The 144,179-nt window shown below is 45.6% G+C and overlaps 5 protein-coding genes across 12 annotated transcripts in view; 1 reads left to right on the top strand and 4 right to left on the bottom strand.

Annotated features, from left to right (window-relative positions):
- The window catches only part of LOC130282896 (protein kinase C delta type-like), a 17,596-nt gene extending 183 nt beyond the window's left edge, over positions 1–17,413 (bottom strand). The window contains exons 1-5 of one of the 3 annotated variants that reach the window (XM_056531839.1): positions 17,071–17,413; positions 16,750–16,989; positions 10,338–10,475; positions 7,083–7,399; positions 1–1,236 (exon numbers count right to left, since the gene is read on the bottom strand). The exon at positions 1–1,236 is cut by the window's left edge and continues 183 nt beyond it. In XM_056531839.1, the coding sequence (XP_056387814.1) occupies positions 678–1,236; positions 7,083–7,399; positions 10,338–10,475; positions 16,750–16,989; positions 17,071–17,349 (1,533 nt within the window). In that variant the 5' untranslated portion in view covers positions 17,350–17,413 and the 3' untranslated portion in view covers positions 1–677. Of the gene's footprint in view, positions 1,237–7,082; positions 7,400–10,337; positions 10,476–16,749 lie in introns of all 3 variants that reach the window. The other 2 variants (XM_056531838.1, XM_056531840.1) reach the window with 2 other exon arrangements.
- A 25,843-nt stretch (positions 17,414–43,256) lies between these two features.
- Positions 43,257–54,008, bottom strand: LOC130283201 (protein kinase C delta type-like). Its single transcript, XM_056532407.1, has 3 exons — positions 53,997–54,008; positions 51,753–52,069; positions 43,257–44,373 (listed from the first exon to the last, which is right to left on the bottom strand). Exons 1-3 carry the CDS (start codon positions 54,006–54,008, stop codon positions 43,815–43,817), a joined length of 888 nt encoding a protein of 295 aa, XP_056388382.1. The 3' UTR covers positions 43,257–43,814.
- On the bottom strand, positions 52,127–61,874 carry LOC130282104 (uncharacterized). 3 transcript variants are annotated; one of them, XM_056530004.1, is made up of 3 exons: positions 61,646–61,874; positions 61,325–61,564; positions 52,127–55,062 (listed from the first exon to the last, which is right to left on the bottom strand). In XM_056530004.1, exons 1-3 carry the CDS (start codon positions 61,829–61,831, stop codon positions 54,745–54,747), a joined length of 744 nt encoding a protein of 247 aa, XP_056385979.1. In that variant the 5' UTR covers positions 61,832–61,874; the 3' UTR covers positions 52,127–54,744. The 3 variants fall into 3 exon arrangements, with proteins under 3 accessions (XP_056385979.1, XP_056385980.1, XP_056385978.1); XM_056530005.1 differs by having other exon boundaries at positions 52,135–55,126; positions 61,325–61,874; XM_056530003.1 differs by having other exon boundaries at positions 52,135–55,062; positions 61,325–61,874.
- Positions 61,875–62,053: 179 nt separating this feature from the next.
- Positions 62,054–123,559, top strand: LOC130282895 (protein kinase C delta type-like). 2 transcript variants are annotated; one of them, XM_056531837.1, is made up of 3 exons: positions 62,054–62,079; positions 115,815–116,131; positions 122,139–123,559. In XM_056531837.1, the coding sequence occupies exons 1-3, from the start codon at positions 62,071–62,073 to the stop codon at positions 122,695–122,697; spliced, it is 885 nt and encodes a 294-aa protein (XP_056387812.1). In that variant the 5' UTR covers positions 62,054–62,070; the 3' UTR covers positions 122,698–123,559. The 2 variants fall into 2 exon arrangements, with proteins under 2 accessions (XP_056387812.1, XP_056387811.1); XM_056531836.1 differs by lacking the exon at positions 62,054–62,079 and adding an exon at positions 111,476–111,600.
- LOC130282894 (protein kinase C delta type-like) lies at positions 94,445–111,412 on the bottom strand. 3 transcript variants are annotated; one of them, XM_056531832.1, is made up of 4 exons: positions 110,843–111,412; positions 104,175–104,318; positions 100,788–101,104; positions 94,445–95,520 (listed from the first exon to the last, which is right to left on the bottom strand). In XM_056531832.1, the coding sequence occupies exons 1-4, from the start codon at positions 111,350–111,352 to the stop codon at positions 94,962–94,964; spliced, it is 1,530 nt and encodes a 509-aa protein (XP_056387807.1). In that variant the 5' UTR covers positions 111,353–111,412; the 3' UTR covers positions 94,445–94,961. The 3 variants fall into 3 exon arrangements, with proteins under 3 accessions (XP_056387807.1, XP_056387808.1, XP_056387810.1); XM_056531833.1 differs by having other exon boundaries at positions 104,175–104,255; positions 110,843–111,411; XM_056531835.1 differs by lacking the exon at positions 104,175–104,318 and having other exon boundaries at positions 110,843–111,410.
- Positions 123,560–144,179: the final 20,620 nt, after the last annotated feature.

Here is a 144,179-nt window from a genome sequence, read left to right as displayed (position 1 = left end):
ATCCTTATGTAAGGGGGGAAAATTCCTTCCTGACCCCAAATATGGCAATCGGAACAAGTCCCAGGATCAAAAGCCAGTACATGACCTATCTAGTATGGTAAACTATTATGTATTTTTTTTTATATATATTCATATATAATACTTTTTTTATTATTATTCATTTATTTTTTGTACATTATGTTATGTTACCTATTTATGGCTGGAATGATCCCAAGGAAGGCAAAAACCCCCTTAAAGAATGAGCCAATTGTCCTCAAAGGAGAAAAATTCCTTCCTGACCCCAAATATGGCGATCGGAACAAGTCCCAGGATCAAAGCCGATATCTACCGCTATCTGTTGTGTGTGTCTGTGTGTATGTGTCTATACTATCTATGTATGTACCTGTGTGTATATTTCTATCTACCTGTATGTGTGTGTGATCCTAATGTTTGTGTGATGATGTGTGATACTTACCAGGTCTGTGCTGAGATGTTAAAAGCACAGGCCGCTTCTGGGGTACAGAGGGTCTTCAGAGGCTGTGGAGGATGTGGAGCTAAGATCCAGGGTAACAACTTGATGGAAATCTGCAGCGTTCAGATGGTATAGAGAGGATGTTATAGACAAGCCGAGGTATAATACAGCAGCAGAGGCATGGGTCAGGGGGCACAGAGCTCTGGGCCGTGGCCATGGGCTGATGTTAACAGGCCCAGCTTGGAGCAATGAAAGAGAATCCTTCCAAGGGGTGAAGGGCTGTCTCTTCCTCTGGCCACGGCAGGTCTCCCTTCTTCAGAGCTGGCTTGAATGGTGTAAATGGCGGCTGTGCTCTCTTCTGCTCCAGTTCCTCCCAGTTGATGGTGGTGAAGAATGGATGGTCTCTGATGTTCCTGTTCACACCAAGCCGCTTCTCAGGATTCTTACGCAGCAGTTTCTTGATCAGATGTTTCAGGTCAGCAGGGAGCCAAGATGGAATATTAGGCTTCTCTCTGGTGATGGAATCGCGAGCCATTTCTCTGTTGCAGCCAAAGTAAAATGGGGAACGTCCTGCTGACATCCGGGATACAACAATCCCCAGGCTCCACCAGTCAACTGCTGCATAGTACATCTTCCTCTGGAGCACCTCTGGGGCCATGTAAGGTAACGTGCCCGTCACTCCTTTGATCTTGTTGGAAGAGGTGACGCCATCTTGGGCAACTCCGAGGTCTATGATGCGGATGTGTCCATCTCTATCCAGCATGATATTATCTGGCTTGATATCTCTGCAATGAAAGAAAAAAAAGAGTTATAAATAAAAGACAATGGTAATTTGGTGCCACAGGGGTGCAAGGAATTCTTATCAGCTTCTTCGGGGCCAGACAATGGGAGTAAGAAAAACACCGACGTCGGGTTACGGATAACTGTCTTTTACCGAGCAGGTTTAGATGGTACAACACACAGTATGAAGAGTACAAGGGATGCAGTGTAACCCTTGGGAGCCCTGTTGCCTTGATAGGACTTATGGTGCTTTTCATCCACTTGAAAAATACTGACTAGAGATTAGAGACTGAAAGGTTTCCCACTCTGGCTAGGGTTCTCACAAGGTCCAAGTACTATCACCGCCAGAGCTTGACTCACCACTGTACGGGCGAACACTTGCAGAATGGTGGGGCTGACTCCGCTGTATGGGGGAACACTTGCAGAATGGTGGGGTTGACTCCGCTGTATGGGGGACACTTGCAGAATGGTGGGGCTGACTCCGCTGTATGGGGGACACTTGCAGAATGGTGGGGTTGACTCCGCTGTACAGGGGAACCCTTGCAGAATGGCGGGGCTGACTCCACTGTACGGGGGAACACTTGCAAAATGGCGGGGCTTCCGCTGTATGGGGGAACACTTGCAGAATGGTGGGGCTGACTCTGCTGTACAGGGGAACCCTTGCAGAATGGTGGGGCTGACTTTAGAAGATATTTTCTTAGGCTTCCCTCAGAATTTCTCCACACACTCCTTCCTCCTCCTTTCCACACAGTTCTCAGCTTGAGCTCTGCAGCTAGACTGGGGCGACTCCTCCCCCCCCCAACACCATATACAAGAGAATTTAGGGGTTCCCACTGGGCAGGCAGGGTCACCTGATTATCACTGCTCCTCTCTCTCTTAAGGACCGAGGTCATTTTGGCCTTATGGACCAGAGCATTTTTTGCAAATCTGGCCACTGTCACTTTAAGCATTAATAACTCTGGGATTCTTTTACTTATGAATTTGATTCCGAGTTTATTTTTTCATGACATATTCTACTTTATCTTAGTTGTAAATTTTTGTCAATGCTTGCATCATTTCTTGGTTAAAAACTGCAAAATTTTATGAAAAATTAACCAATTTTGCATTTTTCTAACTTTGAAGCTCTCTGCTTGTGAGGAAAATAGACATACCAAATACATTATATACTGATTCACATTTACAAAATGCCTACTTTATGTTTGCATCATAAAGTTGACAGGTTTTTACTTTTGGAAGACATCAGAGGGCTTCAAAGTTCAGCAGCAATTTTCCTATTTTTCACAAAATTTTCTAAATCAGAATTTTTCAGGGAACAGTTCTGTTTTGAAGTGTATTTGAGGGGTCTTCATATTAGAAATATCCCATAAATGACCCCATTATAAAAACTGCACCCCTCAAAGTATTCAAAATGACATTCAAAAGGTTTGTTAACTCTTTAGGTATTTCACAGGAATAATTAGCAACAAGAAATAGGAGCATTGTAGTATAATGTACATTGAAACTACTGGTGTATACACCATATCTAAAACTCGCTGCGGGTCTATAAACCAATGCTACAGTATAGCTCTGAAAATAAATTTTATATACTTATAGAGAAACACTAGAGCCATGACTACTGATAAAACTAAAATAATTTTATTAATACTCTTTAAAATCACAAATATGACTACTAAATATTAACATTATACAAGGTCAATGATTGTAAACAGATAACCAATCCGAAAAGAAGGTGGTAAGACAGGTATGATTAGTATAATCAAGCTCATATGAAATATAAACAGTGATATCTACAGCAGAAGTAATGAGTGTCCAATAATAATGTCCAATAGGACAAGAAAAGGGGTATATAACCTTTACCAATATAATGTCCAGCTACCCACTCAGGATAGCTGGAATGGACACTAACAGTGCATGAAAGTAATAGCACTAACAAAGCTGGTACTCACTTACCCATAATGGAGACCTGTCCCACCGCCCCAACGTATGTTTCGTCAGCCTGGACTTTCTCAAGGGAATAGCAGCAAAGTGAAGGAGAACATTCTAAATCTCTATTTTTTACACTTTTAACACATTCCTGTAGACCCAGTATTTGCATTTTTATAAAGGCTAGAAGGAGAAAATGCCACCCAAAATGTGTAACCCTATTTCTCTCAAGTAAGGAAATACCTCATATGTGTATGTCAAGTGTTCTGTAGGTGCACTAGAGGGCTCAGAAGGGAAGGAGCGACAATGGGATTTTGGAGAGTGAATTTTGCTGAAATGGTTTTTATGGGGCATGTCGCATTTAAGAAGCCCCTATGCTTCCATAACAGCAAAAAAAAAAAAAAAAAACACATAGCTTACTATTTTGGAATCTACACGCTCAAGTGGTACAGTGAGCTTTAACACCCCACAGGTGTTTGACGACTTTCTGTTAAAGTTGTATGTGTAAATGAATTTTTTTTCCCACTAAAATGCTGGTTTTCCCCCCATATTTTACATTTTTACAAGGGGTAATAGGAAAAATGACACCCAAAATTTGTAACCCCACCTCTTCTGAGTATGGTAATACCCCATGTGTGGACGTCAAACGCTCTGTGTGCGAACTACAATGCTCAGAGGAGAAGGAGTCACATTTAGCTTTTGGAAAGCAAATTTTGATGAAATGGTTTTTGGGGGGCATGTCCCATTTAGGAAGCCCCTTTGGTGCAAGGACAGCAAAAAAAAAAAACACATGGCATACCATTTTGGAAACTACATCCCTCAAGGAACGTAACAAGGGGTACAGTGAGCCTTAACACCCCACAGGTGTTTGAATACTTTTCGTTAAACTCGGATGTGTAAATGAAAAACATTTTTTTTTCACAAAAATGCAGTTTTTTTCCCCCAAATTCAATATTTTTACAAGAGGTTATAGGAAAAAATGCCCCCCAAAATTTGTAACCTCGTGTGGAAATACCCCATATATGGACGTAAAGTGCTCTGCAGGCGAACTACAATGCTCAGAAAAAAAAAGCTTTTGTGGAGAGAATTTGTTTGGAATGGAAGTCGGGTGCCATGTGCGTTTACAAAGCTCCCATGGTGCCAGAACAGCAGAAACCCCCCACACGTGACCTCATTTTGGAAACTAAACCCCTAACCAAATGTAATAAGGGGTGCAGTGAGCATTTATACCCCACTGGTGTTTGACAGACTTTTGGAACAGTGGGCTGTGCAAATGAAAAATCTAATTTTTCATTTTCATGGATGACTGTACACAAAATAGGTCAAACGCCTGTGGGGTGTAAATGTTCACAGCACCCATTATTACATTACGTGAGGGGTGTAATCTTCAAAATGGGGTCAAATGTGGGGGGAGGGGTCCACTGTTCTGGCACCATGGGGGCTTTGTAAACGCACATGGCCTTCAATTCCAGCCAAATTCTTTCTACAAAATCCCAATGGTGCTCCTTCTCTTCTGAGCATTGTAGTTAGCCTGCAGAGCACTTTACGTCCACTTATAGGGCATTTATATAAAAATTTTGGGGGGCTTTTTTACTATTACACATTGAGAAAATGAAAAATTTGGGATAACACCAGCATTTTAGTGAAAAAACACAAATTTTTCATTTTCAATGAAAATTCTTCAAACAGGTGTGGGGTGTTAAGGCTCACTATGGGGTCACATGTAGGTTTTTTTTTTTTTTTTTTATGTCAGAACCGCTGTAACGATCAGCCACCCCTGTGCAAATCACCTCAAATGTACATGGTGCTCTCATTCCTGAGCCCTGTTGTGCGCACGCAGAGCATTTTACTCCCACATATGGGGTATTTCCGTACTCAGGAAAAATTGCATTAAAAACTTTGGGGTCTTTTTTTCCTTTTACCTTTTGTGAAAATAAAAAAAAGTATGGGGCAACACCAGCATGTTAGTGTAACATTTTTTTTTTTTTTTTTTTACAATAACATGCTGGAGTAGACCCCAACTTTACCTTTTCATAGGGGGTAAAAGGAGAAAAAGCCCCCCGAAAAATTGTTAGACAATTTCTCCCGATTACGGAAATACCCCATATGTGGCCCTAAACGGTTTCCTTGAAATACGACAGTGCTCCGAAGTGAGAGAGTGCCATGCCTATCTGAGGCCTAAATTAAGGATTTGTATAGGGGTGGACATAGGGGTATTCTAAGGCAGTGTTTCCCAAACAGGGTGTCTCCAGCTGTTGCAAAACTCCCAGCATGCCTGGACAGTCAATGGCTGTCCCGCAATACTGGGAGTTGTTGTTTTGCAACAGCTGGAGGCTCAGTTTTGAAAACAGTGCCATACCTGATGTTTTTCATTTCTATTGGGGAGGGGCGAGGGGGGGGGAGAGTGTAAGGGGGTGTATATGTAGTGTTTTACTCTTTATTTTGTGTTAGTGTAGTGTAGTGTTTTTAGGGTACATTTGCACGGGCGAGTTTACATAGAGTTTTGAGCTACAGCGTAAAATTAGCTGCATTTCAAACTTGCAGCGAGAAACTCACTGTAAATCCCCCTGTGGGGAAGGCAAAACTACAACTCCCAGCATACCCTTTGGCTGTCCGTGCATGGGGGTTGTAGTTATGCAACAGCTGGAGGTACACTGGTTGCAAAACACTAAGAGTTTGTTACTTAACTCAGAGTTTCCCAACCCGTGTGCCTCCAGCTGTTGCAAAACTACAACTCCCAGCATGTATGGTTTTTCAGTGCATTCTGGGAGTTATAGTTTTGCAACAGCTGGAGGCACAAAGGTTGGGAAACACTGAGTTAGGAAACAGACAATGTTTCCCAACCAGTGTGCCTCCAGTTGTTGCAAAACTACAACTCCCAGCATGCACGGACAGCCAAAGGGCATGCTGGGTGTTGTAGTTTTGCAACATCTGGAGGAGAACAGTTTGGAGACCACTGTGTAGTGGTGTCCAAACTGTAGCCCTCCAGATTTTGCAAAATGACAACTCTCAGCATGCCCAGGCATGCTGGGAGTTGTAGTTCGGCAACATCTGAAGGGCCAGATGTTACAGAACTACAACTCCCAGCATGCCTGGACTGTCTGGGCATGCTGGGAGTTGTAGTTTTGCAACATCTGGAAGAGCACAGATTGATCCAAACTGCGGCCCTCCAGATGTTGCAAAACTACAACACCCAGCATGCCCAGACAGCCAAAAGGCATGCTGGGTGTTGTAGTTTTCTAAGCTACCAGAAGCAGCAGTGAAGAGCTTCACTGCTGCCTCTGATGCAGATGCCGCCCGCCGCCTCCTCCACTTACCCGCCGCCAACCCGTGTGCCTCCAGCTGCTGAGAGCCTGCCGCCGGTCCCCACTGTCACGCCGGTACTTGATAAGTGCTGCTGTCTCCACAGCAGCTCTCGGCATCTTCTTCCCCTGCTCTGCTCAGACTTCTAGTGGCGGGCAGAGCAGGGGAAATGAACTTTACCCCCAGTCAGCTCATTCACTGTGATTAGTCCACAGGGACCAATCACAGTGATCGCTGACCAGGACCATCGACAGATGGTCCTGGAGGGTGTTGCAGAAGTTGTCCCCTGCTTGAAACAGCGGGACTTCTGCCAGTTAACCCGTGCGATGCTGCGCATCACGGGGTTAACTGAATGACGTCTATAGACGTGATTCTGCGGGAAGGGGTTAAAGATACAGTACATACATTATATAATACACAGTGAAAAATGCATGCCCAAGGAGATCCGCAGCCCACAGGACAGCTTTTGGTGCTGGGACATCACAGGAAATCTTTAAAGATCGACAATGGTGAAGGGGTCATGAACTGTACCACCACAAAGCCTAACAAAATTCAGGATTCTGGGAAAGTTGGATGCATTATTTACAACATGACAAGGAGACAGGTGTGGGGAAGTTAGACTTACCGGTGGACGATGTTATGCCCGTGAAGGAACTGGAGGCCGCATGCAATCTCTGCTGTGTAGAATCTTATGTTGTCGGTGTTCAGACTGCTGCACATTCTGAGTAAAGCCTCCAGGCTGCCGCCGGACAGGTACTCGGTGATGAAGAATGCATGGTCCTGAGACTGCTGTGCAGCATACAGGTGACACAGGAACGGGCAGTCTCGGGCCAGCATGAGGATCCGTCTCTCTCTCTGCAGGGTCGCTGCATTGTCCCCTGTCTTGGTGATTCCCTTGATGGCCACGTAGTTGTTTCGGCCGGGGACTGATGCCAGGCCCACCTGAAAGAAAGCAAAGGGAGCAATAGTAAATAGTGGAAGACTATGGGAAATATTTCCTTTTGACAATATCCCATAGGTATAACTAGAGCCAACTTGTTATAACTAGGTATAACTAGAGGTATAGCTAGAGCCAACCAGTTAGGGACTGTGGGGTGATGGTCATTGTTATTTCCATGCCATGGTACATATGAGATGTAATAGGGATGTAGTTGGAAAAAAAAAATAAAAGGCCCCAAAAAACACCCATTCTACTGCACAGCGTGGGCAAATGTTAGCTGCAAGTCAATAAGGAACTACAAAATGCCATATCCACTTTTTTTGTTTTTCTAATTGGTGTTTTTTTTATCCTTTTGGCGTTTTTTCAGCTTTTTTCGGCTCATTGGGTGATTCCTAGAAGTGACCTTATGAGACTATGGCGTTTTTTTGGGAAAATCGCTGTGTTTTTCTCCATAGTGTGGGAGTGAAAAAACACAAAAAAAAGCCATGTGAGTTTTAACATTGTTTTTGCAGGCGTGTTTTTTTTTATTTTTTTTATTTTTTACTTTAGCTATTCCATTTTAATATTAAAATAAATAAATATATATATACTAGCTGAGTACCCAGCATTGCCCAGTTTTTCCTTCCTAATCCTTGTTGGGGAGGAAAATAAACAAAGGAGGAAGCTTTTGACTTCATATCCCGTCCTCATATATTGATGCCATATCCCGACCTCCTATCCCATCCTCCTATCCCGACCTCCTATCCCGACCTCCTATCCCGACCTCCTATCCCATCCTCCTATCCCGACCTCCTATCCCGACCTCCTATCCCGTCCTCCTATCCCTTCCTCATAACCCGACCTGTAATGGGCATCTATCACATCCTTGTAATGGGCATCTATCACATCCTTGTAATGGGCATCTATCACATCCTTGTAATGGGCATCTATCATATCCTTTTAATGGGCATCTATCACATCCTTGTAATGGGCATCTATCACATCCTTGTAATGGGCATCTATCATATCCTTGTAATGGGCATCTGTCACATCCTTGTAATGGGCATCTATCACATCCTTGTAATGGGCATCTATCACATCCTTTTAATGGGCATCTATCACATCCTTGTAATGGGCATCTATCATATACTTGTAATGGGCATCTGTCACATCCTTGTAATGGGCATCTATCATATCCTTTTAATGGGCATCTATCACATCTTTTATACATGTTAAACTGGCAACACATTGCAGTAGGGGTTAAAAAGCTTATTCCACTCCTATGTTTCTGTGTATATTTCATTGTTTTATAGCCAATAGAGAATAAATTCTTTATAATGTGCCCGAGTATCAGAGGGCCGCCAACACCTTTCTCTGCTGACCTCCCATTGACTGACACAGCAGCACACACAGAGGAGCGCAGTAACAGCGAGCTCTTTGCCTCTAGCTATTACAGAGCACCAGTGGTGTTGCTAAGGTTAATGTCACCCGTTGTGGTAGAAAATGGTGTCACCCTATAATGCCCCCCTAAGTAATTTTTTTTAGCCTGTTGTGATGCCAAGTAAGGGGCAATTGCTCAATAAGTTTGTACCATGTGATACTATAGCTCCCAGTAAAATCTTAGCAGTAATAAGGTTATGCTGGGAGTTGTTGTTTCACCCATGATCCCTGCAGAACTTACAAGTGACTACAGCTATGATGGAATACAATTGGCCAGATGACAGCTTCTCTGTAGCAGGGGCGTGTGACAGGTCAGGCACGGAGGGCCCGGCCACCGTAGGTCTTGCTGCTTCTCGGGGAGCATGCAAGCTGAAGGTCTGTATGTATTATATAGAGAGCTCCAGCTTGCATTCTCCCTGATCTTCTAAGAGCCAGTGCAGGAGGATAGCAAGGGGGGACATAAGGCCTAGGGGCATGTAGGACAGAGGCAGGGTGCCACCACATATCTTTATTCCGTGCAGGAACTCCTCCCCTTCACCGATAGGAGCATGCTTAAAGAGACACTGTCATGTTGAAAAACTTTTTATATTTTGTAGTACTACTGATAAGATTACTTTTTTAAATACACATTTATAAAAAAAAAAAAAATTACTAAAAAAGAAAAATGAAAATAACCACCACTAGGGGTCATCAGTCTTTACGCAGACAGACTACTCTGTATTTTGCAGCATACTGGATACAGGCCATAAAGTGTGTTGGTATCCAGTATAGGAGATCACCACTGCAGCCTTCAGCTATTCCTAAACTACAACTACCATGATGGGAGTTGTAGTTTTGCAACAGCTGGAGTTACAATCTTTGTAAAACTCTCTGTTAGAGCTGGGTATTCTCCAGCTGTGTGTCTCCATCTCTTGCAAAACTACAGACAAAGGATGTGTGGGCATGCTGGGAGTTGTAGTTTTGCAACAGCTAAAGGCAACACTGTTCTAACACAGTGCTTTACAAACACTGCAGCTCAAGCTATTGCAAAACTACAACTCCCAGCATGCTTGAACAGCCAAAGCTTTCTCTGAGTCCTGAATGACAAAGAAGCTGAACAGACATTCAGGAGTCTGTTAAAGCTGAATGACACACATTTTCTATCTGTTCCTAGTAAAGCTGGATTAGCATCCATCTTTACTAATGACAGATATAAAATGTATGCATAAAAACTACTGTGCTTTTATCACTAAAATCCTTGCACTAATTTAGAAAGATCTGCAGACTGCCAGGCTGCTCCCAGACTCAGTGAGGGAAAGAGATGGACACGCCCCCTCCGCAAGGCAAGAAGACAAAGCAAGTGACCAAGATATAAATGCTATTTGTTAGGGATATATACGTCCTAGACACATAAAAATTTATATGTACAGGATCAGGATTAGGTACTGAGCAACATATCACTTTTCTTTCTATTGGCTCAATGACAGGTACCTGATTCACGTTCACAGAGGAAGAAGACAGAGACAAGGTGTGTGTACTCACTTTTTTGCTGTTAATAAAATGTGCTTGACTGCTCTGATCCTTTCCTCCGCTCCTGTGCCTGGACTGTCGGGTAGCGTTCCCCTCCACAGACATGGACAGCAATAGAAGTATCCGGCACCACGGTAGCAGGTAAAAAAACTTCAAGCTTTATTCAGATAAATACAGGCACAGCATGGTAGACACTATTTTGCTGTTACACCATATCTCGTCCTCCTGTTACTGCCAAAGCTGTACTTACTTTTCTACTATTACATCATGTCGCATCCTCAAGTTGCCTCCAGAGCTGCAACCACTATTCTGCTGTTATATCATGTCTTATACTCCTTTCACCTCCAAAGCTGCAGCCACTATTCTGCTCTCACATCATGTCTTATATTCCAGTCAACTCCAGAGTTGCAGTCAGTATTCTGCTGTTAGAATATGTCTTATACTGTAGACACCTCCAGAGCTGCATTGGCTGAGTGTGATTTTGACTTATCCTCCAGTCACCTTCAGAGCTGCTGTCACTATTCTGCTGTCACATCATGTCTTATCCTCCTGTCACTTCCAGAGCTGCAGTTACTTTTCTGCTGTTAGAATATGTCTTATACTGTAGACACCTCCAGAGCTGCATTGGCTGAGTGTGATAGGAGTGTGGTAGCTGTAATCACACTCCTATAACTCTCAGGCAGGGGGGCAGCGGGGGAGTGGTCCACCCCAGGTTAGAGGGGGGGGGGGGAGGGTTGTGCCATCTCTCAATTCATACTTTTTAACTTACTGGGGGGGGGGGAGGGTCAGCATAGCCAAACTTCAGGCACTAGAGGAATCCTGTCTCTCTAGTGCCAAATACCTGGCGGTGCTGACTCAACCTGCAGAAACACCAGCCAGTAAGGACCGGCAATGGAGATCACTTTGATGCTGGTCATTTAACCCCTTTAATGGGTTATCCACCATAAGGTATTTTAGTACGTACCTGGCAGAAATTAATGGACATGCTTAGGAAGGATCTGCGCTTGTCTTGGGGCTAAATGGCGTGAGATTACCATAACACTGTGGCTAGCTTTTTGTGAACTAGTATTTCCTTTTTGAGTTTACTTCTTTGCCTACAAAGCCCATAATTCCATTTTCCTCCCTCCCACACATCAGTCACACTCCCATAAATGAGCAGCATTCATTCAAAAGACCTGTGGTTTTCAATCAGGGTGCCTACAGCTGTTGCAATAGTTGCAGATTGATCTCTCTCCCACCAAGCGATCGCTCCACCCATTGAAGCAGACAGGCTCCCTGTCATCAGCTGACTAGTGAGTCAGGTCTCGGCTGCATTGCAACCTGGGAAAAATCTGAGACAACAGTAATTTTGTATGCTGTTAAAGTAAATATTGGGGTGAAAATCACATAAGAATTGTGAGAAAATCGTCACATACGGGTACAGACACTACATTATTAACTACACTAACTTTACAGCCTCTGTAGCATAGTCAAATGTCAAATAAAAAATAATTTCTGGAATACCCCTTTAGAGACACAGCAAATTTTGGCCTTGAGGACACAAAAAATTTTAGTTTACACATTTTTTAGTTTACACCTTTCAAGAGCCATAATTCTTTTATTTTTCCATCCACAGACCCATATGTTTGTTTTTTCACAACAGAATGTACTTTATAAAGACACCTTAAATTTGAATTTAAAATTGAAAAAAGAAAATAAATTAAAGAAAATCACAATTTTGCTAATTTTGGGGGGTTTTGGTTTTAAGCAATGCATTTTACAGTGAAATTTTCATGTTTTCTTAAAGGGGTACTCCCATGGAAAACTTATTTATTTATTTATTTATTTTTTATCAACTGGTGCCAGAAAGTTAAACAGATTTGTAAATTACTTCTATTAAAAAATCTAAATCCTTTCAGTACTTATTAGCTGCTGAATACTACAGAGGAAATGGTTTTCTTTTTGGAACACAGAGCTCTCTGCTGACATCATGACCACACTGCTCTCTGCTGACATATCAGTCCTTTATAAGAACTGTCCAGAGTAGGAGAAAATCCCCATAGCAAACATGTGTTGCTCTGGACAGTTCCTAAAATGGACAGAGATGTCAGCAGAGAGCACTGTAGTCATAATGTCAGCAGAGAGCTCTGTGTTCCAAAAAGAAAACCATTTCCTCTGTAGTTTACAGACCCTAAAAAGTACTGGAAAGATTAAGATTTTTTAATAGAAGTAATTTACAAATCTGTTTAACTTTCTGGCACCAGTTGATTTAAAAAAAAAGTTTTGCACAGGAGTACCCCTTTAATTATGTGGATGAATACAATTAAAATGATACTCATGTTTGCATTCTTTTCTATTACTGCACTTCTTTTAAAAAAGGCAAAGTATGTTTAAAATTTCCCTATTCTGACCTCCTATAACTTTCTTATTTTTCTGCATACAGTGCTGTATGAGAATTTTTTGCACCATTATCTGTAGTTTTTAATAAAGGGGTACTCCCTTGGAAAACTTTTTTTTTATAAATCCATCCACTGGTTCCAGAAAGTTAAACAGATTTGTAAAGTACTTTCATTAAAAAATCTTAATCCTTCCAGTAATTTTTAAGGGCTGTATGCTACAGAGGAAATGCTTTTCTATTTGGATTTCTCTTCTGTCATAACCAAAGTGCTCTCTGTTGACCTCTGCTGTCCCTTTTTGGAACTTTCCAGAGAACAAATCCCCATTGCAAACATATGCTGCTCTGGACAGTTCCTAAAATGGACAGCAGAGGTCAGCAGAGAGCACTGTAGTCATTACATCAGAGAAATCCAAAAAGAAAACCATTTCCTCTGTAGTATACAGCCCCTAAAAAGTACTGGAAGGATTAAGATTTTTTAATAGAAGTAATTTACAAATCTGTTTAACTTTCTGGCACTAGTTGATTTAAAAAAAAAAACTTTACCACTGTACCACTGTAACATAACTTTTGCTTATATATGACTTTTTCATCACTTTTATTCCATTGTTTCTGAGATATGATGTGACCAAAAATCTGCAATTATTTCACTTTGGTTCACATTCCTGATATTGCATTGTCAATGATGTGAATGCAAAAAAAAAATTGCCAATTTTTGTCACATCAACACATAAGAAGTAATCAAACAATCAATACAATGCACAAGTGGTACCGGCAAAAACTACAGATCACAGTGTCTGTATGTATGGGTATATAGTATATAAAAAATATTGCAGCTCTCCATATAATAGTTAAATCACTGCCACATTTCTGCTTCTTGTTGAAGCTTTTTTCAAGCATGTTCACACACATCACTAAGGGTCTATATTTACCCAGACACGTAATTACCAAATAAAGTAATATCAAGTATAACATGTATAACGTGCATATTCATCATAAATGTATAAAGACAATTCATCATGGTGACATTATATGTTCAACACATGAGAAATACATATATGTTCAGTCAAGTGTCAGTGCAAAAAATAGATAAATGGCTTAAAAAAAAGATTATTACAGTTATAACATTTACAGTATCTGACATAAGTGAGTACAACCTTCACATGTTTTTAAATATTTTATTTTATCTTTTCATGTGACAACACAGAAGAAATGAAACTCTTCTACAATGTAAAGTGTAACAGTGTTTAATATTGTGTGTCCCCCCCACCCCCCACCCAAATAACTCATCATAAAGTCATTAATATCTTAACCTTGGCAAAAAAAAGTGAGTACAACCCTAAGTAGAAATATTCAAATTGGGCCCAATAAGTAATTGTGACTCATTAGTGTTACGTGCAGGGCCGCCATCAGGGGGGTACAGCCGGTACTCCCGTAAGGGGCCTGGACCCGAGGGGGCCGGGCCCAACATTTATTTTTTATTTTTTACTCACTCACTGACCGTTGGGGGCCTGCCATTTTCCACTGACTGACTGACCGTACTCTGTACAATCAGTCAGTCAGTTACCCTCTTTCCTGGGCCCTGTCCCTGCCGCACATACCTCGGAGGCCACTGCCACTTTAAAAAAAAAAAAAAAAAAACTGCAGTGGCCGTCGGGAGGTACTAGCGCAACGATCGTGCCGCGCGTAGGCACGTTCGGTGCGCTATGACGCGGCAAGCCGGCCCGGAAGTCAGAGGAAAGCCGCGCCCGAAGAAGAACTGGAGCGAAGGGGCTGCCTGGAAGACGCGTGGCTGACATCGGGCCAGGAAGGTAACCACAGCAGGCTGCCTTCAATGCTCCGACCACTGCTCCTCCAGTCTGGGGGTTCCTCCAGTCTGGTCAGAGCACAGACATACTGCCTCCAGCCATATACCGTGAATGTCTGGAGGCAGTATGTCTGTGGGGGTACATGGGGCCTATAACTACTTGTTGGGGCACAAAGGGGGGCCTATATAAACTGTGGGGGCTGAAAGGGGGGCCTATATTTAACTGTGAGGGCTGAAAGGGGGGGGCCTATATTTAACTGAGGGCGCTGAAAGGGGGGGCCTATATTTAACTGAGGGGGCTGAAAGGGGGAGCCTATATTTAACTGTGGGGGCTGAAAGGGGGGGCCTATATTTAACTGTGGGGGCTAAGAGGGGGGGGCCTATATTTAACTGGGGGCTGAAAGGGGGGGCCTATATTTAACTGGGGGCTGAAAGGGGGGCCTATATTTAACTGGGGGCTGAAATGGGGGGCCTATATTTAACTGGGGGCTGAATGGGGGGGCCTATATTTAACTGTGGGGCCTGAAAAGGGGCCTATATTTAACTGTGGGGGCTGAAAGGGGGGCCTATATTTAACTGTGGGGGCTGAAAAGGGGGCCGCCTATATTTAACTGTGGGGGCTGAAAGGGGGCGTCTATATTTAACTGTGGGGGCTGAAGGGGGGGGGGCTATATTTAATTGAGGGGGCTGAAAGGGGGGGCTATATTTAACTGAGGGGGCTGAAAGAAGAGGCCTATATTTAATTGGGGGCTGAAAGGGGGGCCTATATTTAACTGGGGGCTGAAAGGGGGGCCTATATTTAACTAGGGGCTGAATGGGGGGGCCTATATTTAACTGTGGGGCCTGAAAAGGGGCCTATATTTAACTGTGGGGGCTGAAAGGGGGGCCTATATTTAACTGTGGGGGCTGAAAAGGGGGCATATATTTAACTGGGGTCTGAAAGGGGGGCCTATATTTAACTGTGGGGGCTGGAAGGTGGGGCCTATATTTAACTGGGGGCTGAAAGGGGGGCCTATATTTAACTGGGGGCTAAAAGGGGGGCCTATACTTAGCTGTGGGGCTGAAAGGGGGGGGCTATATTTAAATGGGGGCTTAAAGGGGGGGCCTATATTTAACTGTGGGGCTGAAAGGGGGGGCCTATATTTAACTGTGGTGGCTGAAAGAGGGGCTATATGTAACTGTGGGGGCTGAAAGGGGGGGGCTATATTTAACTGGGGGCTAAAAGGGGGGCCTATATTTAACTGTGGGGGCTGAAAGGGGGGGTCTATATTTAACTGTGGGGGCTGAACGGGGGGGCCTATATTTAACTGTGGGGGCTGAAAGGAGGCGTCTATATTTAACTGTGGGGGCTGAAAGGGGGGGGCCTATATTTAATTGAGGGGGCTGAAAGGGGGGGCTATATTTAACTGTGGGGGCTGAAAGGGGGGGGCTATAACTAACTTAGGGCTGAAAGGGTGGGCCTATAACTAACTGTGGGAGCTGAAAGGTGGGGCCTATAACTATGGGAGCTCAAAGGGGGCCTATTATTACACACAGGGGCACAAAGGGGGTCTACAATCATGTATATTGGAGGCACGTGGGACCTACAATTATATATGGAGCACAGGGGCCTACAACTATATATGGGGGCACAAAATTGGCCTATAACTATATATGGGGCAAAGATGGGTGTACAACTATGTATGGGGGCACAGAGGAGGTGTACAACTATATATATGTGTATATATATATGTGGGGGCAGAGAGGGGGTCTACAACTATATAGAGGTGGACATTGTGCTGGAGAAAGTACACAGAAAGTTTCACAGTATTCAGAATAGGGTATATTAGATTACAGCAGAGTGTGGCGCAGTAAAATTACTTTGCAGCACAGTGTATTACTGCACTACAATCTTCTATAAAGTAATTAGAAATATATCATTAGGAAAAAAAATGGGTTGGGAGTTGGCCCTGGGGCGGACTCGAGGGGGGGGGGCCTGGAATTAAGCTGCGTAAGGGGCCCCAAAATTTCTGATGGCAGCCCTGGTTACATGTCTCAGGTGTGAATGGGGAGCAATGTCCTAAATCGCTCTCACACTCTCTAATACTGGTCACTGAAAGTTCAACATGGCCCCACATTGTTGCTCTACATTAAGATGGCCTACGCTGGTTATTTTCTAGACTTACAATTAGCTGCAGAATATCAATGGGAAAAACCACATTGACTGTCCATTTAACAAAAAAAAAAAACATAAATAAACTTACCACTCCAAAGCTGCCCCTACCCAATACCTGATGGACAGTGAGGTGATAGATGTTAAATTTGGGGTAGGAGCTTGATGTTCCGGGGTCCTGGCTGGTGCCTGGTCTTGGCTCCTCATCCTCCAATAATCTGGCATCTTCTCCTCTCCTCTTCTCCACATCCTCGCTTTCCTCTTCTCTCTTCCTCTTCTTCACCTCCTCGCTCACCTCTTCCTCCTTCCTCTTCTCTCCTGTCTTCTCCACCTCCTTGCTTTCCTCTTCTATCTTCCTCTTCTTCACCTCCTCGCTCACATCTTCCTCCTTCCTCTTCTCTCTGCTCTTCACCTCCTCGCTTTCCTCTTCTCTCTTCCTCTTCTTCACCTCCTCGCTCACCTCTTCCTCCTTCCTCTTCTTTCCGCTCTCCTTCACCTCCTCGCTTTCCTCTTCCCTCTTCCTCTTTCCTCCGCTCTCCTCTTCCCTCTTCTCTCCTCTCTCCTTCTCGCCATCTCTTCTTCCTCCAGTAGCCGCCATCTTTGGGATCCTGTAGACGTCCGTCCGCTCGGTCCAACTGACAGTTGTGGGTAAACAACAACAACAGCCGTTGTCCAGGTGACGTGATGTCATCAAAACATCAGGTGGCACCTGCTACCAGTGGTCCAGGGACCTGTGGATCCATATACATTGTGATATAGGCATCATGGGTGATAGCCTAGGGTCCAGAAGAATGGAGATATTCATGGCTGGTTCTTGTAGTGCTTTATTATTAGTAGATGGGGCAGGTGATGTGACTTTTATGTGTTGTATAGGTTGGCAGTGGTGTCCATAAACTCTGCTGGAAGGTTAGAATAAGGAGGCTGGAATAAACCAGACCATCTACTTGCTGCTAATGGCAGAAATAATAAAGCCTTGTAATGGCCTGTAATGTTCTGCTACATTCAATAAGTGTCATCACTCAGATACATTAGATTATGTCCATAGGAGGAGATTTAGCAAAACCTGTCCAGAGGAAAAGTTGACCAGTTGCCCATAGCAACCAATCACATTGCTTCTTACATTTTTTTAAATGGCCTATGAAAAGTAAAAGAAGCCATCTGATTGGTTGCTATGGGCAACCGGTCAACTTTTCCTCTGCACAGGTTTTTCTAAATCCCCTCCATTGTCTCCAAAAAGCAGTATATAGGACATCATACGGCTTCACCACCACTGGGACCTTTATTTTTAAGCCGAGCACCATAAATATTTTTTATCATAGAAATTTGTGGGTGTCCAGTCTTAGTTATGGGAGAATGAGATGTTCTATATAAGATGTAGACAGATTTACAATTGACTTTGCTGAACAATCTTCTTCACTAGGTCTCATATAATGAATGCAGAATTCAAACCAGAGAGAGATTATAGCGAGGGCAAAAATGGGTCCTTTCTAAGGTCCTCCACCACCCAGGTTCACCAATGTTTCCCCGAGAAAGCGTTAGTGTTTGGAAAGTGTTCCTCCAACATTATCTAAGGTTTACTATGTGGTTTACTGTCAGCGGAGGATCTTACTGTCAGCGGAGGATCTTACTGACACACAGGTGGGCTTACTGACAGGTGGAGGATCTTACTGCCACATAGAGGGACATACTGACAGGTGGAGGATCTAAATGACACAGAGAAGGCTTTTCTGACAGGAAGAGGATCTTACTGACACATAGAGGGACATACCGACAGGTGAAGGATCTTACTGACACACAGGTGGGCTTCCTGACAGGTGGAGGATCTTACTGCCACATAGAGGGACATACTGACAGGTGGAGGATCTAACTGACACAGAGAAGGCTTTTCTGACAGGGAGAGGATCTTACTGACACATAGAGGTACATACTGACAGGCAGATGATCTTACTGATACAAAGAAAGTCTTCCTGACAGGCAGAGGAGCTTACTGACACAGAAAGGGCCTTACTGCCAGGCAGAGGATCTTACTGACACAGAGAGGGCCTTACTGATAAGCAGAGGGTCTTACTGACACAGAGAGGGCCTCACTGACAGGGAGAGGATCTTACTGACATACATAAGGCCTTACTGACAGACAGAGGATCACACTGACACACAGGTGGGCTTACTGACAGGGGAAGGATCTTACTGACACACAGGGAACCTTACTAACAGGTTATATGGGGGCTCAGACAAATGGAGGGTGATTTGGAGGTGCAGACAGATGGAGGATTATATGGGGGTGCAGACAGGGAAGTGTGATATTAGGGTGCAGTCAAATGGAGGATGATAGGAGGGTGCAGACAGGGGAGGGTGACATGAGGGTGCAGACAATTATAGGGTGATTCGAGGGTGCAGACAGGGGAGGGTGATATGAGGGTGCAGACAGGGGAGGGTGACATGAGGGTGCAGACAGGGGAGGGTGACATGAGGGTGCAGACAGGGGAGGGTGACATGAGGGTGCAGACAGGGGAGGGTGATATGAGGGTGCAGACAGGGGAGGGTGACATGAGGGTGCAGACAATTATAGGGTGATTCGAGGGTGCAGACAGGGGAGGGTGACATGAGGGTGCAGACAGGGGATTGTGACATGAGGGTGCAGACATTGGAGGGTGACATGAGGGTGCAGACAGGGGAGGGTGATAGGAGGGTGCAGACAGGGGAGGGTGATATGAGGGTGCAGACAGGGGAGGGTGACATGAGGGTGCAGACAATTATAGGGTGATTTGAGGGTGCAGACAGGGGAAGGTGATATGAGGGTGCAGACTGGGGGGTGATATGAGGGTGCAGACATTGGAGGGTGACATGAGGGTGCAGACATTGGAGGGTGACATGAGGGTGCAGACAGGGGAGGGTGATATGAGGGTGCAGACAGGGGAGGGTGACATGAGGGTGCAGACAATTATAGGGTGATTCGAGGGTGCAGACAGGGGAGGGTGACATGAGGGTGCAGACAGGGGATTGTGACATGAGGGTGCAGACATTGGAGGGTGACATGAGGGTGCAGACAGGGGAGGGTGATAGGAGGGTGCAGACAGGGGAGGGTGATATGAGGGTGCAGACAGGGGAGGGTGACATGAGGGTGCAGACAATTATAGGGTGATTTGAGGGTGCAAACAGGGGAAGGTGATATGAGGGTGCAGACTGGGGGGTGATATGAGGGTGCAGACATTGGAGGGTGACATGAGGGTGCAGACATTGGAGGGTGACATGAGGGTGCAGACAGGGGAAGGTGATATGAGGCTGCAGACAGGGAAGGGTGACATGAGGGTGCAGACAATTATAGGGTGATTCGAGGGTGCAGACAGGGGAAGGTGATATGAGGGTGCAGACTGGGGGGTGATATGGGGGTGCAGACAAATGGAGGGTGATATGGATGTTCAGACAGGGGAGGGAGATATGAGGGTACAAATAGATGGCAGAGGATTATATGGGTGCAGACAGATGCAGGGTAATATGGATGGGTAGACAGATGGAGGGTGATATGGGGGTGCAGAGTGAGTGTAGCCCTTATCAGATGGACACTTTAGGCCAGCGCCTACCTCACCTAGAGCCAGAAGGACCAAAATGTCAGATTGCTGCAAAACCTGGCATGCAGTTATGTCTCAGGAAAATATGTAAAAATTACAGTTGTGTTCTGATGAGACATGAGTCCTGCCACAAGACAGCATAAAAGCATTTCCCCTGGGGCGGCTCTCTAATTTGGCAATTTAGGCCGCCACCTAAGGCCTCGCGCTAAAAAGGGCCTCGCGGCCGCCTAGTTCGTCTGATTAGCCCGTTCCCGCAGAATGACATATATAAATGTCATGATGTGCAGGTAGTTCGCGCATCATGACATTTTTATATGTCATGCAGTTAACCCGGTGATGCGCAGCATTGCACGGATTAACTGGCAGAAGTCCTGCTGTTACCAGTGGAAGTATCAAAAAAGTGAGAACATAAGAGTCTCCGGATGTGCTTAAAATATAACTTTTACTAGTAGCAATTAAAATTATTAAACTATTATAGGTGTTGATTCATGAAATAGCCAAATGGCAAAATTAAACAGAGAAGAGTGCTATTTTATGGATAATTGCTGAGCCCAGCCAACATCCCTATTGCACAATCACTGTTAAAATGTAAGATAGATACACAGCCAGCGCAGTCACTGGATAAGGTACGTAACAAAAACATGATATTATGATAGAACTTCCACCAACGAGTTTCTGCCACCGTTTACAGTGGCGTCATCAGGGAGGAGTAGATAACTATCTTTCTATTATCCAGATAGGTACCACAAAATATATAAAAATCAATTAATGTATATGCCAAAGAAACCTAAAAAGGAAAGCATAATAACAATCTTATATAGAGACAGTGGAATAAGGCATGTAGCATATTGACCCAGGTAGCTTATAGTCAGTATCACCGCCTGTGAAAAAAAGAAATATGCAGATCCACTGTCTATATTCAGAATCCTGCGATCCACGGTTTCAACGGATCAGTAGAGTAACAACGTGAGACACCTGCAATCCTGCAGGGAGCCGGGAATTACCGGCTCACTCGCGGGTTCCAGCGAAGACAACTTACCAGTGGAAGACAACTTCTGCAAGCCCCCCCAGGACCATCTGTGGATGGTCCTGGTCAGCGATCACAGTGATCGCTGACTGGGGGGGGGGGGTTTAAAGTTCAGAACCCCCTTCTCTGTCCACCCTTAGAATTCAGGCAGAGCGGAGGAAGAGGATCCCGGAGCAGTGGGGGGCAGCGGCATATACCTGCGCAGGGACCGTCGGGACGGCGCGGTAGTAAGGATCGGGGACCAGCGGCAGGCACACGTGGAGGCTGCGGCAACATGCAAGTATAGAAGACAGCGGCGGCAGGCAAGTGGAAGCAGTAGTGAAGATCACCGTAAAGTTATATTCACTGCTGCTTCTAGGAGTTTGGCTGTCTGGGCATGCTGGGAGTTGTAGTTTTGCAACATCTGGAGGGCCACAGTTTGGAGACCACTGTGCAGTGGTCTCCAATCTATGCTCTTCCAGATGCTGCAAAACTACAACTCTCAGCATGCCCAGACAGTCCAGGCATGCTGGGAGTTGTAGTTCTGTAACATCTGGCCCTTCAGATGTTGCCAAACTACAACTCCCAGCATGCCTGGGCAGTCTGGCCATGCTTGGAGTTGAAGTTTTGCAACAGCTGGAGGCACATGGGTTGGGTAACACTGAGTTAGGAAACAATGTTTCCCAACCAGTGTGCCTCCAGTTCTTGCAAAACTACAACTTCAGCATGCCCTGACAGCCGAAGGGCATGCTGGGAGTTGTAGTTTTGCAACAACTGGAGGAGAACAGTTAGGAGACCGCTAAGTAGTGGTGTCTAAACTGTAGCCCTCCAGATGTTGCAAAACTTCAACTCCAAGCATGCCCAGACTGCCCAGATGTTACAAAACTACAACTCCCAGCATTCCACGACTGTCTGGGCATGCTGGGTGTTGTAGTTTTGCAACATCTGGAATAGCACAGATTGAAGAAAACTGCACAGTGATCCCCAAACTGCGGCCCTCCAGATGTTGCAAAACTACAACTCCCAGCATGCACGGACAGCCAAAGGGTATGCTGGGAGTTGTAGTTTTGCAACAGGTTTGCACAGGGTACATTCACATGGGCGGGTTTACAGCGAGTCTCACGCTGCAAGTTTGAGATGCAGCAAATTTTCCCTAAAATTTTCACTCGCTGTGAACCTGCCCATGTGAATGTGCCCTAAAAACACTACACTACACAAAATAAAAAGTAAAACACTACATATACACATACCCCTACACAGTCCCCCCTCCCCCCCCCCCCCCAGTCCCCCGTCCCCCCCCCCCCCCCCAATAAAAATGAAAAACATCAGGTACGGCACTGTCTCCAAAACAGAGCCTCCAGCTGTTGCAAAACAACAACTCCCAGTATTGCCGGACAGCCATTGACTATCCTGGCAGGCTGGGAGTTTTGCAACAGCTGGAGGCACCCTGTTTGGAAATCACTGGCGTAGAATACCCCTATGTCCATTCCTATGCAAATCCTGAATTTAGGCCTCAGATAGGCATGGCGCTCTCTCACTTCGGAGCCCTGTCATATTTCAAGGCAACATTTTAGGACCACATATGGGGTATTTCCGTAATCGGGAGAAATTGCCTAACAAATTTTGGGGAGCTTTTTCTCCTTTTGCTCTTTATGAAAAGGTAAAGTTGGGGTCTACTCCAGCATGTTATTGTAAATAAAATTAATTTTTTACAGTAACGTGCTGGCGTTGCCCCATATTTTCACAAATAGTAAAAGGGAAAAAAAAGACCCCCAAAATTTGTAACATAATTTCTCCTGAGTATGGAAATACCCCATATGTGGATGTAAAATGCTCTGCGGGAGCACAACATGGCTCAGGAGTGAGTGCACTATGTACATTTGAGCTGATTTTTACAGGGGTGGCTGGTAAGGTACCTTTTTTCTAAAATTAACCCCTTAAGAAGGCCGGGCGTATCCATACGCCCCCGTTTTAAACTCCTTTAGGACTGAGGGCATATGGATACGCCCGTGGGAATTCTGGTCCCCGCCGCTCGACGGGCGGGGACTGGACCGGGGTGACTGCTGATATCTATCAGCAGCCACCCCGTGCAAACCCCTGGGGGGGGGTCCGAGACCAAATAGTCGGTAAATTCAGACCAACGATTTGCTGCTTTTCTGGTGACCCGGAAAAAACTGGGTGAATGGAGCTGTCCAAGACAGCCCCATTCACCCTTACCCAGCAGGAGTGAGGTGGCATGGGTGCCGCCTCACGATCACGTGATTGATTGGTCGGAACGATCGACCAATCACAACCCTGCTAGGTGGCGATCGGTATGGCGAAGATGGCGGAGATCGGCGCCAGTGGGGGTCTCCTACCTTGCCCTGGTCTGGCGGGGGTCCCCTCGGGATCGGTGGCGGCGACAGGAGCAGTAGGATCGGCAGCAGCAGCGGCGGTGGTTCCGGTGGCAGGATACAGCAGGAGGTGAGGCCTATTCACCTCCTGCTGTTGCTTAGCAACAACTCGCAGCATGCACAGCCAAAGGGCATGCTGGGATTTGTAGTTTTGCAACAGCTGGAGTTCCAACTACAACTCCCAACATGCCCTTTGGTAGTCTGTGCATGCTGGCGGTTGTAGTTATGCACCAGCTGGAGGCACATTTTTTTCTATCAAAAAGTGTGCAGCCAGCTGTTGCACAACTACAACTCCCGGCATGCACAGACTACCAAAGGGCATGCTGGGAGTCATAGCAGTGTGCCTCCGGCTGTTGCAAAACTACAACTCCCAGCATGCCCTTCGACTGTTAATGCATGCTGATTGTTGCAGTTTTGCAACAGCTGGAGACACATTGGTTGTGAAACCGAGTTTGTTACCTAACTCAGTGTTTTGCAACCAGTGTGCCTCCAGCAGTTGCAAAAATACAACTCCCAGCATGCACTGAGAGACTGTACGTGCTGGGAGTTCTAGTTTTGCAACAGCTGGAGGCACACTGGTTGCGAAACACTGAGTTAAGTAACAAACTCTGTATTTCACAACCAATGTGCCTCCAGATTTTGCACAAATACAACTCCCAGCATGTATGGTCTGTCAGTGCATGCTGGGAGTTGTAGTTTTGCAACAGCTGGAGGTTTGACCCCCGCCCCCCCCCCCCCCATGTGTGGGGGACATTCCCACGGGCGGGTTTACAACGAGTTCTTCTGCAAGTTTGAGATGCGGCAAATTTTCTGCCGCAGCACAAATTCCCAGCGAGAAACTCATTGTAAACCTCCGCCCGTGTGAATGTACCCTAAAAACACTACTACACTAAACTAACACATAGTAAAGGGTAAAACACTACATATACACATACAGTACCCCTACACAGTCCCCATCCCCCCCCCCACCAATAAAAAAAAAACATTGTACAGCAGTGTTTCCAAAACGGAGCCTCCAGCTGTTGAAAAACAACAACTCCCAGTATTGCCGGACAGCCACTGACTGTCAAGGCATGCCGGGAGTTTTCCAACAGCTGGAGACACCTGTGATAGCCTGGGAGGTGTATTGTATGAGGAGTGTAGCTGTGCGGTAATTAAAGGGTGCCTGTTAACCCTTGCTATTCCTGACGCCAGGGTGTGGGTTCCTCAATTACGCTTTTCCTACCGCCACCCTTCTCAAGAGCATTAGAGAGGTAGATAAGAAGAATAGATTGTCCACAACCGGAGAGTTTCTGAAACAGTATTAACTTTTACTGAAGGTTTTCTGCAAGCTTCAATAATACAACAGTCTCTGAGCATAACAACAGCTTTTCTTGGAGATTGACAAAGGTTGGGACTTTAGCATTAAGGGTCTTTTTAGTATGTTGCGTTGCTCCACTGGATTTAGGAGTTAATTGCGGTCCAGTAGTCACGCTAGCATTTGCGGGATTTAGATTTGAACTCACGGTTTTGATTCCGCTGAGGCCTGCAGGTTTTGAGGCCTAGCGTGTCTTTGAAAGTTGCGTAGCACCGTCCTGTTAGTCCCGCATCCACAAGAGCAGCAACCCAAGAGAGCGATAATTGGATGCAGCTCCCTTATATGGGCAGGGGCTGAACTAACGCTAATTGGTCCATACTGATGTCAATCACCATTACAGAGATTTGTTTGGTAACAAGTGACCCAAGGACCTCCTTAGGTCTTACAACATACCATAGAGGTTACTAGCATGGTCACATGACCGAAGGTCCTGCGACGCTGAACAAGGTAAGCACTATACATTACTATAGGATATATATAATTATTAAATATATACATATATATTAATGTGGTACGCCTGGGGGTTGTAGGGCACTAGGGGTGTTGCGCTTCTATACATAATGGGCGCTGTTAACCCTTGTCACTCGTGACGCCAGGGTGCGGGTTAAAATTCTGTAGTGATGCTGGGCCTATCGCCACCCTTCCCAAGATTTTCTGTATATGCAGTAACGGTAACAGTCCAGATAACAGAGTCTTTACAAACAGCACAGCAGTGATTGACAGATGCTTAGGACCGGAAAGCTCCCTTTAGATTTTGAGGATTGTATTTGCATAGATCCGCCGGATTTAGGGGTTGGATTAGGTCCGGAGATCTTGCGGAGATAGCGGGGAATTGTAAGAGCTATCCGTCACTAGCGCAGGCCTAAGCCGCAAGGCTTTGGGCCTAGTAATTTGTCTTGGAAGCTGCGAAGGTCCTACCTCTTCCAGAGTCAGCAACCCAAGAGAGCGACAAGATGGCGCAGCTCCCTTGTATGGGCAGGGGCTGGCCGTTTTGGATTGGTCCAATCAGCTGTCACTCACCGTTACAATGGATTGTGGGTGATCACATGTCCAAAACCACCAAAGGTCCTTTAGCAAAATCCATAGAGTTCTGCAACCCGGTCACATGACCCACAGGTCCTGCGACGCTAAAACAGTGAGTATTACCATATACATTTATTTAGATAGATAATATTTACAAATATTAAGTGACTAAGGGGTAACTAAGGGTTAAATGAGGAAAGCGAACCCAGACAGTCCTAGGGACTCTAACTTTGGGTACTAATTAACAAGGCACATAATGAAATACGGTGCTGGGACACCACAAACCCCCTTACTTATAACAAGTCGACCCTGATGCCTGTCCCCTAAGGTAGAGGGACTAGGACAAAGACAGAAATATATATGCACTCTGAAGACATTTTCTTTTAGTCTGACTAGTATCTTTACTGGCAATTATGAAGCTTACTAGACATTAGGAAGCTATCTAAGCATTATGAAGCTATCTAGACATTATGAAGCTATCTAGACATTAGTTTCTAGCGCCTTAGACATTTTTATAGCTCTCTATACATTTATGAGGCTAACTAGACATTAGTACAGCTCTCTATACCTTTAGTTTCAAGCCGACTAAAACATTTTTGAAATCTCACCACATTAACTTTTGTTTTGCCAGGATGAGTCACCTGTTAGTACACAAAAAGGGTATATTGGCTTGCCTGAGGCTCTCTACCAATAAGGTTAGCTACTAAGGTCTATCAGCTACACGCTACTTACCTTTAGAACACAACAGTATAACCTTACCTAGGTTACCTTTAGAAATACGTGCTCGCAAGAGCATCTACTGACCAAGTAGAGCATCTCACACACGTAATAAAGAGAAGAGAAATATGAGTGTACCTAACAGTGGCAGGAATTGAATATCAATGGGCTACAATTCCTAAGCGTTTCTTGAGTGTGAGACATATTTTTGTTTTTGTGTATGTACTTAAGAAGACTGAGGTAGTACATTTAAGTGAGCTATTTAGGTACTATGTGTGCAAGTACTGCTAAAAAGTTAGTCTTGATATCTTAAGGGTAGTTTACCCTGTTATTTTATTTTATTTTTTTCGAACAAACTTTTATTGAAAACATGCAAAATACAAGCCATGAATATATTAGCAGTGACATCCATGCATGAGCAATAAGTAGCAAAGAAAGCCACTGTTCTCATAAGTACGTGAGAACAAAGTAAGAGTGCTACTGCTGGTCAGCAATCAATAAAGAGCAATGCTGAGTTTAGGAAGCATTGAAAGGCAAATCATAGCAAGTATAAAAATAGAGAAACCAAAAATCGGGTAGGTAACAATGGGACGGGTTAAGCTGTTTCCAGCGGAAGAGAAAGAGTGGGTGAAAAGTCATATAACAAAAAGTGAGAAGAAAAAAGGAGAGAGAAATAAGGGGGGGGGGAGAGGGGAGGGGTCGCCAGAAGCAGAATTGGGAAGTCACTTACTTGATACCAGTGTCACAGTCACCGCCGGGGCCCCGTGTCCCGAGGCAATCATGTAGGTTCGAAACGTTTCAATAATGACTCCGGAGGAGAGGTCCGAAACACTGAGGGGGGGGGGGGAGAGGGAGGGAGGAGGGGAAACCTAGACAGGCCTCCCTGTAGAGCTGGGTACCAGTAAAGCTAATCCACGGGCCCCAAATCACAGTGTATCTAGCGGTGCAACCATTGGAATCAGCCATCAGTTCCTCCATACGGCTAACAAACAGGATTTCCTTATACCACTCGGTGACAGTTGGGGGATTACAGTCTTTCCATCTCTTGGGAATTACTGACCTAGCAGCCATAAGCATCATGTTAGCCAAAAGTCTAGAGGGTGACTTTCTGGAGGTCAGTATTATGGACAGGAGCAGCCCCTTTGGGTCATTAGGGTAAGTCACACGAGTCACTAGGGCAATTCGTGAAGTTACTGTCATCCAAAAGGCCGTGAGGGAAGGACAGGACCACCAGATATGGGACATGGTCCCCCCTATCAGTACCACAGCGCCAGCAAAGGTCCGATACTGAAGGGTGGAATTTGTGCAATAGGGCCGGTACTCTATACCACCTAGACAAGATCTTATAGTTGGTTTCCTGTGCCCTGCAAGATATTGAGATCTGATGACACATTTCAAAAGCCGTCGTCCAATCAGAGCGAGCAACAGTGGTGTGTAGTTCCTCCTCCCAGGACGATTCAAATTTGGGGGGATGCTGAGTCGCCTCATCCTGTAAGAGACCGTAAACTCGAGAAACCACCTTATACACCGGGGGGGGGGGGGGGGAAACACACAGCTCTTCAAAAGGGAGAAGGGGTCGGTCCAACCTCAAGGAACGCCCAGCAGTATCAAGGAAGTGTCTTAGCTGAAGGTATTGCATCAGCCTGATGGAAGTCTGAAGATGTGACGGGACTAAGTCATTGTATGGCTTCAACTGTGTCCCATTAAGAAAACGACGTATGGGTAGGGCTGGGGATGAGGAAAGACCCAGGAAAGAGTCAGTAGTCATACCCGGTGGAAAACTAGGGTTGCCAATGATCGGGGTCAGCGGACCATCAGCCGAAAAGACCTGAGATCTACGCAAGTATCTGGTCAGGGTAACAATCAACTCTCTAGACACCCAAGGCAGTGTCTCCAACACACGTTGCGAGTACATGGTCGGGGGTAGCCAAGGATACAGGGCTACATTCATAGTTGCGCCATACGATTCCAGCACCACCCACTGTTTAGAGACACGGCCGTGGAAGAAATCCAGGAGTCTGGCCAGGGTAGCCGCTACATAATAAGCCCGGCAGTCAGGGACTGCCAGACCACCTGCCTGCTTCCTCCTAACCAAGACCCGGCTAGAGATCCTAGACGACCGTCGCGCCCATATAAATGAGCGAATCAGTTTGTCAAGTTTGTGAAAATAGGAGAGTGGGAGCGCTATCGGGATCGTCTGGAAAAGATACAACAGCCTCGGAAGAAAGTTCATTTTAACAATATTGGCGCGGCCCAGCCAGGAGAAAGCGCCAGATGTCCATCTATTTAAGTCCTTAGCAAGAGTCACCAACAACGATTGGAAATTCAGGGCGAAGGTGTCTGACAGGTCTATCGGGATATGGATGCCTAGATATTTAAAGGACCCGGTAGCCCAGTGAAAGGGGTGATCCCTCTTTAACCGTAATACACTATCCACCGGGAGGGCTAATGGCAGGGCCACACTCTTGGACATATTGATCCTGTGGTTGCTGTAGTGGGAGTATTCCCTCAGGACGAGCAGGGCTGCAGGTAAGGAGGAGCATGGGGAAGATAGGTAGAGGAGGAGGTCGTCTGCGAACGCAGAGCAGAGATGTCCGCCTCCCCCGAGGGTAAACCCCTTAATGTTCGGATCAGATCTGAGAGCATTCAGTAAATGCTCCATGCACAGAACGTACAGAAGGGGGGAAAGCGGGCACCCCTGGCGCGTCCCATTCCGGATGGGTATCGGAGTTGATAAAGACCCATTGATTCTCACCCGGGCTTGAGGGTCTCTGTACAAGGCTGTCACTCGCCCTAGCATAGAAGGGCCTAGGCCTATCTGTTCCAGCGTTGCTCTCATGAATCCCCAGTCCACCCTGTCAAAAGCCTTCTCCGCGTCGAGAGAAATGAGTAACAACGGTTTCTTATGAGCAGTAGCCCTATGGATTATCGAGAAGGCACGTACCGTATTATCACGTGCCTCTCGGGAGCTTATAAATCCGGTCTGATCAGGGTGGACTAGGGGGGCAAGGACCAAAGCCAAACGATCCGCCAGCAATTTGGCTAACAGTTTGTGATCTGTGTTCAGCAGAGATATAGGGCGGTAGCTAGCGCAGAGGTTTGGGTCCCGTCCTTCTTTAGGGATGACCGTTATATAGGCACTGAGTGAATCGGTGGGAAATCCCAGGTTCGGGGTGATACTATTAAACGTCCAACCGAGGACAGGGAGCAGGCTATCTTTCAGTGTTTTAAAGAATTTGGACGTGTACCCATCCGGTCCCGGGCTTTTGCCCGAGAGCAGGTTAGAGATCGCTTGTGCAATCTCCTCCTCGGAGAACGGGGCCTCCAAGGCAACTATGTCCTCCTCCGACAGACGCGGGAGAGCCGTCCGCCGTATGTAGTCAGCCAGAGAGGGATGTGGGGGGGGGGGGGGACGGACGGCTGGGTGGAATGGTTGTAGAGATCATAGTAATATTTTTCAAAGGCCGTCAGCATGTCAGCAGTAAGGTACGACTTTCCACCACCCGGAGTATTTATGGACGGGACAAATAAAGCCGACCTTCTCTCTCTCTGAGAGCTCTGGTCAATTGTCTGCCCGGTTTATTGCCCCATTCATAAAAGGCCTTTGCGCATCTCTGGCTGTACTGTCTGAAAGAGTCGTTCAAAAGGGAGCGGATTTCATGACGAATTTTGATGAGTTCCCTCAACGTGGACTCCAAGAGAGTTCATTTGTGCAAGGCCTCCAAATCACGGAGCGTCTCAAGGAGGCGCTTCAGTTTGGCTGCCTTTTCTCTCTTAAGGCGAGAGCTATGGCTGATCAAAATAGCACGCAACACACACTTAATAGCTTCCCATTGGTGGGGCAAGGAGGTCTGGTCATTTGCGTGATCGGAATGAAAGTGCGAGATCGCCATCCTCAGATCCGACAGGCAAAGGGTGTCCAGGAGGAGGGACTCGTTCAAAAGCCATGAAAACCGTGGGGTGTTCAAGGAAGGGATCGTCACTGTACAGTAAACCGGGGCGTGATCGGAAAGAAAGAGGCTAACGATCTGCGAGGATGACAATCTGGGTAGCTGGTAGTGTGACAGGAACACATAGTCCAGCCTGCTATATGATCCATGTGGGGAGGAAAAGTGGGTGTAGTACCGATCACCCGGATGCTGGAGGCGCCACACGTCGCACAGCTGCAGGGAGTGCAATAATTTTTTAAGTCTGCTCAGTTGGCGAAAGGAGATTGCTGAGTGGCTCGCGGACGCATCCAGCAGTGGGTGAACCGCAACATTAAAGTCCCCACCCAGCAACACCATACCCTGGGCAAATGAAGACAGTTCCTCCAGAGTCTTTGCCAGAAAGGCCACCTGACCGCTGTTAGGGGCATAGACCGTCGCTACCATCACCACCTTGTTCAATATGTTGCCCCGAACAAAGAGATATCGAGCGTTCTGATCCACCCGGACAGCCTGTACACTAAATGGTAGGGATCAGTGTATACCAATAGATACCCCCTTCGAGCGGGAATCCGGGTTGGAGCTATGGAACCAGGTGGTGAAGTACCTGCTGAGTCTATCTGGGACATGACCTGTTTTAAAGTGGGTCTCCTGTAAACATATAAGTCTGACCTTGAGCTTGAGCATATGGTAGAGAATTTGTGACCTCTTCTCCGGAACATTGAATCCCTGAACATTCAGGGTGACCAACTTCACCTCTGCCATTAAGCACTCTGGGCGATAGCTGGACAGTGTAGATCGAGAGGACACAGCAACAGGGGCCCGGCGGGGAGTGAACAACCAGTCCTACTGGAAAAGAGAAAAAACAGGGATCAGAAACAGGGAAACAAAACACTAAAACAACAAAGAAAAAACCAAAAAAGCAAGCTCAAGTGCCTGCAAGGTAGTACTAGTGGCAGAAAAAATTTCGTCTGCCTATCAGGTGTAGTAAACCCACACCAGCCCTAGTTGGGGTAAGGCTATGCCTGCAGTGTGAGGAGGTTTCTAAAGAGAGGGGGAAAGTCAGGTGCGATGCACCACTCTTCATGTGTGAGGGAGACAGGTCAACAATAGAAAAACTGCGTCCCACAAAAAAAAAAGGGGTAAGCTGCTCCACTCCAGCAGTGGGTCCGGAGGAGTTACGCCTTGTTCTCCTGTGGCGTTGCGGTAGCGGCCAGCCCGGGTTGGGTCGCCTAGTTGGTAGTCTCTGAGAGAGACGAATGCCCGGGGGTGCAGCATACGGGTCCTTCAGGAAGATGTCCCACTCCGGCAGAGACAAGGGCGGCAAGCCCAGCGATGACAGGAAAAGCGGCAAGTCTCTCGGCTCTCGCAGGGAAGCGTTCACATCCCCAGCAGTGACATGCAGGGCAAACGGGAAGCCCCATCTGTAGGGCAAATTCTGATTCTGGAGTTCTCTCAGAAGAGGCCGGAGGAGGGCCCTTTGTCGCAGGGTGCGTCTGGATAAGTCCGGGTATAACTGTAGGATTGCACCATCAAAGTCCACATCTCCGCGTTGCCTTGCTTTGAGCATGATCTGTTCCTTCAGAGTATACTTATGGACTCTGCAAATGACATCGCGTGGACGAGAGGAGTCCGTGCTTGGTGCTCTGAGCGCCCAGTGGACCCTATCAAGCTCGATGTGGGTGTCTGGTGGGCGTCCCAGCAGTAGATTGGATGTCCCTGTGACAGTGTGGAATAGGTCCTGGCTCCTCGTGGCCTCAGGGAGGCCCCGGATACGAATATTGTTTCGCCGACTTCTATTTTCCACATCGTCTAGGTGGTCTGCCAACGCACACTGTGTAGAAGCCTGAGCAGATAGGGAGGTCTGTAGGTCTCTCATGGTATCAAGCGCCGTGGCCCGAAAGTCCTCAAGGGCCTTCACCTTTCCCTGTAGGTCCGACACATCTTGCAGGACAGGTTGCAAATCCTGGCGCCAGGCATGCTTTAAGTCCAGAGCCATCGCAGACATATCACTTTTGGTCGGCAGAAGCGCTAGAAGTGCTTGGAGTTCTGGGTGCCCCTTTAGCAAGGCGACGGCCTGAGCTGGGGGGGGGGGGTAATGACGTGGATAGAGGATCCCCATGTCCATGTGATAGGGCAGAGCCCTGAAGAAACTGTGGTTGAACAACAGGGTGTATAAAAGGTGGGAGGCTCACAGGCAGTCCCTTAGCAGGAGTGGGCAAAGGAGCGTGGGCTTCATCACCCCAAGTAGCCCCCGTTGCTGACACTGTGGTGAAAAGTCCAGGGTCCATGTAGTCGGGCCGCAATATTGGTCCTCTTCCTGCAGCAGAGAGGGATAGCTGGGAACTCTGTGAGTCCCTGGGGCTGCAAAAAATGGAGGGGACACTCTCGGAAGGTGAAATTGCTCCATCCTCAGGGGAACCAGGGGTGCAGGGAGGGGAAGCATATGATGGGTGCTGAGCACTGGTAATCTCCCCCGGTCCTACCTCGCCATCAGTGGTGCTGTGCGCCTCAGGTTCATTGTCCATCAGCTCTCTCCTCAAACCGGCAGCCAGCGATATCTGTGTTGGGCCTGTCGGAACCCCTGCGGAAGAGTGCAGTCCCGCAGGCAGCTGTGGTGGCGCGCTCCAGGAAGGGTTCGTGCCGCTCTCCATCCGTCCCTCGTTGCAGTCTGAGGGGGAAAGCCGCGGCGCAGCGCCCGTAGCCCCTGCGTGCTGGGGAAGTCCCGGAGCGGGGGTCGCGTCCAGAGTTCGGGTCCCCCGGACCTCCGTCAAAACACCCGCTGTGGTGTGCTCGCCTTCCGGACCCCTCTTCTGTGTCGCCGGGCTTCGGACAGGTAGGTCGGTCAGCGCCTTTAGCCTCCCGAACTGCGCTGCAGCTCCAGCCGAGCTGGCTGCGCTTCTCCTCGTCACTGGTGGGGAGTGGTTAAGCGCGGCCTTAGGTGCGGGTGCCGGCACCATCTTGGAGAGCACTGTCATCGGCCCCATGGAATCCTCCAGGCTCTGCAAGGGGCTGAAGAAATTAGAAATGGGGACTGGTAGCTTCAGGGTCGGTCCCCTCGACCTTTGGCTGTGTCCAGTTCTCTTGGGTCGCATGTGGAATAACGATTTCCCCTGTTTGATGGGCCGTGGATACGGAGCTCAGCAGGCTAGTGACCTTCTCCTTGCATGGCCAGCCACGCCCCCCCTACCCTGTTATTTTTGTTGAGACAGGTGCTAGCGATTGGCGACTGGAATGCTACTCTCGGAGGGTCCGGGAGAGTGACCTATTTAGTAACTACTAAAACACCTTTTTACTATTTTTATACATTTGTATGTACATGTATACAAGAATTATTTAAGTTTTTTGTTTTTTAGTGTACACGTGCATCTAGTGGACATTTTTTTCGTGTACAACCTTTACCTACTTTTTATGTACACAGACACAAAGCTATCTTTTCTGTGTACAAGGACCATATACATTTTTATTATCCAAGCTTACATATTTATTAACACTCCAACAAGGTTCAGGCGCATACACCTGATAAGTGCAATTTTTAGCTAGAAAGTCTCATGAATATAGGGATATGTACACAAAACTGGCATGTAAGGATCTGCAGTCCACCTACACTAGGAGTCTATTGTGGTAATCTTGGGGGATAAAGCCTTGTGGGGTGTAGGGTAGTTAGGGTGTTGCTGTTCAGAATAATAAAGGGCGTTGTTAACCCTTGTCACTCGTGACGCCAGGGTGATGGTTAAATTCTGTAATCTTGATAGGCCTATTGCCACCCTTCCCAAAAGCAATAGGTGAATGTAGAATAAAGGATTGTCCACAACCACTGTTAACTGAAAACTTGCAGGAACTTTTACTGAAGAATTTCTGTACACGCAGCAATAGTAACAGTCCAGATAACAGAGTCTCTATAGATATAGCCGAGTAGCGATTGACAGTTGGTTGGGATCAGATAAGCTCAATTTAGCTTCTCAGAGATTTGGTAGCATAGATCCGCTGGATTTAAGGGAGCGTTTAGCTCCAGTGATCTTGCGGGGAGTAGCGGGGAATTGCTTAGTATATCCGCTATGTTAGAGGCCGAGGCCGCAAGGCTTTGGCCTAGTAAATTGTCTTGTAAGCTGCGGAGGTCCTACCTCATCCAGAATCAGCAACCTAAGAGAGCGATCAAGATGGCGCAGCTCCCTTATATGGGCAGGGGCTGGCCGTTTTGGATTGGTCCATAACAACTGTCACTCACTGTTACATTGCATTGTGGGTGAACACGTCATGAGAACCACCAAAGGTCCTTTAGCAAAACCATAGATTTCTGACCCTAATCACATGACCCGCAGGTCCTGCTACGCTGAACAGGTAGGCATTTGAATATATACATATGAACTAACTAAGGGGTGACGAGGGGAGAACTATAGAAGAGGGACCCCGACTTTCCTAGGGACTCTGACTATGGGGACCTCTACAAAGGTACAGTATGAAATACGGTACCGGGACACCACACTATGTTTCACGACTGCCACAATCAGCCGGGCCCAAAACTTACGAATCTCCTACTGGCTAGGAGTCTCTTGACCTGATGGTCAGGCACAAAGCTTAATGGTTACGTTGCTGAACTTGGAAATGGAACAGTCTTAGCATAGTCCTGCTAGGCACAATTTCTTAACCCCTTAAGGACTCAGCCCATTTTGGCCTTAAGGACTCAGACAATTTAATTTTTACGTTTTCATTTTTTCCTCCTCGCCTTCTAAAAATCATAACTCTTTTATATTTTCATCCACAGACTAGTATGAGGGCTTGTTTTTTGCGCGACCAGTTGTACTTTGTAATGACATCACTCATTATATCATAAAATGTATGGAGCAACCAAAAAACACTATTTTTGTGGGGAAATTAAAACGAAAAATGCAATTTTGCTAATTTTGGAAGGTTTCGTTTTCACACCGTACAATTTATGGTAAAAATGATGTGTGTCCTTTATTCTGAGGGTCAATACGATTAAAATGATACCCATTATTACATACTTTTATATTATTGTTGCGCTTAAAAAAAATCACAAACTTTTTAACCAAATTAGTACGTTTATAATCCCTTTATTTTGATGACCTATAACTTTTTTATTTTTCCGTATAAGCGGCGGTATGGGGGCTAATTTTTTGCGCCATGATCTGTACTTTTTTTTTGATACCACATTTGCATATAAAAAACTTTTAATACATTTTTTATAATTTTTTTTTTAATAAAATGTATTAAAAAGGTAGGAATTTTGGACTTTTTTTTTTTTTCGTTCACGCCGTTAACCGTACGGGATCATTAACATTTTATTTTAATAGTTCGGACATTTACGCACGCGGCGATACCGAATATGTCTATAAAAAAAAATTACGCTTTTTGGGGGTAAAATAGGAAAAAACGGACGTTTTACTTTTTTATTGGGGGAGGGGATTTTTCACTTTTTTTTTACTTTTACATTTTTTAACATTTTTTTTTACACTTGAAGAGTCCCCATAGGGGACTATTCATAGCAATACCATGATTGCTAATACTGATCTGTTCTATGTATAGGACATAGAACAGATCAGTGTTTTCGGTCATCTTCTGCTCTGGTCTGCTCGATCACAGACCAGAGCAGGAGACGCCGGGAGCCGCACGGAGGAAGGAGAGGGGACCTCCGTGCGGCGTTATGAATGATCGGATCCCCGCAGCAGCGCTGCGGGCGATCCGATCATTCATTCAAATCGCACACTGCCACAGATGCCGGGAGCTGTATTGATCCCGGCACCTGAGGGGTTAATGGCGGACGCCCGCGAGATCGCGGGCGTTGGCCATTGCCGGCGGGTCCCTGGCTGCGATCAGCAGCCGGGATCAGCCGCGCATGACACGGGCATTGCTCCGATGCCCGCGGTTATGTTTAGGACGTAAATGTACGTCCTGGTGCGTTAAGTACCACCGCACCAGGACGTACATTTACGTCCTGCGTCCTTAAGGGGTTAAAGGGGAACTCCGGTGAAAAACTTTTTTTTTTTTTTTATCAACTGGTGCCAGGAAGTTAAACAGATTTGTAAATTACTTCTATTAAAAAATCTTAATCCTTCCTGTACTTATTAGCTGCTGAAAAATTTTCATTAAAGTTGGATGGGAAAATGAAAAAAAAAATTTTTTCACTAAAATGCTGCTGTCACCCTAAATTTTTCTTTTTCACAAGGGAAAATAAAAAAAAGCCCCCCAAGATTTGTAACCCAATTTCTTCTGAGTAAGAGCATACCCCATATGTGGATGTAAAGTGCTCTATGGGTGCACTTCAATGCTCAGAAGAGAAGGAGCGCCATTGGGATTTTGAAGAGAAAATGTATTCGGAATTGAAGGCCACTTGTATTTACAAAGCCCCCATGGTACCAGAACAATGGACCCCCCCCATATGTGACCCCATTTTGGAAACTACACCCCTCATGTAATGTAATAAGGGGTACAGTGAACATTTACGCCCCACAGTGATCCGTGAAAATGAAAAATTTAATTTTCCATTTGCACAGCCCACTGTTCCAAAGATCTGTCAAACGCCAGTGGGGTGTAAATGCTCACTGCACCACTTATTAAATTCTGTGAGGAGTGTAGTTTCCAAAATAGGGTCACATGTGGGGGGTCCACTGTTCTGGCACCACGGGGGGCTTTGTAAATGCACATGGCCCCTGACTACCATTCCAAACGAATTCTCTTTCCAAAAGCTCAATGGTGCTCCTCCTCTTCTGAGCATTGTAGTTCGCCCGTAGTGCACTTCAGGTCCACTTATGGGGTATCTCCATACTCAAAGAGGGGGGGGGGAGAGGAGTGACTAAGACTTAACTTTTAATCAAGTAATCTTAAAAAAATATATAAATATATGTGAATGTACAGTGTGGGGTAGATCTGATAATATCTCCCCACCATAAGGACGCAATAATTACACACTGTTAAATGACCACGAGTGTTTAGTATTGTAATTTTAGCATCATCAGTTATTTCCCTTAATGTCCGACGCGTTTCGGTCACCATCCATGACCTCCTCAGGGACAGGAAGGGTGCTATTTAATATATCAGATGAGCCCTGCTTATAAGTGGTACAGTCATAAGCCACGTCTACATATAGCAGGGAACAAAACACTCATCACAAGCAGGCAGTGATACAGTACCGCCTCTTGATATTACTTAAAATTGATATCCAGAGTCATAAATAGACAGATAGCAGACCCTGGAGCGCCTTGAATATGGTCAATCCAGTTAGGCGTCTAGCGATAGTCTCCATGTGCATACCCACTTGGTTGCGTGGAGCCGTACAGTCCTGTCGGCTTCTACAGTGCACTGTATATATATATATATATATTACCGCAAACATTGCTGAAATTTTTGACTGCTTTTTTTCCAGCAGTTTTTGCTTGAAAAATACCTGTTTTAACCCCTTAAAGGGGTACTCCGCCCCTAGACATCTTATCCCCTATCCAAAGGATAGGGGATAAGATGTCAGATCGCCGTGGTCTCGCTGCTGGGGACCCCCGGGATCACCGCTGCGGCACACCGATGTCATTACTGCACAGAGCGAGTTTGCTCTGTACGTGATGATGGGCAGTACAGGGGCCGGAGTATCTTTACGTCACGGCCCCGCCCCTCGTGACGTCACGGCCCGCCCCCCTCAATACGAGTCTATGGAAGGGGGCGTGGCGGTTGTCACGCCCCTGCCATAGACTTGTATTAAGGGGCGGGCCGTGATGTCTTGAGGGGCAGAGCCATGATGTCACACTGCTCCGTCCCCTGTATCGCCCGTCATTACGCACAGAGCGAACTCGCTCTGTGCAGTAATGACAGCCGGGTGCCGCAGCGGTGATCCCGGGGGTCCCCAGCAGCGGGCCCGCGACGATCTGACATCTTATCCCCTATCCTTTGGATAGGGGATAAGATGTCTAGGGGCGGAGTACCCCTTTAAGGGTGCAGGTTTTTTCCGTTTTTGCATTCTCATTTTTTCCTCATCACCTTCAAAAAATCATAACGCTTTAAATTTTGCACATAAAATTCAATATGATGGCTTATTTTATGCGCCACCAATTCTACTTTGCAGTGACATTCATCATTTACCAAACAATCCACGGCAAAATGGGAAAAAAATTCATTGTGCGACAAAATTGAAGAAAAAATTTAATTTTGTAGATTTTGGGGGCTTCCGTTTCTACGCAGTGCATTTTTTGGTAACAATAACACCTTATCTCTATTCTGTAGGTCCATACGGTTAAAATGACACCCTACTTATATAGGTTCGATTTTGTTGTACTTCGGAAAAAAATCATAACTACATGCACGAAATGTGTATGTTAAAAATTCTCATCTTCTAACCCCTAGAACTTTTTACATTTTCCATGTATGGGCCAGTATGAAGTTTTTATCGGTACCATTTTTGTATTGATCAGACTTTTTGATCGCTTTATATAAATTTTTTCATGATATAAAAAGTGACCCAAAATACGCTATGTTGGACTTTGGAATGTTTTTGCGCGTACGCCATTGACCGTGTGGTTTAATTAATGATATATTTTTATAGTTCGGACATTTCCGCATGGGGACATTTCCGCATAGGGAGCTATAACACTGCACACACTGATCTCTTACCCTGATCCCTGCAAAGCCATAGCTTTGCATGGATCAGCGAGATAGGGTCTCGATTGCTCAAGCCTGTAGCTCAGGCTTGGAGCAATCAAATGCCGATCGGATGTGACGGAGCAAGGTAAGGGGGTCTACGCTCGCGTCCTAGCTGATCGGGACATCGTGATTTTATCGCTATGTCCCGATCAGCCCGACTGAGCTGCTGGGAAGCGTTTACTTTCGTTTTCAGATGCGGCAATCAACTTTGATCGCCGCGTCTGAAGGGTTAATAGCGCGTGGCACAGCGATCGGTGCTGCATGCATTATCCCAGGGACCCGGTTATGGTTAGCAGCCGGGACCGATTCGATGTGATGCACCATTTTAAACACCGGGACCGTGCGTAGGGCGTACAGGTACGCCCTTCGTCCTGAGTGAGTTACACTGACTGATACTGACCTGAACAAAGTGCCAAAAAATTACCATACACAAAACGTTTTACTATTAAAAGAGATTTCTGGTGAAAGTTGAAGGGGTACTCCCGTGGAAAACTTTTTTTTTTTTTTTTAAATCAACTGGTGCCAGAAAGTTAAACATATTTGTAGATTACTTCTATTTAAAAATCTTAATCCTTCCAGTACTTTTTAGGGGCTATATACTACAGAGGAAATGCTTTTCTTTTTGCATTTCTCTGATGTCACGAACACAGTGCTCTCTGCTGACCTCTGCTGTCCATTTTTGGAACTGTCCAGAGCAGGAGAAAATCCACATAGCAAACATATGCTGCTCTGGACAGTTCCTAAAATGGACAGCAGATGTCAGCAGAGAGCACTGTGGTCGTGACATCAGAGAAATACAAAAAGAAAAGCATTTCCTCTGTAGTATATAGCCCATAAAATGTATTGGAAGGGTTAAGATTTTTTAATAGAAGTAATTTACAAATCTGTTTAACTTTCTGGCACCAGTTGATTTAAAAAAAAAAGTTTTCCACGGGAGTACCCCTTTAACTTATCCTCTATTCACAGGATATGGGATAATTAGCTGATCGCAGGGGGTTCAACTGCTGGGTCCAGCCCCACACCCACGACCACCGGGACAGGACCCGGCACTCAGTGAGGAGTGCGTGATGCAGCCGGCACTCATTCTATTCATTTTTATGGGAGCGACAAAAAGACATCATCGGCGCTCCCATAGAAATAAATGGAGCGCATGCCATCAACCCGTAGACGATACATCCTCCTCACTGAGAGTGACGGGGTCCCGTCCTGGAAAACGTGTGGGGCCCCAGTGGTCAGACCCTGCGATCAGCTACTTATCCCCTATCCTGTGAATAGAGGATAAGTTAATTTTTGCCTGAGTACTCATTGGTGCCTGTACTGTGGAGGGGAGAAGACGCAGGCCCTGCAGCTGAGGAGATCGCTGTGTGGTATATCAGGTGAGCATCTTTTTTATTTTTTTTAACCCTGCCTATACCTATAGGGAACGGGGGGGGGGGGTGCTCTGCATATACTTATAGGGAAGGGGGGATGCTCTGCATATACTTATAGGGAAGGGGGGAGGGGGTGCTCTGCATTTACTTATAGGGAAGGGGGGAGAGAGGGGTGCTCTGCATATACTTATAGGGAAGGGGGGAGAGGGGGGGTGCTCTGCATATAATTATAGGGAAGGGGGGAGAGGGGGGTGCTCTGCATATACTTATAGGGAAGGGGGGAGAGGGGGGTTCTCTGCATATACTTATAGGGAAGGAAGGGAGAGGGTGGGTGATGCTCTGCATATACCTATAGTGAAGGGGGGGAGAGGGGGTGCTCTGCATATACCTATAGGGAAGGGAGGGAGAGGGGGGCAGCTCTGCATATACCTATGGGAAAGGGAGGGAGAGGGGTGGGTGTAGCTCTGCATATACCTATGGGGAAGGGTGGGGTGTAGCTCTGCATATACCTATGGAAAGGAGGGTGGGGTGTAGCTCTGCATATACCTATGGGAAAGAGGGTGGGGTGTAGCTCTGCATTTACCTATGGGAAAGAGGGGGTGTAGCTCGGTATATACCTATGGGGAAGGGGGGTGTAGCTCCACATATACATATGGGAAAGAGGGGGGGGTAGCTCTTCATATACCTATGGGAAAGAGGGGGGGTAACCCTGCATATACCTATGGGAAAGAGGGGGGGTGTAACTCTGCATATACTATGGTAAAAAGGGGGGGTAGCTCTGCATATACCTATGGGAAAGAGGGGGTGGGGGTGTATCTCTGCATATACCTATGGGAAAGAGGGGGGGTGTAACTCTGCATATACCTATGGGAAAGAGGGGGGTGTAGCGTAGCTCTGCATATACCTATGGGAAAGAGAGGGGGGTGTAACTCTGCATATACCTATGGGAAAGATGGGGGGGTGTAACTCTGCATATACCTATGGGAAAGAGGGGGTTACCTGGCTACCTACCTACCTGCCCATTTACTGTGCAGGACACGAAGGAGGGCATTATTACAGTTTGTGGGCCTATAGATGGGAAGATTGTGTAGAGGAGGGGAGGGGACTGAAAAAATGAGTCTGACATGTTTTTCCTGCAGATGTTAAGAGATTCACATGGCGGTCTTATCCGGACGGAGAAGAAGAGGAAAGAGGACGCCGCTGATCAGAAAAGACGTAATTGTGAGTCCCAAAATGTAACTGTAATCACTTATACGGTATACATATCCTGTGTACAGATGATATCTACCGCCATATGGTCCTGTATATAATCACTTATATTGCATACAGATCCTGTATAGTATACTGGTCTGTATATAGTGGTTTTATTCAGTACAGTATGGCGGTATTATCCAGTTATTGTGTGGTGGTATATATTTCTCCTTGTATACCAGTATTATTGGTCATGGAAATTTACCTATGTTAAAGTGTTTCTTACATATATAAATTTAATTTATTGTGTGTGGGATTTGGGTGGAATAGTAGCGTGGCAGAAGATTGACGAGCTGCAGAGCCTAGCAGGGGCCCTTGCCTTTTTTTTGGTCCAGGGGCCCCGAGTGTTGTCAGTCCGCCCCTGGGGGAGGGGAGGGGGTGTAATTAAGGGGGGTGCGTGTGTGTGTGGGGGGGGGGGGGTGAAACAAAGGGTCCGCCCCGGGTGCCAAATGCTCTAGGTACGCCCCTGCCTCCATCTATACCCGGTTAATAGGGGAAGATAATTTTTTTTTAAATTTTGGGCGCCTTGGGGAGAATTTATCAAGCATCGGGTGTCAGTTCTTAGGCACTTTTTGCACAATTTTTTTCTGTCTTTGACTTTGTAGACATATTTATCCAGCATATTGTGCCATTTTTTTCTTTTTGCTATTTTACACCATCAGTTATACATGTTTGGCCTAACAAAAGGAGACATGGTTTAAGTGCCATGGTTTTTTAAACTCTTTTATTCTATTCAACAAAAAGTTGTCAAATGTTTGCACTACCCAATTCCATTAAATATGTTCAAAAGTATCAAACATTCTGCAACAATATGATACAATATGATTTAGTGCAAATGAAGCTTTGTACCACCTCTTTGAAAAGACCATTCCCATAGTGGTCTTGTTTTTAGGACACCACTGCAATAGAAGACCAGGAGAAATTTGGGTGGTCTTCTCAAAGAGGTTTCACTGTATTTATTAGAACAATACATGATCAAACAATGGAAATAAAGACACAGACACAATGATGTAAAGGGGGAAAAAGACATTTTATTTTGTTTATATAGTTACAGGAAGGGGATACTGGGATTCTGCAAATTTTAGAAATGTGTGTTATGTTTTATTTTGCTATGTGTAATGTATAAATGTAAAAGCAAAGCTTTTTTATATACTGTGTTGATCCAAAGGAAGGCGAAAACCCCCTTGAGGAAAGAGCCAATTATCCTTATGTAAGGGGGGAAAATTCCTTCCTGACCCCAAATATGGCAATCGGAACAAGTCCCAGGATCAAAAGCCAGTACATGACCTATCTAGTATGGTAAACTATTATGTATTTTTTATATATATATACATATATAATACTTTTTTTTATTATTATTATTCATTTATTTTTTGTACATTATGTTATGTTACCTATTTATGGCTGGAATGATCCCAAGGAAGGCAAAAACCCCCTTAAAGAATGAGCCAATTGTCCTCAAAGGAGAAAAATTCCTTCCTGACCCCAAATATGGCGATCGGAACAAGTCCCAGGATCAAAGCCGATATCTACCGCTATCTGTTGTGTGTGTCTGTGTGTATGTGTCTATACTATCTATGTATGTACCTGTGTGTATATTTCTATCTACCTGTATGTGTGTGTGATCCTAATGTGTGTGTGATCCTAATGTATGTGTGATGATGTGTGATACTTACCAGGTCTGTGCTGAGGTGTTACAAGCACAGGCCGCTCCTGGGGTACAGAGGGTCTTCAGAGGCTGTGGAGGATGTGGAGCTAAGATCCAGGGTAACAACTTGATGGAAATCTGCAGCATTCAGATGGTATAGAGAGGATGTTATAGACAAGCCGAGGTCTAATACAGCAGCAGAGGCACGGGTCAGGGGCACAGAGCTCTGGGCCATGGCCATGGGCTGATGTTAACAGGCCCAGCTTGGAGCAATGAAAGAGAATCCTTCCAAGGGGTGAAGGGCTGTCTCTTCCTCTGGCCACGGCAGGTCTCCCTTCTTCAGAGCTGGCTTGAATGGTGTAAATGGCGGCTGTGCTCTCTTCTGCTCCAGTTCCTCCCAGTTGATGGTGGTGAAGAATGGATGGTCTCTGATGTTCCTGTTCACACCCAGCCGCTTCTCAGGATTCTTACGCAGCAGTTTCTTGATCAGATGTTTCAGGTCAGCAGGGAGCCAAGATGGAATATTAGGCTTCTCTCTGGTGATGGAATCGTGAGCCATTTCTCTGTTGCAGCCAAAGTAAAATGGGGAACGTCCTGCTGACATCCGGGATACAACAATCCCCAGGCTCCACCAGTCAACTGCTGCATAGTACATCTTCCTCTGGAGCACCTCTGGGGCCATGTATGGTAACGTGCCCGTCACTCCTTTGATCTTGTTGGAAGAGGTGACGCCATCTTGGGCAACTCCGAGGTCTATGATGCGGATGTGTCCATCTCTATCCAGCATGATGTTATCTGGCTTGATATCTCTGCAATGAAAGAAGAAAAAAGAGTTATAAATAAAAGACAATGGTAATGTGGTGCCACAGGGGTGCAAGGAATTCTTATCAGCTTCTCCGGGGCCAGACAATGGGAGTAAGAAACACACCGACGTCGGGTTAGGGATAACTGTCTTTTACTGAGCAGGTGTAGATGGTACAACACACAGTATGAAGAGTACAAGGGATGCAGTGTAACCCTTGGGAGCCCTGTTGCCTTGCTAGGACTTATGGTGCTTTTCATCCACTTGAATAATACTGACTAGAGATTATAGACTGAAAGGTTTCCCACTCTGGCTAGGGTTCTGACAAGGTCCAAGTACTATCACTGCCAGAGCTTGACTCACCACTTTACGGGGGAACACTTGCAGAATGGTGGGGCTGACTCCGCTGTATGGGGGAACACTTGCAGAATGGTGGGGCTGACTCCTCTGTACGGGGAACCCTTGCAGATTGGCGGGGCTGACTCCGCTGTATGGGAGAACACTTGCAGAATGGTGGGGCTGACTCCGCTGTATGGGGAACCCTTGCAGATTGGCAGGGCTGACTCCGCTGTATGGGGGAAAACTTGCAGAATGGTGGGGCTGACTCTGCTGTACAGGGGAACACTTGCAGAATGGCGGGGCTTCCGCTGTATGGGGGAACACTTGCAGAATGGTGGGGCTGACTCTGCTGTATGGGGGAACACTTGCAGAATGGCGGGGCTGACTCTGCTGTATGGGGGAACACTTGCAGAATGGCGGGGCTTCTGCTGTACGGGGGAACACTTGCAGAATGGTGGGGCTGACTCTGCTGTATGGGGGAACACTTGCAGAATGGCGGGGCTGACTCTGCTGTATGGGGGAACACTTGCAGAATGGCGGGACTGACTCTGTTGTATGGGGGAACACTTGCAGAATGGCGGGGCTGACTCTGCTGTATGGGGAAACTTTGCAGAATGGTGGGGCTGACTTTAGAAGATATTTTCTTAGGCTTCCCTCAGGATTTCTCCACACACGACTTCCTCCTCCTTTCCACACAGTTCTCAGCTTGAGCTCTGCAGCTAGACTGGGGCGACTCCTCCCCCCCAACACCATATACAAGAGAATTTAGGGGTTCCCACTGGGCAGGCAGGGTCACCTGATTATCACTGCTCCTCTCTCTCTTAACCACTTAAGGACTCAGGGTTTTTCAGTTTTTGCACTTTTGTTTTTTCCTCCTTACCTTTTAAAAATCATAACCCTTTAAATTTTCCACCTAAGAATCCATATTATGGCTTATTTTTTGCGTCACCAATTCTACTTTGCAGTGACATCAGTCATTTTACCCAAAGATGCACGGCGAAACGGAAAAATTAAATCGAAGAAAAAACGCCATTTTGTAACTTTGGGGGGCTTCCGTTTCTACGCAGTGCATATTTCGGTAAAAATTACACCTTATCATTATTCTGTAGGTCCATACGGTTAAAATGATACCCTAATTACATAGGTTTGATTTTGTCGCACTTCTGGAAAAAATCATAACTACATGCAGGAAAATTTATACGTTTAAAAATGTCATCTTCTGACCCCTATAACTTTTTTATTTTTCCACGTACAGGGCGGTATGAGGACTTATTTTTTGCGCCGTGAAGTTTTTATCGGTATGATTTTTGTTTTGATCTGACTTTTTGATCAATTTTTATTCATTTTTGAATGGTATAAAAAGTGACCAAAATACGCTTTTTTGGACTTTGGAATTTTTTTGCGCGCACGCCATTGACCGTGCGGTTTAATTAATGATATATTTTTATAGTTCGGACATTTATGCACGCGGCGATTTCACATATGTTTATTAATTTTGTTTTTACACTGTTTTATTTTTTTATGGGAAAAGGGGGGTGATTCAAACTTTTATTAGGGAAGGGGTTAAATGACCTTTATTAACACTTTTTTTTTACATTTTTTTTGCAGTGTTATAGGTCCCATAGGGACCTATAACACTGCACACACTGATCTTCTACACAGATCACAGGCGTGTATTAACACGCCTGTGATCAGTGTTATCGGCGCTTGACTGCTCCTGCCTGGATCTCAGGCACGGAGCAGTCATTCGCCGATCGGACACCGAGGAGGCAGGTAAGGGCCCTCCCGATGTCCGGTCAGCTGTTCGAGACGCCGCGATTTCACCGCGGCGGTCCCGAACAGCCTGACTGAGCAGCCGGGTCACTTTCAGTTTCGCTTTAGAAGCGGCGGTCAGCTTTGACCGCCGCTTCTAAAGGGTTAATACCACACATCGCCGCGATCGGCGATGTTTGGTATTAGCCGCGGATCCCGGCCGTTGATGAGCGCCGGGACCGACGCGATATGATGCGGGATCGCGGCGCGATCCCGCTTCATATCGCGGGAGCCGGCGCAGGACGTAAATATACGTCCTGCGTCGTTAAGGGGTTAAGGACCGAGGTCATTTTGGCCTTAAGGACCAGAGCATTTTTTGCAAATCTGGCCACTGTCACTTTAAGCATTAATAACTCTGGGATTCTTTTACTTATGAATTTGATTCCGAGTTTATTTTTTCATGACATATTCTACTTTATCTTAGTTGTAAATTTTTGTCAATGCTTGCATCATTTCTTGGTTAAAAATTGCTAAATTTTATGAAAAATTAACAAATTTAGCATTTTTCTGAATTTGAAACTCTATTGGATATTCCAAATAAATTATATATTGATTCACATATACAATATGTCTACTTTATATTTGCATCATAAAGTTGACAGGTTTTTACTTTTGGAAGACATCAGAGGGCTTCAAAGTTCAGCAGCAATTTTCCTATTTTTCACAAAATTTTCAAAATCAGAATTTTTCAGGGAACAGTTCTGTTTCGAAGTGTATTTGAGGGGTGTTCATATTAGAAATATCCCATAAATGACCCTATTATAAAAACTGCACCCTTCAAAGTATTCAAAATGACATTCAAAAGGTTTGTTAACTCTTTAGGTATTTCACAGGAATAATTAGCAACAAGAAATAGCAGCGTTGTAGTATAATGTACATTGAAACTACTGGTGTATAAACCATATCTAAAACTCGCTGCGGGTCTATAAACCAATGCTACAGTATAGCTCTGAAAATAAATTTTATATACTTATAGAGAAACACTAGAGCCATGACTACTGATAAAACTAAAATAATTTTATTAATACTCTTTAAAATCACAAATATGACTACTAAATATTAACATTATACAAGGTCAATGATTGTAAACAGATAATCAATCCGAAAAGAAGGTGGTGAGACAGGTATGATTAGTATAATCAAGCTCATATGAAGTATATAAACAGTGAGATCTACAGCAGCAGTAATGGGTGTCCAATAATAATGTCCAATAGGACAAGAAAAGGGGTATATAACCTTTACTAATATAATGTCCAGCTACCCACTTAGGATAGCTGGAATGGACACTAACAGTGCATGAAAGTAATAACACTAACAAAGCTGGTACTCACTTACCCATAATGGAGACCTGTCACCACCGCCCCAACGTACGTTTCGTCAGCCTGGACTTTCTCAAGGGAATAGCAGCAAAGTGAAGGAGAACATTCTAAATCTCTATTTTTTACACTAACACATTCCTGTAGACCCAGTATTTGCATTTTTATAAAGGCTAGAAGGAGAAAATGCCACCCAAAATGTGTAACCCTATTTCTCTCAAGTAAGGAAATACCTCATATGTGTATGTCAAGTGTTCTGTAGGTGCACTAGAGGGCTCAGAAGGGAAGGAGCGACAATAGGATTTAGAAGAGTGAATTTTGCTGCAATGGTTTTTAGGGGGCATGTCGCATTTAAGAAGCCCCTATGGTTCCATAACAGCAAAAAACAAAACAAAAAAAACACATAGCTTACTATTTTGGAATCTACACCCCTCAAGTGGTACAGTGAGCTTTAACACCCCACAGGTGTTTGACGACTTTCTGTTAAAGTTGTATGTGTAAATGAATTTTTTTCCCCACTAAAATAATGGTTTTCCCCCCATATTTTACATTTTTACAAGGGGTAATAGGAAAAATTACACCCAAAATTTGTAACCCCATCTCTTCTGAGTATGGTAATACCCCATGTGTGGACGTCAAACGCTCTGTGTGCGAACTACAATGCTCAGAGGAGAAGGAGTCACATTTAGCTTTTGGAAAGCAAATTTTGATGAAATGGTTTTTGGGGGGCATGTCCCATTTAGGAAGCCCCTTTGGTGCAAGGACAGCAAAAAAAAAAACACATGGCATACCATTTTGGAAACTACATCCCTCAAGGAACGTAACAAGGGGTACAGTGAGCCTTAACACCCCACAGGTGTTTGAATACTTTTCGTTAAACTCGGATGTGTAAATGAAAAACATTTTTTTTTCACTAAAATGCAGTTTTTTTCCCCCAAATTCAATATTTTTACAAGAGGTTATAGGAAAAAATGCCCCCCAAAATTTGTAACCTCGTGTGGAAATACCCCATATATGGACGTAAAGTGCTCTGCAGGCGAACTACAATGCTCAGAAAAAAAAAGCTTTTGTGGAGAGAATTTGATTGGAATGGAAGTCGGGTGCCATGTGCGTTTACAAAGCTCCCATGGTGCCAGAACAGCAGAAACCCCCCCACACGTGACCTCATTTTGGAAACTAAACCCCTAACCAAATGTAATAAGGGGTGCAGTGAGCATTTATACCCCACTGGTGTTTGACAGACTTTTGGAACAGTGGGCTGTGCAAATGAAAAATCTAATTTTTCATTTTCATGGATGACTGTACACAAAATAGGTCAAACGCCTGTGGGGTGTAAATGTTCACAGCACCCATTATTACATTACGTGAGGGGTGTAATCTTCAAAATGGGGTCAAATGTGGGGGGAGGGGTCCACTGTTCTGGCACCATGGGGGCTTTGTAAACGCACATGGCCTTCAATTCCAGCCAAATTCTTTCTACAAAATCCCAATGGTGCTCCTTCTCTTCTGAGCATTGTAGTTAGCCTGCAGAGCACTTTACGTCCACTTATAGGGCATTTATATAAAAATTTTGGGGGGCTTTTTTACTATTACACCTTGAGAAAATGAAAAATTTGGGATAACACCAGCATTTTAGTAAAAAAACACACATTTTTCATTTTCAATGAAAATTCTTCAAACAGGTGTGGGGTGTTAAGGCTCACTATGGGGTCACATGTAGGTTTTTTTTTTTTTTTATGTCAGAACCGCTGTAACGATCAGCCACCCCTGTGCAAATCACCTCAAATGTACATGGTGCTCTCATTCCTGAGCCCTGTTGTGCGCACGCAGAGCATTTTACTCCCACATATGGGGTATTTCCGTACTCAGGAAAAATTGCATTAAAAACTTTGGGGTCTTTTTTTCCTTTTACCTTTTGTGAAAATAAAAAAAAGTATGGGGCAACACCAGCATGTTAGTGTAACATTTTTTTTTTTTTTTTTACAATAACATGCTGGAGTAGACCCCAACTTTACCTTTTCATAGGGGGTAAAAGGAGAAAAAGCCCCCCGAAAAATTGTTAGACAATTTCTCCCGATTACGGAAATACCCCATATGTGGCCCTAAACGGTTTCCTTGAAATACGACAGTGCTCCGAAGTGAGAGAGTGCCATGCCTATCTGAGGCCTAAATTAAGGATTTGTATAGGGGTGGACATAGGGGTATTCTAAGGCAGTGTTTCCCAAACAGGGTGTCTCCAGCTGTTGCAAAACTCCCAGCATGCCTGGATAGTCAATGGCTGTCCCGCAATACTGGGAGTTGTTGTTTTGCAACAGCTGGAGGCTCAGTTTTGAAAACAGTGCCATACCTGATGTTTTTCATTTCTATTGGGGAGGGGCGAGGGGGGGGGGGGACAGTGTAAGGGGGTGTATATGTAGTGTTTTACTCTTTATTTTGTGTTAGTGTAGTGTAGTGTTTTTAGGGTACATTTGCACGGGCGAGTTTACATAGAGTTTTGAGCTACAGTGTAAAATTAGCTGCATTTCAAACTTGCAGCGAGAAACTCACTGTAAATCCCCCTGTGGGGAAGGCAAAACTACAACTCCCAGCATACCCTTTGGCTGTCCGTGCATGGGGGTTGTAGTTATGCAACAGCTGGAGGTACACTGGTTGCAAAACACTAAGAGTTTATTACTTAACTCAGTGTTTCCCAACCCGTGTGCCTCCAGCTGTTGCAAAACTACAACTCCCAGCATGTATGGTTTTTCAGTGCATTCTGGGAGTTATAGTTTTGCAACAGCTGGAGGCACAAAGGTTGGGAAACACTGAGTTAGGAAACAGACAATGTTTCCCAACCAGTGTGCCTCCAGTTGTTGCAAAACTACAACTCCCAGCATGCACGGACAGCCAAAGGGCATGCTGGGTGTTGTAGTTTTGCAACATCTGGAGGAGAACAGTTTGGAGACCACTGTGTAGTGGTGTCCAAACTGTAGCCCTCCAGATTTTGCAAAATGACAACTCTCAGCATGCCCAGGCATGCTGGGAGTTGTAGTTCGGCAACATCTGAAGGGCCAGATGTTACAGAACTACAACTCCCAGCATGCCTGGACTGTCTGGGCATGCTGGGAGTTGTAGTTTTGCAACATCTGGAAGAGCACAGATTGATCCAAACTGCGGCCCTCCAGATGTTGCAAAACTACAACACCCAGCATGCCCAGACAGCCAAAAGGCATGCTGGGTGTTGTAGTTTTCTAAACTACCAGAAGCAGCAGTGAAGAGCTTCACTGCTGCCTCTGATGCAGATGCCGCCCGCCGCGTCCTCCACTTACCCGCCGCCAACCCGTGTGCCTCCAGCTGTTGAGAGCCTGCCGCCGGTCCCCACTGCCGCGCCGGTACTTGATAAGTGCTGCTGTCTCCACAGCAGCTCTCGGCATCTTCTTCCCCTGCTCTGCTCAGACTTCTAGTGGCGGGCAGAGCAGGGGAAATGAACTTTACCCCCAGTCAGCTCATTCACTGTGATTAGTCCACAGGGACCAATCACAGTGATCGCTGACCAGGACCATCAACAGCTGGTCCTGGAGGGTGTTGCAGAAGTTGTCCCCTGCTTGAAACAGCGGGACTTCTGCCAGTTAACCCGTGCGATGCTGCGCATCACGGGGTTAACTGAATGACGTCTATAGACGTGATTCTGCGGGAAGGGGTTAAAGATACAGTACATACATTATATAATACACAGTGAAAAATGCATGCCCAAGGAGATCCGCAGCCCACAGGACAGCTTTTGGTGCTGGGACATCACAGGAAATCTTTAAAGATCGACAATGGTGAAGGGGTCATGAACTGTACCACCACAAAGCCTAACAAAATTCAGGATTCTGGGAAAGTTGGATGCATTATTTACAACATGACAAGGAGACAGGTGTGGGGAAGTTAGACTTACCGGTGGACGATGTTATGTCCGTGAAGGAACTGGAGGCCGCATGCAATCTCTGCTGTGTAGAATCTTACGTTGTCGGTGTTCAGACAGCTGCACATTCTGAGTAAAGCCTCCAGGCTGCCGCCGGACAGGTACTCGGTGATGAAGAATGCATGGTCCTGAGACTGCTGTGCAGCATACAGGTGACACAGGAACGGGCAGTCTCGGGCCAGCATGAGGATCCGTCTCTCTCTCTGCAGGGTCGCTGCATTGTCCCCTGTCTTGGTGATTCCCTTGATGGCCACGTAGTTGTTTTGGCCGGGGACTGATGCCAGGCCCACCTGAAAGAAAGCAAAGGGAGCAATTGAGCAAATGGAAGACTATGGGAAATATTTCCTTTTGACAATATCCCATAGGTATAACTAGAGCCAACTTGTTATAACTAGGTATAACTAGAGGTATAGCTAGAGCCAACCAGTTAGGGACTGTGGGGTGATGGTCATTGTTATTTCCATGCCATGGTACATATGAGATGTAATAGGGATGTAGTTGAAAAAAAAAATAAAAGGCCCAAAAAAACACCCATTCTACTGCACAGCGTGGGCAAATGTTAGCTGCAAGTCAATAAGGAACTACAAAATGCCATATCCACTTTTTTTGTTTTTCTAATTGGTGTTTTTTTTATCCTTTTGGCGTTTTTTCAGCTTTTTTCGGCTCATTGGGTGATTCCTAGAAGTGACCTTATGAGACTATGGCATTTTTTTGGGAAAATCGCTGTGTTTTTCTCCATAGTGTGGGAGTGAAAAAACACAAAAAAAAGCCATGTGAGTTTTAACATTGTTTTTGCAGGCGTGTTTTTTATTTTATTTTAATTTTTTACTTTAGCTATTCCATTTTAATATTAAAATAAATAAATATATATATACTAGCTGAGTACCCAGCATTGCCCAGTTTTTCCTTCCTAATCCTTGTTGGGGAGGAAAATAAACAAAGGAGGAAGCTTTTGACTTCATATCCCGTCCTCATATATTGATGCCATATCCCGACCTCCTATCCCATCCTCCTATCCCGACCTCCTATCCCGACCTCCTATCCCGACCTCCTATCCCATCCTCCTATCCCGACCTCCTATCCCGACCTCCTATCCCGTCCTCCTATCCCTTCCTCATAACCCGACCTGTAATGGGCATCTATCACATCCTTGTAATGGGCATCTATCACATCCTTGTAATGGGCATCTATCACATCCTTGTAATGGGCATCTATCACATCCTTGTAATGGGCATCTATCATATCCTTTTAATGGGCATCTATCACATCCTTGTAATGGGCATCTATCACATCCTTGTAATGGGCATCTATCACATCCTTGTAATGGGCATCTATCATATCCTTGTAATGGGCATCTGTCACATCCTTGTAATGGGCATCTATCACATCCTTGTAATGGGCATCTGTCACATCCTTGTAATGGGCATCTATCACATCCTTGTAATGGGCATCTATCACATCTTTTATACATGTTAAACTGGCAACACATTGCAGTAGGGGTTAAAAAGCTTATTCCACTCATATGTTTCTGTGTATATTTCATTGTTTTATAGCCAATAGAGAATAAATTCTTTATAATGTGCCCGAGTATCAGAGGGCCGCCAACACCTTTCTCTGCTGACCTCCCATTGACTGACACAGCGGCACACACAGAGGAGCGCAGTAACAGCGAGCTCTTTGCCTCTAGCTATTACAGAGCACCAGTGGTGTTGCTAAGGTTAATGTCACCCGTTGTGGTAGAAAATGGTGTCACCCTATAATGCCCCCCTAAGTAATTTTTTTAGCCTGTTGTGATGCCAAGTAAGGGGCAATTGCTCAATAAGTTTGTACCATGTGATACTATAGCTCCCAGTAAAATCTTAGCAGTAATAAGGTTATGCTGGGAGTTGTTGTTTCACCCATGATCCCTGCAGAACTTACAAGTGACTACAGCTATGATGGAATACAATTGGCCAGATGACAGCTTCTCTGTAGCAGGGGCGTGTGACAGGTCAGGCACGGAGGGCCCGGCCACCGTAGGTCTTGCTGCTTCTCGGGGAGCATGCAAGCTGAAGGTCTGTATGTATTATATAGAGAGCTCCAGCTTGCATTCTCCCTGATCTTCTAAGAGCCAGTGCAGGAGGATAGCAAGGGGGGACATAAGGCCTAGGGGCATGTAGGATGGAGGCAGGGTGCCACCACATATCTTTCTTCTGTGCAGGAACTCCTCCCCTTCACCGATAGGAGCATGCTTAAAGAGACACTGTCATGTTGAAAAACTTTTTATATTTTGTAGTACTACTGATAAGATTACTTTTTTAAATACACATTTATAAAAAAAAAAAAAAATTACTAAAAAAGGAAAAATGAAAATAACCACCACTAGGGGTCATCAGTCTTTACGCAGACAGACTACTCTGTATTTTGCAGCATACTGGATACAGGCCATAAAGTGTGTTGGTATCCAGTATAGGAGATCACCACTGCAGCCTTCAGCTATTCCTAAACCACAACTACCATGATGGGAGTTGTAGTTTTGCAACAGCTGGAGTTACAATCTTTGTAAAACTCTCTGTTAGAGCTGGGTATTCTCCAGCTGTGTGTCTCCATCTCTTGCAAAACTACAGACAAAGGATGTGTGGGCATGCTGGGAGTTGTAGTTTTGCAACAGCTAAAGGCAACACTGTTCTAACACATTGCTTTCCAAACACTGCAGCTCAAGCTATTGCAAAACTACAACTCCCAGCATGCTTGAACAGCCAAAGCTTTCTCTGAGTCCTGAATGACAAAGAAGCTGAACAGACATTCAGGAGTCTGTTAAAGCTGAATGACACACATTTTCTATCTGTTCCTAGTAAAGCTGGATTAGCATCCATCTTTACTAATGACAGATATAAAATGTATGCATAAAAACTACTGTGCTTTTATCACTAAAATCCTTGCACTAATTTAGAAAGATCTGCAGACTGCCAGGCTGCTCCCAGACTCAGTGAGGGAAAGAGATGGACACGCCCCCTCCGCAAGGCAAGAAGACAAAGCAAGTGACCAAGATATAAATGCTATTTGTTAGGGATATACAGGTCCTAGACACATAAAATGTTATATGTACAGGATCAGGATTAGGTACTGAGCAACATATCACTTTTCTTTCTTTTGGCTCTATGACAGGTACCTGATTCACGTTCACAGAGGAAGAAGACAGAGACAAGGTGTGTGTACTCACTTTTTTGCTGTTAATAAAATGTGCTTGACTGCTCTGATCCTTTCCTCCGCTCCTGTGCCTGGACTGTCGGGTAGCGTTCCCCTCCACAGACATAGACAGCAATAGAAGTATCCGGCACCATGGTAGCAGGTAAAAAAACTTCAAGCTTTATTCAGATAAATACAGACATAGCATGGTAGACACTATTTTGCTGTTACACCATATCTCGTCCTCCTGTTACTGCCAAAGCTGTACTTACTTTTCTACTATTACATCATGTCGCATCCTCAAGTTGCCTCCAGAGCTGCAACCACTATTCTGCTGTTACATCATGTCTTAAGCTCCTTTCACCTCCAAAGCTGCAGCCACTATTCTGCTCTCACATCATGTCTTATATTCCAGTCAACTCCAGAGTTGCAGTCAGTATTCTGCTGTTAGAATATGTCTTATACTGTAGACACCTCCAGAGCTGCATTGGCTGAGTGTGATTTTCACTTATCCTCCAGTCACCTTCAGAGCTGCTGTCACTATTCTGCTGTCACATCATGTCTTATCCTCCTGTCACTTCCAGAGCTGCAGTTACTTTTCTGCTGTTAGAATATGTCTTATACTGTAGACACCTCCAGATCTGCATTGGCTGAGTGTGATAGGAGTGTGGTAGCTGTAATCACACTCCTATAACTCTCAGGCAGGGGGGCAGCGGGGGAGTGGTCCACCCCAGGTTAGAGGGGGGGGGGGAGGGTTGTGCCATCTCTCAATTCATACTTTTTAACTTACTGGGGGGGGGGGGAGGGTCAGCATAGCCGAACTTCAGGCACTAGAGGAATCCTGTCTCTCTAGTGCCAAATACCTGGCGGTGCTGACTCAACCTGCAGAAACACCAGCCAGTAAGGATCGGCAATGGAGATCACTTTGATGCTGGTCATTTAACCCCTTTAATGGGTTATCCACCATAAGGTATTTTAGTACGTACCTGGCAGAAATGAATGGACATGCTTAGGAAGGATCTGCGCTTGTCTTGGGGCTAAATGGCGTGAGATTACCATAACACTGTGGCTAGCTTTTTGTGAACTAGTATTTCCTTTTTGAGTTTAGTTCTTTGCCTACAAAGCCCATAATTCCATTTTCCTCCCTCCCACACATCAGTCACACTCCCATAAATGAGCAGCATTCATTCAAAAGACCTGTGGTTTTCAATCAGGGTGCCTACAGCTGTTGCAATAGTTGCAGATTGATCTCTCTCCCACCAAGCGATCGCTCCACCCATTGAAGCAGACAGGCTCCCTGTCATCAGCTGACTAGTGAGTCAGGTCTCGGCTGCATTGCAACCTGGGAAAAATCTGAGACAACAGTAATTTTGTATGCTGGTAAAAGTAAATATTGGGGTGAAAATCACATAAGAATTGTGAGAAAATCGTCACATACGGGTACAGACACTACATTATTAACTACACTAACTTTACAGCCTCTGTAGCATAGTCAAATGTCAAATAAAAAATAATTTCTGGAATACCCCTTTAGAGACACAGCAAATTTTGGCCTTGAGGACACAAAAAATTTTAGTTTACACATTTTTTAGTTTACACCTTTCAAGAGCCATAATTCTTTTATTTTTCCATCCACAGACCCATATGTTTGTTTTTTCACAACAGAATGTACTTTATAAAGACACCTTAAATTTGAATTTAAAATTGAAAAAAGAAAATAAATTAAAGAAAATCACAATTTTGCTAATTTTTGGGGGTTTTGGTTTTAAGCAATGCATTTTACAGTGAAATTTTCATGTTTTCTTAAAGGGGTACTCCCATGGAAAACTTATTTATTTATTTATTTTTTATCAACTGGTGCCAGAAAGTTAAACAGATTTGTAAATTACTTCTTTTAAAAAATCTTAATCCTTTCAGTACTTATTAGCTGCTGAATACTACAGAGGAAATGGTTTTCTTTTTGGAACACAGAGCTCTCTGCTGACATCATGACCACACTGCTCTCTGCTGACATATCAGTCCTTTATAAGAACTGTCCAGAGTAGGAGAAAATCCCCATAGCAAACATGTGTTGCTCTGGACAGTTCCTAAAATGGACAGAGATGTCAGCAGAGAGCACTGTAGTCATGATGTCAGCAGAGAGCTCTGTGTTCCAAAAAGAAAACCATTTCCTCTGTAGTTTACAGACCCTAAAAAGTACTGGAAAGATTAAGATTTTTTAATAGAAGTAATTTACAAATCTGTTTAACTTTCTGGCACCAGTTGATTTAAAAAAAAAGTTTTGCACAGGAGTACCCCTTTAATTATGTGGATGAATACAATTAAAATGATACTCATGTTTGCATTCTTTTCTATTACTGCACTTCTTTTAAAAAAGGCAAAGTATGTTTAAAATTTCCCTATTCTGACCTCCTATAACTTTCTTATTTTTCTGCATACAGTGCTGTATGAGAATTTTTTGCACCATTATCTGTAGTTTTTAATAAAGGGGTACTCCCTTGGAAAACTTTTTTTTTTTATAAATCCATCCACTGGTTCCAGAAAGTTAAACAGATTTGTAAAGTACTTCTATTAAAAAATCTTAATCCATCCTGTAATTTTTAGGGGCTGTATGCTACAGAGGAAATGCTTTTCTATTTGGATTTCTCTTCTGTCATAACCAAAGTGCTCTCTGTTGACCTCTGCTGTCCCTTTTTGGAACTTTCCAGAGAACAAATCCCCATTGCAAACATATGCTGCTCTGGACAGTTCCTAAAATGGACAGCAGAGGTCAGCAGAGAGCACTGTAGTCATGACATCAGAGAAATCCAAAAAGAAAACCATTTCCTCTGTAGTATACAGCCCCTAAAAAGTACTGGAAGGATTAAGATTTTTTAATAGAAGTAATTTACAAATCTGTTTAACTTTCTGGCACTAGTTGATTTAAAAAAAAAAACTTTTCCACGGAGTACCACTGTAACATAACTTTTGCTTATATTTGACTTTATCATCACTTTTATTCCATTGTTTCTCAGATATGATGTGACCAAAAATCTGCAATTATTTCACTTTGGTTCACATTCCTGATATTGCATTGTCAATGATGTGAATGCAAAAAAAAAATTGCCAATTTTTGTCACATCAACACATAAGAAGTAATCAAACAATCAATACAATGCACAAGTGGTACCGGCAAAAACTACAGATCACAGTGTCTGTATGTATGGGTATATAGTATATAAAAAATATTGCAGCTCTCCATATAATAGTTAAATCACTGCCACATTTCTGCTTCTTGTTGAAGCTTTTTTCAAGCATGTTCACACACATCACTAAGGGTCTATATTTACCCAGACACGTAATTACCAAATAAAGTAATATCAAGTATAACATGTATAACGTGCATATTCATCATAAATGTATAAAGACAATTCATCATGGTGACATTATATGTTCAACACATGAGAAATACATATATGTTCAGTCAAGTGTCAGTGCAAAAAATAGATAAATGGCTTAAAAAAAAGATTATTACAGTTATAACATTTACAGTATCTGACATAAGTGAGTACAACCTTCACATGTTTTTAAATATTTTATTTTATCTTTTCATGTGACAACACAGAAGAAATGAAACTCTTCTACAATGTAAAGTGTAACAGTGTTTAATATTGTGTGTCCCCCCCACCCCCCACCCAAATAACTCATCATAAAGTCATTAATATCTTAACCTTGGCAAAAAAAAGTGAGTACAACCCTAAGTAGAAATATTCAAATTGGGCCCAATAAGTAATTGTGACTCATTAGTGTTACGTGCAGGGCCGCCATCAGGGGGGTACAGCCGGTACTCCCGTAAGAATTTATTTTTTATTTTTTACTCACTCACTGACCGTTGGGGGCCTGCCATTTTCCACTGACTGACTGACCGTACTCTGTACAATCAGTCAGTCAGTTACCCTCTTTCCTGGGCCCTGTCCCTGCCGCACATACCTCGGAGGCCACTGCCACTTTAAAAAAAAAAAAACTGCAGTGGCCGTCGGGAGGTACTAGCGCAACGATCGTGCCGCGCGTAGGCACGTTCGGTGCGCTATGACGCGGCAAGCCGGCCCGGAAGTCAGAGGAAAGCCGCGCCCGAAGAAGAACTGGAGCGAAGGGGCTGCCTGGAAGACGCGTGGCTGACATCGGGCCAGGAAGGTAACCACAGCAGGCTGCCTTCAATGCTCCGACCACTGCTCCTCCAGTCTGGGGGTTCCTCCAGTCTGGTCAGAGCACAGACATACTGCCTCCAGCCATATACCGTGAATGTCTGGAGGCAGTATGTCTGTGGGGGTACATGGGGCCTATAACTACTTGTTGGGGCACAAAGGGGGGCCTATATAAACTGTGGGGGCTGAAAGGGGGGCCTATATTTAACTGTGAGGGCTGAAAGGGGGGGGCCTATATTTAACTGAGGGCGCTGAAAGGGGGGGCCTATATTTAACTGAGGGGGCTGAAAGGGGGAGCCTATATTTAACTGTGGGGGCTGAAAGGGGGGGCCTATATTTAACTGTGGGGGCTGAAAGGGGGGGGCCTATATTTAACTGGGGGCTGAAAGGGGGGGCCTATATTTAACTGGGGGCTGAAAGGGGGGCCTATATTTAACTGGGGGCTGAAATGGGGGGCCTATATTTAACTGGGGGCTGAATGGGGGGGCCTATATTTAACTGTGGGGCCTGAAAAGGGGCCTATATTTAACTGTGGGGGCTGAAAGGGGGGCCTATATTTAACTGTGGGGGCTGAAAGGGGGCGTCTATATTTAACTGTGGGGGCTGAAGGGGGGGGGCTATATTTAATTGAGGGGGCTGAAAGGGGGGGCTATATTTAACTGAGGGGGCTGAAAGAAGAGGCCTATATTTAATTGGGGGCTGAAAGGGGGGCCTATATTTAACTGGGGGCTGAAAGGGGGGCCTATATTTAACTAGGGGCTGAATGGGGGGGCCTATATTTAACTGTGGGGCCTGAAAAGGGGGCCTATATTTAACTGTGGGGGCTGAAAGGGGGGCCTATATTTAACTGTGGGGGCTGAAAAGGGGGCATATATTTAACTGGGGTCTGAAAGGGGGGCCTATATTTAACTGTGGGGGCTGGAAGGTGGGGCCTATATTTAACTGGGGGCTGAAAGGGGGGCCTATATTTAACTGGGGGCTAAAAGGGGGGCCTATACTTAGCTGTGGGGCTGAAAGGGGGGGGCTATATTTAAATGGGGGCTTAAAGGGGGGGCCTATATTTAACTGTGGGGCTGAAAGGGGGGGCCTATATTTAACTGTGGTGGCTGAAAGAGGGGCTATATGTAACTGTGGGGGCTGAAAGGGGGGGGCTATATTTAACTGGGGGCTAAAAGGGGGGCCTATATTTAACTGTGGGGGCTGAAAGGGGGGGTCTATATTTAACTGTGGGGGCTGAACGGGGGGGCCTATATTTAACTGTGGGGGCTGAAAGGAGGCGTCTATATTTAACTGTGGGGGCTGAAAGGGGGGGGCCTATATTTAATTGAGGGGGCTGAAAGGGGGGGCTATATTTAACTGTGGGGGCTGAAAGGGGGGGGCTATAACTAACTTAGGGCTGAAAGGGTGGGCCTATAACTAACTGTGGGAGCTGAAAGGTGGGGCCTATAACTATGGGAGCTCAAAGGGGGCCTATTATTACACACAGGGGCACAAAGGGGGTCTACAATCATGTATATTGGAGGCACGTGGGACCTACAATTATATATGGAGCACAGGGGCCTACAACTATATATGGGGGCACAAAATTGGCCTATAACTATATATGGGGCAAAGATGGGTGTACAACTATGTATGGGGGCACAGAGGAGGTGTACAACTATATATATGTGTATATATATATGTGGGGGCAGAGAGGGGGTCTACAACTATATAGAGGTGGACATTGTGCTGGAGAAAGTACACAGAAAGTTTCACAGTATTCAGAATAGGGTATATTAGATTACAGCAGAGTGTGGCGCAGTAAAATTACTTTGCAGCACAGTGTATTACTGCACTACAATCTTCTATAAAGTAATTAGAAATATATCATTAGGAAAAAAAATGGGTTGGGAGTTGGCCCTGGGGCGGACTCGAGGGGGGGGGGCCTGGAATTAAGCTGCGTAAGGGGCCCCAAAATTTCTGATGGCAGCCCTGGTTACATGTCTCAGGTGTGAATGGGGAGCAATGTCCTAAATCGCTCTCACACTCTCTAATACTGGTCACTGAAAGTTCAACATGGCCCCACATTGTTGCTCTACATTAAGATGGCCTACGCTGGTTATTTTCTAGACTTACAATTAGCTGCAGAATATCAATGGGAAAAACCACATTGACTGTCCATTTAACAAAAAAAAAAAACATAAATAAACTTACCACTCCAAAGCTGCCCCTACCCAATACCTGATGGACAGTGAGGTGATAGATGTTAAATTTGGGGTAGGAGCTTGATGTTCCGGGGTCCTGGCTGGTGCCTGGTCTTGGCTCCTCATCCTCCAATAATCTGGCATCTTCTCCTCTCCTCTTCTCCACATCCTCGCTTTCCTCTTCTCTCTTCCTCTTCTTCACCTCCTCGCTCACCTCTTCCTCCTTCCTCTTCTCTCCTGTCTTCTCCACCTCCTTGCTTTCCTCTTCTATCTTCCTCTTCTTCACCTCCTCGCTCACATCTTCCTCCTTCCTCTTCTCTCTGCTCTTCACCTCCTCGCTTTCCTCTTCTCTCTTCCTCTTCTTCACCTCCTCGCTCACCTCTTCCTCCTTCCTCTTCTTTCCGCTCTCCTTCACCTCCTCGCTTTCCTCTTCCCTCTTCCTCTTTCCTCCGCTCTCCTCTTCCCTCTTCTCTCCTCTCTCCTTCTCGCCATCTCTTCTTCCTCCAGTAGCCGCCATCTTTGGGATCCTGTAGACGTCCGTCCGCTCGGTCCAACTGACAGTTGTGGGTAAACAACAACAACAGCCGTTGTCCAGGTGACGTGATGTCATCAAAACATCAGGTGGCACCTGCTACCAGTGGTCCAGGGACCTGTGGATCCATATACACTGTGATATAGGCATCATGGGTGATAGCCTAGGGTCCAGAAGAATGGAAATATTCATGGCTGGTTCTTGTAGTGCTTTATTATTAGTAGATGGGGCAGGTGATGTGACTTTTATGTGTTGTATAGGTTGGCAGTGGTGCCCATAAACTCTGCTGGAAGGTTAGAATAAGGAGGCTGGAATAAACCAGACCATCTACTTGCTGCTAATGGCAGAAATAATAAAGCCTTGTAATGGCCTGTAATGTTCTGCTACATTCAATAAGTGTCATCACTCAGATACATTAGATTATGTCCATAGGAGGAGATTTAGCAAAACCTGTCCAGAGGAAAAGTTGACCAGTTGCCCATAGCAACCAATCACATTGCTTCTTACATTTTTTTAAATGGCCTATGAAAAGTAAAAGAAGCCATCTGATTGGTTGCTATGGGCAACCGGTCAACTTTTCCTCTGCACAGGTTTTGCTAAATCCCCTCCATTGTCTCCAAAAAGCAGTATATAGGACATCATACGGCTTCACCACCACTGGGACCTTATTTTTAAGCCGAGCACCATAAATATTTTTTATCATAGAAATTTGTGGGTGTCCAGTCTTAGTTATGGGAGAATGAGATGTTCTATATAAGATGTAGACGGATTTACAATTGACTTTGCTGAACAATCTTCTTCACTAGGTCTCATATAATGAATGCAGAATTCAAACCAGAGAGAGATTATAGCGAGGGCAAAAATGGGTCCTTTCTAAGGTCCTCCACCACCCAGGTTCACCAATGTTTCCCCAAGAAAGCGTTAGTGTTTGGAAAGTGTTCCTCCAACATTATCTAAGGTTTACTATGTGGTTTACACAGGAGAATCTTACTGTCAGCGGAGGATCTTACTGACACAGAGAAGGCTTTTCTGACAGGGAGAGGATCTTACTGACACAGAGAAAGTCTTACTGACAGGTGGAGGATCTTACTGACACACAGATGGGCTTACTGACAGGTAGAGGATCTTACTGCCACACAGGTGGGCTTCCTGACAGGTGGAGGATCTTACTGACACACAGGTGGGCTTCCTGACAGGTGGAGGATATTACTGACACATAGAGGTACATACTGACAGGTGGAGGATCTAACTGACACAGAGAAGGCTTTTCTGACAGGGAGAGGATCTTACTGACACATAGAGGGACATACCGACAGGTGTAGGATCTTACTGACACAAAAAGGGCCTTACTGCCAGGCAGAGGATCTTACTGACACAAAAAGGGCCTTACTGCCAGGCAGAGGATCTTACTGAAACAGAGAGGGCCTTACTGACAGGGAGAGGATCTTACTGACATACATAAGGCCTTACTGACAGACAGAGGATCACACTGACACACAGGTGGGCTTACTGACAGGGGAAGGATCTTACTGACACACAGGGAACCTTACTAACAGGTTATATAGGGGCTCAGACAAATGGAGGTTGATTTGAAGGTGCAGACAGATGGAGGATTATATGGGGGTGCAGACAGGGAAGTGTGATATTAGGGTGCAGACAAATGGAGGATGATAGGAGGGTGCAGACAGGGGAGGGTGACATGAGGGTGCAGACAATTATAGGGTGATTCGAGGGTGCAGACAGGGGAGGGTGATATGAGGGTGCAGACAGGGGAGGGTGATATGAGGGTGCAGACAATTATAGGGTGATTCGAGGGTGCAGACAGGGGAGGGTGATATGAGGGTGCAGACAGGGGAGGGTGATATGAGGGTGCAGACAGGGGAGGGTGACATGAGGGTGCAGACAGGGGAGGGTGACATGAGGGTGCAGACAGGGAGGGTGACATGAGGGTGCAGACAGGGGAGGGTGATATGAGGGTGCAGACAGGGGAGGGTGACATGAGGGTGCAGACAGGGGAGGATGATATGAGGGTGCAGACTGGGGAGGGTGATATGAGGGTGCAGACTGGGGGGTGATATGAGGGTGCAGACTGGGGGGTGACATGAGGGTGCAGACATTGGAGGGTGACATGAGGGTGCAGACAGGGGAGGGTGATATGAGGGTGCAGACAGGGGAGGGTGACATGAGGGTGCAGACAGGGGAGGGTGATATGAGGGTGCAGACTGGGGAGGGTGATATGAGGGTGCAGACTGGGGGGTGATATGAGGGTGCAGACTGGGGGGTGATATGGGGGTGCAGACAAATGGAGGGTGATATGGATGTTCAGACAGGGGAGGGTGATATGAGGGTGCAGACAGGGGAAGGTGATATGAGGCTGCAGACAGGGGAGGGTGATATGAGGGTGCAGACAATTATAGGGTTATTCGAGGGTGCAGACAGGGGAAGGTGATATGAGGGTGCAGACAGGGGAGGGTGACATGAGGGTGCAGACAGGGGAGGGTGATATGAGGGTGCAGACAATTATAGGGTGATTCGAGGGTGCAGACAGGGGAAGGTGATATGAGGGTGCAGACTGGGGGGTGATATGGGGGTGCAGACAAATGGAGGGTGATATGGATGTTCAGACAGGGGAGGGAGATATGAGGGTACAAATAGATGGCAGAGGATTATATGGGGTGCAGACAGATGCAGGGTAATATGGATGGGTAGACAGATGGAGGGTGATATGGGGGTGCAGAGTGAGTGTAGCCCTTATCAGATGGACACTTTAGGCCAGCGCCTACCTCACCTAGAGCCAGAAGGACCAAAATGTCAGATTGCTGCAAAACCTGGCATGCAGTTATGTCTCAGGAAAATATGTAAAATATTACAGGTGTGTTCTGATGAGACATGAGTCCTGCCACAAGACAGCATAAAAGCATTTCCCCTTGGGCGGCTCTCTAATTAGGCGATTTAGGCGGCCACCTAAGGCATCGCGCTGAAAAGGGCCTCGCGGCCGCCTAGTTCATCTAATTAGCCCGTTCCCGCAGAACGACATATATAAATGTCATGATGTGCAGGTAGTTCGCGCATCATGACATTTATATATGTCATGCAGATAACCCGGTGATGCGCAGCATCGCACGGATTAACTGGCAGAAGTCCTGCTGTCACCAGTGGAAGACAACTTCTGCAAGCCCCCCAGGACCATCTGTGGATGGTCCTGGTCAGCGATCACTGTGATCACAGTGATCGCTGACTGGGGGTTTAAAGTTCAGAACCCCCTTCTCTGCCCACCCTTAGAATTCAGGCAGAGCGGAGGAAGAGGATCCCGGAGCAGTGGGGGGCAGCGGCATATACCTGCGGAGGGACCGTCGGGACGGCGCGGCAGTAAGGATCGGGGACCGGCAGCAGGCACACGTGGAGGCTGCGGCAACAGGCAAGTCTAGAAGACAGCGGCGGCAGGCTAGTGGAAGCAGTAGCATCACCGTAAAGTGATATTCACTGCTGCTTCTAGGAGTTTGGCTGTCTGGGCATGCTGGGAGTTGTAGTTTTGCAACATCTGGAGGGCCACAGTTTGGAGACCACTGTGCAGTGGTCTCCAATCTGTGCTCTTCCAGATGTTGCAAAACTACAACTCTCAGCATGCCCAGACAGTCCAGGCATGCTGGGAGTTGTAGTTCTGTAACAACTGGCCCTTCAGATGTTGCCAAACTACAACTCCCAGCATGCCTGGGCAGTCTGGGCATGCTTGGAGTTGAAGTTTTGCAACAGCTGGAGGCACATCGGTTGGGTAACACTGAGTTAGGAAACAATGTTTCCCAACCAGTGTGCCTCCAGTTGTTGCAAAACTACAACTCCAACACGCCCAGACAGCCGAAGGGCATGCTGGGAGTTGTAGTTTTGCAACAACTGGAGGAGAACAGTTGGGAGACCGCTAAGTAGTGGTGTCCAAACTGTAGCCCTCCAGATGTTGCAAAACTTCAACTCCAAGCATGCCCAGACTGCCCAGGCATGCTGGAAGTTGTAGTTCAGCAACATCTTAAGGGCCAGATGTTACAAAACTACAACTCCCAGCATTCCACGACTGTCTGGGCATGCTGGGTGTTGTAGTTTTGCAACATCTGGAATAGCACAGATTGAAGACTACTGCACAGTGGTCCCCAAACTGCGGCCCTCCAGATGTTGCAAAACTACAACTCCCAGCATGCACGGACAGCCAAAGGGTATGCTGAGAGTTGTAGTTTTGCAACAGGTTTGCACAGGGTACATTCACATGGGCGAGTTTACAGCGAGTCTCACGCTGCAAGTTTGAGATGCAGCAAATTTTCCCTAAAATTTTCACTCGCTGTGAACCTGCCCATGTGAATGTGCCCTAAAAACACTACACTACACAAAATAAAAAGTAAAACACTACATATACACATACCCCTACACAGTCCCCCCTCCCCCCCCCCAGTCCCCCGTCCCCAATAAAAATGAAAAACATCAGGTACGGCACTGTCTCCAAAACAGAGCCTCCAGCTGTTGCAAAACAACTCCCAGTATTGCCAAACAGCCATTGACTATCCTGGCAGGCTGGGAGTTTTGCAACAGCTGGAGGCACCCTGTTTGGAAATCACTGGCGTAGAATACCCCTATGTCCATCCCTATGCAAATCCCGAATTTAGGCCTCAGATAGGCATGGCGCTCTCTCACTTCGGAGCCCTGTCATATTTCAAGGCAACATTTTAGGACCACATATGGGGTATTTCCGTAATCGGGAGAAATTGCCTAACAAATTTTGGGGAGCTTTTTCTCCTTTTGCTCTTTATGAAAAGGTAAAGTTGGGGTCTACTCCAGCATGTTATTGTAAATAAAATTAATTTTTTACAGTAACGTGCTGGTGTTGCCCCATACTTTTTATTTTCACAAATAGTAAAAGGGAAAAAAAGACCCCCAAAATTTGTAACCTAATTTCTCCTGAGTACGGAAATACCCCATATGTGGATGTAAAATGCTCTGCGGGAGCACAACATGGCTCAGGAGTGAGTGCACTATGTACATTTGAGCTGATTTTTACAGGGGTGGCTGGTAAGGTACCTTTATTCTAAAATTAACCCCTTAAGGAGGCCGGACGTATCCATAAGCCCCCGTTTTAAAGTCCTTTAGGACTGAGGGCATATGGATACGCCCGTGGGAATTCTGTCCCCGCCGCTCGCCAGGCGGGGACTGGACCGGGGTGACTGCTGATATCTATCAGCAGCCACCCCGTGCAAACCCCTGGGGGGGGGGGGGGGTCCGAGACCAAATAGTCGGTAAATTCAGACCAACGATTTGCTGCTTTTCTGGTGACCAAGACAGCCCCATTCACCCTTACCCAGCAGGAGTGAGGTGGCACGGGTGCCGCCTCACGATCACGTGATTGATTGGTCGGAACGATCGACCAATCACAACCCTGCTAGGTGGCGATCGGTATGGCGAAGATGGCAGAGATCGGCGCCAGCGGGGGTCTCCTACCTTGCCCTGGTCTGGCGGGGGTCCCCTCGGGATCGGTGGCGGCGACAGGAGCAATAGGATCGGCAGCAGCAGCGGCGGTGGTCCCGGTGGCAGGATACAGCAGGAGGTGAGGCCTGTTCACCTCCCACTGTTGCTTAGCAACAACACGCAGCATGCACAGCCAAAGGGCATGCTGGGAGTTGTAGTTTTGCAACAGCTGGAGTTCCAACTACAACTCCAAACATGCCCTTTGTTAGTCTGTGCATGCTGGGGGTTGTAGTTATGTAACAGCTGGACGCAAAAAATTTTCTATCAAAAAGTGTGCAGCCAGCTGTTGCACAACTACAACTCCCAGCATGCACAGACTACCAAAGGGCATGCTGGGAGTTGTAGCAGTGTGCCTCCAGCTGTTGCAAAACTGCAACTCCCAGCATGCCCTTCGACAGTCAATGCATGCTGATTGTTGCAGTTTTGCAACAGCTGGAGACACATTGGTTGTGAAACCGAGTTTGTTACCTAACTCAGTGTTTTGCAACCAGTGTGCCTCCAGCTGTTGCAAAAATACAACTCCCAGCATGCACTGAGAGACTGTACGTGCTGGGAGTTCTAGTTTTGCAACAGCTGGAGGCACACTGGTTGCGAAACACTGAGTTAAGTAACAAACTCTGTGTTTCACAACCAATGTGCCTCCAGCTTTTGCACAAATACAACTCCCAGCATGTATGGTCTGTCAGTGCATGCTGGGAGTTGTAGTTTTGCAACAGCTGGAGGTTCCCCCCCCCCATGTGTGGGGGACATTCCCACGGGCGGGTTTACAGCGAGTTCTTCTGCAAGTTTGAGATGCAGAAAATTTTCTGCTGCAGCTCAAACTCCCAGCGAGAAACTCATTGCAAACCTCCGCCCGTGTGAATGTACCCTAAAAACACTACACTACACTAAACTAACAAATAGTAAAGGGTAAAACACTACATATACACATACAGTACCCCTACACAGTCCCCTTCCCCCCCCCCACCAATAAAAAAAAACATATTGTACGGCAGTGTTTCCAAAAACGGAGCCTCCAGCTGTTGAAAAACAACAACTCCCAGTATTGCCGGACAGCCACTGACTGTCAAGGCATGCCAGGAGTTTTCCAACAGCTGGAGACACCTGTGATAGCCTGGGAGGTGTATTGTATGGGGAGTGTAGCTGTTTGGTAATTAAAGGGTGCCTGTTAACCCTTGCTATTCGAGACGCCAGGGTGTGGGTTCCTCAATTACGCTTTTCCTACCGCCATCCTTCTCAAGAGCATTAGAGAGGTAGATAAGAAGAATAGATTGTCCACAACCGGAGAGTTTCTGAAACAGTATTAACTTTTACTGAAGGTTTTCTGCAAGCTTCAATAATACAACAGTCTCTGAGCATAACAACAGCTTTTCTTGGAGATTGACAAAGGTTGGGACTTTAGCATTAAGGGTCTTTTTAGTATGTTGCGTTGCTCCACTGGATTTAGGAGTTAATTGCGGTCCAGTAGTCACGCTAGCATTTGCGGGATTTAGATTTGAACTCACGGTTTTGATTCTGCTGAGGCCTGCAGGTTTTGAGGCCTAGCGTGTCTTTGAAAGTTGCGTAGCACCGTCCTGTTAGTCCGGCATCCACAAGAGCTGCAACCCAAGAGAGCGATAATTGGATGCAGCTCCCTTATATGGGCAGGGGCTGAACTAACGCTAATTGGTCCATACTGATGTCAATCACCATTACAGAGATTTGTTTGGTAACACGTGACCCAAGGACCTCCTTAGGTCCTACAACATACCATAGAAGTTACTAGCATGGTCACATGACCGAAGGTCCTGCGACGCTGAACAAGGTAAGCACTATACATTACTATAGGATATATATAATTATTAAATATATACATATATATTAATGTGGTACGCCTGGGGGTTGTAGGGCACTAGGGGTGTTGCGCTTCTATATATAATGGGCGCTGTTAACCCTTGTCACTCGTGACACCAGGGTGGGGGTTAAAACTCTGTAGTGATGCTGGGCCTATCGCCACCCTTCCAAGAGCGATAGGTGAGTGTGAAATAGATTGTCCACAGCAGTGCTGAACTTAAAACTTGCAGGAATCTTTACTGAAGATTTTCTGAATATGCAGTAACGGTAAAAGTGCAGATAGCAGAGTCTTTACAAACAGCACAGCAGTGATTGACAGATGCTTAGGACCGGAAAGCTCCCTTTAGATTTTGAGGATTGTATTTGCATAGATCCGCCGGATTTAGGGGTTGGATTAGGTCTGGAGATCTTGCGGAGATAGAGGGGAATTGTAAGAGCTATCCGTCACTAGCGCAGGCCTAAGCCGCAAAGCTTTGGGCCTAGTAATTTGTCTTATAAGCTGCGAAGGTCCTACCTCTTCCAGAGTCAGCAACCCAAGAGAGCGACAAGATGGCGCAGCTCCCTTGTATGGGCAGGGGCTGGCCGTTTTGGATTGGTCCAATCAGCTGTCACTCACCGTTACAATTGATTGTGGGTTATCACATGTCCAAAACCACCAAAGGTCCTTTAGCAAAATCCATAGAGTTCTGTAACCCGGTCACATGACCCACAGGTCCTGCGACGCTAAAACAGTGAGTATTACCATATACATTTATTTAGATAGATAATATTTACAAATATTAAGTAACTAAGGGTGACTAAGGGTTAAATGATGAAAGCGAACCCAGACAGTCCTAGGGACTCTAACTTTGGGGACTAATTAACAAGGCACAGTATGAAATACGGTGCCGGGACACCACAAACCCCCTTACTTATAACAAGTCGACCCTGATGCCTGTCCCCTAAGGTAGAGGGACTAGGACAAAGACAGAATTATATATGCACTCTGAAGACATTTTCTTTTAGTCTGACTAGTATCTTTGCTAGGCAATTATGAAGCTTACTAGACATTAGGAAGCTATCTAGACATTATGAAGCTATCTAGATATTACAAAGCTATCTAGACATTAGTTTCTAGCTCCTTAGACATTTTTATAGCTCTCTATACATTTATGAGGCTAACTAGACATTAGTACAGCTCTCTATACCTTTAGTCTCAAGCCAACTAAAACATTTTTGAAATCTCACCACATTTACTTTTGTTTTGCCATGATGAGTCACCTGTTAGTACACAAAAAGGGCATATTGGCTTGCCTGAGGCTCTCTACCAATAAGGTTAGCTACTAAGGTCTATCAGCTACACGCTACTTACCCTTAGAACACAAAAGTATAACTTTACCTAGGTTACCTTTAGAAATACGTGCTCGCAAGAGCATCTACTGGCCAAGTAAAGCATCTCACACACGTAATAAAGAGAAGAGAAATATGAGTGTACCTAGCAGTGGCAGGAATTGAATATCAATAGGCTACAATTCCTAAGCGTTTCTTGAGTGTGAGACATATTTTTGTTTTTGTGTATGTACTTAAGAAGACTGAGGTAGTACATTTAAGTGAGCTATTTAGGTACTATGTGTGCAAGTACTGCTAAAAAGTTAGTCTTGATATCTTAAGGGTAGTTTACCCTGTTATTTTTGTTGAGACAGGTGCTGGCGATTGGCGACTGGAATGCTACTCTCGGAGGGTCCGGGAGAGTCACCTATTTAGTAACTACTAAAACACCTTTTTAGTATTTTTATACATTTGTATGTACATGTATACAAGAATTATTTAAGTTTTTTGTTTTTTAGTGTACACGTGCATCTAGCGGACATTTTTTTTGGGTACAACCTTTACCTACTTTTTATGTACACAGACACAAAGCTATATTTTCTGTGTACAAGGACCATATACATTTTTATTATACAAGCTTACATATTTATTAACACTCCAACAAGGTTCAGGCGCATACACCTGATAAGTGCAATTTTTAGCTAGAAAGTCTCATGAAGATAGGGATATGTACACAAAACTGGCATGTAAGGATCTGCAGTCCACCTACACTAGGAGTCTATTGTGGTAACCTTGGGGGATAAAGCCTTGTGGGGTGTAGGGTAGTTAGGGTGTTGCTGTTCAGAATAATAAAGGGCGTTGTTAACCATTGTCACGCGTGACGCCAGGGTGACGGTTAAATTCTGTAATCTTGATAGGCCTATTGCCACCCTTCCCAAAAGCAATAGGTGAATGTAGAATAAAGGATTGTCCACAACCACTGTTAACTGAAAACTTGCAGGAACTTTTACTGAAGAATTTCTGTACACGCAGCAATAGTAACAGTCCAGATAACAGAGTCTCTATAGATATAGCCGAGTAGCGATTGACAGTTGGTTGGGATCAGATAAGCTCAATTTAGCTTCTCAGAGATTTGGTAGCATAGATCCGCTGGATTTAAGGGAGCGTTTAGGTCCAGTGATCTTGCGGGGAGAAGCGGGGAATTGCTTAGTATATCCGCTATGTTAGAGGCCGAGGCTGCAAGGCTTTGGCCTAGTAAATTGTCTTGTAAGCTGCGGAGGTCCTACCTCATCCAGAATCAGCAACCCAAGAGAGCGATCAAGATGGCGCAGCTCCCTTATATGGGCAGGGGCTGGCCGTTTTGGATTGGTCCATAACAACTGTCACTCACCGTTACATTGCATTGTGGGTGAACACGTCATGAGAACCACCAAAGGTCCTTTAAATCGGAAACAAAATTGTGGTCAACCACGGTTTTGACTCCGGTTTAAAAACCGTACTGCAACCGCATACGTTTTGTTTTAACATGGACGTCAATAGGAAACGCACATGTATACGGTTCCATACGGGTAAAACGTATGCGTGTTTACTTTGCACATGCGCATTTGAATCCTAAAGTGCCCACCCAAGACCCCTCCCATTAAAATGGACAAAATTTTCAAAAACGTATGGGATTTTTTTCTATAAAAACTGACGGAACTGTATGCACTTTTAAAAACAGTACACTGTTTACAAACGCATACGGTTTACTTTTTTCCATACTGTTCCATCCGTTTTTTTGCCATACGGTTTTCTTTAGAAAAACGGATTGAAAACAGTATGGCAAAAACGTAGTGTGAACCCAGCCTAAAACAGATTTGTAAATTACTTCTATTAAAAAATCTTAATCCTTCCTGTACTTATTAGCTGCTGAATACTACAGTGGAAATTCTTTTCCGTTTGAAACACAGAGCTGTCTGCTGACATCTCTGTCCATTTTTAGGAACTGTCCAGGGTAAAAAGAAATCCCCATAGCAAACAGATGCTGTTCTGGACAGTTCATAAAATGGACAGAGATGTCAGCAGAGAGCACTGTGCTCATGATGTCAGCAGACAGATCTGTGTTTCAAAAATAAAATAATTTCCGCTGTAGTATTCAGCAGCTAATAAGTACAGGAAGGATTACGATTTTTTAAAAGAAGTAATTTACAAATCTGTTTAACTTTTTGGCACCAGTTGATTTAAAAAAAAAAAAAAAAAGTTGTTCACCGGACTACCCCTTTAACCCCTTAAGGACCAAGGACGTACAGGTACGCCTTTGCTCCCTGGTACTTAAAGACCAAGGGCGTACCTGTACGCCCGTGGGAATTTCGGTCCCCGCCGCACGCCGGGCGGGGATCGGGCCGGGGTGACTGCTGATATCTATCAGCAGGCACCCCGCGCAAATGCCCAGGGGGGTCATTAGACCCCCCCATGTCGGCGATCGGCGCAAATCGCAAGTGAATTCACACTTGCAATTTGCACCGATTACGGGTCATTACGGGTCTATGGTGACCCGGAAAAGAAGGGGGATCGTGGGTGTCCTAGACACCCACGATCCCCCTGTAGCGATAGGAGTGAGGTGGCAGAGGTGCCACCCCTCCTATCTCTGCTATTGGTGGTCTAGATGCGACCACCAATAGCAGATCGGGGGCGGAGGGGTTTACTTTCGGTTTCCCCGTTCTGCCCACCCACAATAGGCGGGGCAGGACGGGGAAACCGACAGGGACCGGCGCCGAAGATTCACTTACCCATCGGCGACGGCAGCGTGCGATGATCAGCGGCGGCAGTGGGCGACGATCGGCGGAAGAAGAGGACCGCGACGCAGCTTCCTGGATCCAACGGAAGCCGGTGAGTTACTATAGTGGTCTCTAAACTGTAACCCTCCAGATGTTGCAAAACTACAACTCCCAGCATGCCCAGAGAGCTGTTTAGGCTTGCTGGGAGTTGTAGTTTTGCAACAGCTGGAGGTCTACCGTCTGAGACCACTGCAAAGTGATCTCTATACTGTGCATCTCCAGATCTTGCAAAACTACAACTCCCAGCATGCCCACACAGCAGTTTGCTGTCTGGACATTCTGGGAGTTGTAGTTTTGCAACATCTGTGCAGTGGTCTCTAAACTATAGCTCTCCAGATGTTGCAAAACTGCAACTCCCAGCATGCCTAAACAGCAAACAGCTGTCTCTGCATGCTGGGAGTTGTAGTTGTGATCCCTCCAGCTGTTGCATAACTACATCTCCCAGCATGCCTTTCGGCGATCAGTACATGCTGGGAGTTGAAGTTTTCCAACAGCTGGAGGCACACTGGTTGGAAAATACTGAGTTAGGTAACAGAACCTAACTGAAGGTTTTCCAACCAGTGTGCCTCCAGCTGTTGCAAAAATACAACTCCCAGCATGCACGGTCTGTCAGTACAGGGTACATTCACACTGGCGGGTTTACAGTAAGTTTTTCTGCTTCAAGTATGAGCTGCGGCAAATTTTTCGCTGCAGCGCAAACTCCTAGCGGTAAATTCACTGTAAACCTCCGCCAGTGTGAACATACCCTAAAAACACTACACTACACTACACTTACACATAATAAAGGATAAAACACTACATTTACACCCCCTTACACTGTCCCCCCAATAAAAATTAAAAACGTATTGTACAGCTGTGTTTCCAAAACAGAGCCTCCAGCTGTTGCAAAACAACAACTCACAGCATTTCTGGACAGCCACTGACTGTCCAGGCATGCTGGGAGTTTAGCAACAGCTGGAGGCACCCTGTTTGGGAATCACTGGCATAGAATACCCCTATGTCCACCCCTATGCAATCCCTAATTTAGTCCTCAAATGCGCATGGCGCTCTCTCACTTCAGAGCCCTGTCGTATTTCAAGGAAACAGTTTAGGGCCACATATGGGGTATCTTCGTACTCGGGAGAAATTGCACTACTAATTTTGGGGGCTTTTTTTTCCTTTTACCCCTTATGAAAAAGAAAAGTTGGGGTCTACACCAGCCTGTTAGTGTAAAAAAAAAAATTTTTTTGCACTAACATGCTGGTGTTGTCCTTTACTTTTTATTTTACGGGAGGTAAAAGGAAAAAAAGACCCCCAAAATTTGTAACGCAATTTCTCCTGAGTACGGAAATACCCCATATGTGGGCGTAAAATGCTCTGCGGATGCACAACAAGGCTCAGGAGGGAGAGCGCACCATGTACATTTGAGGCCTAAATTGGTGATTTGCACAGGGGTGGCTTATTTTACAGAGGTTCTGACATAAACCCCAAAAAATAAATACCCACATGTGACCCCTTTTTGGAAATGACACCCCTCACGGAACGTAACAAGGGGTATAGTGAGCCTGAACACCCCACAGGTGTTTGACAAATTTTCATTAAAGTTGGATGGGAAAATGAAAAAAAAAAATGTTTTCACTAAAATGCTGGTGTCACCCTACATTTTTCATTTTCACAAGGGAAAATAAAACAAAGCCCCCCAAAATTTGTAACCCAATTTCTTCTCAATAAGAGCATACCCCATATGTGGATGTAAAGTGCTCTATGGGTGCACTACAATGCTCAGAAGAGAAGGAGCATCATTGGGATTTTGAAGAGAAAATTTGTCCGGAATTGAAGGCCACTTGTGTTTACAAAGCCCCCATGGTACCAGAACAATGGACCCCCCATATGTGACCCCATTTTGGAAACTACACCCCTCATGTAATGTAATAAGGTGTACAGTGAGCATTTACGCCTCACAGGTGTCTGACAGATTTTTGGAACAGTGATTCGTGAAAATGAAAAATTTTATTTTCCATTTGCACAGCCCACTGTTCCAAAGATCTATCAAACGCCAGTGGGGTGTAAATGCTCACTGCACCACTTATTAAATTCTGTGAGGGGTGTAGTTTCCAAAATAGGGTCACATGTGGGGGGGGTCCACTGTTCTGGCACCACGGGGGGCTTTGTAAATGCACATGGCCCCTGACTACCATTCCAAACGAATTCTCTTTCCAAAAGCTCAATGGTGCTCCTCCTCTTCTGAGCATTGTAGTTCGCCCGTAGTGCACTTCAGGTCCACTTATGGGGTACCTCCATACTCAGAAGAGATGGGGTTACAAATTTTGGGGGGTATTTTCAGCTATTAACCCTTGCAAAAATTTGAAATTTGGGGGGGAAACACACATTTTTTTTTTTTTACATATGCAAAAGTCGTGAAACCCGTGTAGGGTATTAAGGCTCACTTTATTCCTTGTTACATTCCTCAAGGGGTCTAATTTCCAAAATGGTATGCCATGTGTTTTTTTTTTTTTGCTGTTCTGGCCCCATAGGGGCTTCCTAAATGCAACATGCCCCACAAAAACCATTTCTGAAAAACGTACTCTCCAAAATCCCCTTGTCGCTCCTTCGCTTCTGAGCCCTCTACTGCGCCCGCCGAACAATTTACATAGACATATGAGGTATGTTCTTACTCGAGAGAAATTGGGCTACAAATATAAGTATACATTTTCTCCTTTTACCCCTTGTAAAAATTCAAAAATTGGGTTTACAAGAACATGTGAGTGTAAAAAATGAAGATTGTTAATTTTCTCCTTCACTTTGCTGCTATTCCTGTGAAACACCTAAAGGGTTAAAACACTTACTGATTGTCATTTTGAATACTTTGGGGGGGTGTAGTTTTTATAATGGGGTCATTTGTGGGGTTTTTCTAATATGAAGACCCTTCAAATCCACTTCAAACCTGAAATGGTCCCTGAAAAAAAGCGAGGTTCAAAATTTTGTGAAAAATTGGAAAATTGCTGCTGAACTTTGAAGCCCTCTGGTGTCTTCCAAAAGTAAAAACACGTCAATTTTATGATGCAAATAGAAAGTAGACATATTGTATATGTGAATTAAAAAAAAATATTTGGAATATCCATTTTCCTTACAAGTAGAGAGCTTCAAAGTTAGAAAAATGCTAAATTTTCAAATTTTTCATCAAATTTGGGGATTTTTCACCAAGAAAGGATGCAAATTATCACAAAATTTTCCACTATGTTAAAGTAGAATATGTCACGAAAAAACAATCTCGGAATCAGAATGATAACTAAAAGCATTCCAGAGTTATTAATGTTTAAAGTGACAGTGGTCAGATGTGCAAAAAACGCTCTGGTCCTAAGGTGTAAAATGGCCTGGTCCTTAAGGGGTTAAACTTGGTTACTGAAAAACAAAAGTGGTTAGCACAGACAAACAATAGACATTACTTTACACTCCTTCAGAAAATATTCCTCCGAACTCTTCTTGTGCCTTTTGTAGTTTCTCTTTACCTTCCAACATCTGGAGCAGGCGAGGAGTTAATGTAACTCTCCCACACTACATTGGTGAGAGTAGAATGGGTAACAGTAGGATTCAAAGTGACCTGACCAGAGGTTTACTGGCCGGGATCAAGGTTGGTGCATAAGGTTTTAGCCCCATCTCCATGCCAGGAGAGAGTCAGAGCACTTTCGTTTGGTACCCTGGAAGCAGGCAAACTCTCCACGTCGGAAGAGGGCCTTGGTACATATGTTGGTACCTGTGCAGGAGGCAAACTCTCATTGCTCCGAGAGGGCCTAGGTACGGTCTTTGGTGCTCGCAATTTGGGCCAACTTTCTTGGTCTTGAGCAGGTCTTGGCACTTTGCTGTATGAAGAAGATGACTGTAGAGGCTCCTCCTACTTGAGTACGGTGGTGGAGGCATCAGGAGCAGACAATTTCGGCCTCAGGTTGAAGGGATCCGATTCCCAATCTGTAGACGGAAAGTATTTGAAGGGAAGCTGTGTTGGAGCCGTTGGTCTTGTGACCGCTGCAGCCCATTCTCCATGCAGGCTCTGGACGGGGGTGTACTCCACTATCTCGCCCACCTCCAGAGATTAGAACTTTTTATGAAGATATGGCCTCTGTACTGCTCGCCGGTTTACGAGGATGGTTTGCCCTGTATGGCCCATAACCTCTGACCTTGTCGAACTTGGCCACAGTTGCTCTTCGTCGTTCTAAAGGCTCCTCCCCTTCTCGGGGGTGATCCCACTTGCGAATGTAGAGTGCCTCCATCTCTTTAGTATTCTCCTGATGACGAATTCTTTCCTCAGGAGGCAAATGCACATGCTTTGGGGCGTACAGTTCTCTGTGTCGGGCCTTTAATTTGTCCATCAACTCAGCCAGCTCGGCTTCCTGACGGGCCCTTTCTCTTTGTGCGGTTGGAATTGGTGGGAGTGGCTTCCCAGGTATAGGTTGTAGAACCGCGTGCATATACTCGATGAGTCCCGACTCGTCCCCAAAAATCCACTGGGGCAAATCTGGTGAGCACGGTCGTGCACGTGGCAAGCTGGATAGGGGTATTTCAGCTTCAGGGCTGGAGGAGGAAGAAAAAGCCGCCTCTGGCAGGGTACTCACTGCAGACTCCTCTGATGGGATCTCGGCCCACGAGCCCCAAGTTCTGTGGTGAGGGGACAATCTCACCGGTGATGCACCTCCAGGTGTCCCTGCGCTCTCCACTGGAGGTGTGTCCAGCCAGTCATCGTCGTCATCAGGCAGTGGGGGAAGATTGCAGGCCCCCTCTTCATCCAGTGACAACCGCTGCAGATGGTCGGCAATATCTTGGAGTAGTTGGGTTGCGACTGCCACAACTTTCCGCTGTTCCAGCGCCATTTTGCTTTTCTCACCACGTGGAACGCTGCTCTCCTCCATGCCTGTACTCTCCGGCTCCTTGTGCAGACTGAAGAGGTCGCTGTGCATGGTGTCTTTTATATTGTGCTTCCCCAAAATGGCGGCTGGCAGGAAGGACGTCATCGGTGCAGCCCCGACTTCCCGTCCTCCCAGAAACGACTCCTCTGTTTCCAAGTTCCCTTTCGGCTGCGATACAACAACTTGATAGCCACGCCCAGGGGCGGGACCTGGTGCAGCGCAGGCCTTTTTCGCGTGCTTCTTTGAACTCTTTCTATGCCGACCAGAACAGAGGATCGTAGCATGTATTCATTTCGCAGTTTACACATTCTTGATGCGCATAAATTTTCGCCTCCCTCCCTTACTTTACGCGTGGCCCCCTTGAATCATTCTCCACACGCACCGCTCTCGTACACAATAATGCGGTTTACAGCACATGAATAAAGTCCGTTATATTGGGGGAGTACAATTTCACTAGTGGCAACAGCAGCAGGCACACACCCGAATCCTGTTCGTCAGACGCCAATAAGGCTTTGTGGTACGCCTGGGGGTTGTAAGGCAATAGGGGTGTTGCGGTTCTATATAATAAAGGGTGCTGTTAACCCTTGTCACTCGTGACGCAAGGGTGAGGGTTAAAACTCTGTAGTGGTGCTGGGCCTATCGCTACCCTTCCCAAGAGCGATAGGTGAGTGTCAAATAGATTGTCCACAGCAGTGCTGATCTTAAAACTTGCAGGAATCTTTACTGAAGATTTTCTGTATATGCAGTAACAGTCCAGATAACAGAGTCTTTACAAACAGCACAGCAGTGATTGACAGATGCTTAGGACCGGAAAGTTCCCTTTAGATTTTGAGGATTGTATTTGCATAGATCCACCGGTTTTAGGGGTTGGATTAGGTCCGGAGATCTTGCGGAGATAGTGGGGAATTGTAAGAACTATCCGTCACTAGCGCAGGCCTAAGCCGCAAGGCTTTGGGCCTAGTAATTTGTCTTGTAAGCTGCAGAGGTCCTACCTCGTCCAGAGTCGGCAACCCAAGAGAGTGACAAGATGGCGCAGTTCCCTTATATGGGCAGGGGCTGACCGTTTTGGATTGGTCCAATCAGCTGTCACTCACTGTTACAATGGATTGTGGGTGATCACATGTCCAAAACCACCAAAGGTCCTTTAGCAAAAAGCATAGAGTTCTGCAACCCGGTCACATGACCCGCAGGTCCTGCGACGCTAAAACAGTGATTATTACCATATACATTTATTTAGATAGATAATATTTACAAATATCAAGTGATTAAGGGGTGACCAGGGGTTAAATGAGGAAAGTGAACCCCGACAGTCCTAGGGACTCTAACTTTGGGGACTGATTACCAAGGCACAGTATGAAATACGGTGCCGGGACACCACATTAACACTAGAGATAGACTTTAGGAGAGGCGACTAGGGGCTGTCCAACCTGAGGAACCCTACCTGAATGTAGTTACTCTGACTTTAGGGACCTTTACACAAGGTGCTGTATGCAATACTGTACCGGGACACCACACACCCTTTTTGGGAAACACTGCCGTAGGGTATTTTTGTGGCGGATTCAAATCCCCAATTTAGTCCTCAAATGCGCATGGTGCTCTCTCACTTCGGAGCCCTGTCGTATTTCAAGGAAACAGTTCAGGGACACATATGGGGTATCTCTGTACTCGGGAGAAATTGCGTTACAAATTTTGGGGGGCTTTTCTTTCCTTCTACCCCCTATGAAAAGGTAAAGTTGGGGTCTACACCAGCAAGTTTGTAAAAAAAAAAAAATATTTTTACACTAACATGCTGGTGTAAAACATGCTGGTCAGCAGACACATTACAGCTAATCAGCAGCAGTCCCTCCCTTCCAGACCCTCCTACCTCTTTCACGGACACCATTTTACCCTCATTCAGCATGCTGCAGGCTTAGGAAGTGGAGGGTCAGAGAAGCTGCTCCTGCTGTATAGGGAAAGCGATAGCTAGGTTGCTGCTAGGTGGTGTATTCAGGGTCCAGTTTACTTCTAAAGCACTATTGTAACATCTGCTTTAAGGACAGCACCCAAAAAAGCCCTTTTTAGGGCTGAAAGATATCAGTCCGTGTGTCTAGCAACAGCTGGAGGCACCCTGGTTGGGGACCACTGCATAAAAAGGGAACTCCGCTGGCAAGCTTTTTTTCTTTAAAGCAACTAACTACTACAGTATTCAAAGGGATGAAATATATCAGTCCGTGTATTTTGCAACAGCTGGAGGCACCCTGGTTGGGGACCACTGCTTAAAAGGGCAACTCTGCTGGCAAGCTTTTTTGCTCATTGTCACCCCAGTGCAAATCACATTAGGTGTGACAGTTGTTGGCAGTTAAATAAAATCAGTCGTCACTGTCAGTTCACGTCACAGTTGCCAGTTTTTTTGCCTGCAGGGCAAATTGTGTCACCCTAGTGCAAATCACATTAGGTGTGACAGTTGTGCAAATTTAACCAAAAAAATGACAGGCAGAGGAAGGCCACCCCGCAGGGGCCGTCGTGGTGCTGGGATTCCCTTTGGCCCTAGAATGGCCAGTGTTCAGAGGCCACGTACCCTGAACCCCCAAAGTTCTGAGGACTTAGTTGACTGGCTATCACAAGACACCCAATCTACTACAGCTTCCGCTCTGAACCTTGACGCACCATCCTTCTCCTCCTCTAGCTTAGCTTCGGGCACCTCTCATGCTACCACTTGCCCGCCTGCCGCCACCACCAACACTAGCACCACAGCAGCTTTACTTGATCCGTCAGAGGAGTTATATACACATCAGTTTGAAGACATGAGTGATGCGCAACCATTATTGCCAGAGGTTGTAGATAACAGGGATATGTCTCAGTCAGGCAGCATTACACACATGGACATACGGTGTGATGATGATGTTGTATCCGCTGCTGCTTCCTTTCTTGAGGTGTCAGATAGCGGTGAAGGTGTTGATGATGACGATGTATCCGTGGATGCCATGTGGGTGCCCTCTAGAAGAGAAGAAGAGGGGGAAAGTTCAGATGGGGAGACCGAGAGGAGGAGGAGACGAGTTGGAAGCAGGGGGAGGTCGTCGCAAGGAGCTAGTGGCACACCAGAATGCCATCATCGCAGAGCTCAGCAGTGTGGCATTTTTTTGTGTGTCTGCCTCTGACAACAGCGATGCCATTTGCAACCTGTGCCAGAAGAAACCGAGTCGTGGGAAGTCCATCACCCACCTAGGCACAACTGCTTTGCGAAGGCACATGATGTCACATCTCAAACGCCTATGACATCAACACGTCAGTACAAGCAGCACACAAAGTCAAAGCCTCCATCCTCCTCCTGGTCCAGCATCTTCAGCCAGGTCAACCACTGCTGTCCTCCTTGCCCCCTCTCAACCATCCGCCTCTCCGTCTCTCGCCTTGAGCAGTTCCTGCTCATCTGCCCACAGTCAGGTGTCTGTCAAGCAGATGTTTGAGCGCAAGAATACAATGTCTCAAAGTCACCTCCTAGCCTGGCGTCTGACAGCTGGCTTGTCGGAACTGCTAGCCTGCCAGCTTTTACCATACAAGCTGGTGGAGTCTGAGGCCTTTTAAAAATTTGTAGCCATTGGGACACCACAGTGGAAGGTACCCGGCCGAACTTTTTTTACACAAATGGCAATCCCCAACCTTTACTCCATTGTGCAAAAGGAAATTATGGCATGTCTGGCACACAGTGTAGGGGCAAGGGTCCATCTGACCACTGATACCTCGTCTGCAAAGCATGGTCAGGGCAGGTATGTCACCTACACTGCGCATTGGGTAAACCTGGTGACGGCTGCCAAGCATGGAATGCGTGGCTCTGCAGAGGAGTTGGTGACACCGCCACGACTTGCAGGCAGGCCTGCTGCCACCTCCTCTACTCCTCCTACTCCATCCTCTTCCATAACATCCTCAGCCGAGTCCTCTTCCACTGCTGCGTCTTGCTCCACATCACCGGAAACCCCCCCCCCCAAGCTCCCCAGGTGCTGTTCCACATCCTGGATATGGCAGTGTCACGCCATCTTGGGGTTGACTTGCCTCAAAGCGGAGAGTCACACCGCACCAGCCCTCCTGTCGGCCCTGAACGCACAGGTGGACCAGTGGCTGACTCCGTATTAACTGGAGATCGACAAGGTGGTTTGTGACAATGGAACAAATTTGTTGGCGGCATTGAGGTTGGGCAAGTTGACACATGTGCCGTGCATGGCACATGTGTGTAATCTGAATGTACAACGCTTTGTGCTCAAGTACCCAGGCTTACAGGATGTCATGAAGCAGTCCAGGAAGGTGTGTGGCCATTTCAGGCGTTCCTACACGGCCATGGCGCACTTGTCAGATATCCAGCGGCGAAACAACATGCCAGTGAGGCGCTTGGTTTGCGACAACCCAACACGTTGGAATTCAACACTCCTAATGTTCGACCGCCTGCTCCAACAAGAAAAAGCCATCAACGAATATTTGTATGACCGGGGTGCTAGGACATCATCTGCGGAGCTGGGAATTTTTTTGCCACGTTACTGGAGGCTCATGCGCAATACCTGTAGGCTCATGCGTCCTTTTGAGGAGGTGACAAACCTGGTCAGTCGCACCGAAGGCACCATCAGCAACATCATACCGTTTGTTTTCTTCCTGGAGCGTGCCCTGCGAAGAGTGCTGGATTTGGCAGTAGATGAGCGTGAAGAGGAAGAGTTGGGGACACCATCACCACCAGAAACAGCCTTATCAGCATCGCTTGCTGGACCTGCGGCAACGCTGGAAGAGGATTGTGAGGAAGAGGAGTCAGAGGAGGAATGTGGCCTTGAAGAGGAGGAAGAAGACCAACCACAGCAGGCATCCCAGGGTGCTCCTTGTCACCTATCTGGTTCCCCTGGGGATGTACGTGGCTGGGGGGAAGAAGATTATACCTTCCCTGACATCACTGAGGACGAGGAACGGGATATGAGTAGCTCGGCATCCGTCCTTGTGTAAATGGGGTCTTTCATGCTGTTGTGCCTGTTGAGGGACCCTCGTATAAAAAGGATGAAGGAGAACGACCTGTACTGGGTGTCCACACTACTAGACCCCCCGGTATAAATGTAAAGTGCCTGACATGTTACCGCATTACAGCAAGGCGGAAAGGATTCAGCAGGTCCAAAATAAATTAAGAAGTATTTACACAGCGTATAAGGGTCATGTCACAGCACAACAGGGATATAACAGGGGAAGAGTTGAAAGTAATCCTCCTCCTCCTCCCACGAACACGCCGACAAGGACCGGAAGCTGTTCAGACATGCTGTTGATGGAGGACATGCAGAGCTTTTTAAGTCCTACGCATCACCACAGCCCTTCGGGGTCCACCATCAGAGAATGACTTGACCAACAGGTAGCAGACTAACTGGCCTTAACCACAGATATCGACACTCTGAGGAGCGATGAACCCCTTGACTACTGGGTTTGCCGGCTTGACCTGTGGCCTGAGCTATTCCAATTTGCGCTCAAACTTCTGGCCTGTCCTGCTTCAAGTGTCCTGTCAGAAAGGACCTTCAGTGCAGCAGGAGGTATTGTCACTGAGAAGAGGAGTCGCCTTGGTCAAAAAAGTCTGGATTACCTCACCTTTCTTAAGATGAATGAGGGATGGATCCCGAAGGGACTGACACTGAGCGATACATTTGACTGAACAAGGCCTGATCAGATCAGCTGCCTTAAGCTAAAAATGGTCCACACGCTGCTGTATTTGAACTCTGAATGCCGGATGACTTGCGTGACTTATCCGCCACCAACTAGGGTTCAAGCCGCAATGTTTTAGGGCACTTTCTGCCTGTTGAAACAAACAGAAATTTTTCTGGCCGCTGCTCCAGGTGTACATGCCTAATTTTTCGGGACTCTGCTGCTGCACTTGTTATGGTGCTGCAATTTCTCTGGCCGCTGCTACAACTGCGGCTGCGACAATACCCAATTTTTCATTCATCTGTACATGCCTAATTTTTCTGGCCTCTGCTGCTGCACTTGTTATGGTGCTGCAATTTTTATGGCCGCTGCTACAGCTGCGACAATACTAAATTTTCCAGCCAGGTGTACATGTCTAATTTTTCTGGTGCTGCAATTTTTCGGGCTGCTGCTACAGATGCGGCTGCGACAATACCAAATTTTTCATCCATGTGTACATGCCTAAATTTTTCTGGCCTCTGCTGCTGCACTTGTTATGTTGCTGCAATTTTTCTGGCCGCTGCTACAGAAGCGGCTGCAACAATACCAATGCCTAATTTTTCTGGTAATCTCTGTCCATTTTAGCAACCGTGGATATTAGATGTATGCTAAGGGTAGCATGGTGGCTCAGAGGTTAGCACTGCTGCCTTGCAGCGCTGGGGCCTTGGGTTAAAATCCCACTATGTGCTGCCTCAAGGGGGGCTCTAACTATGTGCTGCCTAATATGGGGGAATCTATGTGATGCCTAAAGGGGGATCTAACTATGTGCTGCCTAAAGGGGGCTTTATGTGCTGCCTAAAGGGAGGCTCTAACTATGTGCTGCTTAATATGGGGGAATCTATGTGATGCCTAAAGGGGGCTAAAGCACGTTATTCCAAACCATTTAGGAATAATAGTGATTTATGCCCTTTATGGATTAATACCAGAGTCTGCATCAACTATGTAATTTTTCATGGGAGTTTTGCCCTCTGGCACCCCCCTCCAGCACGCCACAGTCCAGGTGTTAGTGAAAAAAAAATCCACTTACAAATCCAACTTTAATGAAAAGTCGTCAAACACCTGTGGGGTGTTAAGGCTCAGCGGACCCCTTGTTACGTTCCTTGAGGCGTGTAGTTTCCAAAATGGTCTGCCATGTTGTTTTTTTTTTTTGCTCTTCTGGCACCATAGGGGCTTCCTAAATGGGACATGCCCCCCAAAAAAAGCCATTTCAGAAAAACTCACTCTCCAAAATCCCATTGTCTCTCCTTCCCTTCTGAGGCCTCTAGTGCACCCACAGAGCACTTGACATACACATATGTGGTATTTACTTACTGAAGAGAAATTGGGTTGCAAACTTTGGGGGGCTATTTCTCCTTTTACCCCTTGTAAAATTTCAAAAACTGGGTCTACAAGAACATGCGAGTGTAATGAATTTTCTCCTTTACCTTACTGCTATTCCTGTGAAACACCTAAAGGGTTAACACACTTTCTGAATGTCATTTTGAATACTTGGGGGGGGGGGGGGTACAGTTTTTTTAATGGGGTAATCTATGGGGTATTTCTAATATGAAGAGCCCTCAAATCCACTCCAAAACTGAACTGGTCCCTGAAAAATTCCGATTATGAAAATTTTGTGAGAAATTAGAAAATTGATGCTGAACTTTGAAGCCCTCTGATGTCTTCCAATAGTAAAAACATGTCAACTTTATGATGCAAATATAAAGTAGACATATTGTATATGTGAATCAATATATAATTTATTTGGAATATCCATTTTCCTTACAAGCAGAGAGTTTCAAATTCAGAAAAATGCAAAATTTTCAAAATTTTCATGAAATTTTGGGATTTTTCACAAAGAAAGGATGCAAGTAACAACGGAAATTTACCATTAACATAAAGTAGAATATGTCACGAAAAAACTAGCTCGGAATCAGAATAATTGGTAAAAGCATCCCAGAGTCATTAATGCATAAAGTGACAGTGGTCAGAATTGAGAAAAAGGGCTCATTCCTTAAGGTGAAAAAGGGCTCAGTCCTTAAAGGGGTTAATGGGATATGGGGTGCTAAATAGTTTACCACTATAGGGTCAGGAATACACATTTGTGTTTCTGATTTTATAGTGTTCTTTCAATACACTGTTGATAACTTTATTTCAGTTTTAGGAGACACCAACAAGAATAACTGAGTAGTCAGATACATTTTATTTATTTTTCTATACCCAATGTTTGTGTATAGATATGTTGTAGAATAATTTAATTAGAAAAATAAGATTTCAAGAGCTGTGAATAGCGAGGCTATGATATATATTAAAGTTTGCCTTAAAATATGCAATTTATACAGTTAATTTTAACATCGCCTGCTTACTTTTTATTTTATTCTTTTTATTACGCTTGGGGGGCCTCAGATTTTTTTTCGCCTAAGGCCTCAAAAAGTCTAGAGCCGCCTCTGAAGCAGGGTTCTGTACCTGAGGACCAGCAGGGCTCTGTACACAGAGGACAAGTAGGGCTCTGTACACAGAGGACAAGCAGGGTTCTGTACCTGAGGACAAGCAGGGTTCTGTACACTGAGGACAAGCAGGGCTCTGTACACTGAGGACAAGCAGGGTTCTGTACATGAGGACAAGCAGGGCTCTGCGCACTGAGGACAAGCAGGGCTCTGCGCACTGAGGACAAGCAGGGCTCCGTACACTGAGGACAGGCAGGGCTCCGTGTACTGAGGACAAGCAGGGCTCTGTGTACTGAGGACAAGCAGGGCTCTGTGTACTGAGGACAAGCAGGGCTCTGTGTACTGAGGACAAGCAGGGCTCTGTGTACTGAGGACAAGCAGGGCTCTGTGTACTGAGGACAAGCAGGGCTCTGTGTACTGAGGACAAGCAGGGCTCTGTGTACTGAGGACAAGCAGGGCTCTGTGTACTGAGGACAAGCAGGGCTCTGTGTACTGAGGACAAGCAGGGCTCTGTGTACTGAGGACAAGCAGGGCTCTGTGTACTGAGGACAAGCAGGGCTCTGTGTACTGAGGACAAGCAGGGCTCTGTGTACTGAGGACAAGCAGGGCTCTGTGTACTGAGGACAAGCAGGGCTCTGTGTACTGAGGACAAGCAGGGCTCTGTGTACTGAGGACAAGCAGGGCTCTGTGTACTGAGGACAAGCAGGGCTCTGTACACTGAGGACAAGCAGGGCTCTGTACACTGAGGACAAGCAGGGCTCTGTACACTGAGGACAAGCAGGGCTCTGTACACTGAGGACAAGCAGGGCTCTGTACACTGAGGACAAGCAGGGCTCTGTACACTGAGGACAAGCAGGGCTCTGTACACTGAGGACAAGCAGGGCTCCGTACACTGATCACAAGCAGGGCTCTGTGCATTGAGGACAGGCGGGGCTCTGTAAACTGAGGACAAGCAGGGCCATGTACGAGAGAGAGAGCAGGGCAGTGGGCGCACTGATCGGTGGCACAGTGAAGTAGCGCTGCTGCGCTTAGACGTGAGGTCACGTCACCCCCACGCTGACGTAACCTCACGTCTAAGCGCAGCAGCGCCACACCGGAGTTCAAAGCGCCAATCCCAGGCAGCCACTGCGATTCTCTTACAGGTCTGCCATGGCTGTGTGGGAGATGCAAAACAGTAGCCAGTAGCACCGTTCCCCGGGCCCCGCCCAGGTGTGTGATGGGCCCTGGTGTCGTGAGCAATTTCCCAAAAAATTTGGGATTTAATGTGACAGACGGCGGACAGCGGGCCCTTTTCCCGGCTGGGCCTTTGAACAATGGCCGAATGGACTGGCCAGTCAGTCCGCCCCTGCAGGTAAGGCCATCATTTTAGCTGATAGGGACCCAATGGAGGTCCCAATCAGCCCCTAGGGGTCTGGTTCTGTATTTATTTAGGGGCCTGGGGTCTGAGATTTTTTCAGGGGATGGGGTCCAAATTTAGTTTTGTTGCTATAAAGTGTATGACATCAGAAGTGAGGGACCATAGATGTCTCAGCAGTGAACTCTACAGTCCTCAAGAGATATTATCATGGTGATCTAGACCAGATGAAGGGAAGGAGAACGACTCCAATCAGATCAGATGGCACTTGTGAGTCCCGAGATTATTGATTCGCTGTCCGCTCTCCTGATATGTCTAATATAGTAAATTATTATTGTACCCATGAGATAAGAATTCTGGTGTATCTTGGAACTCTGTTTTTTCCATTCACCTCACCCCCACAAAATGGCAGACAAAAACCGCCATACTTTACTTAGCTGTTCTTTTGAGCATAGCCTTAGACCAGTGTTTTCCGAACAGTGTGTCTCTAACTGTTGCAAAACTACAAATTCCAGCATGCCTTGCATACTGGGAGTTGTAGTTTTGCAACATCTAGAGACACACTGTTCGGAAAACACTGGTCTAAGACTATGCTCAAAAGAACAGCTAGGAACATTATGGTGGTTTTTGTCTGCCATTTTGTGGGGGTGAAGTGAATGGTACCCAGTCAGAATTTTTTCCCCCATAGATTTCCAGGAGGAATAACAGGGGGCAGCACAATACAGAGTTCTAAGGAAAGATCGAGAATTATTTCCTCAGCATAACTTCAAGGTAAAAAATGTTAAAAAATTTTTAAAAAGCTTGGGGGGCAGCTGTCGCCGGAGATCGTATTTCATTGTTTACAAGGTAAAATTGTTTCACATTTAATATGCTGAATTATTTCATGCAGGTATTTAGGAAAACAGACATGACAGGGCAGTAGATAAATCCTCTATTATAGTTCTGTATGCTCCCAGGGTGATTCTTCTCTGTAGGTCCTGTGTGGTGTCATCTATATGGTCACTGTATAATGCTATTATTTGTTATAATGCTGCTTGTATAGTGGTATTTTAGACCTGTCACTGATAAGTTTTTTCTATTTTTCACGCTTATTTTCTTATTGTATGGTTAACATATAAGCTGGAAGAGTAGTGACTAAAGCGTGGCCATGTTTACATCTGTTTTGTGGCCATATTTGTGGCCTTATTTCCAGTCATATATTACCGCAAACATGGCTGAAATTTTTGACTGCTTTTTTTCCAGCAGTTTTTGCTTGAAAAATACCTGTTTTAACCCCTTAAAGGGGTACTCCGCCCCTAGACATCTTATCCCCTATTGAAAGGATAGGGGATAAGATGTCAGATCGCTGTGGTCCCGCTGCTGGGGACCCCCGGGATCACCGCTGCGGCACACCGCTGTCATTACTTCACAGAGCGAGTTTGCTCTGTACGTGATGATGGGCAGTACAGGGGCCGGAGCATCTTTACGTCACGGCCCCGCCCCTCATGACATCACGGCCCGCCCCCCTCAATACGAGTCTATGGGAGGGGGCGTGGCGGTTGTCACGCCCCTGCCATAGACTTGTATTAAGGGGGCGGGCCGTGATGTCACGAGGGGCAGAGCCATGATGTCACACTGCTCCGTCCCCTGTATCGCCCGCCATTACGCACAGAGCGAACTCGCTCTGTGCAGTAATGACAGTGTGGTGCCGCAGCGGTGATCCCGGGGGTCCCCAGCAGCGGGCCCGCGACGATCTGACATCTTATCCCCTATCCTTTGGATAGGGGATAAGATATCTAGGGGCGGAGTACTCCTTTAAGGGTGCAGATTTTTTCAGTTTTTGCATTCTCATTTTTTCCTCATCACCTTCTAAAAATCATAACGCTTAAAATTTTGCACATAAAATTCCATATGATGTCTTATTTTATGCGCCACCAATTCTACTTTGCAGTGACATTCATCATTTACCAAACAATCCACGGCAAAATGGGAAAAAAATTCATTGTGCGACAAAATTGAAGAAAAAATTTAAAATTTAGATTTTGGGGGCTTCCGTTTCTACGCAGTGCATTTTTTGGTAACAATAACACCTTATCTATATTCTGTAGGTCCATACGGTTAAAATGATACCCTACTTATATAGGTTCGATTTTGTTGTACTTCGGAAAAAAATCCTAACTACATGCACGAAATTTATATGTTAAAAATTCTCATCTTCTAACCCCTATAACTTTTTACATTTTCCGTGTATGGGCCAGTATGAAGTTTTTATCGGTAACATTTTTGTATTGATCAGACTTTTTGATCGCTTTATATTCACTTTTTCATGATATAAAAAGTTACCAAAAATACGCTATGTTGGACTTTGGAATTTTTTTGCGCGTACGCCATTGACCGTGTGGTTTAATTAATGATATATTTTTATAGTTCGGACATTTCCGCATGTGGTGATACCACATATGTTTATTTTTATTTACACAGTTTTTTTTTTTATGGGAAAAGGGGGTGATTCAAACTTTTATTAGGGAAGGGGTTAAATGACCTTTGTTAACTTTTTTTTCACTTTTCTTTTTTGCAATGTTATAGCTCTCATAGGGAGCTATAACACTGCACACACTGATCTCTTACCCCGATCCCTGCAAAGCCATAGCTTTGCATGGATCAGCGAGATAGGGTCTCGATTGCTCAAGCCTGTAGCTCAGGCTTGGAGCAATCAAATGCCGAACGGACGTGACGGAGCAAGGTAAGGGGGTCTCCGCTCGCGTCCTATCTGATCGGGACATCGCGATTTTATCGCTATGTCCCGATCAGCCCGACTGAGCTGCCGGGAAGCGTTTACTTTGGTTTTTGATCGCAGCGTCTGAAGGGTTAATAGTGCGTGGCACACCGATCGGTGCCGCATGCATTATCCCAGGGACCCGGCTGCTAACCGGTTAGCAGTTAGCAGCCGGGACCGATCCGGTGTGATGCACCATTTTAAACACCGGGACCGTGCATAGGGCGTACAGGTACGTCCTTCGTCCTGAGTGAGTTAAACTGACTGATACTGACCTGAACAAAGTGCCAAAAAATTACCATACACAAAGCGTTTTACTATTAAAAGAGATTTCTGGCGAAAGTTGAAGGGGTACTCCCGTGGAAAACTTTTTTTTTTTTTTTTTAAATCAACTGGTGCCAGAAAGTTAAACAGATTTGTAGAGTACTTCTATTTAAAAATCTTAATCTTTCCAGTACTTTTTAGGGGCTATATACTACAGAGGAAATGCTTTTCTTTTTGCATTTCTCTGATGTGCATTTCTCTGATGTCCATTTTTGGAACTGTCCAGAGCAGGAGAAAATCCACATAGCAAACATATGCTGCTCTGGACAGTTCATAAAATGGACAGCAGATGTCAGCAGAGAGCACTGTGGTCGTGACATCAGAGAAATCCAAAAAGAAAAGCATTTCCTCTGTAGTATATAGCCAATAAAATGTATTGGAAGGGTTAAGATTTTTTAATAGAAGTAATTTACAAATCTGTTTAACTTTCTGGCACCAGTTGATTTAAAAAGAAAAAGTTTTCCACGGTAGTATCCCTTTAACTTATCCTCTATTCACAGGATATGGGATAATTAGCTGATCGCAGGGGGTTCAACTGCTGGGTCCAGCCCCCCACCCACGACCACCGGGAAAGGACCCGGCACTCAGTGAGGAGTGCGTCATGCAGCCGGCACTCGCTCTATTCATTTTTATGGGAGCGACAAAAAAAAATCATCGGCGCTCCCGTAGAAATAAATGGAGCGCATGCCGTCTACCCGTAGACGACACATCCCCCTCACTGAGAGTGACGGGGTCCTGTCCTGGAAATCGTGGGGGGCCCCAGTGGTCAGACCCTGCGATCAGCTACTTATCCCCTATCCTGTGAATAGAGGATAAGTTAATTTTTGCCTGAGTACTCCTTTAAGTTCAGAAGAACTCGGGTGCCACTCTCTCGTCCCAGATCCCCAGCAGACAGCGTAACATTCTCCTGTATGCACGATACACGCACATACAGGAGAAGGCGTCCCCTCTGTGTGAGCCGCATCTGCAGCTACACAGAGGAGACGTGACCTCCGCCCCCACGCAGCACGCAGTACAGGCGCCAGTGATGTCACTCATCGGCGCCTGTACTGTGGAGGGGAGAAGACGCAGGCCCTGCAGCTGAGGAGATCGCTGCATGGTATATTAGGTGAGCATCTTTTTTTTATTTTATTTTTTTAACCCTGCCTATACCTATAGGGAAGGGGGGTGCTCTGCATATACTTATAGGGAAGGGGGAGGGGGGTGCTCTGCATATACTTATAGGGAAGGGGGGAGAGGGGGGGGTGCTCTGCATATACTTATAGGGAAGGGGGGGGTGGGTGCTCTGCATATACTTATAGGGAAGAGGGGAGGGGGGGTGCTCTGCATATACTTATAGGGAAGGGGGGAGAGGGGGGTGCTCTGCATATACTTATAGCGAAGGGGGAGAGGGGGGGTTCTCTGCATATATTTATAGGGAAGGGAGGGAGAGGGTGGGTGATGCTCTGCATATGCCTATAGGGAAGGGGGGGGAGAGGGGGGTGCTCTGCATATACTTATAGGGAAGGGAGGGAGAGGGGGGCAGCTCTGCATATACCTATGGGAAAGGGAGGGAGATTGGTGGGTGTATCTCTGCATATACCTATGGGGAAGGGTGGGGTGTAGCTCTGCATATACCTATGGAAAAGAGGGTGGGGTGTAGCTCTGCATATACCTATGGGAAAGAGGGTGGGGTGTAGCTCTACATTTACCTATGGGAAAGAGGGGGGTATAGCTCAGCATATACCTATGGAGAAGGGGGGGTGTAGCTCCACATATACATATGGGAAAGAGGGGGGGTAGCTCTTCATATACCTATGGGAAAGAGGGGGGGTAACCCTGCATATACCTATGGGAAAGAGGGGGGGTAACCCTGCATATACATATGGGAAAGAGGGGGGTAGCTCTGCATATACCTATGGGAAAGAGGGGGTGTATCTCTGCATATACCTATGGGAAAGAGGGGGGTGTAACTCTGCATATACCTATGGGAAAGAGGGGGTGTAGCGTAGCTCTGCATATACCTATGGGAAAGAGAGGGGGTGTAACTCTGCATATACCTATGGGAAAGATGGGGGGGTGTAGCTCTGCATATACCTATGGGAAAGAGGGGGTTACCTGGCTATCTACCTACCTGCCCATTTACTGTGCAGGACACCAAGGAGGGAATTATTAAAGTTTGTGGGCCTAGAGATAGGAAGATTGTGTAGAGGAGGGGAGGGCACTGAAAAAATTAGTCTGACATGTTTTTCCTGCAGATGTTAAGAGATTTACATGGCGGTCTTATCCGAACGGAGAAGAAAAGGAAAGAGGACGCCGCTGATCAGAAATGACGTAATTGTGAGTCCCAAAATGTAACTGTAATCACTTATACGATATACACATCCTGTGTACAGATGATATCTACCGCCATATGGTCCTGTATATAATCACTTATATTGTATACAGATCCTGTATAGTATACTGGTCTGTATATAGTGGTTTTATTCAGTACAGTATGGCGGTATTATCCAGTTATTGTGTGGTGGTATATATTTACTCCTTGTATACCAGTATTATTGGTCATGGAAATTTACCTACGTCAAAGTGTTTCTTACATATATAAATTTTAATTTATTATGTGTGGGATTTGGGTGGAATAGTAGCGTGGCAGAAGATTGACGAGCTGCAGAGCCTAGCAGGGGCCCTTGCCTTTTTTTTGGTCCAGGGGCCCGAGTGTTGTCAGTCCGCCCCTGGAGGAGGGGAGGGAGGGGGTGTAATTAAGGGGGGTGCGTGTGTGTGTGTGTGGGGGGGGGGGGAGGGGAGGGGGGCAAACAAAGGGTCCGTCCCGGGTGCCAAATGCTCTAGGTACGCCCCTGCCTCCACCTATACCTGTTTATAGGGGAAGATATTTTTTTTTACATTGTGGGCACCTTGGGGAGAATTTATCAAGCATCGGGTGTCAGTTCTTAGGCACATTTTGCCCAATTTTTTTCTGTCTTTGACTTTGTAGACATATTTATCAAGCATATTGTGCCATTTTTTTCTTTTTGATAATTTACACCATCAGTTATACATGTTTGGCCTAACAAAAGGAGACATGGTTTAAGTGCCATGGTTTTTTAAACACTTTTATTCTATTCAACAAAAAGTTGTCAAATGTTTGCACTACCCAATTCCATTAAATATGTGCAAATGTATCAAACATTCTGCAACAATATAATACATTAAGTGCAAATGAAGCTTTGTACCACCTCTTTGAAAAGACCACCCCCATAGTGGTCTTGTTTTTAGGACACCACTGCAATAGAAGACCAGAAGAAATTTGGGTGGTCTTCTCAAAGAGGTTTCACTGTATTTATTAGAACAATACATGATCAAACAATGGAAATAAAGACACAGACACAATGATGTAAAGGGGGAAAAGGACATTTTATTTCGTTTATATAGTTACAGGAAGGGGATACTGGGATTCTGCAAATTTTAGAAATGTGTGTTATGTTTTATTTTGCTATGTGTAATATATAAATGTAAAAGCAAAGCTTTTTTATATACTGTGTTGATCCAAAGGAAGGCGAAAACCCCCTTGAGGAAAGAGCCAATTATCCTTATGTAAGGGGGGAAAATTCCTTCCTGACCCCAAATATGGCAATCGGAACAAGTCCCAGGATCAAAAGCCAGTACATGACCTATCTAGTATGGTAAACTATTATGTATATATTTTTTTATATATATATTCATATATAATACTTTTTTAATTATTATTATTCATTTATTTTTGTACATTATGTTATGTTACCTATTTATGGCTGGAATGATCCCAAGGAAGGCAAAAACCCCTTAAAGAATGAGCCAATTGTCCTCAAAGGAGAAAAATTCCTTCCTGACCCCAAATATGGCGATCGGAACAAGTCCCAGGATCAAAGCCGATATCTACCGCTATCTGTTGTGTGTGTCTGTGTGTCTGTGTCTATACTATCTATGTATGTACCTGTGTGTATATTTCTATCTACCTGTATGTGTGTGTGATCCCAATGTATGTGTGATGATGTGTGATACTTACCAGGTCTGTGCTGAGGTGTTACAAGCACAGGCCGCTCCTGGGGTACAGAGGGTCTTCAGAGGCTGTGGAGGATGTGGAGCTAAGATCCAGGGTAACAACTTGATGGAAATCTGCAGCATTCAGATGGTATAGAGAGGATGTTATAGACAAGCCGAGGTCTAATACAGCAGCAGAGGCATGGGTCAGGGGGCACAGAGCTCTGGGCCGTGGCCATGGGCTGATGTTAACAGGCCCAGCTTGGAGCAATGAAAGAGAATCCTTCCAAGGGGTGAAGGGCTGTCTCTTCCTCTGGCCACGGCAGGTCTCCATTCTTCAGAGCTGGCTTGAATGGTGTAAATGGCGGCTGTGCTCTCTTCTGCTCCAGTTCCTCCCAGTTGATGGTGGTGAAGAATGGATGGTCTCTGATGTTCCTGTTCACACCAAGCCGCTTCTCAGGATTCTTACGCAGCAGTTTCTTGATCAGATGTTTCAGGTCAGCAGGGAGCCAAGATGGAATATTAGGCTTCTCTCTGGTGATGGAATCGCGAGCCATTTGTCTGTTGCAGCCAAAGTAGAATGGGGAACGTCCTGCTGACATCCGGGATACAACAATCCCCAGGCTCCACCAGTCAACTGCTGCATAGTACATCTTCCTCTGGAGCACCTCTGGGGCCATGTATGGTAACGTGCCCGTCACTCCTTTGATCTTGTTGGAAGAGGTGACGCCATCTTGGGCAACTCCGAGGTCTATGATGCGGATGTGTCCATCTCTATCCAGCATGATATTATCTGGCTTGATATCTCTGCAATGAAAGAAGAAAAAAGAGTTATAAATAAAAGACAATGGTAATGTGGTGCCACAGGGGTGCAAGGAATTCTTATCAGCTTCTCCGGGGCCAGACAATGGGAGTAAGAAACACACCGACGTCGGGTTAGGGATAACTGTCTTTTACTGAGCAGGTGTAGATGGTACAACACACAGTATGAAGAGTACAAGGGATGCAGTGTAACCCTTGGGAGCCCTGTTGCCTTGATAGGACTTATGGTGCTTTTCATCCACTTGAATAATACTGACTAGAGATTAGAGACTGAAAGGTTTCCCACTCTGGCTAGGATTCTCACAAGGTCCAAGTACTATCACCGCCAGAGCTTGACTCACCACTGTACGGGGGAACACTTCCAGAATGGTGGGGCTGACTCCGCTGTATGGGGAACCCTTGCAGATTGGCGGGGCTGACTCCGCTGTATGGGGAACCCTTGCAGAATGATGGGGCTGACTCCGCTGTATGGGGGAACACTTGCAGAATGGTGGGGCTGACTCCGCTGTACGGGGGAACCCTTGCAGAATGGCAGGGCTGACTACGCTGTACGGGGGAACACTTGCAGAATGGCGGGGCTTCCGCTGTATGGGGGAACACTTGCAGAATGGCGGGGCTTCCGCTGTATGGGGGAACACTTGCAGAATGGTGGGGCTGACTTTAGAAGATATTTTCTTAGGCTTCCCTCAGGATTTCTCCACACGCCTTCCTCCTCCTTTCCACACAGTTCTCAGCTTGAGCTCTGCAGCTAGACTGGGGCGACTCCTCCCCCCCAACACCATATACAAGAGAATTTAGGGGTTCCCACTGGGCAGGCAGGGTCACCTGATTATCACTGCTCCTCTCTCTCTTAAGGACCGAGGTCATATTGGCCTTAAGGACCAGAGCATTTTTTGCAAATCTGGCCACTGTCACTTTAAGCATTAATAACTCTGGGATTCTTTTACTTATGAATTTGATTCCGAGTTTATTTTTTCATGACATATTCTACTTTATCTTAGTTGTAAATTTTTGTCAATGCTTGCATCATTTCTTGGTTAAAAATTGCTAAATTTTATGAAAAATTAACAAATTTCGCATTTTTCTAACTTTGAAGCTCTCTGCTTGTGAGGAAAATAGACATACCAAATACATTATATATTGATTCACAATTACAAAATGCCTACTTTATGTTTGCATCATAAAGTTGACAGGTTTTTACTTTTGGAAGACATCAGAGGGCTTCAAAGTTCAGCAGCAATTTTCCTATTTTTCACAAAATTTTCAAAATCAGAATTTTTCAGGGAACAGTTCTGTTTTGAAGTGTATTTGAGGGGTCTTCATATTAGAAATATCCCATATATGACCCCATTATAAAAACTGCACCCCTCAAAGTATTCAAAATGACATTCAAAAGGTTTGTTAACTCTTTAGGTATTTCACAGGAATAATTAGCAACAAGTAAAAGCAGCGTTGTAGTATAATGTACATTGAAACTACTGGTGCATAAACCATATCTAAAACTCGCTGCGGGTCTATAAACCAATGCTACAGTATAGCTCTGAAAATAAATTTTATATACTTATAGAGAAACACTAGAGCCATGACTACTGATAAAACTAAAATAATTTTATTAATACTCTTTAAAATCACAAATATGACTACTAAATATTAACATTATACAAGGTCAATGATTGTAAACAGTTAACCAATCCGAAAAGAAGGTGGTAAGACAGGTATGATTAGTATAATCAAGCTCATATGAAGTATATAAACAGTGAGATCTACAGCAGCAGTAATGGGTGTCCAATAATAATGTCCAATAGGACAAGAAAAGGGGTATATAACCTTTACCAATATAATGTCCAGCTACCCACTCAAAATAGCTGGAATGGACACTAACAGTGCATGAAAGTAATAACACTAACAAAGCTGGTACTCACTTACCCATAATGGAGACCTGTCACCACCGCCCCAACGTATGTTTCGTCAGCCTGGACTTTCTCAAGGGAATAGCAACAAAGTGAAGGAGAACATTCTAAATCTCTATTTTTTACACTTTTAACACATTCCTGTAGACCCAGTATTTGCATTTTTATAAAGGCTAGAAGGAGAAAATGCCACCCAAAATGTGTAACCCTATTTCTCTCAAGTAAGGAAATACCTCATATGTGTATGTCAAGTGTTCTGTAGGTGCACTAGAGGGCTCAAAAGGGAAGGAGCGACATTGGGATTTTGGAGAGTGAATTTTGCTGAAATGGTTTTTATGGGGCATGTCGCATTTAAGAAGCCCCTATGCTTCCATAACAGCAAAAAAAAAAAAACACATAGCGTACTATTTTGGAATCTACAACCCTCAAGTGGTACAGTGAGCTTTAACACCCCACAAGTGTTTGACGACTTTCTGTTAAAGTTGTATGTGTAAATGAATTTTTTCCCCACTAAAATGCTGGTTTCCCCCCCATATTTTACATTTTTACAAGGGGTAATAGGAAAAATTACACCCAAAATTTGTAACCCCATCTCTTCTGAGTATCGTAATACCCCATGTGTGGACGTCAAACACTCTGTGTGCGAACTACAATGCTCAGAGGAGAAGGAGTCACATTTAGCTTTCGGAAAGCAAATTTTGATGAAATGGTTTTTGGGGGGCATGTCCCATTTAGGAAGCCCCTTTGGTGCAAGGACAGCAAAAAAAAACACATGGCATACCATTTTGGAAATTACACCCCTCAAGGAACGTAACAAGGGGTACAGTGAGCCTTAACACCCCACAGGTGTTTGACAACTTTTCGTTAAAGTCGGATGTGTAAAGAAAAAACATTTTTTTTCACTAAAATGCAGTTTTTCCCCCCCAAATTCAATATTTTTACAAGAGGTTATAGGAAAAAATGCCCCCCAAAATTTGTAACCTCGTGTGGAAATACCCCATATGTGGACGTAAAGTGCCCTGCAGGCAAACTACAATGCTCAGAAAAAAAAAGCTTTTGGAGAGAGAATTTGTTTGGAATGGAAGTCGGGTGCCATGTGCATTTACAAAGCTCCCATGGTGCCAGAACAGCAGAAACCCCCCACATGTGACCTCATTTTAGAAACTAAACCCCTAACCAAATGTAATAAGGGGTGCAGTGAGCATTTATACCCCACTGGTGTTTGACAGACTTTTGGAACAGTGGGCTGTGCAAATGAAAAATCAAATTTTTCATTTTCATGGATGACTGTACACAAAATAGGTCAAACGCCTGTGGGGTGTAAATGTTCACTGCACCCCTTATTACATTACGTGAGGGGTGTAATTTTCAAAATGGGGTCACATGTGGGGGGGGGGGGGGTCCACTGTTCTGGCACCATGGGGGCTTTGTAAAGGCACATGGTCTTCAATTCCAGCCAAATTCTTTCTACAAAATCCCAATGGCGCTCCTTCTCTTTTGAGCATTGTAGTTCGCCCGCAGAGAACTTTACGTCCACTTATAGGGCATTTATTTACAAATTTTGGGGGGCTTTTTTACTATTACACCTTGAGAAAATGAAAAATTTGGGATAACACCAGCATTTTAGTGAAAAAACAAAAATTTTTCATTTTCAATGAAAATTCTTCAAACAGGTGTGGGGTGTTAAGGCTCACTATGGGGTCACATGTAGTTTTTTTTTTTTTATGTCAGAACCGCTGTAACGATCAGCCACCCCTGTGCAAATCACCTCAAATGTACATGGTGCTCTCATTCCTGAGCCCTGTTGTGCGCACGCAGAGCATTTTACTCCCACATATGGGGTATTTCCGTACTCAGGAAAAATTGTGTAGTGTAGTATTTTTAGGGTACATTCGCACGGGCGGGTTTACAGCGAGTTTTGAGCTACAGCGGAAAATTAGCTGCATTTCAAACTTGCAGCGAGAAACTCACTGTAAATCCCCCTGTGGGGAAGGCAAAACTACAACTCCCAGCATACCCTTTGGCTGTCCGTGCATGGGGGTTGTAGTTATGCAACAGCTGGAGGTACACTGGTTGCAAAACACTAAGAGTTTGTTACTTAACTCAGTGTTTCCCAACCCATGCGCCTCCAGCTGTTGCAAAACTACAACTCCCAGCATGTATGGTTTTTCAGTGCATTCTGGGAGTTATAGTTTTGCAACAGCTGGAGGCACAAAGGTTGGGAAACACTGAGTTAGGAAACAGACAATGTTTCCCAACCAGTGTGCCTCCAGTTGTTGCAAAACTACAACTCCCAGCATGCACGGACAGCCAAAGGGTATGCTGTGTGTTGTAGTTTTGCAACATCTGGAGGAGAACAGTTTGGAGACCACTGTGTAGTGGTCTCCAAACTGTAGCCCTCCAGATTTAGCAAAATGACAACTCTCAGCATGCCCAGGCATGCTGGGAGTTGTAGTTCGGCAACATCTGAAGGGCCAGATGTTACAGAACTACAACTCCCAGCATGCTTGGACTGTCTGGGCATGCTGGGAGTTGTAGTTTTGCAACATCTGGAAGAGCACAGATTGATCCAAACTGTGGCCCTCCAGATGTTGCAAAACTACAACACCCAGCATGCCCAGACAGCCAAAAGGCATGCTGGGTGTTGTAGTTTTGGAACTACCAGAAGCAGCAGTGAAGAGCTTCACTGCTGCCTCTGATGCAGATGCCGCCCGCCGCCTCCTCCACTTACCCGCCGCCAACCCGTGTGCCTCCAGCTGCTGAGAGCCTGCCGCCGGTCCCCACTGCCGCGCCGGTACTTGATAAGTGCTGCTGTCTCCACAGCAGCTCTCAGCATCTTCTTCCCCTGCTCTGCTCAGACTTCTAGTGGCGGGCAGAGCAGGGGAAATGAACTTTACCCTCAGTCAGCTCATTCACTGTGATTAGTCCACAGGGACCAATCACAGTGATTGCTGACCAGGACCATCGACAGCTGGTCCTGGAGGGTGTTGCAGAAGTTGTCCCCTGCTTGAAACAGCGGGACTTCTGCCAGTTAACCCGTGTGATGCTGCGCATCGCGGGGTTAACTGAATGACGTCTATAGACGTGATTCTGCGGGAAGGGGTTAAAGATACAGTACATACATTACATAATACACAGTGAAAAATGCATGCCCAAGGAGATCCGCAGCCCACAGGACAGCTTTTGGTGCTGGGACATCACAGGAAATCTTTAAAGATCGACAATGGTGAAGGGGTCATGAACTGTACCACCACAAAGCCTAACAAAATTCAGGATTCTGGGAAAGTTGGATGCATTATTTACAACATGACAAGGAGACAGGTGTGGGGAAGTTAGACTTACCGGTGGACGATGTTATGTCCGTGAAGGAACTGGAGGCCGCATGCAATCTCTGCTGTGTAGAATCTTACTATGTCGGTGTTCAGACAGCTGCACATTCTGAGTAAAGCCTCCAGGCTGCCGCCGGACAGGTACTCGGTGATGAAGAATGCATGGTCCTGAGACTGCTGTGCAGCATACAGGTGACACAGGAACGGGCAGTCTCGGGCCAGCATGAGGATCCGTCTCTCTCTCTGCAGGGTCGCTGCATTGTCCCCTGTCTTGGTGATTCCCTTGATGGCCACGTAGTTGTTTCGGCCGGGGACTGATGCCAGGCCCACCTGAAAGAAAGCAAAGGGAGCAATAGTAAATAGTGGAAGACTATGGGAAATATTTCCTTTTGACAATATCCCATAGGTATAACTAGAGCCAACTTGTTATAACTAGGTATAACTAGAGGTATAGCTAGAGCCAACCAGTTAGGGACTGTGGGGTGATGGTCATTGTTATTTCCATGCCATGGTACATATGAGATGTAATAGGGATGTAGTTGGAAAAAAAAAGGCCCAAAAAAACACCCATTCTACTGCACAGCGTGGGCAAATGTTAGCTGCAAGTCAATAAGGAACTACAAAATGCCATATCCACTTTTTTTGATTTTCTAATTGGTGTTTTTTTTATCCTTTTGGTGTTTTTTTCAGCTTTTTTCGGCTCATTGGGTGATTCCTAGAAGTGACCTTATGAGACTATGGCGTTTTTTTGGGAAAATCGCTGTGTTTTTCTCCATAGTGTGGGAGTGAAAAAACACCAAAAAAAAAGCCATGTGAGTTTTAACATTGTTTTTGCAGGCGTGTTTTTTTTTTATTTTAATTTTTTACTTTAGCTATTCCATTTTACTATTAAAATAAATAAATATATATATACTAGCTGAGTACCCAGCATTGCCCAGTTTTTCCTTCCTAATCCTTGTTGAGGAGGAAAATAAACAAAGGAGGAAGCTTTTGAATTCATATCCCGTCCTCATATATTGATGCCATATCCCGACCTCCTATCCCGACCTCCTATCCTGACCTCCTATCCCATCCTCCTATCCCGACCTCCTATCCCGACCTCCTATCCCATCCTCCTATCCCGACCTCCTATCCCGACCTCCTATCCCGACCTCCTATCCCATCCTCCTATCCCGACCTCCTATCCCGACCTCCTATCCCGTCCTCCTATCCCTTCCTCATAACCCGACCTGTAATGGGCATCTATCACATCCTTGTAATGGGCATCTATCACATCCTTGTAATGGGCATCTATCACATCCTTGTAATGGGCATCTATAACATCCTTGTAATGGGCATCTATCACATCCTTGTAATGGGCATCTATCACATCCTTGTAATGGGCATCTATCACATCCTTGTAATGGGCATCTATCACATCCTTGTAATGGGCATCTATCACATCCTTGTAATGGGCATCTATCACATCCTTGTAATGGGCATCTATAACATCCTTGTAATGGGCATCTATCACATCCTTGTAATGGGCATCTATCATATCCTTTTAATGGGCATCTATCAAATCCTTGTAATGGGCATCTATCACATCCTTGTAATGGGCATCTATCAAATCCTTGTAATGGGCATCTATCAAATCCTTGTAATGGGCATCTATCACATCTTTTATACATGTTTAACTGGCAACACATTGCAGTAGGGGTTAAAAAGCTTATTCTACTCCTATGTTTCTGTGTATATTTCATTGTTTTATAGCCAATAGAGAATAAATTCTTTATAATGTGCCCGAGTATCAGAGGGCCGCCAACACCTTTCTCTGCTGACCTCCCATTGACTGACACAGCGGCACACACAGAGGAGCGCAGTAACAGCGAGCTCTTTGCCTCTAGCTATTACAGAGCACCAGTGGTGTTGCTAAGGTTAATGTCACCCGTTGTGGTAGAAAATGGTGTCACCCTATAATGCCCCCCTAAGTAATTTTTTAGCCTGTTGTGATGCCAAGTAAGGGGCAATTGCTCAATAAGTTTGTACCATGTGATACTATAGCTCCCAGTAAAATCTTAGCAGTAATAAGGTTATGCTGGGAGTTGTTGTTTCACCCATGATCCCTGCAGAACTTACAAGTGACTACAGCTATGATGGAATACAATTGGCCAGATGACAGCTTCTCTGTAGCAGGGGCGTGTGACAGGTCAGGCACGGAGGGCCCGGCCACCGTAGGTCTTGCTGCTTCTCGGGGAGCATGCAAGCTGAAGGTCTGTATGTATTATATAGAGAGCTCCAGCTTGCATTCTCCCTGATCTTCTAAAAGCCAGTGCAGGAGGATAACAAGGGGGGACATAAGGCCTAGGGGCATGTAGGACGGAGGCAGGGTGCCACCACATATCTTTCTTCTGTGCAGGAACTGATCCCCTTCACCGATAGGAGCATGCTTAAAGAGACACTGTCATGTTGATTAACTTTTTATATTTTGTAGTACTACTGATAAGATTACTTTTTTAAATACACATTTATAAAAAAAAAAAAAAATTACTAAAAAAGGAAAAATGAAAATAACCACCACTAGGGCTCATCAGTCTTTACGCAGACAGACTACTCTGTATTTTGCAGCATACTGGATACAGGCCATAAAGTGTGTTGGTATCCAGTATAGGAGATCACCACTGCAGCCTTCAGCTATTCCTAAACTATAACTACCATGATGGGAGTTGTAGTTTTGCAACAGCTGGAGTTACAATCTTTGTAAAACTCTGTGTTAGAGCTGGGTATTCTCCAGCTGTGTGTCTCCATCTCTTGCAAAACTACAGACAAAGGATGTGTGGGCATGCTGGGAGTTGTAGTTTTGCAACAGCTAAAGGCAACACTGTTCTAACACATTGCTTTACAAACACTGCAGCTCAAGCTATTGCAAAACTACAACTCCCAGCATGCTTGAACAGCCAAAGCTTTCTCTGAGTCCTGAATGACAAAGAAGCTGAACAGACATTCAGGAGTCTGTTAAAGCTGAATGACACACATTTTCTATCTGTTCCTAGTAAAGCTGGATTAGCATCCATCTTTACTAATGACAGATATAAAATGTATGCATAAAAACTACTGTGCTTTTATCACTAAAATCCTTGCACTAATTTAGAAAGATCTGCAGACTGCCAGGCTGCTCCCAGACTCAGTGAGGGAAAGAGATGGACACGCCCCCTCCGCAAGGCAAGAAGACAAAGCAAGTGACCAAGATATAAATGCTATTTGTTAGGGATATATACGTCCTAGACACATAAAAATTTATATGTACAGGATCAGGATTAGGTACTGAGCAACATATCACTTTTCTTTCTTTTGGCACTATGACCGGTACCTGATTCACGTTCACAGAGGAAGAAGACAGAGACAAGGTGTGTGTACTCACTTTTTTGCTGTTAATAAAATGTGCTTGACTGCTCTGATCCTTTCCTCCGCTCCTGTGCCTGGACTGTCGGGTAGCGTTCCCCTCCACAGACATGGACAGCAATAGAAGTATCCGGCACCACGGTAGCAGGTAAAAAACTTCAAGCTTTATTCAGATAAATACAGGCATAGCATGGTAGACACTATTTTGCTGTTACACCATATCTCGTCCTCCTGTTACTGCCAAAGCTGTACTTACTTTTCTACTATTACATCATGTCACATCCTCAAGTTGCCTCCAGATCTGCAACCATTATTCTGCTGTTGCATCATGTCTTAAGCTCCTTTCACCTCCAAAGCTGCAGCCACTATTCTGCTCTCACATCATGTCTTATATTCCAGTCAACTCCAGAGTTGCAGTCAGTATTCTGCTGTTATATTTTGACTTATCCTCCAGTCACCTTCAGAGCAGCTGTCACTATTCTGCTGTCACATCATGTCTTATCCTCCTGTCACTTCCAGAGCTGCAGTTACTTTTCTGCTGTTAGAATATGTCTTATACTGTAGACACCTCCAGAGCTGCATTGGCTGAGTGTGATAGGAGTGTGGTAGCTGTAATCACACTCCTATAACTCTCAGGCAGGGGGGCAGCGGGGGAGTGGTCCACCCCAGGTTAGAGGGGGGGGGGGGGGAGGGTTGTGCCATCTCTCAATTCATACTTTTTAACTTACTGGGGGGGGGGGGGGAGGGTCAGCATAGCCGAACTTCAGGCACTAGAGGAATCCTGTCTCTCTAGTGCCAAATACCTGGCGGTGCTGACTCAACCTGCAGAAACACCAGCCAGTAAGGACCGACAATGGAGATCACTTTGATGCTGGTCATTTAACCCCTTTAATGGGTTATCTACCATAAGGTATTTTAGTACGTACCTGGCAGAAATTAATGGACATGCTTAGGAAGGATCTGCGCTTGTCTTGGGGCTAAATGGCGTGAGATTGCCATAACACTGTGGCTAGCTTTTTGTGAACTAGTATTTCCTTTTTGAGTTTACTTCTTTGCCTACAAAGCCCATAATTCCATTTTCCTCCCTCCCACACATCAGTCACACTCCCATAAATGAGCAGCATTCATTCAAAAGACCTGTGGTTTTCAATCAGGGTGCCTACAGCTGTTGCAATAGTTGCAGATTGATCTCTCTCCCACCAAGCGATCGCTCCACCCATTGAAGCAGACAGGCTCCCTGTCATCAGCTGACTAGTGAGTCAGGTCTCGGCTGCATTGCAACCTGGGAAAAATCTGAGACAACAGTAATTTTGTATGCTGGTAAAAGTAAATATTGGGGTGAAAATCACATAAGAATTGTGAGAAAATCGTCACATACGGGTACAGACACTGTATTATTAACTACACTAACTTTACAGCCTCTGTAGCATAGTCAAATGTCAAATAAAAAATAATTTCTGGAATACCCCTTTAGAGACACAGTAAATTTTGGCCTTGAGGACACAACAAATTTTAGTTTACACATTTTTTAGTTTACACCTTTCAAGAGCCATAATTCTTTTATTTTTCCATCCACAGACCCATATGTTTGTTTTTTCACAACAAAATGTACTTTATAAAGACACCTTAAATTTGAATTTACCATTGAAAAAAGAAAATAAATTAAAGAAAATCACAATTTTGCTAATTTTTTGGGGTTTTGGTTTTAAGCAATACATTTTACAGTGAAATTTTCATGTTTTCTTAAAGGGGTACTCCCATGGAAAACGTATTTTTATTTATTTATTTTTTTTTTTTATCAACTGGTGCCAGAAAGTTAAACAGATTTGTAAATTACTTCTATTAAAAAATCTTAATCCTTTCAGTACTTATTAGCTGCTGAATACTACAGAGGAAATGGTTTTCTTTTTGGAACACAGAGCTCTCTGCTGACATCATGACCACACTGCTCTCTGCTGACATATCAGTCCTTTATAAGAACTGTCCAGAGTAGGAGAAAATCCCCATAGCAAACATGTGTTGCTCTGGACAGTTCCTAAAATGGACAGAGATGTCAGCAGAGAGCACTGTAGTCATGATGTCAGCAGAGAGCTCTGTGTTCCAAAAAGAAAACTATTTCCTCTGTAGTTTACAGACCCTAAAAAGTACTGGAAAGATTAAGATTTTTTAATAGAAGTAATTTACAAATCTGTTTAACTTTCTGGCACCAGTTGATTTAAAAAAAAAGTTTTGCACAGGAGTACCCCTTTAATTATGTGGATGAATACAATTAAAATGATACTCATGTTTGCATTCTTTTCTATTACTGCACTTCTTTTAAAAAAGGCAAAGTATGTTTAAAATTTCCCTATTCTGACCTCCTACAACTTTCTTATTTTTCTGCATACAGTGCTGCATGAGAATTTTTTGCACCATTATCTGTAGTTTTTAATAAAGGGGTACTCCCTTGGAAAACTTTTTTTTTATAAATCCATCCACTGGTTCCAGAAAGTTAAACAGATTTGTAAAGTACTTCTATTAAAAAATCTTAATCCTTCCAGTAATTTTTAGGGGCTGTATGCTACAGAGGAAATGCTTTTCTATTTGGATTTCTCTTCTGTCATAACCAAAGTGCTCTCTGTTGACCTCTGCTGTCCCTTTTTGGAACTTTCCAGAGAACAAATCCCCATTGCAAACATATGCTGCTCTGGACAGTTCCTAAAATGGACAGCAGAGGTCAGCAGAGAGCACTGTAGTCATGACATCAGAGAAATCCAAAAAGAAAACCATTTCCTCTGTAGTATACAGCCCCTAAAAAGTACTGGAAGGATTAAGATTTTTTAATAGAAGTAATTTACAAATCTGTTTAACTTTCTGGCACTAGTTGATTTTAAAAAAAAAAGTTTTCACGGAGTACCACTGTAACATAACTTTTGCTTATATTTGACTTTTTCATCACTTTTATTCCATTGTTTCTCAGATATGATGTGACCAAAAATCTGCAATTATTTCACTTTGGTTCACATTCCTGATATTGCATTGTCAATGATGTGAATGCAAAAAAAAAAATTGCCAATTTTTGTCACATCAACACATAAGAAGTAATCAGACAATCAATACAATGCACAAGTGGTACCGGCAAAAACTACAGATCACAGTGTCTGTATGTATGGGTATATAGTATATAAAAAAATATTGCAGCTCTCCATATAATAGTTAAATCACTGCCACATTTCTGCTTCTTGTTGAAGCTTTTTTCAAGCATGTTCACACACATCACTAAGGGTCTATATTTACCCAGACACGTAATTACCAAATAAAGTAATATCAAGTATAACATGTATAACGTGCATATTCATCATAAATGTATAAAGACAATTCATCATGGTGACATTATATGTTCAACACATGAGAAATACATATATGTTCAGTCAAGTGTCAGTGCAAAAAATTGATAAATGGCTTAAAAAAAGATTATTACAGTTATAACATTTACAGTATCTGACATAAGTGAGTACAACCTTCTCATGTTTTTAAATATTTTATTTTATCTTTTCATGTGACAACACAGAAGAAATGAAACTCTTCTACAATGTAAAGTGTAACAGTGTTTAATATTGTGTGTCCCCCCTCCCCCACCCAAATAACTCATCATAAAGTCATTAATATCTTAACCTTGGCAAAAAAAAAGTGAGTACAACCCTAAGTAGAAATGTTCAAATTGGGCCCAATAAGTAATTGTGACTCATTAGTGTTACATGCAGGGCCGCCATCAGGGGGGTACAGCCGGTACTCCCGTAAGGGGCCGGACCCGAGGGGGGCCGGGCCCAACATTTTTTTTAGTTTTTACTCCTAGTCAGTCAGTGAGTGACTGTCACTCACTGACCGCTGGGGGCCTGCCATTTTCCACTGACTGACTGACCGTACTCTGTACAATCAGTCAGTCAGTTACCCTCTTTCCCGGGCCCCGTCCCTGCCGCACATACCTCGGAGGCCACTGCCACTTAAAAAAAAAAAAAAAAAAACTGCAGTGGCCGTCGGGAGGTACTAGCGCAACGATCGTGCCGCGCGTAGGCACGTTCGGTGCGCTATGACGCGGCAAGCCGGACCGGAAGTCAGAGGAAAGCCGCGCCCCGAAGAAGAACTGGAGCGGAGGAGCTGCCTGGAAGACGCGTGGCTGACATCGGGCCAGGAAGGTAACCACAGCAGGCTGCCTTCAATGCTCCGACCACTGCTCCTCCAGTCTGGGGGCTTCTCCAGTCTGGTCAGAGCACAGACATACTGCCTCCAGCCATATACCGTGAATGTCTGTAGGCAGTATGTCTGTGGGGGTACATGGGGCCTATAACTACTTGTTGGGGCACAAAGGGGGGCCTATATCAACTGTGGGGGCTGAAAGGGGGGCCTATATTTAACTGAGGGTGCTGAAAGGGGGGGGGCTATATTTAACTGAGGGGGCTTAAAGGGGGGGGCTATATTTAACTGAGGGGGCTGAAAGGGGGGGCCTATATTTAACTGAGGGGGCTGAAAGGGGGGCCTATATTTAACTGTGGGAGCTGAAAGGGGGGCCTATATTTAACTGGGGGCTGAAAGGGGGGGCCTATATTTAACTGGGGACTGAAAGGGGGGCCTGTATTTAACTGAGGGGGCTGAAAGGGTGCAACCATATTTAACTGGGGGCTGAAAGGGGGGCCTATATTTAACTGGGGGCTGAAAGGGGGGGGCTATATTTTACTGAGGGGGCTGAAAGGGGGGGGCTATATTTAACTGGGGGCTGAAAGGGGGGGCCTATATTTAACTGTGGGGCCTGAAAAGGGGCCTATATTTAACTGTGGGGGCTGAAAGGGGGGGCCTATATTTAACTGTGGGGGCTGAAAGGGGGGCCTATATTTAACTGGGGTCTGAAAGGGGGGCCTATATTTAACTGTGGGGGCTGAAAGGCGGGGGCCTATAGTTAACTGGGGGCTGAAAGGGGGGCCTATAATTAACTGGGGGCTGAAAGGGGGGCCTATATTTAACTGGGGGCTGAAAGGGGGGCCTATACTTAGCTGTGGGGCTGAAAGGGGGGGGGCTATATTTAAATGGGGGCTGAAAGGGGGGGAGGCCTATATTTAACTGTGGGGCTGAAAGGGGGGGGGCAATATTTAACTGAGGGGGCTGAAAGGGGGGCTATATTTAACTGGGGGCTGAAACGGGGGCCTATATTTAACTGTGGGGCCTGAAAAGGGGCCTATATTTAACTGTGGGGGCTGAAAGGGGGGCCTATATTTAATGGTGGGGGCTGAAAGGGGGGCCTATAATTAACTGGGGGCTGAAAGGGGGGCCTATATTTAACTGGGGGCTGAAAGGGGGGCCTATACTTAGCTGTGGGGCTGAAAGGGGGGGGGGCTATATTTAAATGGGGGCTGGAAGGGGGGGCTATACTTAACTGTGGGGCTGAAAGGGGGGCCTATATTTAACTGTGGGGGCTGAAAGGTGGGGCTATATTTAACTGTGGGGGCTAAAAGGGGGGCCTATATTTAACTGTGGGGGCTGAAAGGGGGGTCTATATTTAACTGTGGGGGCTGAAAGGGGGGGCCTATATTTAACTGTGGGGGCTGAAAGGGGGTCTATATTTAACTGTGGGGGCTGAAAGGGGGGGTCTATATTTAACTGTGGGGGCTGAAAGGGGGGGCCTATATTTAATTGAGGGTGCTGAAAGGGTGGGCCTATAACTAACTGTGGGAGCTGAAAGGTGGGGCTTATAACTGTGGGAGCTCACAGGGGGGCCTATTATTACACACAGGGGCACAAAAGGGGTCTACAATCATGTATATTGGAGGCACGTGGGACCTACAATTATATATGGAGCACAGGGGCCTACAACTATATATGGGGGCACAAAATTGGCCTATAACTATATATGGAGCAAAGATGGGTGTACAACTATATATGGAGGCACAGAGGAGGTGTACAACTATATATATATATATATATATATATATATATATATTTATGTGTATATATATATGTGGGGGCAGAGAGGGGGTCTACAACTATATAGAGGTGGACATTGTGCTGGAGAAAGTACACAGAAAATTTCACAGTATTCAGAATAGGGTATATTAGATTACAGCAGAGTGTGGCGCAGTAAAATGACTTTGCAGCACAGTGTATTACTGCACTACAATCTTCTATAAAGTAATTAGAAATATATCATTAGGAAAAAAAAATGGGTTGGGGGTTGGCCCTGGGGCGGACTCGGGGTCAACACACTGGGGGGGGGGGGGCCTGGAATTAAGCTGCGTAATGGGCCCCAAAATTTCTGATGGCAGCCCTGGTTACATGTCTCAGGTGTGAATGGGGAGCAATGTCCTAAATCGCTCTCACACTCTAATACTGGTCACTGGAAGTTCAACATGGCCCCACATTGTTGCTCTACATTAAGATGGCCTACGCTATAAGAAGATTGCCAAGACTCTGACACTACGCTGCAGCATGGTGGGTAGGATCAAACAGCTGTGTATAACAACTGCCTAAATCTACTGAAATGGGATATAAATAGGGACATAAATATTTCTGGAGGTCTCTAGTGCTGCAGATATGTTATATATATTAGTGAAGATGGGGCTGGTTATTTTCTAGACTTACAATTAGCTGCAGAATATCAATGAGAAAAACCACATTGACTGTCCATTTAACAAAAAAAAAAAACATAAATAAACTTACCACTCCAAAGCTGCCCCTACCCAATACCTGATGGACAGTGAGGTGATAGATGTTAAATTTGGGGTAGGAGCTTGATGTTCCGGGGTCCTGGCTGGTGCCTGGTCTTGGCTCCTCATCCTCCAATAATCTGGCATCTTCTCCTCTCCTCTTCTCCACATCCTCGCTTTCCTCTTCTCTCTTCCTCTTCTTCACCTCCTCGCTCACCTCTTCCTCCTTCCTCTTCTCTCCTGTCTTCTCCACCTCCTCGCTTTCCTCTTCTCTCTTCCTCTTCTTCACCTCCTCGCTCACATCTTCCTCCTTCCTCTTCTTTCTGCTCTCCTTCACCTCCTCGCTTTCCTCTTCTCTCTTCCTCTTCTTCACCTCCTCGCTCACCTCTTCCTCCTTCCTCTTCTTTCCGCTCTCCTTCACCTCCTCGCTTTCCTCTTCCCTCTTCCTCTTTCCTCCGCTCTCCTCTTCCCTCTTCTCTCCTCTCTCCTTCTCGCCATCTCCTCTTCTTCCAGTAGCCGCCATCTTTGGGATCCTGTAGACGTCCGTCCGCTCGGTCCAACTGACAGTTGTGGGTAAACAACAACAACAGCCGTTGTCCAGGTGACGTGATGTCATCAAAACATCAGGTGGCACCTGCTACCAGTGGTCCAGGGACCTGTGGATCCATATACACTGTGATATAGGCATCATGGGTGATAGCCTAGGGTCCAGAAGAATGGAGATATTCATGGCTGGTTCTTGTAGTGCTTTCTTATTAGTAGATGGGGCAGGTGATGTGACTTTTATGTGTTGTATAGGTTGGCAGTGGTGCCCATAAACTATGCTGGAAGGTTAGAATAAGGAGGCTGGAATAAACCAGACCATCTACTTGCTGCTAATGGTAGAAATAATAAAGCCTTGTAATGGCCTGTAATGTTCTGCTACATTCAATAAGTGTCATCACTCAGATACATTAGATTATGTCCATAGGAGGAGATTTATCAAAACCTGTCAAGAGGAAAAGTTGACCAGTTGCCCATAGCAACCAATCACATTGCTTCTTACATTTTTTTAAATGGCCTATGAAAAGGAAAAGAAGCCATCTGATTGGTTGCTATGGTCAACTGGTCAACTTTTCCTCTGCACAGGTTTTGCTAAATCCCCTCCATTGTCTCCAAAAAGCAGTATATAGGACATCATACGGCTTCACCACCACTGGGACCTTATTTTTAAGCCGAACACCATAAATATTTTTTATCATAGAAATTTGTGGGTGTCCAGTCTTAGTTATGGGAGAATGAGATGTTCTATATAAGATGTAGACAGATTTACAATTGACTTTGCTGAACAATCTTCTTCACTAGGTCTCATATAATGAATGCAGAATTCCAACCAGAGAGAGATTATAGCGAGGACAAAAATGGGTCCTTTCTAAGGTCCTCCACCACCCAGGTTCACCAATGTTTCCCCGAGAAAGCGTTAGTGTTTGGAAAGTGTTCCTCCAACATTATCTAAGGTTTACTATGTGGTTTACACAGGAGAATCTTACTGTCAGCGGAGGATCTTACTGACACAGAGAAGGCTTTTCTGACAGGGAGAGGATCTTACTGACACAGAGAAAGTCTTGCTGACAGGTGGAGGATCTTACTGACACAGAGAAAGTCTTACTGACAGGTGGAGGATCTTACTGACACACAGGTGGGCTTACTGACAGGTGGAGGATCTTACTGACACACAGGTGGGCTTACTGACAGGTGGAGGATCTTACTGCCACATAGAGGGACATACTGACAGGTGGAGGATCTAAATAACACAGAGAAGGCTTTTCTGACAGGGAGAGGATCTTACTGACACAAAGAGGGACATACCGACAGGTGGAGGATCTTACTGACACACAGGTGGGCTTCCTGACAGGTGGAGGATCTTACTGCCACATAGAGGGACATACTGACAGGTGGAGGATCTAACTGACACAGAGAAGGCTTTTATGACAGGGAGAGGATCTTACTGACACATAGAGGTACATACTGACAGGCAGATGATTTTACTGATACAAAGAAAGTCTTCCTGACAGGCAGAGGATCTTACTGACACAGAAAGGGCCTTACTGCCAGGCAGAGGATCTTACTGACACAGAGAGGGCCTCACTGACAGGGAGAGGATCTTACTGACATACATAAGGCCTTACTGACAGACAGAGGATCACACTGACACACAGGTGGGCTTACTGACAGGGGAAGGATCTTACTGACACACAGGGAACCTTACTAACAGGTTATATGGGGGCTCAGACAAATGGAGGGTGATTTGGAGGTGCAGACAGATGGAGGATTATATGGGGGTGCAGACAGGGAAGTGTGATATTAGGGTGCAGTCAAATGGAGGATGATAGGAGGGTGCAGACAGGGGAGGGTGACATGAGGGTGCAGACAATTATAGGGTGATTCGAGGGTGCAGACAGGGGAGGGTGATATGAGGTTGCAGACAGGGGAGGGTGATATGAGGGTGCAGACAGGGGAGGGTGACATGAGGGTGCAGACAGGGGAGGGTGACATGAGGGTGCAGACAGGGGAGGGTGACATGAGGGTGCAGACAGGGGATTGTAACATGAGGGTGCAGACATTGGAGGGTGACATGAGGGTGCAGACAGGGGAGGGTGATAGGAGGGTGCAGACAGGGGAGGGTGATATGAGGGTGCAGACAGGGGAGGGTGACATGAGGGTGCAGACAATTATAGGGTGATTCGAGGGTGCAGACAGGGGAAGGTGATATGAGGGTGCAGACTGGGGGGTGATATGAGGGTGCAGACATTGGAGGGTGACATGAGGGTGCAGACATTGGAGGGTGACATGAGGGTGCAGACAGGGGAAGGTGATATGAGGCTGCAGACAGGGGAGGGTGACATGAGGGTGCAGACAATTATAGGGTGATTCGAGGGTGCAGACAGGGGAAGGTGATATGAGGGTGCAGACTGGGGGGTGATATGGGGGTGCAGACAAATGAAGGGTGATATGAGGGTGCAGACAGGGGAGGGTGACATGAGGGTGCAGACAGGGGAGGGTGACATGAGGGTGCAGACAGGGGAGGGTGACATGAGGGTGCAGACAGGGGATTGTGACATGAGGGTGCAGACATTGGAGGGTGACATGAGGGTGCAGACAGGGGAGGGTGATAGGAGGGTGCAGACAGGGGAGGGTGATATGAGGGTGCAGACAGGGGAGGGTGACATGAGGGTGCAGACAATTATAGGGTGATTCGAGGGTGCAGACAGGGGAAGGTGATATGAGGGTGCAGACTGGGGGGTGATATGAGGGTGCAGACATTGGAGGGTGACATGAGGGTGCAGACATTGGAGGGTGACATGAGGGTGCAGACAGGGGAAGGTGATATGAGGCTGCAGACAGGGGAGGGTGACATGAGGGTGCAGACAATTATAGGCTGATTCGAGGGTGCAGACAGGGGAGGGTGATATGAGGGTGCAGACAGGGGAGGGTGATATGAGGGTGCAGACAATTATAGGGTGATTCGAGGGTGCAGACAGGGGAAGGTGAAATGAGGGTGGAGACTGGGGGGTGATATGGGGGTGCAGAAAGGATGTGATAGATGCCCATTAAAAGGATGTGATAGATGCCCATTACAAGGATGTGACAGATGCCCATTAAAAGGATGTGATAGATGCCAATTACAAGGATGTGATAGATGCCCATTACAAGGATGTGATAGATGCCCATTACAAGGATGTGATAGATGCCCATTACAAGGATGTGATAGATGCCCATTACAAGGATGTGATAGATGCCCATTACAAGGATGTGATAGATGCCCATTACAAGGATGTGATAGATGCCCATTACAAGGATGTGATAGATGCCCATTACAAGGATGTGATAGATGCCCATTTCAAGGATGTGATAGATGCCCATTACAAGGATGTGATAGATGCCCATTACAAGTATGTGATAGATGCCCTTTTTTATCCATTATGCCTGGGCTGCCAAAAAAAAACTGTAACTCACATTCCGCTACTCCCCCCATGTGCCAATATTGGTCTTCTATCTTCTGGGCCCGGTCTTTTTCCACATCTTGGAGCTTATCGCTGGCCGCAGTGATGTCTCGCCTCTCTCTCTCTCTCTCTCTCTCTCTCTTTCTCTCTCTCGTAGAAAAAACAAGAATGATAGAATGCAGTCACTTAGACCGAGAATATGGAGTCTTTGAATCACAAAATGGAGTCTCCTCTACCCAATTCCATCAGTAACAATATATGAGGACAGGATATGAGGTCGGGATATGGGGAGGGGATATGGGGTTGGGATAGGACAACAATATATGAGGACGGGATATGATGTCAAAAGCTTCCTCCTTTGTTTATTTTCCTCCCCAACAAGGATTAGGAAGGGTACTCAGCTAGTATATATATATATATATATATATATATATATATATATATATATTAATAGTAAAATGGAATAGCTAATGTAAAAAAAAAACGCCTGCAAAAACACCAATGTTAAAACCTACAAGGCTTTGTTTTTGGTTGTTTTTTCGCTCCCACACTATGGAGAAAAACGCTGTGATTTTCCCGAAAAAAACATCATAGTCTCATAAGGTCGCTTCTAAGAATCAACCACTGAGCCAAAAAAAGCTGAAAAATACACCAAATGGATAAAAAAAAAAACACCAATTAGAAAAAAAAAAAAAGTGGATATGGCATTTTGTAGTTCCTTATTGACTTGTAGCTAACATTTGCCCACGCTGTGCAGTAGAATGGGTGTTTTTTTGGGCCTTTTTTTTTCCAACTACATCCCTATTACATCTCATATGTACCATGGCATGGAAATAACAATGACCATCACCCCACAGTCCCTAACTGGTTGGCTCTAGCTATACCTCTAGTTATACCTAGTTATAACAAGTTGGCTCTAGTTATACCTATGGGATATTGTCAAAAGGAAATATTTCCCATAGTCTTCCACTATTTACTATTGCTCCCTTTGCTTTCTTTCAGGTGGGTCTGGCATCAGTCCCCGGCCGAAACAACTACGTGGCCATCAAGGGAATCACCAAGACAGGGGACAATGCAGCGACCCTGCAGAGAGAGAGACGGATCCTCATGCTGGCCCGAGACTGCCCGTTCCTGTGTCACCTGTATGCTGCACAGCAGTCTCAGGACCATGCATTCTTCATCACCGAGTACCTGTCCGGCGGCAGCCTGGAGGCTTTACTCAGAATGTGCAGCTGTCTGAACACCGACAACGTAAGATTCTACACAGCAGAGATTGCATGCGGCCTCCAGTTCCTTCACGGACATAACATCGTCCACCGGTAAGTCTAACTTCCCCACACCTGTCTCCTTGTCATGTTGTAAATAATGCACCCAACTTTCCCAGAATCCTGAATTTTGTTAGGCTTTGTGGTGGTACAGTTCATGACCCCTTCACCATTGTCGATCTTTAAAGATTTCCTGTGATGTCCCAGCACCAAAAGCTGTCCTGTGGGCTGCGGATCTCCTTGGGCATGCATTTTTCACTATGTATTATATAATGTATGTACTGTATCTTTAACCCCTTCCCGCAGAATCCCATCTATAGACGTCATTCAGTTAACCCCGCGATGCGCAGCATCGCACGGGTTAACTGGCAGAAGTCCCACTGTTTCAAGCAGGGGACAACTTCTGTGGATGGTCCTGGTCAGCGATGACTGTGATTGGTCCCTGTGGACTAATCACAGTGAATGAGCTGACTGGGGGTAAAGTTAATTTCCCCTGCTCTGCCCGCCACTAGAAGTCCAGGCAGAGCAGGGGAAGATGATGCCGTGAGCTGCGGTGGGGACCGCGGCACTTATCAAGTACCGGCGCGGCAGTGGGGACCGGCGGCAGGCTCTCAGCAGCTGATGGTACACGGGTTGGCGGCGGTGGCGGGTAAGTGGAGGAGGCGGCAGCGGCATCTGCATCAGGCCCTTCAGATGTTGCCGAACTACAACTCCCAGCATGCCTGGGCAGTCTGGGCATGCTGAGAGTTGTAATTTTGCAACATCTGGAGGGATACAGTTTGGACACCACTACACAGTGGTCTCCAAACTGTTCTCCTCCAGATGTTGGAAAACTACAACTCCCAGCATGCCCTTTGGCTGTCCGTGCATGCTGGGAGTTGTAGTTTTGCAACAACTGGAGGCACACTGGTTAGGAAACATTGTCTGTTTCCTAACTCAGTGTTTCCCATCCTGTGTGCCTCCAGCTGTTGCAAAACTATAACTCCCAGAAGGCACTGAAAAACCATACACGCTGGGAGTTGTAGTTTTGCAACAGCTGGAGACACACGGGTTGGGAAACACTGAGTTAAGTAACAAACTCTCAGTGTTTTGCAACCAGTGTGCCTCCAGCTGTTGTATAACTACAACCCCTCGCATGCACGAACAGCCAAAGGGTATGCTGGGAGTTGTAGTTTTGCCTCCCCCACAGGGGGATTTACAGCGAGTTTCTCAATGCAAGTTTGAAATGCAGCAAATTATCCGCTGTAGCTCAAACCTCGCTGTAAACCCGCCCGTGCGAATGTACCCTAAAAACACTACACTGCACTAACACAAAATAAAGAGTAAAACACTACATATACACCCCCTTACATTGTCCCCCCCCCCCCTCGCCCCTCCCCAATAAAAATGAAAAACATCAGGTATGGCACTGTTTCCAAAACGGAGCCTCCAGCTGTTGCGGAACAACAACTCCAAGCATTGCGGGACAGCCATTGACTGTCCAGGCATGCTGGGAGTTTTGCAACAGCTGGAGACACCCTGTTTGGGAAACACTGCCGTAGAATACCCCTATGTCCACCCCTATGCAAATCCCTAATTTAGGCCTCAGATAGGCATGGCGCTCTCTCACTTCGGAGCACTGTCGTATTTCAAGGAAACCGTTTAGGGCCACATATGGGGTATTTACGTAATCGGGAGAAATTGCCTAACAATTTTTGGGGGGGCTTTTTCTCCTTTTACCCCCTATGAAAAGGTAAAGTTGGGGTCTACTCCAGCATGTTATTGTAAAAAAAATAAAAAATTTTACACTAACATTCTGGTGTTGCCCCATACTTTTTTATTTTCATAAAAGGTAAAAGGAAATAAAGACCCCAAAAAATTTTTATGCAATTTTTCCTGAGTACGGAAATACCCCATATGTGGGAGTAAAATGCTCTGCTTGCGCACAACATGGCTCAGGAAAGAGAGCACCATGTACATTTGAGGTGATTTGCACAGGGGTGGCTGATCGTTACAGCGTTTCTGACATAAACACAAAAAAAAACAACTACATGTGACCCCATTTTGGAAACTAAACCCCTCATGGAACGTAACAAGGGGTATAGTGAGCCTTAATACCCCACAGCTGTTTGAAGAATTTTCATTGAAAATGAAAAAATTTTTTTTTTTCACTAAAATGCTGGTGTTATCCCAAATTTTTCATTTTCTCAAGGTGTAATAGGAAAAAAGCCCCCCAAAATTTGTATATAAAGGCCCTATAAGTGGACATAAAGTGCTCTGGGGGTGAACTACAATGCTCAGAAGAGAAGGAGCGCCATTGGGATTTTGTAGAAAGAATTTGGCTGGAATTGAAGGCCATGTGCGTTTACAAAGCCCCCATGGGGCCAGAACAGTGGACCCCCCCACATGTGACCCCATTTTGGAAATTACACCCCTCACGTAATGTAATAAGGGGTGCAGTGAACATTTACACCCCACTGGCGTTTGACTTATTTTGTGAACAGTCGTCCATGAAAATGAAAAATTTTACTTGCACAGCCCACTGTTCCAAAAGTCTGTCAAACACCAGTGGGGTGTAAATGCTCACTGCACTCCTTATTAAATTCGGTTAGGGGTTTAGTTTCCAAAATGAGGTCACATGTGGGGGGTTTCTGCTGTTCTGGCACCATGGGTGCTTTGTAAACGCACATGGCACCTGACTTCCATTCCAAACAAATTCTCTCTCCAAAAGCTTCTTTTTTTCTGAGCATTGTAGTTTGCCCGCAGAGCCCTTTACGTCCACATATGGGGTATTTCCATACTCCAGAACAAATGAAGTTACAAATTTTGGGGGGCATTTTCTCCTATAACCTCTTGTAAAAATAGTGAATTTGGGGAAAAAACTGCATTTTAGTGAAAAAATGTTTTTACACATTTACACATCCGACTTTAACGAAAAGTCGTCAAACACCTGTGGGATGTTAAGGCTCACTGTACCCCTTGTTACGTTCCTTGAGGGGTGTATTTTCCAAAATGATATGCCATGTGGTTTTTTTTTTTGCTGTCCTGGCACCAAAGGGGCTTCCTAAATGGGACATGCCCCCGAAAAACCATTTCATCAAAATTTGCTTTCCAAAAGCTAAATGTGACTCCTTCTCTTCTGAGCATTGTAGTTCGCACAAAGAGCGCTTGACGTCCACACATGGGGTATTACCATACTCAGAAGAGATGGGGTTACAAATTTTGGGTGGCATTTTTTCATATTACCCCTTGTAAAAATGTAAAATATGGGGGGAAAACCAGCATTTTAGTGGAAAAAAAATTTCATTTACACATCCAACTTTAACAAAAAGTCGTGAAACACCTGTGGGGTGTTAAGGCTCACTGTACCACTTGAGGGGTGTAGATTCCAAAATAGTAAGCTTCGAGTTTTTTTTTTTTTGCTGTTGTGGAAACATAGGGGCTTCCTAAATTCGATACGCCCCCTAAAAAACATTTCAGCATAATTCACTGTCCAAAATCCCATTGTCGCTCCTTCCCTTCTGACCCCTCTAGTGCACCTACAAAACACTTGACATACACATATGAGGTATTTCCTTACTCAAGAGAAATTGGGTTACACATTTTGGGTGGCATTTTCTCCTTTTACCCCTTGTAAAAATGCAAAAACTGGGTCTACAGGCAGGGGCGTACCTAGAGCATTTGGCACCCAAGGCGGACCCTTTGTTAGGCACCCCCCCCACACACACACACACACCCCCCTTAATTACAACCCTCCCTCCCCTCCCCCCAGGGGCGGACAGACAACACTCGGGGCCCCCGGACCTTTTTTTTGCTAGGCTCTGCAGCTCGTCAATCTTCTGCCACGCTCCTATTCCACCCAAATCCCACACACAATAAATTAAAATGTATATATGTAAGAAACACTTTAACGTAGGTAAATTTCCATGACCAATAATACTGGTATACAAGGAGTAAATATATACCACCACACAATAACTGGATAATACCGCCATACTGTACTGAATAAAACCACTATACACAGACCAGTATACTATAATGGATCTGTATACAACATCTTATATACAGGACCATATAGCGGTAGATATCAGCTGTACACAGGATGTGTATACCATATAAGTGATTACAGTTACATTTTGGGACTCACAATTACGTCTTTTCTGATCAGCAGCGTCCTCTTTCCTTTTCTTCTCTGTCCGGGTAAGACCGCCATGTGGATCTCTTAACATCTGCAGGAAAAACATGTCAGACTCTGCATATATTCAGTGCCCTCCTCTACACAATCTTTCCATCTATAGGCCCACAAACTGTAATAATTCCCTCCTTGGTGTCCTGCACAATAAAAGGGCAGATAGGTAGCCAGGTATCCCCCTCTTTCCCATAGGTATATGCAGAGTTACACCTCCCCTCTTTCCCATAGGTATATGCAGAGTTACACCCCCCTCTCTTTCCCATTGGTATATGCAGAGATACACCCCCCCCTCTTTCCCATAGGTATATGCAGAGCTACACCCCCACCCCCTCTTTCCCATAGGTATATGCAGAGCTACACCCCCCCCCTCTTTCCCATAGATATATGCAGGGTTACCCCCCTCTTTCCCATAGGTATATGCAGAGCTACACCCACCCCTCTTTCCCAAAGGTATAAGCAGAGCTACACCCCACCCTCTTTCCCATAGGTATATGCAGAGCTACACCCCACCCTCTTTCCCATAGGTATATGCAGAGCTACACCCCACCCATCCCCATAGGTATATGCAGAGCTACTCTCCCTCCCTTTCCCATAGGTATATGCAGAGCACTCCCTCTCTCCCCCCCTTCCCTATAGGTATATGCAGAGCACCCCCCCTCTCCCCCCTTCCCTATAGGTATATGCAGAGCACCCCCCTCTCCCCCCCTTCTCTATAGGTATATGAAGAGCACCCCCCCTCTCCCCCCTTCCCTATAGGTATATGCAGAGCACCCCCCCCCCTCACCCCTTTCCCTATAGGTATATCCAGAGCACCCCCCCTCTCCCCCCCTTCCCTATAAGTATATGCAGAACACCCCCCCCCCCTTCCCTATAGGTATAGGCAGGGTTAAAAAAAATTAAAAAAAATAAAAGGATGCTCACCTGATATCCCACACAGCGATCTCCTCACAGTACTCCTCATGAGTGACGTCATCGGCGCCTGTGTTGCATGCTGCGTGGGGGCGGAGGTCACGTCTCCTCTGTGTAAGCTGCAGATGCGGCTCACACAGAGCAGACACCTTCTCCTGTATGTGCGTGTATCGCGCATACAGGAGAATGTTGCGCTGTCTGCTGGGGATCTGGAACGAGCGTCCCGGACCTCAGCAGCCGCGGCGGGTCAGTCCACCCATGGCAATCCCCTTGAGAGTGGGCCGCCCCATACAAGCGGAGTCAGCCCCGCCATTCTGCAAGTGTTTCCCCATACAGCGGAGTCAGCCCCACCATTCTGCAAGTGTTCCCCCATACAGCGGAGTCAGCCCCACCATTCTGCAAGTGTTCCCCCGTACAGCGGAGTCAGCCCCGCCATTCTGCAAGGGTTCCCCCATACAGCGGAGTCAGCCCCACCATTCTGTAAGTGTTTCCCCTTACAGCGGAGTCAGCCCCACCATTCTGCAAGTGTTCCCCCGTACAGCGGAGTCAGCCACACCATTCTGCAAGGGTTCCCCCGTACAACGGAGTCAGCCCCACCATTCTGCAAGTGTTCCTCCGTACAGTGGTGAGTCAAGCTCTGGTGGTGATAGTACTTGGACCTTGTGAGAACCCTAGCCAGAGTGGGAAACCTTTCAGTCTCTAATCTATAGTCAGTATTATTCAAGTGGATGAAAAGCACCATAAGTCCTATCAAGGCAACAGGGCTCCCAAGGGTTACACTGCATCCCTTCTACTCTTCATACTGTGTGTTGTACCATCTACGCCTGCTCAGTAAAAGACAGTTATCCGTAACCCGACGTCGGTGTGTTTCTTACTCCCATTGTCTGGCCCCGGAGAAGCTGATAAGAATTCCTTGCACCCCTGTGGCACCACATTACCATTGTCTTTTATTTATAACTATTTTTTCTTCTTTCATTGCAGAGATATCAAGCCAGATAACATCATGCTGGATAGAGATGGACACATCCGCATCATAGACCTTGGAGTTGCCCAAGATGGCGTCACCTCTTCCAACAAGATCAAAGGAGTGACGGGCACGTTACCATACATGGCCCCAGAGGTGCTCCAGAGGAAGATGTACTATGCAGCAGTTGACTGGTGGAGCCTGGGGATTGTTGTATCCCGGATGTCAGCAGGACGTTCCCCATTTTACTTTGGCTGCAACAGAGAAATGGCTTGCGATTCCATCACCAGAGAGAAGCCTAATATTCCATCTGTGCTCCCTGCTGACCTGAAACATCTGATCAAGAAACTGCTGCGTAAGAATCCTGAGAAGCGGCTTGGTGTGAACAGGAACATCAGAGACCATCCATTCTTCACCACCATCAACTGGGAGGAACTGGAGCAGAAGAGAGCACAGCCGCCATTTACACCATTCAAGCCAGCTCTGAAGAATGGAGACCTGCCGTGGCCAGAGGAAGAGACAGCCCTTCACCCCTTGGAAGGATTCTCTTTCATTGCTCCAAGCTGGGCCTGTTAACATCAGCCCATGGCCACGGCCCAGAGCTCTGTGCCCCCTGACCCATGCCTCTGCTGCTGTATTAGACCTCGGCTTGTCTATAACATCCTCTCTATACCATCTGAATGCTGCAGATTTCCATCAAGTTGTTACCCTGGATCTTAGCTCCACATCCTCCACAGCCTCTGAAGACCCTCTGTACCCCAGAAGCGGCCTGTGCTTGTAACATCTCAGCACAGACCTGGTAAGTATCACACATCATCACACATACATTAGGATCACACACATACAGGTAGATAGAAATATACACACAGGTACATACATAGATAGTATAGACACATACACACAGACACACACAACAGATAGCGGTAGATATCGGCTTTGATCCTGGGACTTGTTCCGATCGCCATATTTGGGGTCAGGAAGGAATTTTTCTCCTTTGAGGACAATTGGCTCATTCTTTAAGGGGGTTTTTGCCTTCCTTGGGATCATTCCAGCCATAAATAAGCAACATAACATAATGTAAAAAAATAAATTAATAATAATAAAAAAGTGTTATATATGAATATATAAAAAAAAATACATAATAGTTTACCATACTAGATAGGTCATGTACTGGCTTTTGATCCTGGGACTTGTTCCGATTGCCATATTTGGGGTCAGGAAGGAATTTTCCCCCCTTACATAAGGATAATTGGCTCTTTCCTCAAGGGGGTTTTCGCCTTCCTTTGGATCAACACAGTATATAAAAAAGCTTTGCTTTTACATTTATACATTACACATAGCAAAATAAAACATAACACACATTTCTAAAATTTGCAGAATCCCAGTATCCCCTTCCTGTAACTATATAAACTAAATAAAATGTCCTTTTTCCCCTTTACATCATTGTGTCTGTGTCTTTATTTCCATTGTTTGATCATGTATTGTTCTAATAAATACAGTGAAACCTCTTTGAGAAGACCACCCAAATTTCTTCTGGTCTTCTATTGCAGTGGTGTCCTAAAAACAAGACCACTATGGGGGTGGTTTTTTCAAAGAGGTGGTACAAAGCTTCATTTGCACTTAATGTATTATATTGTTGCAGAATGTTTGATACATTTGCACATATTTAATGGAATTGGGTAGTGCAAACATTTGACAACTTTTTGTTGAATAGAATAAAAGTGTTTAAAAAACCATGGCACTTAAACCATGTCTCCTTTTGTTAGGCCAAACATGTATAACTGATGGTGTAAATTAGCAAAAAGAAAAAAATGGCACAATATGCTTAATAAATATGTCTACAAAGTCAAAGACAGAAAAAAATTGTGCAAAATGTGCCTGAGAACTGACACATGGTGCTGATAAATTCTCCCCAAAGCGCCCAAAGTAAAAAAAAAAATGTATCTTCCCCTATAAACGGGTATAGATGGAGGGGGTGCCGAGTGCAAAATATGTCCTGGTACCCATAGGAATCATGTTATGCATCTGTTCCCTACTTTTACCCAAGTTATTACAAGTGAACCAGAGGCGCCCCCCTACAACACCTCAGCGCTGCTTATTGAGCACAATATCACTGAATTACTGCTACTTGTTCAATTTTCTATACTTTTAATATTTTCTTCCTACTTTTTTTTCTGATAGTTCAGAGTGTAGTTTAATACAGTGTAATGTATTAAAGTCTAGCCCTAGCCCTAGCCCCAGCCCCAGCCCCAGCCCTAGCGGCTCAGTAGTCTGTTGCCCTGTAGTGCTGGGGCCCTGGGTTCAAATCCCACCATAGACATCATCTGCAAAGAGTTTGTGTGTTCTCTCTGGGTACACTTAACAAATCATACTAATAGGTACATTTAGATTGTGATCCACAATGGTTACAGGGACCAATTTGAGTGTACAGCGCTGTAGAATCTGTGTGTGCTATATCAAATAAATAATATTTATACTGTAATGTTGCACACAGGGTCGGACTGGAACTGAAAAACAGCCCTGGCATACAAACCGCACCAGCCCATATTAATAAATATTGATGACTTCTTCAGAACTTAAAGGAGTACTCTGGCAAAAATTAACTTATCCTCTATTCACAGGATAGGGGATAAGTAGCTGATCGCAGGGGTCTGACCACTGGGGCCCCCCGCAATTACCCGGACGGGACCCTGTCACTCTCAGTGAGGAGGATGTGTCGTCTACGGGTAGATGGCATGCGCTCCATTTATTTCTATGGGAGCGCCGATGATGTCTTTTTGTCGCTCCCATAAAAATGAATAGAGCGAGTGCCGGCTGGATCACGCACTCCTCACTGAGTGCCGGGTCCCGTCCCGGTGGTCAGGGGGGGGGGGGGGGGGAGCTGGACCCAGCAGTTGAACCCCCTGCAATCAGCTACTTATCCCATATCCTGTGAATAGAGGATAAGTTAAAGGGGTTCTCCAGTGGAAAACTTTTTTTTTAAATCATCTGGTGCCAGAAAGTTAAACAGGTTTGTAAATTAAGCAAAGTAGGAAAATAGTCAGCTCACCCGGCCACCGCACGGCAATGTAATCCTCCAAGGATATGAAGAAAGCAGGTAAATGCCAGCGATTAAGAAACTTCACCTTTATTGGAACCACGTAAAATCATCGACATGGAGAGACTTCAATAAGACAAACATTTAAAATTCCAGGAATCAGCGCCAAGCATAATATGTAATATTATATAATAATATATAATAAAATATAATACATAATAATATGCTTGGCGCTGATTCCTGGAATTTTAAATGTTTGTCTTATTGAAGTCTCTTCATGTCGATGATTTTACGTGGTTCCAATAAAGGTGAAGTTTCTTAATCGCTGGCATTTACCTGCTTTCTTCATAGGTTTGTAAATTACTTCTATTAAAAAATCTTAACCTTTCCAATACATTTTATGGGCTAAATACTACAGAGGAAATGCTTTGCTTTTTGGATTTCTCTGATGTCAAGACTGCAGTGCTCTCTCCTGACCTCTGCTGTCCATTTTAGGAACTGTCCAGAGCAGCATATGTTTGCTGTGGGGATTTTCTCCTGCTCTGGACAGTTCCAAAAATGGACAGCAGAGGTCAGCAGAGAGCACTGTGGTCATGACTAGAGATAAGCGAATCGAAGTTGACGAACCCGAATTCGTTACGAATTTCATGAAAAATTCGATTCACAACGAATACGAATATCGCCGCTATTCTATCGCACGAATCGCTTCATTGAACTCAATTTTACAGTGTTCCAGGCTATTGGGGACCTAGGATGGCGGATCCACATGTACATGGGGCAGGGGATTATGGGAGGGCGGGAAACAGCGGCGGGAAAGAAGGTAGGCGGGCTGACCCTGAACCACATGTGAGATGTAGCCTATCAGTGTTCACTGACCCCTGTGATGTCACAGCCCCTATATAATCGGCGGCCATCTTTCCTCTCTTCATTTCATCTATGCACTCAGATGGAGAGGACGGGACTGTGTGTGTGTGAATAGCTCATACCACAGCGTTACACTGCAACTGCTAGTCACATCAGCATTAGGGAAAGACAGGAGTGCAGAGTGCTGTGCTGTTACACTGAGAAGGATAATTGATAGCTAAACCTCCTATTCACGTTATAGAGCATTGCAGCAGAGCGGGGCAGATAGCTGTCAGCTGCCTCATACAGATCTCCAAGCTGCCTGAACTTTCTGAAGCATCTTATCTCCCCAATTGAGTTTATTTTTATTTGCTCCACAAAACTTCTGCTGCTCAGAATTGTGTGACAGAGTGCAATTTAGGGTTTAATCCCTGGATGTTTTTTTTTTGTGGTGCTGCACTGTTGGGTCCTGCTGCTGTTCAGAAATACGTGATTGCTCAGTGGACTGTAGTGCATTTGCACCATTTTGTACCTGTTAATCTGTCAAGGGGCTACATACTGTGCAAGTCCAAAAAATACTATTCACCGGCTGTTTTTTTTTTTTTTAAACAGTTTTTTCTGCGTATAGTTACGCATATATTACTGCCCTCATCAGTGCATACCGCATAGGTACATCCAAGTATTGTACCAATTAGTACCTGTTAAGCTGTCAAGGTGCTCCATACCATCAAAGTCCAAACAATAGTATCCACCGGCTGGTGTTTTACAAAAATACAGAGTTTTTTCTGCTAATAGTTAGGCATATTACTGCCCTCATCAGTGAATACCGCATAGGTACATCCAAGTATTGTACCATTTAGTAGCTGTCAAGGTGCTCCAAACCGTCAAAGTTCAAACAATAGTATCCACCGGCTGGTGTTTTACAAAAATACAGAGTTTTTCTGCTAACATTTAGGCATATTACTGCCCTCATCAATGCATACCACATACGTACATCCAAATATTGTACCATCTAGTACCTGTTAATCTGTCAAGGGCCTACATACTGTTCAAGGACAGCCGTAAGTAATCACCTGCTGCTGTTCTAGACAAATACTGTTTAAAAAGTAGTGTAGCCATTCTGCCAACAATCCATCGGCGAAGCCATTTCCAAGAGACAGCAGTATGCGCCCACTCATCCAACGGTGCAGAAGTTGAATGTACTCCTGTCCAAGTTGCTGGTGTTACAGTCCCTCCCTTTTCAAGTGGTGGACTCTGCACCTTTCAGAGAATTGATGGCTTGTGCCGAGCCGAGGTGGAGAGTCCCAAGCCGTCATTTCTTTGCAAAGAAGGCAGTACCAGCCCTGCATAAGTTTGTACAAGAGAGGGTGGGCCAGTCCTTGAGCCTGTTGGTGTGTTCAAATGTGCACGGCAGTGCTGACGTGTGGAGCTGTAACTACGGGCAGGGACAATACTTGTCTTTTAGGGCTCACTGGGTAAATGTGGTTCCTGCACAGCCACAACAGCAACTTGGGCAGGTCACACCGCTTCCTCCTCCACGCTCTCGCTCCCAGGCAGTTGGTCCTGTTACAGTGTGCGATGCCGCCTCCTCATCCTCCATCGTGTCCTCGGCCTCCACTGCACATCCAAATCTCGGTGGCCCTTCATCGTACCATGTGTGTAGGGCACGGCGGTGTCAAGCTGTTCTTCACATGGTTTGCCTTGGCAAACGGAGTCACACAGGGGAGGAACTGCTAAAGTTCATTCGTAAAGAAATCCAAGTATGTCCACAAAATCTGGAAATGGGAACCATGGTGACCGACAACAGGAAGAACATCGTGTCCGCGCTGCGACAAGGAAGTGTGAAACATGCGCCCTGCATGGCGCATATGTTGAATCTGGTTGTCAAGCACTTCCTGAAGTCTTCACCCCATTTGCAAAACATCCTGAAAATGGCAAGGAAACTGTTCATGCACTTCAGCCACTCGTACTGAAGCTACAGCGTCAGAACGGTATCCCACAACATAGTCTTATTTGTGACGTTGCCACACGTTGGAATTCCACCCTCCATATGTTGGACAGACTGTACGAACAAAGAAAAGCCATCACCGATTTCTTGATGATCCAAGCAGATAGGAGTACTCCCCTGTGTAACTTCAATGTGAACCAGTGGCAGCTCATACGTGACACCTGCCATTTGCTGAGGCCCTTTGAGGAAGCCACATTATTTGTGAGTCGCCTGGAGCGGAGCACAGTTTAGGTTGGATGAGATGGCCGGTGTTTCTAGTCTTTGGACAGGAGAGGAGGAGCTGGAGCAGCCAGAGGAGCTGGAGGGTTATGAGGAAGTTGAGACAGAGGACCCAGACACACCGTGGCAGTATGCAGTGGAGATGGAGGCAGGTAGTCCCTCCGAGTCACTGGTGCAAATGGCACGATGCATGCTCAGTTGCTTGCATAGTGACCCCCGAATTGTCAAAATTCATCAGCGGGATGACTTCTGGATCTCCACCTAATTCGACCCTCGCTACCGTCCCAAAATGGGGGCCTTGTTTACACCCATTGAGAGAGAGGACAAACTGACCTACTACAGAGAGATTCTATGTAGTCAGTTGGCTGATGCCTATCGGCCACATGGTCCATCCACTTGCAGGTCTGACTCGGGGGGCCCTCTGCGCTCACCTTCCACTGCCATGGCTGCTGGGGAGGGGAGGGGTGGGAGGAGCAGTACCAGTTCAATCAGCAACAGCCTGAGTCTACAGTCGCTGATGAGTAGCTTTCTTCACCCGCATAGTGAAGCAACTCATCAGCAGCAGGTAGACATGGAGCAGGACCTGAACCAGCAGGTGGTGGCATACCTTGACATGGCCATGCCAACAACCATTGAAGATCCGCTGGACTTCTGGGCAGCCAAACTTGATTTATGGCCACAACTAGCACACCAGAGTTTGCCCTGGAAAAGCTGTCCTGCCCGGCCAGTAGTGTGCCATCAGAGCGGGTGTTTAGTGCAACCGGGGCCATAGTCACCCCAAGGCGAACTCGTCTGTCCACCAAAAATGTGGAGAGACTGACGTTTGTCAAGATGAATCAGGGATGGGTCAGCCAGGATTTCCAGCCACCAATGCCAGATGCCTCAGAGTAGATTGACCATGCTGCTACACCAACATTTCCCAATTATGGTTGGTTATGAAACCCTCTTGGGTTATCAATTAGGGTTATAAAACCCTCTTTGGTACTATGATTGCCTGCTTCTGGCTCATCCTGTGTCTTTCAGGAACTACTTGCCTCACTGATGCTTCTGGCCTTGGGCCTTTAATTTTTGGATGTTTAGCAGTAGCTAAATATATGCTTAATGCAAATGTCAACATTGATCTTTAAATGTAAGGGGTTATGAAACCCTCTTGGGAACTATGAATGCCTGCTCCATACTCATTCTGTGTCTTTCAGGAACTAGTTGCCTCCCTGCCCTCAGGCGTTGGGCCTTCAATTTTTGGATGTTTAGCAGTAGCTAAATACATGCTTAATGCAAATTTCAACATTGATCTTTAAATGTAAGGGGATGATTAGGAAACCCTCTTGAGTACCGCGAATGACTGCTCCTGACTCATTATGTGTCTTTCGGGAACTACTTGCCTCCCTGATGCCTCAGGCCTTCAATTTTTGTATGTTTTGCAGTAGCTAAATACATGCTTAATGCTAATTTCAACATTGATCTTTAAATGTAAGGGGTTGGTTATGAAACCCTCTTGGGTACTGCGAATGACTGCTCCTGACTCATTCTGTGTCTTTTTAAACAACAACAAAAAAAACGTGGTCTCAAATGGCTGGAGGTGCTCAACCCAGCAGTTGCAACCCAGCAATGCAGTTGTGCATTTATACTGGGGGAGCAGATCCTGCCCTTGTAGTCCGTTGCTAGGGGCTATCCCCAGCAAAAAAAATGCATACAACGGAGGATGCCTCATTCTGTGTCTTTCAGGAAATAATTGCCTCCCTGATGCCTCAGGCCTTGGGCCTTAAATTTTTGGAAGTTTAGCAGTAGCTAATACATGCTTAATGCTAATTTCAACAATGATATTTAAATTCCCGGCGCTCTGCTAGGGCCTTTTTCTACCCCGCCGGGGCCGATCCAAGGACCTCACTAAACCATCCAATCGGTAGTAGAGACATGCGGTGTGTACAAAGGGCAGAGACTTAATGAACCCGAGCTTGTGACTGGCGCTTAGTTGTGATTCTTCTCTCCTGGCAAATAATTGCAATCCCTGATCCCTATCGCGAAGGGGGTTCAGCGGGTTACCCGCATCTGGCGGTGAAAGATAGACACACGCTGGTCCGTTCAGTGTAGCGCGCGTGCACCCCCGGACATCTGAGGGCATAACACACCTGTTATTGCTCGATCTCGCGAGTGATCGTGCAATGTAAGGGGTTATTAAAGCCTCTTGGGTACTGCTGATGCCTACTCCTGACTGCTCCTGTGTCTTTCAGGAACTACTTGACATCATGATGCTTCTGGGCTTGGGCCTTTAATTTTAGGATTTTTGAAATACATACATACATGCTTAATTTAAATTTCAACATTTATGGTGCAATGTATGGGGTTATTTTTTTCAAATTTTCTGATAATTATCACAGTAATAAACTTGAATTTTCCACAATAATAATCATTACACCATTGAACGATTGTTGCGTGTGATTTTTTTAAGTAAAATTTTCAAATAAAATACGCAGAGGGATGAACTCTGCTTCTTTATTTCATAAAAAATTGTTTTATAGAAGAATGTCTTTTGGTGGTCCACCATCCTGCATTATAGAGTCTTGTGGACTCTTGGATATGCGCTTGTTCTTAAACAAAGGTACAAAAACAAAAAATGGCCAGTCAGGGCTATGGAGACGTTGCGCCTACATCTTACGGCCACATGAGCCCTGTGGGTGCTTGTGAGATTAGGTTCTTTGTACCCACACGGCTGGGTCCGGGACACAAATAATGATTTAAATTTCAGATAAAAAAATCACACATTTAAATGGTCTCCTCATGCTGCAGCCAACTCCAGGCTGCGTCATTCTGGTAATATATAGAGAGCACTCGTCCTAAATTTCCGTAAAAATTTTTTTTCAAGAATGTTTGTATTTTTATTAGGGATTGTGAAGCTTTGGTGCGTACTCATGCATCAGCCAACTCCAGCCTGTGTCATTCAGGCAATATATGGTTTACTGATGGCGCTGCTGGGCCTGGGACTGGGAATTTCAAATGTTCTCATAGGTAGCACCCGCTATCCATAAGTCTTCTTCATAAATTTCTACAATTGTTGTGTTTTTTTGGAGGGATTGTGAAGCCCTAGTGTGTACTCATGCATCAGCCAACTCCAGGGTGTGTCATTCATGCAACATATAGGTAGCACCCGCTGTCCTAAATATTCTTAAAATTATTTTAAAAATGGTTGTTTTTTCTTTGGGATTCTGAAGCCCTGGTGTGTACTCAATGCTGCTTCCTGCTCCTTCCTCCACTCTGTCTTAAGCCTCCACTGCCCGGACAAGTCTCAGTGGCCCTTCAGCATACCATGTGTGCAGGTCACAGTGGTGTCACGCTGTTCTTCACATGGTTTGCCTTGGCGAGAAATCTTGGAAACAATGGCCGGTCAGGGCAATGGAGACGTTTCGCCTAAATCTCACGGCCACATGAGCCCTGTGGGGGCTTTTTGGATTTGGTCCTTCGTACCCACACGTTGGGGTCTGGGACACGCAAAGGTTGTTTTAAATTTCAAATCAAAAAATGATGGTGCTGCTGGGCCTGGGTCTGGGAATTTCGAATTTTCTCAGGGGTAGCACCCGCTATCCAAAATCTTTTTCAAAAATTTCTAAAATTGTGGTGTTTTTTGGGGGGGATTGTGAAGCCCTGGTGTGAACTCGTGCATCAGCCAACTCCAGGCTGTGTCATTCAGGCAATATATGGGTTACTGATGCCGCTGTGGGGCCTGGGTCTGGTCATTTCAAATTTTCTCATAGGTAGCACCCGCTATCCAAAATCTTTTTCAAAAATGTCTAAAACTGTGGTGTTTTTTGGGGGGGAGTGGGAAGCCCTGGTGTGAACTCGTGCATCAGCCAAATCCAGGCTGTGTCATTCAGGCAATATATGGGTTACTGATGCCGCTGTGGGGCCTGGGTCTGGTAATTTCAAATTTTCTCATAGGTAGCACTCGCTATCCAAAATCTTTTTCAAAAATGTCTAAAACTGTGGTGTTTTTTGGGGGGGGATTGTGAAGCCCTGGTGTGAACTTGTGCATCAGCCAAATCCAGGCTGTGTCATTCAGGCAATATATGGGTTACTGATGTCGCTGTGGGGCCTGGGTCTGGCAATTTCAAATTTTCTCATAGGTAGCACCCGCTATCCAAAATCTTTTCCAAGAATTTCTAAAATTGTGGTGTTTTTGGGGGGATTGTGAAGCCCTGGTGTGTACTCATGCATCAGCCAACTACAGGTTGTGTCATTCAGGCAATATATGGGTTACTGATGCCGCTGTTGGGCCTGGGTCTGGTAATTTCAAATTTTCTCATAGGTAGCACCCGCTATCCAAAATCTTCAGTTTAAATTTCTTAATTCATCTTTTAATCTTAGGGATTGTGAAGCCCTAGTGCCTACTCATGCTGCTGGCAACTCCGGGCTGTGTCATTCATCCACTATATGGTCTCCTCATGCTGACAACATGTCCATGCTGTGTCATTCAGCCACTATATGGTGTCCTCATGCTGCCAACACCTCCTCACTGTGCCATTCAGCCACTATATGGTGTCCTCATGCTGCCAACACCTCCATTCTGTGTCATTCAGCCACTATATGGTGTCTTCATGCTTCAGCCTCATCCAAGCTGTGTCATTCAGCCACTATATGGTGTCCTCATGCTGCTGCTTCATCCAAGCTGTGTCATTCAGCCACTATATGGTGTCATCATGCTGCCAACACCTCCACCTTGTGTCATTCAGCCACTATATGGTGTCCTCATGCTTCCAACACCTCCATTCTGTGTCAGCCAGCCACTATATGGTGTCCTCATGCTTCAGCCTCATCCAAGCTGTGTCATTCAGCCACTATATGGTGTCCTATTGCTGCCAACACCTCCACGATGTGCCATTTAGCCACTAAATGGTCTCCTCATGCTGCCAACAACTCCACGCTATGTTATTCAGTCACTATATGGTCTCCTGACACTGATGCCACCACCAGTCTCTGTCATTGTGCTGCTGTGCGGCAGGGATTCTAAAAGCGATGCCGGTAATCTGCATGTTATTCTGAATAACAATATTATTTCACTACCCCAGCACACTCCATATGCGTTTTAGAACACAGCAAAGTGTTCTATACCCCTATAGAGGCTGTATGTAGGCTAGAAATAGCTTTTTTTAATATAGATTCGCCGCGAAAAATTCTGATTGAAACTAACTTTTTCGTAAAATTCGGCGAATCGGCCGAATCAAATTTTTTAAAAGTTCGCTCATCTCTAACTGTGACTTATACTCTGGAGTAAGGGCTTGCGCACATGGTGCTGTGTGAAGGAAGTGCTCATGTAAAGTAAGGGGGAGGCGAACAGTACAGCGGAGATACAAGTTAGCGTGGGACATCCCGGCGCACGTGATCCAGAGACCCCGCCCACCGAAGCTCTCGGTGTCGCGGCGGCCATTTTGTTGGAGTCTAGTACCAGAACCCAACAAAGAGAGACAGTTCAGCACGGGAAAAGGCGCAGAGTGCGACAACAGCCTGGAAGCTGTGAGGAACCGGAACAGTACGGGAATCTGAGACATCAGATTGCCGAATTGAAGTCCCACATAGAGTCACTTCAGCTGCCGATCAACGCACTCAAATTTCAATTAAAGGCTGTTGAGTTTCAGGTCTCCGCTCTCAAATTTGAAATCTACGCTCTCAAGTTCCAGATTAGAGAACAACTGCGTACAGTGGTCCCTCAACATACGATGGTAACGACCCATCGTTTGTCGAATCCATTGTATGTTGAGGGATCCGTGCAATGTAAAGTATAGGAAGCTGTACTCACCTGTCCCCGCCGCTCCGCACCAGGTCCTCACCGCTCCCGCTGCTGTTCCAGGGGCTCCCGATGCTGTCCCGCTGCTCCGGTGTCTTCTTCGTGATCCTCCGGTGTCTTGCGCATCTTCTGCAGGGTCCGGGCCTCGCTTTCTGGTGACGTTATTACGCTGCTGCGCCGGCGCGGCGTGCAAAGTGACGTAATAACGACGCCGGAAAGCAAGGCCCGGACCCTGGAGAAGATGCGCAAGACACCGTAGGATCGCGAAGTGGACCCGGAGCATCGGGAATAGGTAAGTGAACCTGCTGGGGCACAGCACATTACACTGCTATCAGACAGCAGCTTAAGCATTTTGCGCTGTCGGATAGCAGTTAATGCGATGGCCCCGACATATAAAAGCATCGTATGTCGATTCTGACATCGACATGCGATGGCCTCTGAGAGGCCATCGTATGTTGATTTCATCATATGTCAGGGCCATCGTAGGTCGGGGGGTTACTGTATTTCTTTTGGGACCTAGGTATTCAAGACCTGTTTAAAGGGCCAGCATGCCAAATACAGAGATGTCAGAACCTGCAGTCCCACAGTCCCCACCTGAACAGCAAGGGGGCGATGCTCCAGTGGCCCCACCAATGGGGTCTCCACCCCAAGCCAGAGGAGTGTTGCCGCCTACACCAACACTTTCGACCTCACAAGGACGTACTCTGCCTGTGATTCCAGCGAGACCTCCAGCACAGGCGGAACAGGACCCAATAAGTCCACTTTCAGTCTCTCCCTATGTGTTGGGAGCCCCAGTTGCCGCACCTGTCTTCTTGGGGAATCCTGTGCTTCCCACCTACAATGGTGACCCTTTTACATTAAGAGACTTTAAAGAAAAATTCTACAGCCTCTTTGGATTTTATGCACTTCCCCCTCATCAACAGGTACAGCTGCTTCTGGGACATCTCCAGGGACCCGCCTTGGAAGAACTTCACACCTGGCCAGCGGCTGATAAAGCCACAGTGGGACAAATTTTTTAAGGACTTTCTCAAGTGTTTGAATCTCATTCTCCCCCGGAGGTACGCCTCAGACTCTATGAGCGGCGCCAGAAGCCAGGTGAGACCCTCCGAGCATATGCCGTGGCTTTGCAGAGCGCATTAGAGGCAGTACAGAAGTTGGACGGCATCACGCCCGATCAGGGCAATCGAATACTGATGGACCGTTTTATAGAAGGGGCGCTAAACAAATGGGACAAGGCCCAACTTAGGATGCTGGCCGTGAGTTGGGACCTCAGACAGAAGAGATTAGTGTCCACACTACTGAATCTCCAGGGCCCGCGCCCCAGCCGCCTGTCCCTTCTCAATCTGCCCCGCCAACACCTTCTTTCAGTCCTTGGACAGCTGACTTACAAGACATTAAACAGGACATTGAACAGTTAGCCAAGGCCTTTAAAGAAATGGCGGTACGGCTAAATCCTTCTAAATCTGCAACACCACCACCTAAGAAGGCTGACCCTCGCCCTGTTGCTCCATCTGGTATCCCTCCTGTGAGACCACCTGGGAGTCAGAGACCCGTCTGTAGCTATTGTAACAAGATTGGACACTGGAAAAGCCAATGCTGGGCTTTAACCCCTTAAGGACGCAGCCCTTTTTCACCTTAAGGACTGAGCCCTTTTTCGCAATTCTGACCACCGTCACTTTACAAATTAATAACGCGAAAACGCTTTTACCGAATATTCTGATTCTGAGATTGTTTTTTCGTGACATATTCTACTTTATTTTGGTGGTAAATTTTCGGCGTTACTTGCATCCTTTTTTGGTGAAAAATTTTGCATTTTTCTAACTTTGAAGCTCTCTAATTGTAAGGAAAATGGATATTCCAAATAAATGTTATTTTTCTTCACAAACACAATATGTCCACTTTATGTTGGCATCATAAAATGGACATACTTTTGCTTTTTGAAAAAATTAGAGGGCTTCAAAGTAGAGCAGCAATTTTCAAAAATGTCATGAAAATTGCTAAATCTGAAGGGACAGATGTTACAGAACTACAACTCCCAGCATGCCTGGGCAGTCGAGGCATGCTGAGAGTTGTAGTTTGGCAACATCTGGAGGGCTACTGTTTGGGCACCACTGTAACAGTGGTCTCCAAACTGTGACCCTCCAGATGTTGCTAAACTACAACTCCCAGCATGCCCAGACAGCCTTTGGCTCTCTGGGCATGCTGGGAGTTGCAGTTTGGCCCCCCTAGTGGTTGCCACAGTAAAGATCGATTTACTTTCACTTTCAATTCCCCCCCCCCCCCCCCCCACACTGTCGATTCCCTACCTGATCAGGATCCTGCAGGCTCCAGCGAAGATCCCAGGTCCCCAGGCATCTTCTCCTGCAGGTACGGCCTCCATCTTTTTCCCAGAGCCCCTCGACATCCAGGGGCGGGCAGAACGGGGGTTGCCATGGCAACCCCCTGTCCTGCGCTGCCATTGGTCAGAACTCCGTTCTGAGTAATGGGAGGGGATAGGAGTAGATCGCAGCTTTGCGATCTCACTCCAATCCTTTAGGCTGATCGGGGTTGTTGCTGACAACTCCGATCAGCCCTATTTTCCGGGTGATCGGGTCACCAGAGACCCGATCAGCCCGGAATTGGAGAAAATCGCATGTCTGAATTGACATGCGATTTTCTCCGATCGCCAACATGGGGGGTCTCAGGACCCCCCTGGGCGATGTGCCAGGGTGCCTGCTGAATGATTTCAGCAGGCATCCGGCTCCGGTCCCCAACCGGCTAGCGGTGGGGACCGGAATTCCCACGGGCGTATGGATACGCCCTGCGTCCTTAAGGACTCGGAATGCAGGGCGTATCCATACGCCCTGCATCCTTAAGAGGTTAAAGGGGCGTCCCCTGGGGTCGAGGACTGCACCCCAGGAGTAGAGGTTGAAGGTCCAGAATCAACCAGTGGCAAGAAGGGACTGTATGTATGTAGCTTCTTGCCCTTATGTACAGGTGATGATTGAAGGTATCCGGTTACAAGCTCTGATAGATACGGGGTCTCAGGTATCCACTATTCCACAGGGGGTTTTCTATAAGTACTGGGGCCCAGAAAGGCTGTGTGACCCTCAGGAAGCGGAGTTCAGAGTAATTGCAGGGAACGGGAAACCAGTACTCAGGCATGGTTACTGGGAGCCCACGGTGCAGGTGGGAAAACATGTGTTAGGAAGACAGGGTGTGATTGTCGCAAATGTTAGGGATGAGGGGGCAGCTGATTTCATTTTAGGCATGAATATTATGAGGCACTGTTTTGATGATATTGTCTGTGCACTGCATGCATCTCTCCCTCACCTGTCACCCCCAGGCCGGCAAGCTGTCCAACACCACCTCAAAATCCTCCAAGCAGAACAGAAGTTCGTGAATCACCAAGGAGAAATCTGTCGAGTAAGGATTCAAGATATCCGGGCCATTAGTCTACAGCCACAGACGGAGACAGTTATTTGGTGCCGTGCCCGACCCGGGGTGAAAAATCAAGATTACCAAGCGCTCTTGGAACCCCTTCTACTGGAAGATTGTCCCTTGGTGCGAGCTGCTAGAAGCCTTGTAACCGTACGTAATGGGAAGGTTCCAGTGAGACTTATTAATCTCTCTCAAATTGCGGTCCAACTACCCAAGTATACCTCAGTGGCTACTCTACACCATCTAGACGTCCGAGATGTAGTCTCGAAGTCACAGGTGGCCCAACGAGGACCTGACCAGAATCCTGCGGAACCTTGGTGGAGCCAATTACAGATAGGAGGCGAAGATACCCCCAAGGAACAGGTGGAAGGAGTCATCCAGGTGGCTAAGAAACTTCAAGAGGCTTTCAGCAAGTTCCCCACAGACTTTGGCAGGACCACCATGATCAAACATAGGATTCTCACCAGAGACAATCCACCCATTAAAGAGAGGCATCATCCTGTGGCTCCTGGGATGTATCAGACCATAAAGAAAATGCTCGTGGAGATGAAAGAGGCCGATGTCATCCAGGAAAGCCAGAGTCCGTGGGCTGCACCTTTGGTCCTGGTGAAGAAAAAAGATGGAACTATGCGCTTTTGCAAGGATTACCGGAAATTGAACAATATAACTCAAAAGGATGCCTATCCTCTCCCTCGCATCGAAGAATGCTTGACAGCGTTGGGGTCTGCCGCCAACTTTTCCACACTGGATCTGACGAGCGGCTACTGGCAGGTGCCAATGGCAGAAGAGGACAGAGAGAAGACCGCATTTGTGACCCCTATGGGTCTCTTCGAGTTCAAAAGTATGCCCTTTGGACTGTGCAATGCACCAGCTACTTTCCAACACCTAATGGAGCGATGCTTGGGGCATCTTAACATCCAGAGTGTTCTGTTGTATTTAGAGGACGTTATTGTCTATTCTCGAACATATCAGGAACACCTGGATCACCTGAAAGAAGTTTTCCAAGTCCTTATCCGACATGGACTCAAGGTTAAACCTTCCAAATGTCAGTTGCTAAAGCCACAAGTGCACTATCTAGGACATGTCGTCAGTGCTCAAGGAGTCCAGCCTGATCCAGACAAAGTGAGTGCTGTGAAAGAGTTGCCTACACACAGGATGGTGCGAGACGTCCGAAGTTTCCTGGGGTTTGCTGGATATTACCGGCGCTTCATCCCCCATTTTGCTCAAATTGCTGGACCCTTGACCGGGATAATTATAATGGGAGGCTTCCCATCCAGTGGGCCGAAGAACAAGAAGATGCCTTTCGAGCCCTGAAGTACCTCCCCACAGAACCACCCATATTGGCGTATCCTGACTACAGCCTGCCGTTCCGTTTATACACAGACGCTAGTTTTGAAGGTCTGGGGGCGGTCTTATCTCAAGTGCAAGATGGCAAGGAGAGGGTGATTGCCTATGCCAGCCGGCATCTTTGAGGTGCTGAGAAGACTGATGCTAACTATAGCTCCTTCAAGCTGGAACTCCTGGCCCTGGTTTGGGCTATTACTGAGAAGTTTAAGGACTATCTGGCTGCTACTCCCTTCACGGTCTACACTGATAACAACCCCTTGGCCCATTTGAACACTGCTAAGTTGGGAGCTCTTGAACAGCGTTGGGCCTCTCGGTTGGTCAACTATTATTTCAACATTAAGTACCGCAGCGGAAAAACCAATGTTAATGTGGATGTACTTTCTCACATGGCCCCGGGAGAAGCACCTCCTACTGAAGATGGGTGGGAAGATGTAGAGATGCCTCCCTTCTACCGAAGGTTCGTGAGCCAGAATGCTCTAACTGCCCAGGCAGGTGACGGGCCTGAATCTCCCAAAGTCTCTGAAGATCTGTCCACCTGGAAGACGCTTCAGGTTGAAAGTAGGGTTATTGGGGACCTCCTCGACTATTGCCTCCACAAGAAAGTGCCTACTCGGGTGTGCAAGGCCCCCGGAAACTTTGAACTGTAGCGGCTGTGGCGGCAGAGGAATCGCATGTTGCTGCACAAGGGGTTGGTCTACCGAAATTCCCTGGACCCAGTCTCAGGAGACCGCATATACCAGATTGTGGTTCCCAGAAGGGATGCAGCCATGATTCTGAATGCCTATCATGATCAATCCGGACACTTCGGGGTCCATAAGACAGAGATCACTGTCAGAAGGAAATTTTACTGGATTGGGATTTGGGGGAGACATCGAGAAATGGTGTGCCGAGTGCTCCGTGTGCAACGTGATAAAGACCCCCGGAGGGATGCAAGAGCCCCTTTGCATCCCATCAGTACGGAAAGGCCGAATCAAATTGTTGCCTTGGATCATGTGAAGCTGGCCCCCACTCGATCTGGCTATTGTCATGCTCTAACTATGGTGGATCATTATTTCAAGTGGGTGGTCGTGCTCCCCGTCAAGGATCTTACCGCCAAGACTGCTGCTCAACTGTTCTATCGACATTGGATCCAACCTCTGGGGTGTCCCGAATCGGTCCTCATGGATCGAGGAACCGCCTTTGAAGCCCAGTTGTTCCAGGAACTTTGCCGGTTGCATGATTGCAAGAAGTTTCGGACAACGGCCTACCATCCCCAGGGGAATGGGCTCTGCGAGATGATCAATATAGTGTTCATCCAGATGCTCAGAGCAGCCTCTGTCTCAAAGCACGAAGAGTGGCCTCAGCTGTTGCCTTAACTCCTGGAAATTTACAACAACACTGTTCATTGCTCTACGGCGTATACGTCCTTTTTCCTGATGATGGGCAGACATGGCCAATTGCCAAAGGATCGAACCTTCGGGCTACAGGCATCTTTCAACAATTCTACTCAGGCTTCCCAAGGTTGGGTGTCAGAGCATCAACGAAGAATTGAGGAAGCCAAGGATATCGTTGAGAAGAAAATGGGTGAATGTCAGGCCCAGGCCTGAGTATTAAATCATATATGTGTATTATAATTGTACTGTGTGTACTGTATTATCCAGGACATGGGTGAGGGGTCATTCAGACGGTGTGTCCCTGTTTGTGTATTGCATTTTATTATGGGGCCTGGTTGGTTGTTTGTTTGAAGTCAGGAGTTTCTTTGAAGCGGCAGGATGGGAGATAACAGATGCCCCTTGGTGGGATCAGAGGGGAGGGGGGGGGGGGGAGTGGAGCTTCCCTCCAAAAAACAAGCAGATATGATATTTAAACAATGCTAGACTCAAAGTTGGTTGTTAAGATCTGTACCCCAAGCTGACAAGACCATCCTAAGAGCAGCTGGAGATTCACTCTCATGGACTATCATAATATTACGCTGTAAGAACTTCCTTTTTGCTTTCTGAACTTGCTAAACTCTTTTATATATTTTTGTAACTGTAAGTTATTTGTCTCTGTATTTTTATGCATAGCACTGTGATACTTTTTATCAGATTAAATGTTTAATTAATCAGCTCTGGTCTTTGATCTCTAAATATATGAGCTCACCTTTCTGAAGGCAGCTCGGGTGAAACACGTTTATCTAAGGGTTAATTTGGTGACTTGCTGGGACTAGTAGTGGATACCCAGAGGTCTGGCGGCTTTAACCCTTGCACCATCACACTCTATCTAGCGTCTTGGCTGGACCGATAGGGTGTGATCGTGACAGTGAAGTTCATGAACGCCAGCAGAAAGATTATAATCGACATGCTTCAGCTCAGCCCTTGCAGCTTGGAAATAAAGTGTGGCTCAGAAAATTTCCTAGAACCCATAAATTGGACTCCCTGTGGGAAACTGAGCCATACACCATCACTGCGGTTCCTTATCACGAAATGGACGTGTATGAGATACAAAAAGACGGGTTCGAGCCACAGGTGTTCACCGGAATAGGATAAAAGTGTACCTGAAAGATGATATGCTTGGCCCATCTCCTCCTACTCCCTCTGATCCTCCTGCTACTTCTACTCCACCTCCACCAAGGCCAATGAGAGAATATGTGCCGGGAGAAGGAATTCATCCCACTATGGATGTTCCTTTGTTCCCATCTCAGCAGCCTACCATGTATTGGGGCATACCGTTCCCAGCTCCATCCAGCCAGCCGCCACTGGTTGCACCACCCAGTAAGTTGCCAGTAGCTGTGGCTCCCTGTCAACCACCATTGGTTGCTACACCCAACATCAGTCCTGCTCCAGTGACTGCTCCAGATATTGATGCCACTACTTCACCTGTCTGTAGAGAACCCCTCAGTTCAACCGAAGATGTTGCTTCCGTTTCCAGCCCTCCAGCTGGTCCCTCGGGGACTGAAGTTCTTGAAGAATCCTCAAGTGAAGGAACTCCTGATGACTCTGAGGTGGTGTAGCGGCTGTCTCAAAAGGACTACACAGGCCAAAACTACCCATAAGGTACCAGGACTCACATTTAGTACCTGCACACATAGTGCCTTTGATAACCCACTTCAATGCTCTGCCAATCGCTTTTCAGTATCCTAGATTACTAACTTAAATGTACTACCTCAAGTTTCTCTAGTACATACACCAAAATAAATATCTCACTTAAGAAAACACTTAGAAATTGTAACATATTGATACCCAATTGGTACACTTCTTCTTCTCCTACATTGCGTGTGTGAGATGCTCTGCCTGGCCAGTAGGTGCTCTTGCTAATATAAAATTAAACACGTAATTCTAAGAATGACCTAGTTAGGTTGTTTTTGAAAGTGCTCTAGGGATAAGTAGCGTGTAGCCGATAGACCCTAGCAGCCACCCTTCCTGTGACCTAGCTTCCGGCTAGCCAGTAAAACCTTATGTGTACTTACAGGTAACTTATTGTTGGCAAATAAATAAAATGTGTGAGATACTAAAAGCTTGAAACTAAAGGTAAATAGAGCTGAACTAATGTCTAGATAGTCTCATGTATAGAGAGTTATATTAATGTTCAGTTTAGCCTCCAAGAATGTGTAGAGAGCTAATAAAATGTTTAGGAGCTAGCAACTATATGTCAGATAGCTGCCTAATTGTCTAGTAAAATCTAGAGAGAAGGAGGAAGGCGCCTCATGTGCGGGATCAGCAGATCTTGTTAGTGGGGGTGGGGGACGGTAATTCCCAAACCGCTTACCAAAGTTGGTTGTGCGCCCACACACAACAAGGTAAAGTGCAGAAGAGATGTACAAGAAGGTCCACTGCAGCCCTCCTGGGTAGAAGTAAAATCAAAACCGAATGACCATGGATTCAGGAGTTTGTCTGGCGCAAAGAGGAACCATCAGGAAGCCAAGTAAAATCAATGGATTTATTAAATGCAACACGTTTCGCTGCGCATGCGCAGCTTCATCAGGCATAACAAGAGAAGGCTGATGACAGGTATATATACCTCCAGGGATTAACCATTAGAGTACTTTTTGAAAGAGTTGTTGCATAAAATTACATATCCACATATGAATGTGACAATATATAAAAAAATATATATAGAAAAATATAAATGAATATAAATAGACAGACGATAATCACAAAAATAAAACAATAATGTAGAAGCACAATGAAATCACATAAACATATAATATAATTATCGTATGTGGTGTGAATATACCCCACAAGCGACTTAGGTAATCACACCGCTTAGTCACCGGTGCGGCATTCAACAACGCAAGTTGAATATTATTTCAAAATATATAGTATAGAAAAATATGGACCTATAGGATACTATATGTATTAGTTCAGAGAGCAAAAAATTGAATTATATATCACTGTACTATCTAAATGGGTAATGACAGTACAAATAAGGTAAAATGAACAGTGCAGTATTATAAATCGCAACTGACCCGAAGGTGACATGTGAACACTACTTAAAAGAGAAGTGGGGGAAATGGACTAGAATAACTAGTGCGGTATTGAATACAGCACCCGGCCAAGACGCAAGGTGTGAATACCCATAGAAGAATAACAACATATTTGTAAAATCAAAATTTACAAACAAAAAAAAAATCATAAATAAATGAATAATAAATATATAGAGGTTTCTGTATACAAAGAAGAAAAAAGAACCTGGATAATAAAGCATGAATAATGATAGACAAACAGTAAAAAACGACCAGATAATGAAAATGATAAAAAATAAAAATCATAAAAATAAAATAAAAATAAAAATAATAATCAAATATAACAAAGGACGTACCTATAAACCAATTTCAATAAACAAGTAGAAGGGAAGGAAACAATATCCCGGATAGGACGCTCCAGGATGAACAGCACAGAAGGAACAACGAAAAAAGCGGGTATAGATGTAATATTTTGGAGATTAATCTATTAGGAGAAATGTAATATTATAGACCCTAATTTATCAGATTATTTAACTGTATCGATACATTCATTAAAACCTTGGGGGTGAAAAGTATGTAATTTGTGAATCCAGAAGGATTCACGATTATTTAATCTTTGTATTCTGTTAGGTAAATGAATGGGGATAGTTTCTAAAATGATTAATTTCAATGTTTCAGTATTTTTTTGATGGTGAAGAGTGAAGTGTCGGGACAAACTGTGCAACAAAAAAACATGTTTTATGTTCCATCTGTGCTTGTTCATCCTGGAGCGTACAGTTTGTGTGGTGCGGCCGACATATTGGCGGTCGCAACCACAGGTTAGTAGATAAATAGCAAAAGTAGTGTCACAATTTAATGAATCTTTTATTTTAAATGTTTGTTGTGTGAAATAAGAAGAAAAAGTATCAGTTTGAATGATCCATTCACAGCAAAGGCAGCGACTTTTTTTACAGGGGAAACAGTATGGTTTAAAGGGACGGCTATT

The sequence above is a fragment of the Hyla sarda genome, chromosome 7 (genome assembly GCF_029499605.1).
Source record: "Hyla sarda isolate aHylSar1 chromosome 7, aHylSar1.hap1, whole genome shotgun sequence".
NCBI lineage: Eukaryota > Metazoa > Chordata > Amphibia > Anura > Hylidae > Hyla > Hyla sarda.
Note: the sequence above shows the minus strand (reverse complement) of the source record. Positions and strands in the feature narration are given on the sequence as shown.

Coding starts and splice junctions, on each gene's coding strand:
- LOC130283201 (XM_056532407.1), bottom strand. Junction 44,374..51,752: donor GGACATAACATCGTCCACCG/GTAAGTCTAACT, acceptor CTTTCATTGCAG/AGATATCAAGCCAGATAACA.
- LOC130282894 (XM_056531832.1), bottom strand. CDS start 111,352: ATGGCGGCTACTGGAAGAAGAGGAGATGGCGAGAAGGAGAGAGGAGAG. Junction 104,319..110,842: donor GTAGGGGCAGCTTTGGAGTG/GTAAGTTTATTT, acceptor ATCTGAATAAAG/CTTGAAGTTTTTTACCTGCT. Junction 95,521..100,787: donor GGACATAACATCGTCCACCG/GTAAGTCTAACT, acceptor CTTTCATTGCAG/AGATATCAAGCCAGATAATA.
- LOC130282895 (XM_056531837.1), top strand. Junction 116,132..122,138: donor GGACATAACATCGTCCACCG/GTAAGTCTAACT, acceptor CTTTCATTGCAG/AGATATCAAGCCAGATAACA.
- LOC130282104 (XM_056530003.1), bottom strand. CDS start 61,831: ATGGCGGCTACTGGAGGAAGAAGAGATGGCGAGAAGGAGAGAGGAGAG. Junction 55,063..61,324: donor GTAGGGGCAGCTTTGGAGTG/GTAAGTTTATTT, acceptor ATGTCTGTGGAG/GGGAACGCTACCCGACAGTC.